This window comes from Caloenas nicobarica, chromosome Z, assembly GCF_036013445.1.
Source record: "Caloenas nicobarica isolate bCalNic1 chromosome Z, bCalNic1.hap1, whole genome shotgun sequence".
Taxonomy (NCBI): Eukaryota; Metazoa; Chordata; class Aves; order Columbiformes; family Columbidae; genus Caloenas; species Caloenas nicobarica.
The window spans coordinates 1,962,467-2,104,547 of NC_088284.1; the positions used below are offsets into that span (position 1 = coordinate 1,962,467).

Genomic DNA, 142,081 nt, shown 5'->3' on the forward strand with positions numbered 1-142,081 from the left:
AAGCTGCAGGGAAAAATCCCAACAGGACTTCGGGGATGGCATCCATCATACGGCAACGGCAAGAAGCAATAGCTTTGACCACCCAAACGCAACCCATGTTGGCAGAAAAATCACCTACGAAGGCAACTCAGACATCCCTTTCTTTTCCACACCACCACATTTTCCCCTGTACCATTATCGTGGTACCACCACGGAAAAATCCGTGGATCTGTAGCAGCTAAGTTGCTACTTGTTCATCTCTCTCTTTGCATTTTCCTCCAGCCTTTTGGAGGAAAAAAAATTCATCTGAGGCTGCTTTTACTGAATACTGAAACCCACAATTTGCAGAGGAGCCTTTCCCACGACAGCAGTCCCCCTCTGAGGGAAATGAGATAATTTCCAATAATCAGCCTGGGACCAAAAAAAAAAAAACCAGGCTAAAATGATTTCAGCAAGAATCTAATTGAGCCGTAATGACTTTAAATGTCAGGTCTATAAAATCTCTGTCTTGGAGCTCCCCTTGTTCCTTAGGGCTGGAAAATCAGCACATGGCAAGATGTCAAACCAAACCGCGCGTCCCCCCTGCTGCCCGGTACAAACCAGACCTTCCCCACCACCCTGGTGCAATGAGAAACGTTCCTCCTGCCCACTGTTTGAGACCACCGGGCTAAGAAATGCTGCTATTTGAGTCAGATTATGGCTGGATTTGTTAAACCAGAGTCACCATGACCGCTATGAAAATATACATTCTTCACCGCTGGTTAATAAAGATAATGTGAACTCAGTTTAATGTGAGAGAAGGGAAACACTCCTATCCTTGTACCGCCAGTATAACGATGTACGCCAGTGCAGAAACTGTTACAGACATAGTTGTGTTGGTTGACAGCAGCTAAATATGAGACAGTGTGTGGCCAAAAAGGCCACCAGCATCCCGGCTGGTGCCAGCACCGGTGTGGCCAGCGGGCCCAGGGCAGCGCCTGGCCTGTGCTGGGCACTGGGGAGGAAAAAACAAGAATCCTGGGGGCAGTTTTGGGCCCCTCACCTCAGGGCTCCAAATGGCGGCCCTGGGGGCACCAGAATCACCTCAGGGCTCAAAATGGTGGTACCAGGGGCACCAGAATCACCTCAGGGCTCAAAATGGCAGCCCTGGGGGCACCAGAATCACCTCAGGGCTCCAAATGGCGGCCCTGGGGGCACCAGAATCACCTCAGGGCTCAAAATGGCGGCCCTGGGGGCACCAGAATCACCTCAGGGCTCAAAATGGCGGCCCTGGGGGCACCAGAATCACCTCAGGGCTCAAAATGGCGGCCCTGGGGGCACCAGAATCACCTCAGGGCTCAAAATGGCGGCCCTGGGGGCACCAGAATCACCTCAGGGCTCCAAATGGCAGCCAGAGGGGTGGCGGGATCACCTCACACCAAGAAAGGCCTTGAGGTGCTGGAGCGAGTTGAGAGAAGGGAACGGAGCTGGGGAAGGGGCTGGAGCACAAGTGTGATGGGAGCGGCTGAGGGAGCTGGGGGTTCAGCTGGAGAACAGGAGCTGAGGGGAGACAGGGACACAAAGAAACGGCCTCGAGTTGCGCCAGGGGAGGTTGAGGTTGGATCTGGGGAGCAATTTCTTCCCCAAAGGGCTGTGGGGCATTGGAACAGGCTGCCCAGGGCAGTGGTGGAGTCACCATCCCTGGAGGGGTTGAAAATACACGGAGATGAGGTTCTCAGGGACACGGGTCAGTGCCAGGGGTGGGTGAACAGTTGGACTCCATCTTGAGGGTCTTTTCCAACCAAACTGATTCTCTGATATACCAGAGATCACCCATTGCTGGAAGGCAGAAGGGGACATGCTCCAGCACCGGTGGTCCTGGTTGAGGAAGGGACACCCAAGGCCACGCAGACCCTGGTACAAGACTCAGCAAGGGCTCGACACAGGTCGGTTGCTGTGACAACTCTCACACCCCTTTTCCATTTGGGGGTCTCCTCTCAGGACCAAGCCACACATCTCCCTTCCCAGGTCAGAACTGCTGCCTCGATCCATCTCTGCGCCACAGCTCTGCTCACAATTATTTCGGGACTTTTCATTTCAGCTCCAGAACCAATTTATTCTTCCACAGCACAAATAGCACCGCTATTTCAAGCCCGTCTACATGATTTTTCAAAAGAGACCATTTTTATAGTCGAGCAGATTGCATCTGCTCTGGTGGAGGCACTAGGTTACTAGAAATAGGAGGCTAACCTTGTGTTCACACAGAGATTTCCACCCGTTTGCCACAAAGAGCATATGGCACATAAGTACCAACAGCTCCTGGAACAGCAACAGAAGAGCTTAAATATGAGAAGCTTTGCAGAGACGACCCAGAAATCGTTTTTCATCAGTAGATCTCTTGCCCCATGTAGCCATCCTTGACCTGCCCTGGCATCTCAAGTTCTTTTTCTCCCTGCAGATGCCTTTCTCCAAAAGAAGGTTAATCCCCAAAAGCTTCACTTCTTTAGGCACCTTTCCCTTTCCACGTAGGTATCTTGGGGGCAAGAGAAGAATTAAAAGATGACCCTGAGGTTTGGCACGTTGTCGTATTTCACTCCTTTCCTAAGGAGAAAAGCCACCACTACAATTAACTTATTTGAGCTGCCTGGTCCCAGAACCCACTTGAAGATCATCTGCAAACAGGCTCCAAAAGCATTAACATTTTCTGCATTGGCAAAATGAACTCAGGCCGAGATTAATTAGCTTAGAAATCCCAACCATTCTTGGTGCAAGCAAGATCCAGGCAGGAGCAAGGAGCTTTAAGGCTGCCCAAGATGCAGATGACTTGGATAACAGACGCTCACACAAAAAACTTGTGACTGCCACAAGACCACTTCTTTTTTTCAGGATACGCTCTTGTGGAGACTTATTCCCCCATGGAACAGGCATATTCAACTTATCCAGAACCCCGAGTTGTCTCCACAGCATGTAGGAAAGCCAGAAAGACCCCAAGAGGAGGTGATGGAAGGTGGCTGCAAAGAGCTGTCAAGCACCAAGTCTCTCATACAAAAAAATTGGTTAAAGATCAACAATCCTTCTCCTTTCTTGTGTCAGAAACCACTCATGCGTTACACTGACTGGTATTGACATTTCACTCCGCTCCTATCTCGTGTTAGAGCAGCACATTTAAGCTTCTGTAGATAAGGCTGGGTTAACAATGCCATTAAAAGATCCCTCTGCCCATTCCCCTGGGGCAAGGGGGCTTCCAGCTGACAGAAATTGGGGGGGTTTGTCTAAAAGTATTTTCCTTGACATAAAATTGACCATTTCCTCTAGTAAAAACCTAAAAAACTTCTCCGACATTTCGTGAGTTTTCTTGTGGTCTATATCTTTCAGATGCGACTCCAACGAGCTGAGCAATTGGCTTTGGATTTTGTGTTATTTTTCAAGCAATCCAGAGGAATTCAGCTGCTGAGATACTGAGATGTAAACAGGAGAAAAAGCTCAAGTCTCTCCAGCGACTGTTGTCTCTCTTTAAATGCACAAAACCAGCCAAGTGGCCAATATCATGGAGGGGATGTTCTCCCCAACCAGAATGCAACTAGTGATTAATTTGTGCCCTCTAGATAAGGGCTTTGTCTTTTTTTAAGCTACAGATTTCATATATTACCCATCACTTCTCAATTCCCAGTCAATCTATATTCTCCACATGGAGCCATAAGCTTAGACCCCACATAATTCAGTTCTTTGTATCACGGAGATCAAGAAAAATCTATTTTCCACATATTTCATCATTGCTCTTTACCTTTTCTTATATGTCAGAGATCCGAACCAAATTCCACATTCGTTACCATTTACCCCAATTTCCCCTCTTCTATGCACTTCTATAACAACATTTTCATAGTTTTATCATTAAGCTCAAAATTTTGGTGGCACTCAATAGGATGTTCTTACTCCATTCATTTTTTTTCCCTTCCAGTTACTTCTCATTTAATTTCCATTCACCTCCACCCACAGTGATTTAAAGCTTTGGGTAATTCAACCTTTAACAGTCCCAAAATTACCCATCAGTGGCCAATGCCATTTTCTTCCCTGCACAAAGGAAGCGTTGATACAACCTGACCAGCCGAGCTGATAGATTTCCAGCCAGTCATCACCTCTTTGTCTATTGAAATGAGGTCAATATTCAATTATCTGGAGGTCGGTACACAGTTTCTGCATTAGCAAAGCATCATATTTCAGGATTTCTAAGGAAGCTTTGTAACCGAGGGCCTGAGAGGTCCAAGCAAGTGTTCCCAGGTTTAAGCAGCATGAGAAAATTCAGTCTAAATTCCCTTTTTTGGATAAAGACTAAGAGAATTCACGCAGTCAGCTTGCCTCACAGCCAATCCATCTATTTGTATCAGTTACCTCCTCCCTGGGGTTACCAAAACCCATTGTAGTTTTTAATTTAAAATCTCTTTGACAATTTTGGAACAGCCTCTAGCAGTATAGCATAAAAACATGTCCAAAAAGATCCTTACTCCTCAGCCAGTCCCTAAAACCAAATTACAGCCACTGCATTGACAGTGCTTCTTGAAGTTACAGTCTGCCAAACAATTACTCAGCAGCTCTTTATCTAATAAAATAACATTAGATTTTTCTAACATTCCTTTCATTATCAATCATCTTTACAGGAAGGATAAACAAATGGATTTTTTTTTTTTTTTTTTTTTGGTAATGTCTCAATAACCTGGACCATGATTCCCCCTTCCAAGCTCATCCCACTCAAGGACAAACACATAAGGCTCAGGAAAAACTCCAGGAGATTAAACTATCACATAAGACAATCCAAAAAGTTACTAAGCATCTGCCATAATCACATTTTCACCCACATAACTATGGAACAACGCCACTAAAGCCAACAAGACCAGATGCCCGAAACACAGATATTAATTTAGACTCATGCAACCCAGACTCAGGTTGTTAATCCTTCTCCTGCAGTGAGAATACAAGATAAAATAAAAGGAAAAAAACCACACAGGGCAACTACATCCTCTAGAAATCTTACCTTGCAAGCAAAAAGCAGCTCCTCACCAACCTGGGAAAAAACCAAACCACCACAACCTTCCAGAGCAAAAAAAAAAAACCAAAACAAACACCTAACTCCCTGTTCTTATTAAATAAACTGATAAATTAAGCCCATGTGTGCTGAATTTGGTCCTGACCTCATTCCCTCGGGGTGGAGCAGGATCAGCTCATTAGAAGCAACGAAGTCAACCTGGTGCCTAAGCAGGAGCCCAATTCCAAAGCAGGACGTCAGGTCATCTTCGTGGAACATGACGTCTCAAAACCAGCCGGTGCTCTCTGTCGCAAAAGCAGACTTTGTTCAGTGATTTTTTGCTACGAGAATTTTAATACACAAATATATATATACATACGAGAGCTTTTTTTGTTTTACCTTTTTCATTGTGCGTTTTGGGTTCTTCCATATGGCAAACAAGGGTTTGGGTTACGCTGAGACCGATGGGAATAACGTGACCCAAAGCACGGAAAACATTCGGGAGCCGGAGGAAAGACAAATGGAACTCCACGAAAATTAGACAGGAAAGCACCGTTGTACTCAATTACCCGCCAAAAAGCAATGATCGCGTGTTTGTATTACGCTTATTAACGTCTTCCTCACCTCAAAAAAATTGCACCCTGTCCAAAGGGTATTAACAGTGTAATCCATGTTTTTGCTGCGAAGTATGATGACTTTTAATTTAGCTTCTTTATTTTACCGAGCGTGGTCTAAATCACTCTACCAAGTGCTCGCCCGGGCTGTTCTGTTGCATATGCTTTTTATTTAATCCAGTGCTGATGGGAAAAAAAAAATATATATATATATTAAAAAAAATCCAAACAGCTTTTCCAATTCCTTTCAAGTAATTCAATCCCCAGCCCCAAGTTAAATCAATTAGAGCTACGGTGCTGGGATTTGTCACACACACTCACATTTAACTCCGAATGGTTTTGTTTTTCCTTACGTTTGCTGGGGAAATGGGAATTGTTTTCGGAGCAGGCGTCGAGAGGAGCTTTTCCTTGTCGGGAGTCTCGTGTTTGTGAAATAAAAGTCAAGCCGCTGCCAAATTTTAAAGCTTTTCTTCCGCTCGGTGTCTGTCTCTTTTTACCCTTTACGCTTTCCAAATTTCTCTCCCCAAGCCGCCGAAGCCAAAATTTGGTGTTGTACTGGGCCAAATGGAAGAGCAACTGAAGCAAAATGATGCTTCACCTGCGGAAAAATTGCCTTTTTTCCTCGTTTTTGAACGCCCTGAGGTTCAGCATCGCCGACTCACAACTCCAGGGTGAACGTTTGTCCTTCCACATGGTCACCAATAAAATAGTTTGAGGATGGGACTCCTACGAAGATCCCAGCAGAAAAAGGTCTATTAAATATTGGTTGTCGCAGAGCATTTGGGGAAAAAAAAACCATGAAAATGTTACTTTTTATAATAAACGACTTTCTAGCACGTTTCCATTAACAACCGCTGCTCTATGGAAGGAGTTATTTAAGTGAAACAGTAAATGAATTCCATGTATAACATTTATTTCCATTAAATATTTCTGCATCACACAAGCAGTTTTAAGCAAAAAAGTAAACATTCCCTGTGCGTTAATACATTTCCATTAAGTACATCTGTAAGGTAGAGATTTTTATGATGATTATAGTGATTTTTCCTTCAATAAAAGCCCCATAAGCATTTTTAATCCATTACAGCTTGCGAAAGCACATATTTACATTCATGGTAATCCTGAGTTGTACTTTTTAAGGGGTTCTAAGGGGAAATATGGGACCAAATAACCCCTTCCTATAAAAATAACCAAATAAGCCCTTCCCAAACTCCACGTTCCTCCCTCCGTGCAGAGATTTGGGTGGGCTCAGGCGAGCACCCAGCCCACGGTGCTAAATTTAGTGGGAGTATTTACTCCAGATGCCTTTTTTTTATTATTTTAAATGAGCACGGATCAAACTACGACGCCTCAGTACCTTCCGTGCGAGGGGAACTCAATGAGCTGCAGGTCCTGAAGTTAACGGGGACGTTGTGCTACGGGAATAAATAAAATATGACAACTGCTGTTGCTGTTATGTATGAAAAAATACGTTGTGAAATGCACATCCCTGACCCCGAGGACCAGGCAACCGAGAGATGCTGGTAGTTAAATGAGCATCCAGCTATTAATGGATATTATATTGCTGTGTAAGTCGGGATGTTTTGGGGGCAGTATTTCTGATTCCTTTGATTTTTAAGCTCAGCCTACCCCAGCAAGCTGAGCTGAGCAATATTCCATGTTTTTGCTTATCAGGGCCTGCAGCACGAATCCTCCAGGGTGCCTTAGTTGTGCTTTTCCCACAGCCCAAGCTCCGCTTGGAGAGAAACCAGCGGCTCAAAGCAAAATAGCAAAACCCTGAGAGCCTTCATCTTCTGCCAAAAGCTTCTCAGAGTCACAAATTTCTCATCCACAGGGGGAACAAACCAAAGCTTTCGCTTGCAAACCAGATCCAGGTTGGTGGCAAACTTGAGCTTGTCTTAGAAAAGCAAGAATTAGCTGAGCTTAGCGCCAGCTTTGGGGTTTCAGCCACGCGTCCAGCGCGGAGGGCAACGAGGCCGAGCGCATTCGAGGGCGGCCGGACGGTCGCAACGATCGCCGAGATGTAATTCCCGACCCGGCGAATCCAGCCGTCCATCAGATTTAATCCCTCAGCACGACGGGCAGGTGACGCGGCGTAACAACCTCGCATTGGGCTTCGCGATCAGCATAAATTCGTTGAATGCAAGAAAACTCTTTTTGAGCGCCGTCTCCACCCAGTACTTAAATAACAACTCCTTTCTTCCACAGATATGAGGCTAATACGTAGGTGCTATGTACAACATTATTTCCTCCGGCTGCCACTTGGTGCAGAACAAAGAGCAAGAAGGAATTGGGCCACAGCAAAAATCCTCATCCTCAAATTCTTTTTTTTTTTTTTAAATCGCAACCTCTGGAAACATTCTTGCTACTTTCTTAACATATTGAGAGTCTTTATGCAGGAAGACAATACTCAAAACGCAGTAGTATCATTTTATAATATAACATAACTAATGCTTGGTGCCATCAGGAAAGGATTTAACCACCGACATTAACATTTGTTAAAACAATAAACGTTTCCCTTTGGAAAAAAGTTTGTACCTCCCATTGGGTTTTTTGGGGTTTTTTTTGTGAATTTGCTTTTGTTCCTGGAAGAGGAGGAAATGATGGAGTGTTCTGTCAAAACTCAATAAATTGCTGTTTTCCTTTCTTTTCACTTGAAAACTTAAACTACCTTTTTTTAAAAAAAAAACCTCCCTCTTCTCTTTGTCCAAATAAAATAAAACCAAGAATCGCACGCATCTATAACCTTTGGTTCTGCTGTCACTCGCAGCCAATAACAGATTTCTATGCAGCGAAAGAAAAAGGTCCCTGTTACAGCAAGAACACAAAAAAATCTTCGCTGTCGCTGCTCAAGAGCCGCAGCATCATCCCTGAGCAACATCCCAACCAGGGGCTTAAATCAAGAGCACATTCAAATGGGGTTAAAACTGAATAAATGTGTGCATTTAAGAGCCTGTTAAGGGTTGAGTAGGCAATGAAGGCACTATTAAATATAATAACAGCCACATCATCCACCTTGTCCTAATCAGGAGTGGTTTTTCAGCCTCCACGACGGGGCTTTTTCTCGAAAAATAACGAAAATCACGCTGAACACGAGTAATTCACTGCTGCACTTGTAAGAAAATGCAGGCGGTGGTTTCAGTCTGGAGAAAAGGGCTTTGGGAACCGAAAAGGAGCAAACCCAGCTCGTGATAAAACGTGTGGCTGAAGGGACGTGGCTGCTCGGCCGTGGAAGGACTCCGAGGAGTGAAACTTGCTCCACACAACCCCGTGGCTTCCTCTTCCATCCCCATTTTCCCCCGTTCTTCCGCCAAATTGCCGTTCGGCACAGACGTACCCACACCGCAGGCTCAGGGGGAGCAGCTGCCGCTGATGAGCTCACCTCTATTTATGCAAAGGGAAATAATTAGCGTTTGATAGCACTTGTCAATGAGTCTGATTACACGGCGCTGGGTGATGAGCCGCAGCTCACACGGTGGTGCCCAGGAGAGGAGCTGGGGCTGCGGCAGCAGCGTGGGACCTGCTGCTGCCTGTCCGAGGTGGCTTGAGACCATGGGCTGCCTTGGGAAGAACCAGTTTGGTTGGAAAAGACCCTCAAGATCATTGAGTCCAACCCCTGGCGTTACCCCACGTCCCTGAGAACCTCATCTCTGTGTATTTTCAACCCCTGCAGGGATGGTGACTCCACCACTGCCCTGGGCAGCCTGTTCCAATGCCCCACAGCCCTTTGGGGAAGAAATTGTTCCCCAGATCCAACCTCAACCTCCCCTGGCGCAACTTGAGGCCGTTTCTTTGTGTCCCTGTCTCCCCTCAGCTCCTGTTCTCCAGCTGAACCCCCAGCTCCCTCAGCCGCTCCCATCACCCTTGTGCTCCAGCCCCTTCCCCAGCTCCGTTCCCTTCTCTCAACTCGCTCCAGCACCTCAAGGCCTTTCTTGCTGTGAGGTGATCCCGCCACCCCTCTGGCTGCCATTTTGAGCCCTGAGGTGATTCTGGTGCCCCTGGTGCCACCATTTTGAGCCCTGAGGTGATTCTGGTGCCCCCGGTGCCGCCATTTGGAGCCCTGAGGTGATTCTGGTGCCCCTGGTGCCGCCATTTTGAGCCCTGAGGTGATTCTGGTGCCACCATTTTGAGCCCTGAGGTGACTCTGGTGCCGCCATTTTGAGCCCTGAGGTGACTCTGGTGCCGCCATTTTGAGCCCTGAGGTGATTCTGGTGCCGCCATTTTGAGCCTTGAGGTGATTCTGGTGCCGCCATTTTGAGCCCTGAGGTGAGGGGCCCAAAACTGCCCCCAGGATTCGCGGTTTGGCCTCCCCAGTGCCCAGCACAGGACGGTCGCTGCCCTGGGCCCGCTGGCCACACTCTTCTGGCAAAGAACACTTTGCTGTCATTGCCGTCAGCATCTCTGAGATCCACCAGGCGGGAGAACCTCCGTGGCCAATTGCCCAAGACCCAGTTCCCACCAGCAACTCTCCAGGATGTTAAATCAGTCCAGGGCAGGTATTTTTAGGTCCCCATCTCCTCGCAGCCAGCAGACAGCATTGCGTAAAGCTATTTATAGTAGTACCAGACATGACTTGGAGTAATATACATCATATTTCTATACGTGGCTCGTGCTATCTGAAAGGGAGCTGATACTCCGCAGCAGCAGCGGGCACCATCACCCGTCGCTATTTACATAAGATTTTGGAGATTCGCGGATAGAAGTTAATAAATTCAAAGCTCCACGCAAAGTAAGTAGCGCTGAGCCTTTATAAATAGGCTGTGATGCAGGGAAACCTGGGAAAAGACTCCGCGACTTGAAAGTACATTTATTTTTGTAAGCATGCAAGAAGATGATAAATTATTTCTTTTGATCCTTTTCACTTCTGTGCTTACAGCTGTAAAAAAATACGCTAAAGGCTGCTGCTTTTAAAAAAAAATTTAAATTTTTTTCCCCCTCTCAATCTGTTGGTGAGTGGAAAATCCTACGGCACAAAGCAAAGCGTTTGGGATAAAAGCAATTGTTGGAGCGCTTTGCAGGACCGCTAGGATTTATTTCACTGCTTCCTTGCATTAACGAATTACCCTTAACATCTCTTCCAATTCTCACCACCTCTTTTATAGCCTTTTGTGTTTATACGGGAGAAATTCCTTCCCTTATTAATTTGGGACACAATTTGACTGTTGTCCCCAGACCTTCCCAGTTGCAGCATCCCAGGTCTTGGTCCTGGCAAAGGAACGGGGTGTTCGGTGCTTTCAGTTCCTCACTAGGTAGAAAAGATTTGCCTTTTTCCCTCAAATATTTTCTTACTATTACTACATCCAGTTCTGAATTGACCACAGCAATAAGCGAAAAAAATTTTACCGTTTGATTTCTACAAGCAAACCGTTTTTTCATGGCTTGCTTCGATACTTTTGCAGAGATTCAGGGCAGGGGGAAATGCTTCTAAATTCACACATAAAAAATAAAATCAGTATATTAAAGGAGGAAGGACCTGGAGCAACTATATTGTGGCCAGTTCTGCTGAGTGAGCAAAGAGACGATGCTCGACGTGAACATTTACACCCCTTGTCACTGTAATAACCAGTTGGCGGCGGAGGCGATCGATGTATTTTTGCACAAGATTTATCAGACCAAGGATGTCAAGAGAGCGCTTTGCCCCTCTCCCCACCTGCGTGTTAATCACAGCAAACTCATTTAGCAAATAAATGATGCTAACGTGAAAAAATGCACAAGCCCTTTTAAATTAAAAAGTGGCTGGTGTCTTGACGTTATTCCAATAAACTTGGAGAGGGTAGAATTAAGATCCTGATCCTGGAACTCTGGCTCGGGAGAAATGGGAAAACTCATAAAAGCAATTTTTTAAATTCTCTTTTCCCAAAATCACTGCCTTCTCCTGCCTGTCTCTCCTACCCCAGCCCAAGCTCGAGCCCAAAAAAGACTTTAAAATGTTCCCTGGCTGGGAGAAAGAAGTTTTTTCCTGATTTTCTTCAAATATTCACATTCATATCTGAAAAGACCAGAGGTATTTATACCCTTAACCCATTTCTCACAACAAAAAAAGCTTTTACCCTCAACGTGGCTTCCTCTAAACTTCTCTGATGTTCCCTGTACTTTGGGGTCAGGTAGTGGAAAAGTGATCGGAAAAGTTTTACAAATAAGAAAATTATCCTCCGTGTTTAAAAAAATTAAGGAAAACAAAAAGAGCTTTGAGGATTTTGTTCAGACGTCCCCCAAAATAATTCACTTTCAGGTGAAAAGCAACTGTGTTGTTGTTTTGCATGAACAAGCCTCAGCCTGAAGTGTATTTCATTATAGTTAGGTTATAAGCCTCCAGAAACCTAGGAAAGTAAGGGAAATTTTATTAGAAATCCTGAAAATCCTGAACTCCCAGGGGGTTTGCAGGCTCAGCTATAATTAAACACCGCACTGAAAAGCTGTGTTGGCTTTAAGCAGGTTTGTGACGAACTCGGGGTGAGTTTTCCTCAGTAAACGGCTGTGTTTGCTTCATTAAAATCTGGATTCTGGCTTTGTCCTTGATACGCTCTTGCTCCAGTTTCTTCCATCAGTTCAGTCTTCGGCAGAGTTCGAGAATATCGCCCGTGAAGGATGCCAAGAAGTAGGTGCTTAAAAATAAAAGTACCAATTAAATATCCCTTCCGAGCTCTGCTCTCATTTTTTGCACGTTAAGTGTAAAAACCTGAATAAAATCCCCTCGCCGGTGGTCTTCCAGGTGTCGAAGAAGCCAATAAAATCGTGTTGTTCTCCGTCCTTTCAGCCACTTGGTGTTATAATTACATTATGTGAATAATATAAAACTACAGAAACTGGTGGACCGATTTTGGCGGAGAAATCCCACTGGAAGTAGCGCCATTTGCTGCGCGCATCTGATGGCATCTTTTCCATTTTTTCACCCCAAAATTGTCAGGTAGCCCAAGCGATGCTCACTCGGAGCCTCCTGCCCACGCTGCCTTCACCTCAACCTTCTCAACACTCTCCATCTCCTCCTGGGATGTTCCAAGGGTCATCGAGGTGGTCCCCAAACCAGCTCTCCCGCCGTTCTTTCTCTAGCACATCTGATGGCATCTTTTCCATTTTTTCACCCCAAAATTGTCAGGTAGCCCAAGCGATGCTCACTCGGGGCCTCCTGCCCACACTGCCTTCACCTCAACCTTCTCAACGCTCTTCATCTCCTCCTGGGTGTTTCAAGCGTCACTGAGGTGCTCACCAAACCAGCTCTCCCATCATTCTTTCTCTAGCACATCTGATGGCATCTTTTCCATTTTTTCACCCCAAAATTGTCAGGTAGCCCAAGCGATGCTCATTTGGAGCCGCCTGCCCATGCTGCCTTCACCTCAACCTTCTCAACACTCTTAATGTCCTCCTGGGATGTTCCAAGGGTCATCGAGGTGGTCCCCAAATCAGCTCTCCTGCCCAGCTTTGCAGATTTAGACACGTTCATCTCCGCTCGATGGTATTTAATCTCCTCCACGCTTGTAATGAGTTGGACATTTCCCTGCCATCCTCATGTGACGCAAGAATCACCCCAGTTCTTTCAAAATGCAGAATAAAGGCAATTAATGGAAGGTCCTGATGTTAATCACTGTGTTAATAATGCCCTGGTCACCTTTGATGGCTCTGGGACATTCGATAGAAACTCCTAAGTGTCTCTTGCCATTCTGCTGGGGATTTTTTCCCTCTGATTAAAAATTATCTCTACAGCTAATATCTTCTCATGAAAACAGGTGCTATTTCCAATTCCGTTTCATGCTTTGAATGGCACTTGTTTATTTCTAATTACAGCCTTTGCTTCACCAGAAGACAAAATTTTGTCCCTCCCCAATTCTAGAGGCACATTTTGGCAAGTTTGTAGATTCCTCTTTGAGCAAATCCAGGATTTATTTACTCTTTTTTTATGCTTTCTTCCCAGGAAAAGTCATTTATCACTTCCCCCTGGTTTGGGAAATCAGGATCTTTGAAGCATGGGGTGTGTCCCTCACAGTTCCACATGCCCTGGTCCACATCAGGACCAGCCGTGGCTGGAGAAGTTCCAAAATCAAACCACCTATTGCTAAATAAACAATCTAAACCCATTAATCACCGGGCAAACTGTAATTGCTGGAAGTTTATATCTCGCCGCTTTTTAAGCTTGAGTTTGCGGGGTTAAAAAACCCCAATTTTCATAACCGTAAATATGGGTCTTATTAAAGAAAAGTCTGAAAAAGATCTAAATTTCAAACGCGGCTCCGATGCTGCTCATTTTATCACCATTTTTGCTGGGGGATGCACCAGATACGAGCCATCGAACAACATCCCTGGGAATGGCGGGTTCCCTCTGAAGCTTTATTTTATTTCTAGTGACTCTAATTAGACCACGACGACTCCCAGACCCAGGAAACAAATCCCAAAGAAGTGTCACTTCACCTTCTTCCATCACGGCGTGGAAAGACCGACAGGTCTTTAAGGCTTCGACTACTGAATAACTGGAGCCAGCAGTTATTGCTGTATTTTTTTTCAACAGGGTTAGGTACATTTACACTTTCAATTCTGAAGTTTTTTTGTCCTGAGCACAGTTTTAGTAAAAAAATAAAAGCGCATGGGAAAAATGGGGTTTCTTGTACAGTCTCTACTGCAAACTAACAGTTCTTGTGTCCCTAAATGACGTTATCTTGGGCACACGGCACACAAAAGCACCGGAGCGCCAGTAATTATAGGAAAAAGGGGCCGTACACAGAAAAAGGTGCATTTTGATATTTGCGGTTCACTCACCAGATCGCTGGCAGCGCGCACGAGCGGTTCATGGCACAGGACAAGGCGTTCCGGGAAACGATCGTTCTGAAATGTGGAAATTTAGTGTTTTCATCTGATTTTAAAATATATATATATGCTTGTCTTCAAGACGCTCCAAGTACTAATTTTACTCCATTGAGTCCTGCCCAGGGCGGGCAGTGAGAATATTTTAAAATATTCTTGAAATATTTAGACACCTAAAATGCATCTAGATGGATTTCTAATTGAGCATATTGAAAATAAAATGTTTGAAGGAGACCTCTCAGTTACTTTATTAAAAAGAGGATTTTTGTCACTGTCATCCGTTCGAGGGTGTCCCAACGCGTGTCACGCCAGGGACACGGTACGAGCACGGCAGCTTGCGCAATTTATAGCCCGCGCTATAAATTAAAATCCAATAAAGCTTTTCGAAAGGCTGCTTTAGGAGTATCGAGTTCTTTCCACGGTGCTCGTATTTTAGGCGATAGATTTGTATAATGACTTTCCAGGCTATTAAAATAAAGGCGTAATTCTCTAAATTTCTGTCCATAGTAGATGTAAAACAGTTACATAAATCTATTATCTGAAGGTGTCGGCAGTATGGAAGGAAAACTTTTTGATTTATTTATTCGGCATCTGTCATACAGGGTCAGGGAGGTAAGTCCTGGACCTGGACATATTTAATCCCATCCCAAGTCCTCCGTGACACCCCAAGTGGACCTTGTCCCAGAAGAGAAGAGGGACCCACAAGGTCCACACGTCCCCACGTATAAGTCCAGTCTTACCCTTGTTTTTTCGCTGCTTTGGAACAAAGAGATGCTGCAGAGTGAGGCAGAAATATTAAAGCAAGAAGGATTATGTGCTTAATTGTAAACCGAGATGGAAAGTGATGTCTGAAGAAAGAACTGCTTAGTGGGGGCCTGTTGGGACCTGTTCCTCATAGCTCACCTCACACCAGCCAAGTGATTTTAACCCTTTGCCTTCCCCTAGTGCTCCACTCTTACCCCCGTCACGGCCGAAGGAATTTACTTTATTAAAGAACATCGTTAAAACCTGAGCTGCATTTCTGTTGAGCCAAAAAGGTTCGGGCTTCCCATGTTTTCCTGCGGAATTTAAATAATCTGTGTGTTCCCAATTAATGGACTGGAGAAGGGACAACGTGACCATGGCGATAAGTCTGGGGTAAGAGCAGGAGCTCAATGGGACCCCTGATTTCAGGAGCCAGCACCAAAGTCTTGCTGCACACCAGGCTTGTCCCCATGTTGTCCCCCTCCCCTGGGGACCCAAAGAACATGGGCACAGCGTCCAGGACACCACGGCCATCAATCTTTTGTTGAGTTGCGGTTCACTTGCTGATATTTCTAATATTCTCCAGCATCTCCCAACCCCAAGAAGTGAAACTACAGGAGAAAAAAAAAAAAAAGCCAGATCGTGGCAGATTTATGACAAAATCATAAGAACTGGGAACTCTACAACAAGTTTTTATGCTTTTGTGGCTTGAAGAAAATGTGACCCTAAAGCTCCCAACACAAAACCACTTAATCGGAAATTTCAAGTTCTTTTGCCATATGACTCACGATTTTTGATGCTGATTTTGAACGCTGAACGTGTACGTTTCGGCCTTTCTTTGATTATTGACATTATTATAGTACACCTGGAAAAGGTGGACTAATTCAAGGCGGTCCATCAGGACTTTTCCAGTCCATCAGCATTTTCCTGGCCTGTCCTGAACCTTTTTCATCCCTTTTTCTTTGCTTTCTAGGAGGTTTTTTAGGCAGTGGATTTGTCATTGATCATATTTACAACAACGGGTAATTTTAGGAGGCAATTATCAGAGAGAAGTCACTGAGAATTACATTTTCAGAGTAGGGGAGAGCTGACTCCAAACCCCAGGTGAACCCATTCAGAAACAACCTGTGATATTGTGCGACATGAGTGTCCGCTAAGGTTAATTAACGTCTTAATCGCCCACGACATAAAATAGCTATAAAACAGCTATACAGTGAAGGTAACTCATTGAAGTTATTTGGTGCTTAGAACTTCAGGTAAATAAAGCCATAATTATAATTAGTTGGTTAGAAGGATCGCGAGGCAAAAAATCATAAGACGAATTAATCGACTCACTGTAAATTATTTGCTCCATCCTGCTACACTATCACACTAACAAACGCATTTAATAAAAATGTGGCAGCGTGAAATTCCTTTCTGCGGGCACACTTTTTTTAGTTTAAATGTGGAAATCTTTGCAGACAGAAGGACAATACTTGATTTCCCCTGCAGGGGACTAACAGAAATGAGCCCGTCGGGCACATTTCACAGCGAAGCTCCGGACTTGGTGCATCACGGATCTTTGCACTTTGGCCCTGAAATGTCCTATTTTGTTTTAGGTAATGTGAGAGCAGGGTTGGAAGAGAGAGTCATTAACTCCTGATAAGTCTAAAGCATCTTCTCCCTTGCATCCCTTTGCCCATTCACCTTGAATTTGTGACTTTTTAAACACGTCAGCGTACCACAGATATTTTCCCTTACAAAACAGGAGCGGGTTTCCCGTCCTTGCCCTTTGCAGAACTCTTTCAGCCTCTTTAGAGGAGGAAAATTTCCTCCTTGCAAATGCTCTTTGCATTTCTTCCCCCACCAGAAACACCTTCTCTCTGCCTGTGATGTGCTGAAGTCCGATATTGTGCAAGTTCCTTTCCGAGAAAGAGAGAAACAAACACAGGAGGATGAAACCAGCAGGAGGTAGTTTGGAAATATGAGAAGAGACAGCTTTTTTTGGTTTTTGCAATTATTTTCAATTTTGCTTTCATTTTCTACCTGCAGACGGCAATCTGTGACACTGATGCGCATCCCACCAGCCAGACCACGGTAAAAAAAAAGCTTAAATAACCTTAAGAGGGGAAATTGAGGCAGATGTGGAACAATTACTGGTTCGTGAGGAGTTCCCTGGCACACAGATTTCTTTCCTGGAGTCTTGAGGGAGTCTGTCCCATGGTATATGGTAGAGATTGATGGGAGACCAGACCTACAACACCTATTGGTGGAGCACAGGATGGTTCGTGGTGGGGCTGAGCTGGCTCTCCCCAAATCAGAGATGCTGCACCACACGTTAATCTCAAGGCTGAGACTAAACTCTAAAAACTCCTCTCCTCCCTTGGACTCAGGGGAATAAAACCTCTGAATTACGTGGCTTGGACCCGTTTGCACCCACTGGCCGGGGTTCATGGCCACGGAAAGTTGTGCAAGCAACGCAAAGTGAAAATGAAAGTCTCACCCAACATTTTCTCTTCCCCTTTTCACCCTACGCACGCAGGGGGGTTTAATCTGCCTGTGGCAGATGTCCATGAGTTTAGGAAAACATTCCTCACCCAGTGGTTTTATTAGATGAGTGATGCCCATAAAATAGCCACTTGGATGTTTCCTGCTTTTTTCCAGTGTTATCAGGGAGAAAACAAAATAATAATGCAGAGATCCCTTGTGTGCAGCTCCGAGGACCGAGCTGACTCCATCTCCCCTACAAAAACCAAACTCCAGGTGCTCTACAGCTCAAAAATGCCTTTCTCCTCCTCTCATACCTTATCATCTGCTCAGCACTTCGGCCTCACGCTGGAAACTTCGTCCCTCTTGAACTGCAGCAGGACTTTTCGTCCCTAAGGACATATTTTTCAGAGGACATCCACTTGCTTTCTTTGCATGCAAACTTCAGCAGCATCATAAAGATTAACTTCTTGAAAGTACATCTGGAAAAAAAAATTATACGGGAAGTCTACTTAATTATTACATATATCTTTGGCGTACTGACGAGAAGCACTTCAGTGCATAGGTGTAGCTTTAGGAGAGGAAACAGGATTAAATTTATACAGAGGAATAAAGTTTTTCTATGCAATTACAGCTTGCCTTTGAGATCCTTCCCTAGAGAGAGCACGTCGCAGAGCTGGGTAGGGCCTTACCCGTGACATCAGTGCTCATTCTTCTTCCAAAAATAGTGTTCTCCATGTGTAGTAACCTCGTCAAGCTTTAACTGGGTTATTGTCAATAGTTCCAAGTCCATATGTCAGCGATAACTCCCAGATCATCCAGTTGATAACGTGCCTGTGCATTGGGTTGGGTTGGGTTGCGTTGGGTTGCGTTGGGTTGCATTGGGTTGGGTTGGGTTGCGTTGGGTTGCTTTGGGTTGGGTTGGGTTGCGTTGGGTTGCGTTGGGTTGTGTTGTGTTGGGTTGCGTTGGGTTGGGTTGCGTTGGGCACCAGTGGGCAATGCTCAGCTGGAAATTTGGGTTTCCTCTGACCTCTTCTTCAGTTGCATGACATGATTCATCTCAAAATACTCCAGAGCACTGGAGCTATTCAATGGTCACCTTTGCTTTGAGGGTATCTGAGCACTTCAGCAATTCCACGGTGCCCAAGCCTTGATTCCCAGAGCTCAGGCAGCTCAAAAGGTTCTTTGCTTGGAAATGGTTTCGTGAAAGCCTCTGTGAAATGCAAATTTTTCATCCCTGAGTTATCCCTGTTTCCCAAAGCAGCTTCTCTTGCACCTGCAGGACTCACCACCTCTTGGGTTTCTCCTGGTGTTCCGAGCATCTTCTGGGAAGGCCGGCAAGACCAGGACATCACTTCGGGGAGGGCAGCTGAGAGGCCGATTTTCCAGGCACTGGGAACTTCTTCATTAAAAGCACTGAGATTTAATAATAAAGAGAAAGGAAGTTAACGGGGAGACGCTCTGACTGGGGCTGCAGGTTATTTTGGCCACAAGAGCACACAGCACAACAGCAAAGCTGGGGGATGGCTAAAACCAGGCCTAAGCCTAAATCAAGTTGAACTGAGAGCTGCAGCCAAGGTGGGGGTGGGGGGGAAAGAGATATTTCAAAAAATAATTCCATGTTTGTTTTTATCTGAAGATGATACTTGAATTCTGAAATGGATGCACTTTATCTCAAATAAGGTTTCTAAAAGGCTCAGCCATGCAAAGAAGAAACACTTCGGGCGCATACAAAGTGCAATACGAAGAAGTACTTTGTTTCGATTAAGCAAAAAAGAACTTTAAAATATATTTTTGACTCAGTTGCTGAGTCAAAAGATCCACAATTACAGCAAATGCAAGATACATACATTAAAAGGCAGCAGGAGACACTCCACCTGCTTCCTCCCATTAACATCTAACCAAATCTGCCCACGGAGAAACCCGACTATGACACAGCACGTCTGAGGATGTCAAAACCACTCACTTTGGTGGGCAAAGAAGGAAGAGAAACCAAGAAGTTAATAACCTGGGTTGTGTTTTTCAAAGGAACGGGGAAACAAAACCGGAGAGAGAAGCAAAACTCCGAGGCGCAAGAAGGGAGAGAAAAATTCCTTTGTTACAACTGGCTCATCCTTGGCAGTAATTATCTGTTTCAGCAATTGAAATCTCCCAGCGTGGCGGGATAATGACTTCCTCACCGGTCATGGAGCAGTCATTGCGTTGGTTCGCCAGAGCAGCACATTTCAAAGTCATCCATCCCCCCCAAAAAAAAACGGCTCTGTCATGGCAGGCGGATAAATTGTCGAGCCATTAAAAACACAGCTGTCAAAAGCTCGGCCAGGCCTGCGTGTCGTCAAGCGTCGGGTCAACGACGCTGCGCTAATGCTAGGGAAAAAAAAACTCGTTATGAAGAAAAATACATCTCGGAGCTGAAATCGCCTCTCGGTCACCGCAGTGCTTTCGGAAACCAGTTAACCCCAGTGATCCTGTTATCTGAAAATGGGGATGATCATTCTTACTCGCCTCCATCCCTCGCGGGGGTGCGATGGGATCAGTTAGCAGATCTAGAAAATGCAAATCGCTAATGAAACACTTGCGTCTCTGCTCTGGCGCTGGCTCCTGGGTGGGATAAAACAAGCTCTGCTCTTCCCACGGGTGTTTTATCTTTCTTTTGCGGATGCCTGGAGGAGCCAAAAAGATGCTTCAACAGGCAGCCTAGGGTGATGGTCACCTCCAGCACAAAGCTTCATTCAGGCACCGTGACGCCCCCAAGCTTTCACATCTCCCATTATGTCCCATCTCACACTGGCTCACCGATTCACGTGCGTTGCATTTACCCTCCCGAATAGCACCGCATAATTTGTGAGACCATTTCTCCGATTTGCCGAGGTCCTTTCAAATTCTAGCCCTGTCCCACAAAGTCCTTTTGGGTTTTTCCTAATCTTACCTGAGTAACCATCCCAGGACACCCCCAAACATGCTCGAGGCTGTTTCAGTTTCAACAGATGACGAGTCTCCGATGGTGATTTCCTACTCTCTACCTGAAAAGACTTTTTTCTAGACAACGCCGCCCTATTTACCTCACCAAACTGCCATTTGACACATCATTAAATGCCTTATTACAGTTCCAGGAGACAAAAGCCAGATGCACGCTCGACCACAGCAGCCTCCGGCATGGCGTTAACGCTTGCTGGTGGAGTAAAGACCTTGGAAATAAATCAGTTATTGCAAATGAACTCTCGCTTTCCCATGGTTTGCTAACTTGGAGCTCAGGCAAGTGGCTGAGTCAAAAGGTCAACGGGGCCCCAGGGGAAAATAAAGACTTTATCATCAGCTGGAGAGGATTCAGCTCCCTCGACTCGAGGTACCTGCAGCGTAGATGTCTCCATCAGAGCTAATCAGCCCCTGATTCCTTCAGGCAGCGAAGAGAAACAGGTGCTTTTAGGGAGCGAATCATCGAATCTATTTTAAATGTCTACCGCGGGATGAGATAAATCACACCTAGAAATCTCAGCTTCTCACATTCGGCCCCTGTTGTCAAGATGCCCCATTTGATGGACTTTCGGATAATGAGGAAATCACCTTAGAAGGTGTAATGGTGATAGCTGTTTAATTTGAAGATGAAGCCAGCCCGCTACTTCTATAATGACACGAAAAAAACACAGTGATAATATAAAATATATATAATGTATACCTGTATGCCCTGTGACCATCGCACACGCTTCCCAGGCGCTGTCCCTCTGTTTTCCTTTGCTCCATTCCTCTTTGCCCGCAACTAGAAAAATGAATATTTTCTGTCCCAGATGTGAGGTTTAACATTTGTTACCGGCACTTAGCGCATGCTTGAATTATTGTGCTGGCTGCTAACCGAAAAAAAAAAAAAAAAGATTTAGTAGGATTAATATGGTGAACAAATAAAACAAATCGCTGAAGGTGGTGAGGGGACAGCAAGAAAATCACCAGAGAGCAGCTCGCCTCTCCATCCCAATGATTTATCTTTTTCATTTCAGCACTCGATGAGAATTTTCATATTCGCATTGGAAACGAACTCTTAAAGCTGGAAAGGAAAGAAGCATTTCATACGCAAGATATCCCTATTATTGGAAAGTGGAGAAAAGAAGAATTAATATTGCAGGGTCATCGCTCTGGGGGTGGAAATTGGGTTTGTGGGATAAGAACAGGGCAGGTCCAGTGGGACCGCGGGGCCCTGTCACGTCTCCCCCTATTCAGAGGGACCCAAAGTCCCTCAGCCAACGTGACACCTCGGTTTCAGAGGGGAAATTTCTCTTTTCTCCATCTTTTTAAGCAGCACATAAGGGTAAAGCAAGAGCTTAGACAGGCTCCGATGCCCCACGAGAGCACCTTGCAACGTGGATGCTGCCGTACGACAGCGTGCCCCAAAAAACATCAACCCCCCGATATTTCGTGCTGGATTTCAAAGGCCGGGAAAAGATGCTCTTGGCAAATCTCCAGTTTTCAGAAAGGAGAATAAAAATCAAAGCAAAAAATTGAGGAAACCGGTTGTGAAATGAGTGATATTTGCCGTCCTGCCCGGGCGCTTTCTGCAGACTGACGTCCTTCCTCACTCTTTTGAAGGCGGAGAAGAAAAAGACAGAAATTTAGAGGAGCTGGCTCGATTGTAGGCACTGCCCCGGCAGCCTCTGAACCATCAGGAGAGCAGCAAAGAATGAAAAAAAAGCCATTTCTAACCCAGCTAAGCAACTCCCACGTGTGACAGAGGAACAGCCGCGCGGAGCCGTCTCAGCCTCGAAGGGAAAGCTGCGATCGGTAACACTGTGAAAAATAAAAACCCCTCTCGCTGATGCTGCAGTTACGGCTTGAAACAATCGAATCTCACACAAAGGCTTCGTCTACTGAGGAATCACAAAATAGCGCACAGTCCTGCCTCGAGTCTCCTCAAATAACAAGCAGCTCGACAGCGAGGGATGCGGGAAGGAGTTTATCCAGGGAGACCCTTCCCAGTTTAATTTTTGGAGGATCAGTGATGCTCCGTGGCTGAATCCAGCCCCAAAACATCATCAGCCATCCCATTCTCCTGGAGATCCTTGAGCATCCTCCCAACCTGCTTTTATATTTTTAAATAAATTGGGATGACAGGGCCACCGGGACCTCCAGCGTCACCCCATCATCAACCTCAAAACCGTGTCCAACAGCAAATGCAGACCTAGAGATGGTGCAACAGACGTGATTAATGAAACCCGGCTTTGAAAAAATGTCAGGTTTATTAATTCAGCTCCAGCACGGCCACCTCAAGAGAAACCTGGTACTTTGAGGTCTTGGAAAGGTGGAAAAAACAGGGAATTGCCAGATCAGTGAGGTTAAAGTCAGCGATTATCGCCCAGGGAAATAAACCATCAGCTGATCAGAATGTTGTCTGGGATGAGAGGTTGTCCCAAAAGTCCACAGCTAGCAGGTAAAATCGGGAAAGAGAGCAGAAATACTGTGAAAATCAGGGGGAAGGGAGAAGATGACACATGCCTTTGCAGTCTCACACTTGCGGTTTATTTATATATACACATCTAGCTAAGCAAATGCCCGAGAAAAGCCATTTAAAAGCAATTTTTGAAAGCGAATTGCATTGTGTGGCTCAGTAGAGAGCTTGGCCCCTCGCTGTGGGGGACTCCTAGCTCGCAGGAGGTTGTCGACCTTCTCCTGATGACAACACAACTGATCCAAGACTGGATTTAAAGCGCTATCCCAGCACTAAAAGGGCAGAGCCAAGACCCCACAAGGCTGGTGTTCAAACCCAGATAATTAAGCCTCAGTTTTGGGAGAGCCCAAAGCAGGCTCGGGTTTGGTCCGCCACAGAAACGGGACTTTGTCGTTTCTCCTACTGATGTAAGAGAAGCTGGAGCAGTTAACGCTTTGATATTAACTTTGGTGGTGGGAACGAGAAAGAGAAAAAAGAAGAAAAATGGGCCTAGAACTTTCGGGGAGATTTCTTGGTCTAAAGTTCACGCTGAGCTTCATAGATCGAACTATTCCTACACGCAACTGACTGCAGGAAGAGCTAAAAGCAGTTGCAAAGAAGGTTAAGACCCTCACATTTACAGTCTTCTACGTTATACCTCCTTTTTGCAACCGTAAGTTGGAAAGGGCGACCAGATGGACTCTTTTCAAGCAGACAGATGAGAGGGTGTCTACCCAAAACTTAAAGATTGCTAATTGGTAGTAGGTTGTTTTGGGAGGGCGAAGCCTCGCTCCTGTCCTGAGGATGTAATTACAAGAGGAAGATGGATGTTTCATACTCGGAGCCGCTCCAGAGGGACGTTTACAGATCACAACACAATCAGGCGGGGACATTAATGACACCCAACCGAGTTCTGCAAACACACTTCAGAGAAGTGTCCAAATACAAGGGGGAGGAATTAATCTTCCAGGACAATTATTTAAGACTTATAATCTGCTGAGAAAGGAATTACCAGCTGAGTGCTATGCAAAGCTGCGGTAATTATGCTAACAAATTAGAAGTACATTTATCTGCTTCCAAAGATGCTCATCGACATTGTGTGGTTGGCTTTCCCCATACGCAGTTATGGGCAGAAATCGTTACTCTTTGCAGGCTGTCACATACTGACCTTTTTCACTGGGTAATCGGCCAACAGAAAACCCCACTTTTAGGCCACATAATCTCTAAGACTCACCTCAAGTGCATCCTGCAGCGATCGGACTTGTGATCCCTGTAACGTGAGGCTGTCACTGTCACCGACCTGCCCTGACGCCGAGGGCTGGCAGCAGAAATTTCCCTGAAATGCAAGAAGCTCGAGTCAGTAAAAAAATAATAATAATAAATAAATGTTTGTACAAAGTGTTGCGGGTAAATATAAAATAGTTCGTTCAGCCGTCATTCCCGTCAGGTGTGGGGCGGTTTTCTGGTCTCAACCTTGTCCTGGCTGCGAGCACCGTGGCGAGTCACCGGTTTAGAGCCCACGAGGAAGGTTTGAAAACATGTCTTTTCCACTTGCCAATGTATCTGTAGTTAAAGCACAACATGGGACCATACTGGTTGTATTGAAATCCTGCCAGAAAGCCTGGCTGGTTTCTCACAAAATTTTATCTAACAAGTAGACAGATTAAAAATAAAATATATATATATTCCAGGACTTATCTCCTGGGATTTCACCCAGGAAAAAAGACGTAGCTGGACCCTGCCCAAGGGTCCATCCATGAGGAATCTCAAAACCACCTTGTTTGGATGTCAGGTTACTACACGGAGGAGCTGGGGACTTACCTCTCGCCTCCCTTTTTCCTGAGCAAGTTCAGAAACAGGATCACTTAAAAACCTGGGCTGAAAATATATATATTTGGATGTCTCAGACAGCAGCGGGAATGGCTATTTCCCTCGGGAACAGCAGGAGGAAAGCTGCCACCACTAACTGCACGTACTCATCCTGATGCGATGCAAGGTAGGAGGTAAATCTATTTATAAGTAGCAAAAAGAAATTGGCTAGGGGCAATGAGAAAATCCGTGCAATTAATCACTCCAGGAAAAGCTGGTTGAATCTCCTCAGGTTGAGATCTCCTAAATCAGGGATGTAGGAGGCAGGAGAGGCCCCGGCTCACACTGAGGGTAGACGCGGCTGGAGAACCAACCCCGCACTGTTGCTAAATCCAGTCTCTGACCCCTTGGTCTCTGGTTTGGTGCTGCGAGCGCATCCCGAGGCTGTGATCCCTCTCCGCATGCTCAGGTTGTAACTTCCTGAGGACTGGAGCCTACGGCGCTTTCCGTTTGAAGTTTTGTTGGCAAGCTGGACGTCTGAGGAGAAAACCGGCTGCCGGGGAGCGTGCAAGGACGTGTCGTGACACGAAACTTCGCTCTAGGACGGGATTCTCGTCCTCTTGTCGGAACTCAAACCGCTTAATTACTTAGCGCAGCGATGGAGATGTCCCGGCAGCGAGGGAGGATAAGGATTTGCTCACAGAGTGGCCAGCAGCTTGAGGGCGGGTAGAAAACCTTGGCCATGGTCCCAGGATGGGACAACCACCTTCTCGGCTCTCCACGGCCACCACCGCGCTGCCTTTGAAGATGCCAAGCCCCAAACCTAAGAGGAGAGGGCAAATTTACTCCCGCTTTTCACCCAGAACGCCCTTTTTCTCCCAAAAGTGTCCTCACCCACTCCACGAAGTCGTGCAAAATTCATACGGGCGGCACTCCCGTTTAATTACGAAATAAGTAGGGTTGGTTTTTAATTGCCTCGCTATTTTTCCAGAGCCAACCAAGTGCTTCCTGCGACGGGCGGTGGAAAGACGTCGGGTATTTTCCGAGCTACTAATTTGCACGTTGCATGGTAAATATAAGGACACCGTGAACACAAGCCGCAAGATGATTATAGTGCAGCAGAACAACGGAGACAGAAAATAAAGTAAATTGAGGGCAAGGCCACTACCCACAATGGGCATTCTGTATTTTGGATCTAAAAATACTGTGCTCAAATAAGGAGGCTTTAACTTACCCCTGACCAAAGCAAATAAAATCAGGTTGAGGCTACATTCAGCAGAGAGGTCAGGAATAGAATACATATGGCTTTTTTTTTTTTTTTTAGGATATTTATGTTTTATTTTAAATCCGTCCTTTATTCACCCCGTTATCTGCAGCTGTTACGGTGTATCTTTTTTTTTCCTATACGCAGAGCGAGGCAATTGTCGGAGGAGAGAAAGCCTGGTTTGTTGCTCAGATTTTTTATATATCTCAGATGAAGTGGTAGAAGGCACAGTTATTTCCTCGTGCCAGCACAAGACGAGCGACTGCGAGATAAGGTAGAGGAACAGCGTTGAGCCTTCAAACTACAACCTCCCGCATTCCAGCTTACAGCCTCAAACCCCACTGTTTAGAACACAGGGCATTCATATCTTCCCAGGAAAAAAAAAAAAATCTTTTACAAAAAATCAATGTGGTTGGTGAAAAAATCCAACTGAAAACTCACTTTTCCATTAAAACAAAAATAAAAAAGTTTCTGAGAGAAAATGACCTCCCCAGCTTATTACGGCACCTCTTAATTCTTTTCTGCTTCTTGGCAGTCGATCCATTTTTAGCGAAGCTCTTCAGTTGTCACCACAAAGAAGCAGAAGGTCTTTCTATTTCAATTAATTTTATTTATTTCTGCTTGTCAAGCACACTTTTATACCAGCTGTCTCTGTTTAGAACGATCTTTATTGGCTGCTGTCAAAGGACTCCAAATAAGTAAAAGCCTAATAAGTAAAATAAGTAAGATTTATATCGCTATATGTGCAGCCCAGCTTCACCTGGGGGGAAGCACGACAGTACCAGAGTTTATATTTATTTTCCTGCTGAGATGGAGCCAGAGATGGAACAGATGTACTAGAAAAACGTAGAAGTTAAAGATAAAAATACCTCGTTAGCATGTAAAGCGTGTAGGGAACATAGAGAGCATCTCGCCAGCGGCTCCATCCTCAGGGCGCAGTTTGGACAAGTTCACGCTCCGTCTGCCATCCCACATCAGCAGCCGGAAAGGAGCAGAGAAAAAAATGGTTTTATTCATTTCTGGAGCTGGGAAATTGCTTTTCACTCTGAAAACAGCAGCTTTTAAGACAGCAGTACCCAGCCTGCTCCTCTTCCTCCTCACCATCCCATCTGCTACCAGAAAACAGTCGGCACGCACGAATATTTGCTATTGGTTATTAAATTTCATGGTTTACTGAAGCACTGGTGTCCATAAGGGTATTAAAGGTCTTTTCTAACCTAAATGATTCTACGATTAACATATATCCTGCTGAAGGCTATTCCGCCTCTGCAATGTGGAAGCTTTGTTGGCTGAGAGGGCCCAAATGCACAACCCCCATCTCAAGACTTATTTTTCTCCTGATTATTGCCTGAAGATGAGATATCTCACCCAAATACCACCGGGTGCATGAGAATTGCTTCAGCGAGTTACGCACCAAACCTCCCAGGGACGTGCAGATCCCACCGAAGTCAAGGGGAATCTTTACACATCCCCCGGCAGACCTGGCGTCAGGCGATATTAAACTACTAAAAATGTTATCAAAGCCATCGCAATAGTTTCAGAGACGCGGGTTCATTATTTAAAGCTACGTACTTGCTGGAGAAGGCGGTCGGTCCAGCCCCATCTCCCTGGTGGTTCTTTCCCAGGGACATCTGTTCATGCCGGTTGCCGCTTGATTTCTCAAAATAATTTCAAATTACCGCTGCGTTTTCCAAGCTCGGCGTACGGTGAGCACGGCCAGACCCTGGAAAACGTGTCAAGAAGGGACGTTGGATCACAGAAACCGGAGCGGTCGCCTCCCCGAGGGAGCTCTCCCTCAGGAACCAGCATCTCCCACGTGTGGCAAACGTCCTGATCCTCTTTCTCTTATTTTTAAAAAAGGGTTCGAGTGAGGTTTCCTATTCCCCAGCCTCTGACATCCCCGCTGAGCAACGCAGAACAGGGAGAGAGCGACGCTGGATCTATGTCATCATGAAAAACAAAATTATTTGTATAAAGTCAGCATCGCAAATCACTGTTTTTACATGCACAATGATGTTATTAGTTTGTATATTCATAAGGTAGCATAAGTTTATGCGTCTTCCTAAATATTAGGGAAGAACAAATTTTCTTTTCTTAAAAAATAAATACAGATCTGGGTAAATACCTTCTTGTTAAGAAGTCTTCCCTCTTCCAGCACCGTGCAAAGGGGGTTTGGCTCAGTGCAATCTCATTAATCTCATCTCTGCATTTCCACTTCTCCGTACCAGGACAAAACGGGCCAGCACCGCTCCAAGTGCTGAAGGTGAGGGATCAAGAGGGAATTTTGCGCGGAGAAATAGAAAGAAATACAGAAATAATATATATAATAAGTCCCTGAACTGGTTTCGTTTGGAATTTAGCATCACAGACCGCGCAGCCGCTTCACTCCCTTGTCTATACACCCCTTTAAATCACCCATTTAAGTTAATTTTTATCCTGTTTTTAAGGGCGGACCGCAACACCTATTTTAAAGGCACCGACTGAGTATCAGCGCAATCCATCCCCAGCCGCCCGCTTCAGTGGAGCGTTTGATTAGCTGTGTTCTAATTAACCTCTTCGCCTCCCCACGCGTTAGCAGGTAAACTTATTTACACCCACAAGAGGACACAAACCCACGTATCGCCAGACTCTGAACTCCTTGATTTTAGGTTTCTGTTCATTATCACCCGCTCGGAGGCCAAGAGGCTGTATCTGTACACATGGGGCTTTCACAGGACCAGATACCAATGATTTAAATCCCCATGAGACACCGCTTGGAAATCAAAAAACAAGACTAAGCGTGATTTTTCGGACGCGAGGACTCTTCTCTGCTGAGCACCCTAATTAAAACGGGTCAAGAAAACATCCCCATCCCCTGTTTTTTCCACATACGAGACCAGAATTGAACTGGCGTGGTTGAATGGCTACACGCAGAGTTGAAATAAAACCAGTAAGCAATATAGAATAAGAAATACTACAGAATAATATAGAAATAATAAGAAATAATACAGTAATACAGAATAAGAGATAAAAGCCGTTGAGTAATACAGGGCGCTTCAAAAAAATTGACCAAATTTGAGATCACTAGGTCTTTGAAATGGGATCCGTCTTTTTGAAACATGCTGTATTTGCTCTTAAAAAGAAGGATTTGGAGTCTTTTTTCATTCGGAAGCCATTCGGCCTCCCATTGAGCTCCATACGGACCACAGCGAGGGTGGGATGAGACCTGGACCACCGATGGTTTCTGCTGGTTGCTTGAACAGGCAACAGATTGTGTCTTCTCACCAGCACAAGCCCAGGCCAGATTTGGGGAGAAAAACCAACCAAACAACAAAAAAGAAACTCCAAAACTACGGCTTTGACTGTTAAAGAAACACGTACGGCCGCGGGATGCTTGACTCCAGCATCTCGTGATCGTAACGGGCTGCGCTGACACGCGCGAGTGGGAGGGAAGGAAAAACTCCGTGCCGTGGTCGCGTCAAGTTGATTTAACTTTCCGAGCCGCCTGTAACCGCGGAAAACGAGCCGCCGCGTCCGCAAACGAAGCGGCAGATGGTGGGTTTGGGGTGGCGGCTCTCCTGCAGGGATGCGGCGGCGTGCGGTGGCTTTCCCTTCGAATCAGCCGTCCAAGAGCAGAGCAAATGCCTTCAAAAAGTGTAACTCCCTGGCACCTGTGCGTATATACTCTTATATTAGCAGAATGAGCCAAAAATGCCGACTTCCTTGGCGTGAAGGGCTTGTCTGGATGGTTTTCTGTCTATCTGGCCGTGACCGTGGTCCCTAGCAGACAGGACAACCCGTCGTCACATTGCCCACCTCCTTCTGTCGCTGCCGCGGCTTCCACGGGCGCAGCCCGGCTTTTTCATCCTAAACTGACAGCAAATATCCCCAAATAAATCAATAAAACGTGTTCGCCAAAAGAAAGGTCGGTAGGGATGGCTGTGTTACCTCCTCCTGCTTAATCCAGCTACTTATAAAAATGTTCTTCATTGCAGAAGAAGCTGGACGCCTGCCTAGCTGGCAGAGAGAGATTAGATTCTTCAGGGTCGCTGCTAAATAACAGGAGGAGATGAAATACTAAAATCCAGCCCAAACTGGAGTGCAGAGCCGACCAGTCAGCAGAAACTTGAAAAGAATGAGGGAAACGGAGAATATCCCTGAAACGGAGAGGAAAAGGCAGCCAGAGAGCTTAGCAGGTTTCAAAGATCAAGGAGAAATCCCACCTGATCAGCTTAAAAACTCTCAAGGCACTAAATATCATAAATGCAAGTCCCGGGTCTGGAAACTTGGTTTTTGAAGATAAGAGAAAACAGCTGCAATCCGGCTATCATCCCAGGAGCTGGGACATCACTACAAAAAATGAAGTTTCATGAGCTTTGCAAGAAAAATCCTGGGGCTTGGCGAGGATGAGGATGCCCAGAGGGGAGGAGGACCAGACAGCGCTGGAGAGAAGGACCATATGGCACGGAGGGATGTTTTGGGAAGCAGGGGAGGAGACGAGCAGATGGGAGGGGGAGCTGAACCGCAAAGCGAAGGAGACGGCGTGTTTGGGTTTGTTCCGCAGGAAGACGGCGGCGCAGGGGAGGCAGAGACTAAAACCACACCGAAACGAATCAGGGAAAATAGCCGACACGTTCTGATTGTATCCATACGCATCACCATTACAACGATTTTTGTTATATACTCAACCTCTACTCCGCTTTTGCTCCGGCCACGCCAGGTCCACGAAGCGTCGCGGCGGCTTCTACCGGAGCTGCTTTGGCTTCTGCTCCGGGCGCTGCTCCCAGCGGAGCATCGTGACGGTGCGACGGGATCCGGATGCCCACGGAGGATGCTCCGCAGCATAAGGACCAAGGAGGTTCTCGCCCGGCGCGTGGGGCATCTCTGACGCACGGCGTTTCACACCGCGGCCGGCCAGAGGCCCTGCCTGCAAAAAAAAAAAAAAACAACGGAAAAACGAATTACATAAACTTAAATTCCTGGCGTGACTAGGCTGCCTTGCAAACCCTGCTGCCCTGAGAGCTGCAACAATTAGTACACTGTTTATTCATAAGATTAAAGCCGGCGATGTGTAAAATAGCAGCTGGAGCGTCAAGCACAAGGCATTATTTCGCTGCCACAAAACAGACACGAGCCCGGGCTCCTGGCCGGCTCTCCAGCAACGCTTTGTCGCTCACCTGGAATGAAGGAGCTCACTGCCTTTTTAATTTTTTTTTTAATATATATAAATCCTTGGCTTTAGGAAGGGAGCGGGGTGGCCCATCATCCACAAAACCTTCCACTGACAATGGATTCGAACATTTCCCTTCTATAACCCCACCAAAACTCCCTCCTTATGCAACCAGATCATTACGAGACTGGTGTAAGAGAAAGGATTATAACAAGAATTACATATGTAAAGTCTGTAGCTGGCAAAGCCCCGATACACAGCTGACAAAACTGTTGATTCGGGGTTGATCTGGTTATTTATATTGTCAGTACACACAGTGAACTCCCACGTTCCGGCGAGCCGGGTGGTGCAGAGCTTTCCCGGGTTGCTGCTGGCAGGCCACCCGACTCCTCCGCTCTCCCTTTTACTCTAATAATGAGAATTACGTTTCGATAATGCCCAAGAATAAACCAGAAGGTCAAATAATACAGCCAGTATCAGTCACTCCTCAGCATTCAGGTTAATAAAGCCAATTAGATCAAGCAACCTCGTCTCCCATTCCCTGTAATCCGCCCAGTTTCTTTATGTTGCAGTGACTGATTCTTGCCAGGCTGAGTTGGGGTTTTTTTTCTCCAGAAACTGAACTTTTGGGTGTTACAGACAAAAAAGAAAATGGATTGAAGCCGGCAGCGCCTGAGCGTCGTACTGACGAGGACGTCGCTGCACGAGCGGTGTCTGGGGTCCAGATGCGGCCCCCTGAGTCACACGTTGCGAAGAGCAGCAAAAAGTCCCTTCTGATGAAATCTGGGAAAAAAACTTGGTTCTAATCCCGTATCTCGTATGGGATTGTGCCAGGTCGTGGGTCAATAGAGCAGGGAGGGGGGCAGAAATGATACCCCAAAGCTTCTCTGCTTTACCGGCACATTGGCATCTCCAGGAGGAGACATCACCACCAGCTTCTGGACGCAACCGCCGCCCGGCCCCATCTCCAGCCGCAACCAGCCTCGGATTCCTCCAGAAAAATACAAAAAAAACCCCAAAACAGGAAAACAAACTCATAAACCAAACGCAGCAAACACTCGCTGATTGTGCACTGGGGGGAAAAAGTCCTTCCTGACCCTCGCCGGCCACTGGCTGGAGCCCAAAATATCCCAATCGATCGTAGTAACTGTCAAGCCAGATGATCGTAACGGTCTCTCCTGACCTCGGAAATCTATTAAAATACATTAGATAACAGCTGTTCCCGGGCCAGGTGATGTCGAGACAACATCACGGTCCCGGGTCATTTGGATGACGAAGCAAATCGCCGAAGGTCACCGTAGGAAGTCACGCTCAGATGCTCAGCCACCTGAAAACAGAAAAAACCCACATTTTCTCTTCCTCAGCTGGCACCGATGTTGTCTCGGAGCTGCAAGCAGTCTCCAAAATAGGTGTTTTCATCACTGGTGTGTGCTTAAATATACGGTCTGTATCAGGATATCTTCTACATCATTTACATGATGACTAAAACGAAGCTTGGGATAAATTAGACGACCTGAAAAATATTGTTACAGGTGGGATATAAGAAAAAAAGATAATTTCTTTTTCATGGAAATACCTGCATTTGCAAGCACCCAAACATGCTTATCGCCTGCTATGCCTTAATAAATCTTCTAAAATCTTCAGCTGTCCAATCCAGGATAGGAAGGAATCCTGGGCGGCAGAAATCACACCTATGATGAATAATCAACCTTAATGATCCATATACTTCATCAACGGATATTAATTTGGATATAAATAGACCTTCAGGGGAAAAAAAGAAAAAAATTAAGGATCTGCTGTTTATAAAATAAAAAATCAATCCTCCGTGGAGACACACGCATACAAAAACCTGACACAATTTTTCAACAGGTCCGAATGAGACGATGAGACGAAACGGTGCCAGCTGACTTACACAATATAAACCTTTTATCCTTGTTTTTCCCACTGAAATCAATCGCAGGCTCCGCCGTTACACAATTTCTTTCCTTTTTATTTCTTCTCTCGCTTGGCTCTTCTAACACAGTTTCGGCGCTACAGCCTTGCAGAGAAAAAAAAGAAAAAATCCGCAAGCTGAAGAACATGAAGCGATTTCAGCTCTTTCTTTGCTGCGAGAAACCATCTGCCTCCCAGGCATAATCCCAGTCTGCGCTTGGTAGGAAACCAGTTTGGTCGCTGACCGGGTAACTGGATCCACATGGAGAAGCGTGTGGTCAAATGGTTTTCACGTTGACACCCACAGCCAGCCAGAATTATGCTTCTCTTTCCAGCGGAGCGGGTCTGGCTTTCAACGAGGGTTTTTTTTTTTTAATCAGCTCACTCATTAGCATTTCCTCGGGTACCTGCGACCTGCAGCTTTGGTTTCCAAAACGCAGAAGCCACGCCAGGTTTAAAGTCTTCCCCAAACGTCCCAGAGATCTCAGCCACACGAGATCTCTGAGAAGGCAAAACCTGAATTTCTGCCTCTTTTTTGCTGAAAGACGCCAGCACGAACACTTTTCTCACCCTACAGGCTTCACGGCTCCTCTAAGTTCACGCGGTCCCTCGACCTTTGCTGCCAAAAAGCTGCTGGAAAAGTCTGGAACTCACATCACTCCTCTGCTTTGCCCGGAGGTACCCGGTAGCGTCGTTCCACCCCCAAATTTTCAGACGTGCTCCTTCGTGTTTCCTCCAAAATACTTCGGGGGATGCCCTGAACCAGCACCAAGGGCCTCATTCTGTTCCCCTCTCCAGCTGAGCAGGATAAAGGCTCATTAGTGGGAAATAGATACATATTTATATGATATTTATACAACATATACGATTCAGCCTGGAGAAGGCTCCCGGGAGACCCTATTATGGCCTTTCCGGACTTAAAAGGGGCCTGTGAGAAAGATGGGGACAGGCTTTTGAGCAGGGCCTGTTGCGATAGGACAAGGGGTGTCGGTTTTAAACTAAAGGAGGGGACTAAACTAAATTCAGGAAGAAATTCTTTACGCTGAGGGTGGTGAAACACTGGCCCGGGTTGCCCAGAGAGGTGGTGGATGCCCCATCCCTGGAAAAAGCCCTTTACATCTTATTTTCCCACCCTTTTTCCCCTCAAAGACCCCTCTGCGTGGGCAGGGGAAGTTTTTATCCCCTAACAGGGCTCCAGCTGCTGGGTGCGACGGTCACCCCACGAAAAAAATCATGGTTTCGTCCCAAATCTCCACGTAATCACGGCAGGAACACAAGGAGGTGACACCAGCTTTGTAGTCCTTCCAAGCCCCGTATTAGCGGGGTAAATAACACACCTCGGTATGGAGATGAACAACATCTGGGCGGATGTCACCGGGGTTTTCCTTCCTCTTTGGGAAACCAACATCTCAATTTTAGGGGCTGGCACTGCCGGATGTAGAGATGAGATTATTATTTTTTTTTTAAGTAAAAGCTTCCGGATGGGAATTAGTTCGATGCTTGAAAAATCGCTTGGTCTTCACAGTGGAGGTGAAGGAAATGTCGCAGTGAGAGATCAAAGGGTGCTTTGATTCCACTTCTACGTGGTGTCTTAGGAAGGAAAGAAAGAAAAATCCTGTTTAGTGAACGGAAAGCAAACCACTGTGAAAGAGCCTGACAGCCCAGCTCTAACATCTGGAGCGTAATCTGGAAACGACACAAGACTAATATTGTCTACAAATCACCACAATAGCCAGAAACTGGAAATACGGTCACCTCAAAGTCTTCAACCAAGCCAAAAAGCACGAGTACAAAGATTTGGCCAAAATACCTGATGGGCAGAGCAGGAAGGAGTGAAGGAGAGCAAGGAAAAATTCTGGAGAACGTCCACAACGCTCAGCGCAACAAGAGCCTTCACGTATTCTTCGCGTGTTCCTCACGTTTCCCACCCAACGGCGATGGGCAGAACCGGACGAAATCATGGAAACTTTGACAGAGTTCACCAGAAAAAAAGGAGCTTTAGAGTCGTCGAATCTAATCGCAGAACTTCACCCAATTACCACAGCTGTAACCTAGAAATTCGAGTATAAATATCTTCTAGAGATCCATTATTTTTCATTTCAGGTCATCAAAAGCTGAAGACCCTCCCGCTCCCCTTTGGCCTCATCTTTAATCCTCTTCACAACGTTTTTGCAAACGCTGCCACAACAAATTTTCATTTATTTATCAGCTTTGGAGGGTTTCAAAAGCCATGACCGAACAGCAGAGCTTGCCCGCAGAAGGTAACGCGACTGCCACTTACTCCACTTAAGTCGTTAAAGTCGTGAAGAAATATTACGTATAATGTAGAGTTAAGGTCTAGTTTCACCAAAAAACCCTCCAGCTCCTCATTTTGTGCCGCACTGTGAATTTATTTCGAAGCAAGACCTACAAATGCATCAACTATTTATTTACCGTCCCCATCCTTTCACATTACCTCTGTGCTTCAGAATTTTTTTAGTTAAATCTCAAGTCACTTGTGCCTAAATACAAGTGGGAGAGTTCCCAGGGAGCCTGATTTTAGATTTAAAAACGAACGCTACACCACACCAGATTTAACCTATAATGAAATAGAATTGGAGTGGGATTTATTAAGAAAAGCAGAAGCGGTGGCGTTTCACAACATGTGCCACGCAGTACAAAGGTCCGACTGAGCCGTTCTCTGCATCTGATTTTATCAATTTCTTGATAAAAAGGGAAAAAAAAGAACATTAAAAAAGGAAAAAAAGGGGGAAAAAAGAACATAAAAGCCTGTGTGAGCCTTATCGAGAGCATGGGGAGGGTTCATCCCCGCAGCGATTCTGCTGCTCTCTCTCCCTCAGCATCACCTCCCTAATAGCACAAGAACCCCTTCCTACCATAATTAACCATTTTAATGTATGGATTGTTTCAAGCCAATCACATCAGTCCATTATAGGTGGTTTCACGAAGCTGCGTTTACGATTCCAGTAATTTCCACTTGGAAACAGAGACATACAAAGGGAAAAAGGTTAACTGGAGGTTTTCAGAATAATCAAGAGCTGTGGTTATTAGTGACGCTTTCAAAATACAACCTGAATTCTAACGGCGGTGTTGGGAAAGTCTTGACCGAGTATTTGCGTAGGGTAATGGATCAAATGTGAGCAGGGGGGGTAAAAGCCTCTCACTGCATCCGGCGTTTTTGGCTGGACCCGAGGTAGGAATAAAGTTTTCAGCCCCCATCACTCAAAATATCTTTCTAAGAATACTTATTGTCTTGACCACGAGCTCCAGCAGGCAACTATCTAACCCTTAATTTTTACGAGTATTTCTCACGAGTAGATATAGGGGCTATTGTGTTCATTTATCTACTTACTACTTGAAGAGGGGAAGCCAAAGCCCCTGTTGATCTGGAGCCCGGAGCGGGCGCTGCGTCCCCGGCGTCCCCACGAAGTTCTGACGTGGCGCGAGGGACGAGCGTCACCTCCCGCCAGCGGAGCGCTCACCAGGCAATTCCGACTCGGGTCTCGCTGCGAGCAGCATCCACCCCGGTGCCAATTAACACCCTCCCGGTGATTGCAACGGCGCGGACACGTGGCTGCTGAGAACGACATGTGCCGAGTCCAACTGCTGCTTCGGGAGAGTTTTTCCGCGGCTTCGGACCTCGTTTCTTTACAAAAGTCTTCCAAGCTGGCACTGCACGGTCTTTGCGGACGCATCTTTGTTCCTCAGCAGCCATCAGCCCCTATGGCACAGCAAACCACGCTCCTCTCTTGGAAATCCCCCCTTCCCCTGGGGACCGATCCTTCTACCGCAGACCTTCTACCACATCTAAAGATCTTCTGTCCCTCTCGCATCTCAGGCTCGCCTGCCAGCTCACAGCCACACGGCGAATACAGAACTTGTCATCTCCGTCCCACCGCGACGTCGCGCTGGGAACGATTCCGGCACCTCTCACCTGAACTTGGACTTTTCCCCAGAACCTTCTCTTCAGGGAGCAGCTGCAGAACCCAAACCCTTGCTCTGACATTCGTATTTCCACCATTTGCGCGTGGCTTCCCCTGACTGTATCAAAACCAACCCCGTTCCGCTGAAGGCCGCTGCCAAAGACCATTCTCTCGTCTGTTTTTGTGAAGGACCACGTCACCCTCTGCTTTGTGTTCCTCCCTGGGTTGGTACGTGAAACAGGTTCATGGCCTTCACTTCAGCCCGACACAACCCACCCTCGCCCTGGCCGTCATTTCACTTCAGCATCAAAAGTCCTTTCTAATTTCTGACTCTTCATGACAGCGTAACCACATTTTCAGGCAAGTTTCTTTGCGTTTCGCCTCAAATTTCCACCTCTGACTCGAAGCTGCAGGTGCTACGGGTTGATACGGAACGTTGCGCTGCATCGAAACGCCTTCAACTCAGCGGGGACGCACACGACAAACGGAGAATCGCAGAATCACAGGGTGTCAGGGGTTGGAAGGGGCCTCGGAAGCTCATCCAGTGCAACCCCCCCGCCGGAGCAGGAGCACCCAGGTGAGGTTACACAGGAAGGTGTCCAGGCGGGTTGGAATGTCTGCAGAGAAGGAGACTCCGCAACCCCCCTGTTCCAGGCTCTGGCACCCTCACCATGAAGTTTCTCCTCATATTTAAGCGGAACCTCCCGGGTTCCAGTTTATTGCCCCTTGTCGTATCACTAGTTGTCACCCACAAGAGCCCGGCTCCATCCTCCTGCCACCCTTTACATATTTATAACCATTCCTGAGGAATCATTTCGGTTGGAAAAGACCTTTAAGACCCTCGAGTCCAACCACAACCCACCCCTGGCACTGCCCCATGTCCCTGAGAACCTCATCTCTGTGTATTTGTGTATTTTCAACCCCTCCAGGGATGGGGACTCCACCACTGCCCTGGGCAGCCTGTTCCAACGCCCGACATGAGGCAATTTTTCCTTAATATCCCACCACTTGGGGAGCTGTGCATCCATTAAAGCCTTTTCTTTTTTCTTTTCTTTTCTTTTTTTTTTTTTTTCCCTCTGTCTCTTTTTTTTTTCAATCTTTTCCGGGCTCGCACCCGTTCCACCGAAACGCCTCCCAGCCCCGGGGCTGCTTTTCCCTCACAACCCCTCAGCGAACACCCGCCCGCCCACTGCCGGTCCCGCCCAGGAACCGGCTCCGCCGCCCAATGGCGCGGCCGCCCCCCCGGCCCTGCCTCCCTCCTCCCTCCTCCCTCCCCGCGGCCGCCGCCGCCGCCGGGAGCGCCATGGGACAAAAGACGCGCTGAGCAGCGCGGCCCCAGCGCCCAGGCCGCGCCCGCCCCGCTCCGTGCCCGCCGCGGCCATGGCGGCCCGGAGCCGCTAGGATCCCGCCGGCTCCCGCCGCCATGCCGAGCGGCGGCAGCGCCGCCGCCGCCTCCCCCGCCGCCGAGCCCGCCGAGCCGCCGCGCCTGCCGCCGCCGCCGCCGCCGCTGCTGCTGCTCCAGCAGCGCCTCGCCGGCCTCGGCCTCCGCGACCTGCGCGGCCGGAGGCGGGGGGGGGCGAGCGCGGCCGCTCCGCTTGACCCCCCCGGCGAGCCGGGGCCTGGCGGGGCGGAGGAGGCGGCTGAGGGAGAGCTGGAGCTGGGCGACGAGGAGGCGCTGCTGGCGGGGGAGGACGACGACGACGACGAGGAGGAGGAGGAGGAGGAAGAAGGGGACGCGGCCGCGCTGCTGCTGCTCCCCTCGTCCTCCTCGCCCCCCCGGCCGCTGCTGCCGCTGGGCTCCGTGCTGCTCTCGCCGCCCTTCGACGCGGGGGAGGCGGCGGCCGGGCCGCGGGGAGTGATGGCGGCGCTGCTGGGCCAGGCGTGCGGGGGGGCCGGGGAGCAGCCGGCCCTGCTCCGCCGGAGGAGCGTCAACACCACCGAGTGCGTGCCCGTGCCCAGCTCCGAGCATGTGGCCGAGATCGTGGGGCGCCAGGGTGAGTGGGGGACGCGGGGGGCGGCCCTTCCCCGGGAGCCGGGGCGGGGTGGGGGGGGGGGGGCGCCCGGTGCTTCGCTGGGAGCTCCCGCTCTGGCCCAAAGTTTGGCTTCCCCCACAGCTTTGCTGGTCGCTAGTTTCTAAGAGCTGGTGGCTGTATCTAACGTGGCCACGTCCAGGTAGGTGTTGGCACAGGGTTTGGTCTCCGGTGACGCTCGGCTCGGGCTCTCGTGCCGCCTTTCGCCGGAGGAACTTTGGACCGTGTTTGGCGAAGACTTTGGGGTGAAGGGCTTTAACTTCGCGCCGTCCTACGGCTTCCCGAGACGAAGCGAGACCTCTTGGAGCCCTTTCCTGCATGAAAACCCTCGTCTTCCTGCAGAAGCCCCTCGCCTTCCTGCAAAAACCCCGGTTCTGCTGGGGCTGCGGTTTCCTGTCGCCGGCTCTCCTGCGCCCCGCGGGTCCGCGTCGCACCCTGAGGATAAGGTCACATCGCTCGTGTCGCATTCGCCGTTGGCCCTTTCGTGCGGTCTGGCGGCAGCGTCGACGGAGGAGCGAGGACGATGACGTTTCGCCGGCTTTCCGCCGGCGAGCCCGCTTTTAAAAGCGCTTTTTGTATGTATACCAAGCGCTTTATATATAGCAGTGGCGAGCGTAGGTGTGGAAAAGCAGACGGTGAAGTCGCTGCGCTCTTCCCCTTCCCTTTTCTGTGTTATTTCTTAGTCCGGGGGTGCTGTGTCTCATTTGCTGATGGGCTCAGATAACCAGGGGTTGCGCTGCTCTCTCCATCAATGTGGCTTTTGTTTCTTTTTTGAGTCTAGAAGAAACAGCGAAACCGGTCGGAAACAAAGCGGCACCGAGCGCCAATGTTTAGGCAGGGTTTATGTTTTCACTTCCTACATTTATGTTCAGGTTTTAGCAGCTTGGGTCAAGGATTTTTATTTTTTTGCGGCGCGCGTGTCAAAGGAGAGGCAAAACCCCACGTTGCAGAACTTGGCAGGTATCGCTGATGCAGACGCGTCCGTTCTGTCCAGAAGCAAAAGAACATCTGAGAAATAGTGGTTTAATGTCTTTAGACTTTTCTCCTGTGTCACTGGGGATGAAAACCAGAACTGAAACCAGTTATTTCTCCAGTCCTCTAAGAGAGAAATACAAACTAGTGGGCTCGGAGGACCGATTTGCTTGTTCTCCATCAGATCGGGATTGTTCTCTGTAGTGTATTTCTCAGGACTTGGAGTCGCTTAAAAACGAGATAATGGAGTTTGCGTAAAAAATAGGATCATTGTTCCTGAAGGATCCCTTTGCCGCTTCTGCTTTTATTCCTTATCTGCTGTCGCACTGTTTGGCTTGTGATAAAATATTTAGCCTCGGTGGGGAGGGATTGTATCCTAAAAAGAGTTCAGGCTACAAAAGAGGTTACCAAAGAGATTTGCGTGACATTTGTGTAAAGAGGTCCTTCAAAATTCTGGTTTGGGGAGACTTGCGCTTGGAGACGGACGTAAGTTGTATTAGTTCCACTAAACATTTGTCAGATTTCTTAGAAGTACGAGTCCTCGCGTCTCGTTTTTATGGCCCAGAGGCTCTTGCGCTGTCGTCCACCTGCTTTGCGAAGTGCAGCCGGGTTTCCTCGAGCAAAGCGGCTCCTTCTGCTCTCTAAAAATGAAAATTCCTGTCTATTTAGCGCACATCATAACCAGCTGGTTGCGTTATCCTCAACCGACTCAGCTCGAGTTTTATGCCAGACTCCGTGCTGTAATACTTTAATATCTAATTATGTAAGGGTGATGCAATTGGAATGTTACTCCTGATGGATTTTCGCAAAGATTTAGTTTATGTTCTTCCTGTCGCTGCCTTTGCGAGGTATAAAAAGAAACGTTTGCAGCCCTGAAATACCAGGAATGCCGAGTTTGAACTGGAGGCGTTTACATCACTGGAAAAGGCTTAAGTAATATTTTCTTTTAATGAATAGTAGGTGTCCCTTCTTTAAAAAAAAAAAAAAAAAATCTATAGTATTTCTGAATTCTGGGAGGTTTTTTATGCTTTTTCATTTGTCTTGTTGACCCTGAAAAGTTCTCAACCTTTTCTTTTTCGCCCCAAAAATGCAGCTGGCAGACACTGGTCGGAGCAGCGTAATATGACAGTAATAAATAAAATACAACACGGGCTTTGAAGTGGAGGAATCTCCAAGGTGAACAACAAAGGAAAAGATATTTGTAGCCTTTTATTCTTGCGAAGGCATGTGACAGGGAGCCAGGAAAACCAGATTCCATTCATGGCAGCGCACTGTGTGAATCCGGACTCGCTGATGAGTCCGACCTTCGCTGAGTCGGCCAAGTCGCTGTGCTGCTCGGAACAGCGGAATATATTGGAATATTTAGGAAAATAGTGGGATATTTAGGAATACATTCGCTAACGCGTTCCGGTGGTGCGAATATCGTTTTCCAAGGGCTTATATCCGCGATAAATAGCGGGGTTTTTATCTCCCTAAGACACCAGTCGAGTCTAAACGATGCTTTTCTTTCTTCAGGAATAGTTGGGGAACTTGAAATGGGCAGAGCAGCCTCCGAACCCCAGATGAGTAAGAAGAGCAATGATATCATCCCGTTCCGCTGATTAAATCGATAACGACCAGTCCGCTTTGCGACTAAAATAACATTTGGATGCATATTTCATGAGCCTTTTTGCTTTTGCCCACGGGCTCTTGAGCAAAATACTACTTTGCTTCGGGTAGCCCTGTAAATTAGAGACCGAAAAAATAAATTGGTAGCCGATAATTAGCATCAGCTAAATAATAGTTATCGCTAAACTGGAGCGAATCTGAGGACCGTACATCGATGTCCTACAGTAGGATAATTATAGTCCTTTCAAAGAGAAATATATGTCTGGTTTTATGTCCTGATGCGTTGTGATGATAATATTACTGCCGATATTTCACCGGTTATTAATTGCTGACCTGTACAAAGCAGTGAGCACGAACAACTAACTAGTCGGAATTGCATATATATATTTTTTTTAACCGAATGCTTAAGAATACTCGTAAGAATAAGTTTAATTTGCGTGACTGAAGTCACCACCTGTCAGAATCGGCTGATTGCAACAAAGACCACAGGTTCACCCAACTTATTTTAAATTAAGGTTGAAAAAGCACTTATAATTCCGATTTTTTTTTTTTTTTTTTTTTATCTTCTGTAACGAGCAGGTTATTAAAGGTTATACGAGGTTTCTGTTGCTCTGGTACGATGTAATTTAAAAAAAAAAATCATTCCAGTCCTGCTGTTTTATCATCTGCGCGATGCAAAGATCCAACCGGAGTTGCAAAGTGTGTCAGGAGGGTGCAGGTTCATCCAGCTCGGATCGTAAATCCCGGGTTATAAATGCCGCTCTCATCTGGTTTTTTTGGGTGGGGAACGTGTAGAGCAAACGCAGTTCACGCTCGGGAGATTTTTCTTTTTGTGTAGCCTGCCAGAAATTCTGTAGATTTTTAACGTACGAACTACCAGAAGTGAAGACCTGCGTAAGTAGGATTGATTTTTAAGCTGAAATTATAATAATAAAAAAAATATCGCGGCATGAAACGCTGATTTCTAATCCTCTGGTCCTTTTGTTTTTCTTCTTATTTTCTGAAATAGTATTACTTTAAGTTTATGATGTACGTATACAAAAGAAATCCTGATTAACCTGCTTCCAAACTGCACTGGATTAACCTATTTATGGCATGAGAAAATGAGGATTTTTTTTTTATTTTTAAGCTGTTAGTCAATTTGGCACGTTTCCTTTAGTTACTCTCTCTTCTAGTACACTGTGCTCTGAGGTTCTGGAAGAGAAACTTTGTTCTAAACAACAAAAAAGCTCTTAAATTTGGGGTTTGATGCAATACCTCCACCCCCCAGGGCCAATTCCTTATTGCAAGCGACAAAATTTAACAGGGATGGGGCTGCGGACTTGCTGTAACAAAGGAAAAAAAGCCAAAAAAAAGGCGGCTGAGCACTAGAACACTTTTACTTAATCAAAAGAAAAGGCCTAAAAGCTCTAAAAGTGAAGCGTTTGTTTCCAATTTCAGTTATTTTTGAAGAATATCTGCCTTTTCTCTTTATTTCAGGTGTTTCTTTAAGTTCCTGGGATCTTAATATTGTCCAGGTTCTTGGTTTCCAGCACTGATACCAGTAATTCTGCACCAAATTCTCTGCTGTTCCTTTGAACAAAGACACAACATCTCTTACTTTTTACCTTCTGGTTCATTTGACAATTATATATATACATATATATATAAAAAAATAATATACTGTGGAATTTTGGGTGTGAAAACACGGCTCTAGCGGCACTTTTGAATGGGGAATTTGGTGTAAGTGAAGATATATAGTGTGAGTTATATGGAAATATTCCACGGGCAGGTTTGGTAACTCGTCGTTGTAACTTGTTTTGGGTTGTAACGGCGCCAGTATCACATTTTGGGTCGTAAATCGGAAAACAAGACACAGGTGGTGAGACAGACTTGGGAATTATTAATTCGCTTTTTGTGAGTCTTGACTCTTTTTGCAGGATTTTAGAAATAACTGAAGGATACGCAATAAATGGAGGAAAAAAATATATATAAACCCACCGGTATTTATGGGATGATCGTGAACGCGGCTGTTGGAGGGGAAAAAGCCGTTCGCGTTTATTCACCGCGGCTGTTGGAGGGGAAAAAGCCGTTCGCGTTTATTCACCATCTAATAGTACTTGAGGAGGTGACGGGTTTAAACGGCCCCAGAAACGTTGCTAAAATAGTTTGTGGCTGGAAGCGTCAGAGGTAGAAGCTGTTGCCGCTTTCTCTCGTGTGGCTTGCGGAGATAAAAACAGCGCTTCTGGTTTCACCCCACGGTTTCTTGAAACTCTCCCACCCGCTTAAAATAGACTCTTTTTCTTGTGGCTTTCTAAACTTAGACGTCTCGCTAAACTCGCTTGCGTTTCCTTTCGACAGGTTGCAAAATAAAAGCGCTGAGGGCCAAGACGAACACGTACATCAAGACCCCCGTTCGTGGAGAAGAGCCCGTCTTCGTCGTCACCGGCCGAAAAGAAGACGTCGCCATGGCCAAAAGGGAGATCCTCTCGGCCGCCGAACACTTCTCCATGATCAGAGCGTCGCGCAACAAGAACGGTCCAGCCCTGGGGGGTTTATCGTGTACCCCCAACCTGCCGGGCCAGACGACGGTCCAAGTCCGGGTGCCTTACCGCGTCGTGGGGCTGGTGGTGGGACCCAAAGGAGCCACGATCAAAAGAATTCAGCAGCAAACCCACACCTACATCGTCACTCCCAGCCGGGACAAGGAGCCCGTCTTCGAGGTGACGGGAATGCCCGAAAACGTCGACCGGGCGCGTGAGGAGATCGAGATGCACATCGCCATGCGCACCGGCAACTACGTGGAGCTGAACGAGGAGAACGATTTCCATTACAACGGTACGGACGTCAGCTTCGAGGGGGGCACCCTGGGGTCCGCCTGGCTCGCGTCCAACCCCGTCCCGCCCGGCCGCGCCAGGATGATCTCGAATTACCGCAACGACAGCTCCAGCTCCTTGGGAAGCGGCTCCACGGATTCCTATTTCGGAAGCAATAGATTGGCCGACTTCAGCCCGACGAGTCCCTTCAGCGCGGGCAACTTCTGGTTTGGGGAAACGTTGCCTTCGGTGGGCACGGAAGATCTCGCGGTCGATTCTCCCGTCTACGACTCCTTACCGCCGCCTTCCCAAACCATTTGGACTCCTTTCGAACCCGTCAACCCTCTCTCTGGCTTCGGTAGCGACCCCAAGCCCCAGCGCCAAGGGAGCCAACCGTCTACTCCTCGTTTGTCGCCCACTTTTCCGGAAAACCTGGATCACCCTCTCGCGAGGAGAGCGAGGAGCGACCCACCCAACGCCGCCCACCCAACCGGCCTCCCCATCTACATCCCCGCCTTCTCCAACGGTACCAACAGTTATTCCTCTTCCAACGGTGGTTCCACCTCCAGCTCCCCCCCGGAATCGCGACGGAAACACGACTGCGTCATCTGCTTCGAGAGCGAAGTCATCGCCGCCCTGGTCCCCTGCGGCCACAACCTCTTCTGCATGGATTGTGCCAACAAAATCTGTGAAAAGGAAACGCCGGCGTGTCCCGTTTGCCAGACGGCTGTTACTCAGGCAATCCAAATTCACTCTTAAAAAAAAAAATATATAGATAGATAGATATTATTATATATGGACTTGGAAAACTCTTTACAAGGCACGGGTGTCACGGTACCCTCTAGTAAACTTCCTAATGAATTCTGACTGTTGGGCTTTTCTTGGGATTTAGGCTGAAGTTGTTCTGCGAAATTTCGACGTTCTCAAAAGGCTGCTACGGTAACACTAAACCTCGGTGGGAGGAGATCGCGGCGCCAGGTTTTCAGCAGTTTACACGAAATAACGCACCGTTTTTCCGGGTTTTCCGAAGGATCTGGGAAGCGCCGGATAATCCGTCTGCCACGGAGGGCTTGTGGCATTATCGATATATCAACCAACACTTCCAACGCTGCCTTCTTTACACTGCCAGTTTTGAAAAAAACAGGTTTGGGAAAACTCCTCTTTTTTCCGCTTTGCGCGACAACTTATGCCTAATTCTCATCGTTGCGAATCCCTTTTTTTATTTTTAAAAAGCGCAGTTTGATTCCTTGACGCGGATGATGTTACCGCCGGGTTCAGATGATTAATTACGGCGAGAAGCTGCCCTGACGCGATTCCATTTTGCAGCAGGATCAGGAATATCTCGATTTATTAATTCCTCCCCGTTTTTTTTTTTTTCTTAATATAACGTGGCAAAGTCCGGTTGGCTTCATCCCGCTCCAACTTGGGGATGCGATTCCCGGGAGGACACTGACATTCCGTTCGTTAGTCCGATCGAGCTGTTCTTAAATTACATTTTTTTTTTTAGCGTGGAGTTCCAAATGTGAAGCATTTTTACGTTCGCTCCGTCTTTTTCTTGCACGTATGTAAAGGTAGATTTTATTTTTAGTAAGGAAAAGGAAAAAAAAAAAGGGGGAGTTGACGTGCCCCTGTATTATTGACATCGGCCCTACAATCAGTTGAATTCATTTCAAAAGTGTCTTTCCAATCATAAGGAGAAAAAAAGAAACCAAAATAAGTATTTTGAGCTTCTTACATTTCAACCTGTGGGTGTTTCCAGCGTTTTCATCCTCAGTACGTTCCCAAATCTGTGCTGGCAAATATTAAACCAACAACAAAAAAAAAAAAGACAAAAAAAGACACAAAGTGGAGTTCGGGTGGATTTTTTTCTATTTTTTCCGAAGCATTATTTTCCCAAGAAAAAGCTTTTTTTCTCAGTATATTAAAAAAAAAAAGACAAAAAATACTATGTGTATTGAACTAGTAAATATACAGAAAATTTTATTTTTTATTTCCACTTGAAGAGTTACATTTCGTATCAAAAAAAAAAAAAAACCAACCAAGTTTACAAAGAACGGTTTTTATTTTATGACTTTCAGTATAAGAGTTGCCTTGACGGCACCTTACGTACCGCGTAACTTTAATGCTAATTGCTTGTAGATTAATTAATAGTTCCGCATCAGTATTGAAACTTAATCTCTCGTAGGTCCGAACAAACCCTCGCCCCGCATGTATTTTGTATTTTAGCGCCTCGTACACGGCAACTAATACGCCAAGGAATCGACAGCCATTAGGTGCGTGTACCCTTTGTATAAACCACAAACTTAACGATGAAACTATCGAATCTAGTTTAGTATTTGCTAATTTTACTACACTTTTTGTTATGTATATGTAGGGAGGTCGTAGGGATTATAAATTCAATTTGAGTAAAGTTGGAAAAAAAAAACAAAAAAAAAAGAAAACAAACATATATTTTATGATAAAAGGGCCTTTAACTTATGACGGCCAAAGCACTGATATTATATATTTGCTGTAAAGAGAATTATAAGAGTTTTATTTTTCTGATATTAAAAGTTACTTAATAAAGACTCGTTTCCATTAACTGGAATGTTTCGCTCTCGTCGTGGTTGTCAAAATTCCTTTTTCCTCCCACCAAAGGGACTCGATACTGAATTCGGTGCCTTTGCGTGTAAATAATCTTCGTTTTCCATTAATTACTTGTTTTCCAGGCTGCCTTTTAAAAGCAAATCGTGGTTTTTCTAGAGCGCCCCACTCAAAAGTCTGTCCCTATTAAGTACTGAAATCAAGATATGTAATATATTAATAATAATAATTGCTCTTTCCTGGCAGGACGCAAACGCAATTATTTGAATTTCTTTCTGCTTTAAATGCTCCAAGACCTCATTGCATGGAGGTCGTTTTCACCTGCACCTTCATCCTCAAATTGTCCAACCTCGATTATTTTGGATTATTTTGGAATTGCGTAAAACAGACACGGGCTTAAAAACCTCCTGTTCGCCTCAATGAATTTATTTTTCTGTGTGATGGGTGAGTAAACCCGCCTGGAATTTTAACTTTTGCTCACAAAAAGGGAAGCGCAATGTTATTTATTTTTTTAATTCCAAAGGAAATTTTAAGTTTGAATTTTATTGTAGCCCCTGAAGCTTTCCCAAGAGCTCCATCAGGGGCTTTTCCCAGGCAAAGAAATGGTTTAAATTTAACGGGAAAAAAAAAAAAGGAATAAATCTCCTTCCTTGGAACTAAAAGTCCCTTCTCCACGTCTAGGGAAGATTCTTGTGTCTATAGACCTGGAAAAGGAGGAGGATGAGACCACCAAAGCATCAAGACTTTTGGGGTTGGAAAGGGTGGAATGGAGAATTTGGGGGAAAAAAACTCACCTGAAATAATTGGTATAAACAAAAAAAATAATCAGTTTTAAATTTTTTTTTTTTATGGCGGTTATTTGGTGGCTTTCGTTGCGGTTTGGTTTCATTTTTTTCCCCCAAAAATATCCTCGGCCCATTTTTTTTCTGAATTTCCAAGAGCAGCTTAAGTAAAATTGAAAAGAAATAAATGCGGAAGGAGCTGGGGGTGAAGAAAACAAACGGGTTTTGGGTTAACGAGCTCGTCAGGCTCTTTGGGATGGGGTTTTGGTGACATGTCCCCCCCCCCGCCACTGCCACACGGGGTGTCCTTGGTCACGTCCCCGTCACCCTGTGGTCCTTGGTGACATTTACCGAGGCGAAGAGCTTCACCCCAACACCTCAAATCTCTAACAACGCCCCTAAATTGTGGGGTGTCCCCTCTTACGGCTGCGGAGAATGCGACCGCGTCCCCGGTCGCGAAGCCACCGCGTCCCCACGGTGATTAAAAAGGATTAAAAACTCCCCGTCCCGAATCAAATCAAGCAGCCGAAGAGCTGAATCTTGACCTTTTTTAATCAAAAACATACTCTGGTACAGAATTTCAGGAAAGTTAACTACAGTATATTATCCACAAACTAGGGCTAATGAAAAAACAGACGGGAAAAGCTACAAAGGAACTACTGGGAATTCTCTTGACCGCTTATCAAAAGGCAATGGCTGAAAGAAGAAACGCATCACGAGGCTTTCGCGCTCAAAAATAACCCATCTCAGGGTGGGTTTTGGGTTACGGGGACTGAATCGCAACTTAGCGCTACCGGATTTCAGCAAAAAAAGCCACGGAAAAAGGTAGCGGAGCGAGAAAGCGGGAGGTGATCAGGGTGAAAGATTTAAATCTTGTGAATTTAGGGAGATTATTACTCACAAGGCGCAAGACCAGCGCCAAAAAAAACCTCCAGAGGTTTTGTCCGAAGTCGTTCTGCTTCCCGACAGGTCTCACCAGTGAATTTTTCGAGGTGGAAACTCCAACTGAGATCAGCGATTTAACGTGTAAATTTTTCATCCCTCGAGAACTGCATCCGCGACGACACACGATACGCATCTTGTAATTTTATAGAGATGTTCGAGTGGGGAGGAAAGAGGATTTCTTAAATCAAGTCAAAATCCCGCTTAGAAGACCCATCTCGTCGTCTGTAACTGGTTAACGAAGCAACTGCACAACAGAGTAAAAAAATCTAAAATCTAAAGCGCTTCCTCGTCAAGATTAAAGACGTCTCGGTCACGACCGTCAAGACATAAAAACCATTTGAAGGGTTCTGAGGAAAAAGCCCATCCCCGTAGGAATTTTTTTCATGGATCCTAGCTAAAAAAACCCCTAAAACACAAAAATTGAGGCAGTTGTTCCCGATAAAATTAAGGATTTTTCAACCATTTCAGCAAAAAAGTTTCTCCTCCATCCCTAGCGTGTCAACTTGAGACGCTCAAGTTTCAAGGCTAAAGCCGCCTAAACCTTCCGGCGCTAATCCCCGGTGAAACGGCAAAGTCCTCGAGCACAAAGATTTGTGATTTGGTAATTATTTCATCGCAAGAATTAAGACGTGGGAACAGGATGGTGAGAAATGGCCGGCTGAAAAAAATGACGTGTTGAATTCACCGAACGTTGAGATGTTTGGAGGCGAAGAGACGCCATTCCGGGGATGGTCGGGGAGCTGCAGCTCTTTTCTGGATCTTTGAAATATATTTAAATGCAAGACTTTGAAAGATTTCACGTGCTGCTGCTGAAAGGTTTTCCAATCCGTTACGCGCCTTGGCGCAAGAAATCAAAATACAAAAATTAAGCTAAAGGCGCATTAAAAACTAAGAATGAAATTCTCTCCTTTTGCCCTTCAACAGTTACTATCGCGTCTTGTCAGTAAAATTAATACAATTTCTGTATTTTTACTGCCTCACGTAATATTCACGCTTCTCCAATATAGAGCCTGCGATTTCTTGGTTGCGATAAACCCCGTTGCCGTTATTTCCTTGTTCTGAACGTATCTGGGCAAGATAAGACCCTCGCAAAGTGAAACAGGGAGTAAAGCTCACGGACGACTCCTCAAATGAAGTTTGTTCTGATAAATCCATCACTCGGAGGGTTAAGACGCTTCCTAAAAGCCGAGACGCCTCGTACCCAGCAGGAAAACTACCGCAGGCGGTTCAAAAGGGAGAGGAACACGCGCTCGGGCTTTTAATTTCTTCCACCAAATGCCGGTTTCCATCGGGAATGAAACCTCATGGAGCTTCTCTGAGGACGTCATCAGAATCCTCCGGTCCTCAAGAATCTCAAGAAGTTTCGGACAAACTAGATCGTCAGGAGAGAAAGGAAAAAGGTTTTCAAGTCGAGGCCTTGAGAAATGTCAACGTCCTTTTTCCGAACATCAAGAAGTCACCACGTAAGAGGAAAACGACGAAGCGATCTTGTTAGAAAAAGCAAAGCTTAATGAAGATCTGCAGAAAACTCATTGATTTCTGCCCAAAGTCTTCTGTGCTTAAGAAACGACCGCTGAGTTTTCCAACGAATTTCAGCGCACGGGGAGGGGAAGCCGGATGTAATTCTCCAGATTCCTGAAACTACGCAAGAAACTTGGCCAAAAGCTTCTGAATCAGCTTTTCCGGGGTTTTTATTTCTGTGAGCTCAGTCCAGCTCTGCAGAGCTTAAGCCGGCGTCTCCGTTTAACTAAGCTCCAACTTCTGTTCCCTTTTTATACCCCTAATGGTTGAAAGCGAGAGATCCTCAGGATGTGGCTTTACCGGGAAAAAGGGAAAATCAGAAATATTGGCGCTGCCTCTCGGCAAGTTTAAGCCGCCACAAATTCCATCCGCTGTTGGCTGCCGCCGCTCATCTTGCGATGGAAAATAATCCACCGGTTTCGAGGTGCAGAATTACATAAGAGAAGCGAACTGAATTTATAAAAAAAATCAGGGTTTTCATCATTTTATTTTGACTATTAACTAGAGAGAAAGCATACATATTGTATCTGTCATACAGTCAATACATTTGTGGGGTTTTTTTTTTTTGGTTTCCTACGGTAAATTCTCTATACAAAGTCATTGCCAATTGATACGGTCGTCGATGGCACAGGGCGTAAAATAACCAAGAGGTATAAAAACAAGTTTGCCATCTTGCCCTGAGTGGAAATGGTGAACAGATACAAAAACTGGATCCTAAATCTCGATGTGTTATCCATGATTATGGTTTATGCGAGTAAAAAGTCAGGCGATTTTTTTTTTTTTTTTTGCTTTAAAATACCTGCCAAGTTTTCACTCGAGTAAAATCATCCAAGTCAGCAGTAGTTACGAAAATACGTTCCTGCCGTTCGGCACGCGCTATTTTAATTTCGGTGGCGACTTTGCAGACGGGGGGTTTCCCGTTCTCTTTAAATTGAGTGCCAGCACTAAAAAGTATCCGTTTCCTTTAGTGTTTTAAAACGCGCATGTCTATATAAATAAAAATCTAAGCTTTTTTTTTAAAAACTAGTGAAGGAAAAGCCACGTTTTCCTCGGGATTTTTAATCAACGCCAACAACGTCTATCTCATCCCTCACTTTTTGGCAGCTTCTACCTTTTAATCCGGCAAAAAAAAAAAAAATCATACCAAGGTAGTCAACAAAATCAAGAAGTCTTCTGTTAAGTCTTGTTCCCTAAAAAGAACATCACAAATCAGTTGGAATTTTCAAGTTGCTAAATGTTCAGAACTATTAGAAGGAATTTTTCAGATATAAATATATATATATAATATATATTCTGCGTACAAAAGGCTCCTGTGAGGCTTTATCGCCGAGATGCCATAATAGAGAAGGAAAGTTTCGAAGGGAACAACCCCAATACCATAAAGTCCCTATAAGGCGTTTACCTTTCACTTCAAGCCCTGAGCCACGTCTTATGACAATTAAATTCCCAAAATAACCGGCAAAAAAAATCCAAATTCTGCATGTTCAGTATCTTTCTGCTAAGAGCAAGGCGGCAAACACATTTTTAAAACCTGTTTCGATTTGGTTTTGGTTTTTTTGGGGTTTTTTTTTTTTTTTTTAGAAGGTTAAGCAGAACAGAAGTAAAATATATCTTCGGGTTATAAACAGAATCGTATTTTACAATCCACCACCCTCGGGACGTCCCGCGGCGGGAGGGAGCTCAGTCTAAAGGCTGCGGGTCGGCGATGGGCATGGTGTGCAGAACCTCGTCCAGGAGCTGCAGCGCGCGGTGCAAGTGGATTTCGATCCAGCACGGCGTCTCTTTGATGCTCTGCCTCGGGTAATCGGGGCCCCAACCTTTGACGAAGCTCATCCTGAGGATGCACAAGCGGCGCAGGTCGTCTACGCCGATCCCGGCGGCGGCCGACAAACCTAAACGGGAGAGGTTTCGAGTCAGCTCTTTTAGCAACGTTCCTGTTCGCTCGGCTTTTTCTTGGCGTACAAATCCCTCTCTCCGCAGCTCAGGCCAATCCGTGTTTCTAGCTCTCTGCTCTAACAAACGTGGCGCTTATTCTGCTTTTCTTCCCTTTTTTTTTTTTTTTGCAGCGGTCTTGAAATAGAAAACTCCTCACAATAAAGCAGACATGGTGAACCTTAATGCATGGAAACTTTACTCAGGAAATACAGTCCAAAAACACTTATTTATTGAGCTTTGCCCAATGCTGCGTTTTCAGAAGAACTCAGACTGATCACCTGCAGGAAGCTGGATTTACAAATTACGGTGCTAATAAAATAAAAAGGTGAATAGAGCTGGCAAACTGCAAATCGCAAGTATGGCTAAGATGAAAATTAAATATCCCTTCAGGAATTTGTAGGCTGGCTGGAACACAAGGAATCCAGAAAATACTGCGGCACGTAGAACACTCTGAGACGTGCAAGTACTTCTATTTTTAAAAGTAGGGATAATTTAAAGGATCTAGGATTTAGCAACTAAGAAAAGTCTAGCTCAGAATAATTAAAAAATATAAAAGAAAAACATCCTCATGCTCTCTTCAAGTATCTGAATATTAATTTTCCCTAAACCTCATCAAGGACTTTGTCGCTCAGTTGTTTCGAGTCATGTTTTTAGGAGCTTAGACCGTAAAGATAATTTTTCAAGCTTGGCTCTAAGCAGCCAAAAGTATTTTTGATTAAAGTATGGTGTCATATATAAATGCGGATGAGGGGGTGTTGTTATGAGGGAGAGCTGTTTAATTTTGGTTTCGGGTAAGGAAAAAGGAGCTGAAGTTGTTGTACTCACTAATGGCCGGGGCTATTCCACCTACTGATCCGGGGCCGGGGATGTTTCCGGCGACGGCGGCGGCTTGAGCGGCGGCGGCAGCTTGAGCGGTGGCCGCCTGCTGCTGCATCTGACGGTGGCATTGGCGTAAATCAAACACCTTTTAGAAAAAATAAAGAGCGAACCACGTCGATTTACCGCAATCAGTGAAGGAAGGAATTCCTCAAGTCCCATCGCCAAGAATCTGGATCTTTCTGCTGCGACGGTCTCACCGTACACGTGGGGAAAAGCGAATTTTCCCCTGACTAGTTTAATTTCTAACAAAAATAAACCATTAAAGCTGATTCTTAAAAGCTCTTCTCACGTGACGTTACCGATACCAGAACCTGGCAGAGCTGAGCATCCCAAGTGGAACAACCACACGATCAAAGTCTGAAAGATGCCACAGGTTGATAAAATCCCGACTTTTTACTTAAATCGCAGGATTTCCAGAAAACAGGCATCTAAATAAAAATGGAAGCCAACAAGTCCTGCTTAACTTCGTCAGGCTTTGTTGTTCTTTACTGAAATGTGTTTAAATCTATTTAAAATAACCACTGATAACTGACAGGCCTGAAGTTTCAGGAGCGAGCTTTCAAGTTGGTGGTATTTTCTAGTTTTGTGCTCTAATTTGGGGGCACTAATACAGTCGGGAACTCTGTTCTCGTACTAGAAATCTCAGACACAAATGCCGGGGGCGTTTCTTTAAACTTCATCACACAACCCGCCCCCAAAACTGAGGATTTAAAAAAAAAAAAAAATTACTACAAACTTCAAGCAGTTTAATTCAAGAATGTTTGGGTTTTTTTTCAAGTGTGACTTGTCCTAAATAAAGTTTCACGTCTGGCAGAGACACGTCCAGGTGGGAATCTCCTGAAAATAACTCGGTTCCGTGCGACTTTCTGTGAGCTCTGGATCAATTTGTAACATTTTAAAACACATTTTACTCTTCTACTGCATTTATACGTATGTTCCCAACTTTTCTGGTTTCATAAAGAAACAGGTAACCTATGCTAAAAATTTTGGTAGCAGTTAATTTAAAAACGTGAGGCTACAAATATAAAAAAGGCTATTAAGACTGATTGTGAAAAAATAAAAAATAAGGTATCTATATGATACTTTCAGTTTAGAGCCACCTTTAAAGTTTAAAAAGTCACCTGATGTGTCAAACTGAAAGCTTTTGGGTTTTTTTTAAAGGATAATCAAAAGCAAAGTGACATTTATTTCAGTGTCTCATAGCATAACATTTCGAGTATTGTTTTTATGAGCTTTTTGAACCAAATATATGCTTATATATGAGCTTTTTGAACCAAATATATGCTTTCTTCCTCCCCAAATTTTCATCTAGGACCATCAAAACCCACCTTGATGTATGCGCTCGGGTAAATCTTGTGAACGGCGTCCCCGGGCGCGCGTCCGGCTTCTCTGTCCAGGTAATAACTCTGCACGAAAACCGCGTGGTCGCTGAGGCATCTCACCCACACGTCGCCTTCTCCTTTGCACTCCAGCTGCACCCCTTTCCCTATGTGCAACCTGCAAAGAAAAGCCAATTTAATGCACCCGGGTATAGATACTATAAATCTGAATTTTGCTCAAGGAATTCTATGCGATTCTCTGTCTCTCAGTCATCTGTGATGGCTTGATTTGCGCTCTGCTCATGCAAGGACTTGAAACTGGAGTTATTACCTGAGGTATTTAGTTATACAAAATCTTTAACGTAAAAAAACCATCTGTAATAAGATGTAAAGATCTATGGGAAACACAGAATGTAGAAGCAACGATATTTGAGTAGCAACAACCGTGCTCACTGACAAAACATTATCGAATTCATTGTTTTCTTCAGAAGTGTAAAACCCCACAAGTATCTTAGTCCAGAAAGTCACTCAAGTCCATATACCAAACCACATTTTAACGCCGAACCGTATGTTTGTTTGGATCACGTTACGGCCATCCAGCATTCTGACTGTCACGATGCGATATTTCCAAGATGTGGCACCATTTTATTCCTTCTCCTTTCAAAGGAGGAAAAAAAAAAAGTTGCGAGATCGCTTCGGTTTTCTGTGCTTCCACACCAAAGCTTCGCACACGTATGGAAATCCAACAAGCTTTCCATCGACCTTTGACAAATCTATATATTGCGGTTATTCTCACGTCACTCCGGGTGCGAAGAGCTAATATTCATCTCGCACACATAACGGCACGAGCTGCTAATTTTATCCTGGAAGCAATAAAAAGCAACGCGCTATCGCAAAGGTTTCAGTCACATAATTCACATTTTGGATGCGTTACAGCAGCGGCCTAGAACGACACGCTGTGCTGCGGGTAATTCAGTTAAATAAATACACGAGACTTGTTTCGAAAGGGAGAACACATGAAATATTATCGAACGCCGCAGGTTTGGGGAGGTGCGGGATACCTTGCTCGCTCGATGGCTTCTGTTCGATGCACGTTGGAGAGCTGGCCCAGGCAAAAACGGTCCCCTCCGGACGGATCCACGTATCCATCCACGGTGACGATGGGACAGCTCGAAGGGACTTTAAACGTCTCCCCGACTTGCACGTCCATTTCGAAATAGGCGATTGAACACCAGTATTCTGGAGCTGAGGAATAGATACAATGAAGTGAGTGAAAGGCACAAAAAAACGACGGCGTTTGGCGTCGTGGCGGATGCGCTCGACCCCCCTAAGAGTAACTACCTCCTAGGTGAAGTTAGTTTTCTCTGTCCTCCCTGCAAAGCAAAGCGAATTTGGAAAGCAGGGCAATGGGGTAAAAAAAATAATAATTAAAAAGAAAATTCAAAGATCACATACTGATCTTTTTAGAAAAGAATAAACCCGGGTGCCTGAACGCCTTCATTTTTATCTTCTGATAAATACTCGTGTCTCTGAGGACTGAAAAGGGTGAAATCAAGAGGGTGGAAAAGATACACGAAATAATTTGAAATACAATTTGAAATACAATAAAAAGCAAACTTGTGTGCAAAGGTCCAAGGAGGAACTTCAGTGTCAAAACGCCAAGAACGGTAATTTTTAATTTGGGCATCTAAATTAAATTCAGTCCACAGACAATGCCACTATTTCAAAACAGAGCTCTGAATTGAAATGATTTATCACTAAATGGTTCTTCTCCTTTTGAATACATACTCTCAAATTTCACAGGACTCGATCCCAAAATAATCAGACTCAAACCAGAAAGTTTTGAATTTCCACAATATTACGCGTTAAGATTTTACTCACCAGGATGATTTGATATAGGAGGCTGGAATGCAAGTTCGTTGTGAACCGGCCCTTGAAAAGAAAACACACCATTTGTTTTATGCAAAGAAAAAGGAGGTTTTTCTTTGTTTTCCTATGAAAAAAAGACTTGTGAGTGCATCAGATGTTATAAAATCAACCACGGAACAAGTTGCCCAGCGCGCCGTGGATTTGACCATAAGAAACACTCTCCGAAGATGGAAAAAGGCCCATTTTAGATTAAAAAAAATCCTGAATACGGCCTTGGTATCGGTTGGTTTATTCTCTATAAACTAACCAGGGCCCTTTCAGGCAGCAGAGAACAGGAAAGAAAGACTTAAAGCACCGCTGAAGTTTTTACACCCTGTTATTTCTGATAAATGGGATGATAAATGAAGTGGGAGCCTAACAGAACGAGATAAAGAAACGGGAAAAAAAATGAAAAAGAAAACAAATGACTTTTCAGCTCGTCTCAAGAAAATCGTGGTTATTACCTTCCAAATTTTGAACGAAAACCAAATATATTCTGAATCAACCTTCTTTTCTGCACATGAAATAGTTACTACAGGATTGCAAAGCTTTAAAAGCAGAGGTTTAGAAAGGAAACGCCGGACTTGTTAGGTATAGTAACACACATATGAAATATATGTGGTAGCACTATAGCTATCTGAATTTCTAATTTCTGATCCCTGATTTCCGACCCCTCATTTCTTGATTCCCGAGTTCTGACCCCTAATTTCCAATTGCTGATTTCCGACCCCTAATTTCCGACCTTTCATCTCTTTATCCCTGATTTCTGATCCCTGACCCCTAATTTCCGACCTCTAATTTCCGACCCATTTCTTGATTTCCGATTTCCAACCCCTCATTTCTTGATCCCTCATTTCCGACCCCTAATTTCCAACCCCTCATCTCTTGATCCCTGATTTCTGATCCCTGACCCCTAATTTCCGACCTCTGATTTCCAATCCCTGATTTCCGATCCCTAATTTGACCCCTAATTTCCAATACCTAATTTCTGACCCCTAATTTCCGATCCCTGATTTCCAACCCCTCATCTCTTGATCCCTGACCCCTAATTTCTGACCCCTCAATTTCTCATCTCCGACCTCTCAATTTCTCATCTCTGATTTCCGACCTCTCAATTTCTAATCTCTGATTTCCGACCCCTCATTTCTAATTTCTGCTGCTGTAATGAAGAAGAGTCCACCAACCTCTTCTACTTAACTCTCAGAATACACTTAACATAGAAACGCTGGTTCTGTATTGAAATAAAAGAATTTGAGGGTACAAAATAATCCGAAACGAGCCCCGAGTGTCGAATAAACGCGGAAACCGGCGCTACTCACAGTAATGTCCAGGGTGCATGGGTGGGTGATGTTGCAGGTGGCCGTTCTGGTGGTGAGGTATGGTCGGCGTATACGCTGCCGTCCGACTTCCAGTCCAAGTCGTAGTACTGTCTAAAAAATAAAAAAGAGCGCTTGGTTTGTTTTTAAGGACTTACTCCCCATCTCGTTTCTAATCCTCTATTTCTCCTGCATGTTCGGGAACTGGTTTTAGAGAGCTAAGAAGAGCACACGTATGGAGAGAGAGAGAGATATATATATATATACTCACTGTGGTGGTAAGTGGCTGGCTGAGCCGTAAAGCCATTCTGCTGAGTTCCTGGCTGTAAGAGTCCATCACTATGGCTACCTGTCAATACACCTGGTAAAAAAACAAACTACCTATTCATGAACGTTCCAAAATCGGTGATTAAGAAGAGCTCGGCGCTACCGGGTAGGAAAATACACCCAGCTAACACGGCTCCTACAAGTTTGGTTTCGATATTTTGATTATTTTTTTGTTTTCCACCCGCCAGAGCGTCTCAGGAAACTTGAAGCGAGATGCTCCGCATCGGTTAATTATCACTTCAACACCCTGAATATTTTAGGGGAAGGATGCAGGGAACTCTGTCGATCAACCACTTCACATCTCATTTCTCAGTCAGAAAAGAAAGATGTCACAGGTTTTATTAAATAACACCACTGGGCTAAATTTGGTACGAACCCAAACAGGCCAACAATTTGCTTATTTTGTTGTTTTCTTGCCCCACCCCCCAATAAATATTTCAAAAATCATCTAAGCTTTGAAGTAAAACTACAAATATTTCAGAACAGGTGGTCAGAATTTGATTTGAAAAGGCTTCAGCTCAGCCATTAACACTCAGCAGTTTCACTCAAACTGGTCTGAATATCAGAACTTTAAACATGGAAAACTTAAACCTAAAAGTAACTTGTTTTTTTCATGTCCTGGCTCCAAAAATTATAGCACAGACGAGAAAAAGTTATTGACTATAAATTGTTGCGCAAGTACAACACGATTAAACTGCCTTTTCCTTTTTTCCCCTACTGGAGACAAATACAGATGTTGCACCTCAGTTTTAGCAAAAAAGTCATAGCGAAAATTAAAGAAGATTATCAAAAGACTACACCACCACGATTCAAATTTGATAACATGAAATCCATTATATTCACATATTTTTGATATCAAAGTGATTAAGAATATGTGAAACCTCTCCAAACTTCATGGTTTCCCTATTTCCCGTTTTCTGTACGTAAACGTTTTGAGTGAAGCGGGAGGTTTGACGTCGCAAATCAAACTCTTCCACTCGTACCAAATACCCCTAGGAAAAGGAAATTTTCAATGCAGCACCACTACGGACTCATTAAACTATTCATTAGGGCCGTCACTTTGGTAGGACAGCGGGCCGTTATAAAAATAATTATGTTAGAACTGGAAGATTTGGTTTGTCAGCTGTGAAAAACTAAAGATTTGCGTGGAAATCTCTCAATACTTGTAGTTGGAACAAAAGAATAAAATTCTTCAACTCCTACAGCAATTATTCTAATAATAGCCATAATGTTAACAATTATGAGATTGCATCGCCACGAGCTTTATGAACGTGGCAACACCACGGCGCCAACGCCAGCGCCGCTTAGGCAAAACTCAACCATTATCTCGGGAGATTTCGCGGTTTTTGGCGTATTATTTGGTATCGTTTTAATGAATCTTACTTGTCGAAGCCACAGGAATGTTGGGGAAGTTGGTGGTGCTGGTGGTGCTGGCCTCGGTGGGCGCCAGCATGGCCGGGGTGCTGTACGGTTCCGTGGACGCCCGGTTGCTCGGTGGGTGCTGGATGGTTTGGACCGAATGGCCTTCGGCCGAGGACAACGACGGCTGCCCCTCGTAGTCGTGAACGTATTCGTCTTTCACCAACATGCTCGACGGAGCTGCGGAGGAGCAAAGGGTTCAACGTGCAAAGCAAATCTATATTTTATTTTCCATATAAGCGTCGCTAAATTCCAAATAAACATTTCGAGGCAACGGGATGGAACAAGCAACTCTTCATTTCGCAGTTTAGGCCCACAGTAGTAGATTCCAATAGTATTTTGTTTTCTAGCCCATCGCTGCGTGACTGGAAATGGTTAATAAAAGGGAAAAAAACGCTTTTTGTCAAGCAGCTAAATATATGTTAATGCAGCAGCTAACAAACCAATTCCCAGTATACAGGAACATCCATAAAGCGCCTATGAAAAATATGAGTTGTGAATAAAAACTTCACATATCCCTTCAGGAATTCTGAGCAGCTCCCGTTCCAATTGACTAAAACATCAAATTCATATTCAAAGACAATATAACGCTACTTTATATTTAGCAATGTAGCCACTAATTCAGAATATTCCACGTACAGCGTAAGGAAATTACAATCGGCGCTAGTACATTCATTTTTTTAATATATATTCTATTGAGCACGTCCAAGTAAAACTCTTACGCTACATTAAAGCTTGCGCTCATTTTTAAAGCAGCCTTAAATATATTAAAATCTGACAGCAATTTTCGGTTTCCTGCTGTGAAAACAGTAGCATGACAGGGAAATGCTTATTATGTATTTAACTGCTGGCTCATAAGCTTTAATTCTATACAAAAGGATCATTTTTCAGAAGACGCAGGTAACAAAAGTAGCAAAGACGAGCACGCAAGTTAGAGCTTGTGAGTTTTAACAGTTTGTTGAGTTGTCTGGGGGTTTAAGTCAATTTTGCTTGAATATTTCTAATAAAAACACTGGGTTAGCCAAATTTCCTTCTCTATGAATTTCTTCTCAGAGGCAAAAATAAATTGGTTTTGAAATAAAGCTGTTACCAGCTGCACAGTGTCAGATTTCTGAATAATGTTCATTGGACGTTTAACGTCCAATTTCTCCCAAGTTTCAGGGGCAGCGAGAATCTTAAGACTGCAGTTCATTGCAGTCTTAATATTAATTATATTTATTATATTATATATATATAAATAAATAATTAAAAGTTGCAATGAAAACAGGACGTACCTACAAGCGGAGCTGAAACGTCGATTTAAATTATTCATCAATATTTGCCTCTCATACGCTGCTGAGCTGGTTTTCCAAAAGCAGAGAGACAAACTGAATTCCATCTGCTCTCTATTCGCCCTCCCAAGGAAATATCCAGGAATAAAATCCGCGCGTACCGAGAGCTGAACACAGTTCGTGCCCATAAAAATGCAACAGTAAACTGAATTACTCACCAGAACTCTGTAGTGTCAGTCCTGAGAGATCTTGAAAAAGAAGAAAAAGAGGGTGTGGAGGGTTATATACGCTGAGATCTTTAACAAACTTTGAACATGAAGTTTATAAGCTTTTATAAATTAGACTCTACATATTATACCCCCCTCCGTCACAACACAAGTCTCAATGCTAAGTTACTCCTAGGATACACATTCATGGTAAGAACTGTGCGCAAAGCCAACAAAAAGGCTTCAACGAAAGCCACAAACTGTTCTTTCAAATCTGGAAGAAAGGTAAAAACATAATTCCATTAAGACAAACAAGAGCACACGAGAGCAATTTATAATTACCCCATTAAAAGTGAACGTTTCTAATTTAGGCCTGTATTTCCTACACCCAAAAGGCAAACGTTTTACATTTTATTCCCACTTGAAATCGAGAGCCTACTTACCGATGCCAGGCGATACTACACGCTCATAATGGTAAGGGTTTACACAGACACTGTCACATTTCAAGTCAAAAGCATACTGACAATATTTAACATGCTTGAGTTCATTTTTATGAAGATCCGGCCACCTCCAAAGACGAGCGTAAATCACATGGGGGAATCCCTTGCGACCGGCCACCTAAAAAGTCAAGACACAAAAGTCGATTGGGAAATATTTCCCTCTATTTGGTGAGGAGCAAAGCTGGGAGAGGACCCACCTCTCTCTCTCCATCATCAAAATATGAAAAAATAAAAATAAATAAAGGTGGTGGACAGTTTACCCAAGTGCTGCGTTCAACAGAAATCAATTTCTGGTTTCAATCAATTTCCATTTCAATCAATTTCGGGTTTTGCTACGGCTGAGTCAACACCGTGATTTTTTAAGGAAAAAAATATTAGCAGAAGCAGAATTTGTGTTTAATGTACCATTCATGGTCACCTTCCCCAGCGTGGACGATGAAGGAGCTTTGCCCCCGAAGAAGAGGAATGAGGCGCTAAGCTACGCTATGATTTACAAGTAGAAGAATGCCAATCCACTCTACTGAAAAAAAAACCCAAATATAATGCTTCTAGGGTAGACAAAAAGGCAGCAAACACGCCGTGTGTCCTGGAAGAAGGAAATCGCAACCCAATCTGTACAGGTATCAAGTACTGATGACAAAATCCTCAGAGCACATTAGTGAGGGGAAAATATATATATATAATCAACTATTGCAGCAGTCCAGAGCTCCAGCCACAAAACTTGCCCATAAACGGATGCAAAGAAGAGCTACTCTCCCTCGACACTCTAGAATCGAGGAAAACATCTGATTTTTCGCTTGTACTAACCTGAAGCCTCCCGTCCAGCGTTCTTTGGATCGTCACGCACTTGCTGGGATGAGCTCCGTTCGTGGTTATGGCCGTAATCAAAGAATCCAACTCATCTTTTTTCTCCTTCAGCTTCTTAACTAAACTCTCGATGGCGCGTTTGGCAAACGTTTCGCTCTCGCCACCTTGGCGATGGCACATCAAGCTGTGAACGATGCTCAGACAAGCGTCATTACTTGTTGGCGTGTTAGTAATAGACATATTGTCCATTTGTCACAGCTTTTTTTTTATTTTCCGTTCAGATCAACCGTCAGGTTTGGGGGCCGTTCTGATTTTCAAGCCGATGAACAAGAGATGATCCAAGGGAAGTGTTAGATGTACTGTCTCTTGGGAAAACCTAGGAGGAAAAAATAGCTACGTTAGAATTTTTTTGGTAACAAATCACGGATCATGTTTCTAAGGAAGTCCGTGGCTTTTGGCTTCTTTTATTTTTCAAGCTAAGTGCAGGATATTAAAAAGCACATGAAAAAACTGCATTGCTTGTCCTGCGATAGGTAAAACATGCTTAAGACGCTGCTTGCACAGCAAATACTGACTGGGAATCGAGGAGCATCGATTTAAACAAAATTTTGAGTATCAACGAAGCGCAAATGCACGTCAGAATCATCTGTATTTCATTTTTAAATAGTTAGTCTGAGGTCAGAACACAGCCGAACTTTATTTCTCTTCGCTAATCAGAAAGGTGACAATTGTATTTTGCTGTTCGCTTAATAGACATTTCTGTAAATTAGTATCGTGTGTATCTTTATACATGAAAATCCCAACCGGCGCATCTGTCTTTACTCATTCGGATCCAGCTTCTTCTGGATCAAGACAAATCAACTGAAGTCAGTAAAAAAAGCACTTGTAAAGTGTCTCAAACAGAACTGCCTTAACTACACTAAATCTAGGATAAGGAATAAGTCTGTCCTAAGATATTTGGCCTTTAAGCTCCATTTGGGAAGAACCTGCAGCGGTTTCTGGTCATGAATTTATTCTTCTCGAATATCCTTTGGAAGCTTCCTTTAATTCACAAATTAGAAGAGCTGGCCTGATTGTCTCGATTCCGAATGAGCTACTTAATTACTACACTTTACATCTACATTTTCCGAATAAGTTTTAAATAGAAGCCTTTCTGAAACCACCATGGCATTCTCAGCAATGTAAATAAAATATAGGAAAGGAAAACAATAACCTTAAAGTTTGAGTAAGATCATTTTACCTAGTTATTAAAGTTTCTCCTTCTGCGTTTCAACTCAATAAACCTCTTTGAAAAGCCAAGCTGAACCTGCCAGTCGTTCTCCATGACGACCTGCGTAAATCCAAAGTTTGCCAGCTAAACCAGAATAAACATCATTTTCCTAAAATATAAACCAGCATCCCAGCGAGATGTGCACAAGTCATCATAAATGATAATAACAAAGCTATTAGCCAAAACGGCTTTAAATAAAGAGAGAGTTAAAATTAACCACGCGCCTCTGCGCCCCTGAAACTATCAATGAGAATTTGCCCCGCTGCCTTTCAGCGGAGTAAGATCAAGCGAATAAATCCTTATTTAAGCGGGACGATCCTCAGAAATGTCGAGTCACCCGGCGCTCGATAGGAGCTTCTGACCGCTCAGCACTTTCCAAAGCCGGGCCGCTTGTTTTTAGGGTTTTGAATGGCGAATCGCGTGGTCGTTTGAAAGCTTTACAAGTCCCCTCTAGAGAAATCCTCTATTTAATCGCGCAATTTTGATCCCCAAAAAAGCGAGGAGGTCAGTAGTTACCGCCCTGGCGCGTTATCGATAGATGCCGCGACGCGTTTCTTCTGAAGCATTCGGATAGTTTGCAGACGAGTTTTTAGGTTCTGCAAACTTATTTTCCTCACAAAATCGCTCCGCTGAGTCACACATTCAAGAGGTGCCTTCACACCTTCTTAACATGTTGCTTTCACGTGTGCGAATAAAAGCAAAACACAACCTTAACGCGATGTATTTTTACGGGTTCCAGCCACGGTGCGCTAGATGATCCACAAAACAACCGTCTGCTTGCGTGATTTAATGTTTATTTGATGTACGAAACCCTAAATTCGTTCCTTAGCACATCCCTCGCTCATCCCACACTTGGATGTACAGTGGGATGGGCAGGGCCCAATATATTGAGCACAAATCATCTTATTTCCCTCTCCGCAGGAATTTCATGGAAACAGCAACGGGTGAGAGCGCGTTTTGGGGGGAAAGAGGCAGAAAAGAGACCAAGAACACGAGAACAGCAGCAGGAGATCGGAGTGAAGCTCTTGGCTTCGCCTACCAAGGACTAAAAAGATATTTCTCTCCCTTTTGCTATAGTATGGTGCAAGCAGAACAAAGAGGAAAAAAATGGGACAAACTAAACTAATACTCTAACAAAGTTATAGAGAATTACCTCGTTATGGTATAGAAAGAAACTTATTTCAACGAAGCAGCATTAACGGGCGTTACAAAACAAGCCAACGAGTGTTCCGCGATAGTTTAAGTACCGCGACAAGAATAAGAGGAGATCAATCTGAAAGACAAGATTGCCAAGTAATTAAAAACACGTTTGATGACGTGTAGCGAACACGCCGCTATCTCCAAGAACTGGTAAGTAACCGGGAACTGAAATTCTCCCTCCGAGACCGATGCGGACTTGAACAAATACCATAATTCTTCCGTACGACCCATTTCTCTCGCTGAAGGGTGACGGATCTTTTTAGCCCGCGCGATGAAATTCAAAACACGGAGCAGCTGTCTGAAATGAAAAATGCAACGCTGGTGCCACACGCCTCATTTTCACGGCTGCCAGAAATTACCTGAACAATATAAATAGATTCTAAAAGGTCTGGAAGGTCCCTCGCAAGGCCCGAGAGTTGCTGAGGTGTATTTGAGTTTGAAATTGTTCATCAAAAAGCACGCAGAGACATCGAGACGTCGGCAGAGACACACGCGCGGTCTGAAGGTACAAACAAGAGGTTTAGGAAGAGAAAAGAAGTTTTTTCTGCTTTTCATGATTAGAAAAAAACACGCGGAGTTGATTTCCTCGCTTTTACAAAGGTATTATTACAGAAACTCCACCAAGACATGAGGGCAGAGGCTGCAAAAAAAAAAAAAAATACAAAGACATCGCAGCCATCTAGCGAAGCAAATTTGGGAACTTTGGAGAGAATGATCAACCCCAAACGAGAAAATGAAATAAAACGCTCATGCAGACAAACCAGGCGGTTACGGATGGAGCTGGAAATGAGGGACGTAACCCAAAGGAATACGATCGGAGGAATCCACCAGCTCGGGCAAGACGGTTAATCCAGCCCGACGCTGATATGATACCCTACCCTGTTCATTTCCAGTAGGGCTGAAGCCAATCGCAGCTGCGGAGGGCTCAAATTCACCGAGAAACTTGGTCTAAAAATGTGACAGTCCAAATGCCACCCGATAATTGCTTTAAGAAACGGGCAAAAGGCCAAAAGCCCCTTCACGTAATTTTCCGAGCTTGGATTTTATTCGTTTAGTTCCTACGGCAAATTAGACATTTTTTTAAACGAGACACAACTTGAGACGCTTGGAGATTTCGCAGGACAAGCTACATGTGAAGTATTAATAGCGTGATTAGGAGTGATCAAGCAACGCTTCGTTTTAAAAATGAAGACGCTAAGAACTGTGAAGCGCTGTATTTAAAAAGTTAAAAAGTATAACACAGCCTTGGCACAATTGGAAAAACAGCTCCCCGCGCGTGTCGGGGTAGCGGTGGCTCTTTGAAGAGGTTTTGATGATGGAGATGAGGTCAGAAAAGAGGTTCCAGCTCAGAAAAGAGGTTCCAGACGCGGTGCTGAAGGTCCAGAGATGCTGGTAGGGACGTCGACACGTGTGGCAAACGCAGGAGGCAGGAGACACGGCCGCATCCGAAGCGAAGGAAGAACGCAAGATGGATTTGCCACCGCGTGCGCAAGAAGCCTGAAATAAACAGTCGTGAGGGAAATCCAACCAGTCTGCGAAGTTAAAATCAAAGAAAAACAAATATTTTACACATGCGGAGTAACGGATGACACATTTGGGGCCCGAGAAGCCTTTAAACAGCAAGGTGGAGAGAGATTTGCTTTTTATTTTTGTAGAAACTGATCAGAGAACAGTCCTGTGTCACCTTAAAGCATTCCAAGCGATCACCAATGGATAAGTAGGTCCCTTCCAACCATTCTGTTCTGTTCTAAATAATACGATCACCGATTTTTAGCAGCGGTTCTGCAAAAATGCTCCATGATGAACATAAAAACATAAACCTGCGAATTTTTAGTCCTCGTGTGCGTAAGGGCTGGAGTTACAAATGCACAGAGATGCTAAAGACGATAACGTAAGGAAAATAAGCGTGTCTAACGGCACTCGCCAGGTACGATACGTTATTTATATCTACGCTATGAATCTTAAGATAACTTGGCCATTATCCGTCGTAAAATAATGTAGAAGGGTCTAAGCAAGTCAGCAAAATTGCAGGCAGAACATCCTTTGCGATGAGCCATGACTTAAGTGAATAGTATTACTATGGTCTTGGGGGAAAAGGAAAAGAAAAGCTCATATGGTCTGAGCTTTCGAGTAAAATATGAAGGTAATTTTGGAAAAAATATATCTAAGAAAAAATCACAATGGGTTGCTGGAGGTTGCTCCCAATGCCACCCCAGTCACAGATTTGCAACATTTTGAGGCCAGGCAGTAATGCGATGCTAACGAACTGGCTAATTAGAAGAGCGTACAAATCGACATTTTGCTAGAACATTTCACACGAATAAAGGACGAGAAAGGCTCTTGCATAAGCTGCTGCCTCCAAAATTAGACAAACACGAAGCTGTCAGAAAAGCAGCATATGTATATTTGATAGCTTTTAACCACCAAAACATTACTCCGGAGTTTTGCTGTTTAATAATGCAGTGGTAGAAGTTTTATGATAAACATGCTAAAGAAAAAAAAAATCCATAAACCAATAAAACAAAAGGCAGCTCGAGATTTGATGAACAGATGAATAAGTGATTAAACTGCAGCTACTTTCCAGCACATTAGACTATTATCTACTTGCCCAAAGGGTGAACAGGAACAAAATGTTTGTAGACATAAGAACAATCAGCATCAAAGAGCAGGAGAACTGAAAAGGTACCACAGTTCTGTACACTAAGATCTAACATTGCCCAGAAAACTATTTCTGTGTGCGTATCTGAATCATCACTCTCAATTCTGCTCATCTCGCTGTCAGGCGCTAGAAAAATTTAAGACACGCAACAGCATAAAAAGAACCGGAGACGAGTTTTAAGACAACTCTGAGTGGCAACTCTTTCGTCTTAACACAAATCCACGGTCAAAAAAGCACAAGCAGCCATTTCTTTGGGGAAGAAAGCGATGTAGCTGCTCATCTGTAGCTCTCAGCATCTTCACTCCTTGCAGTTTCCACCTGTGCACTTCAACGGCTTTCAAAAAGCACTTCTACCTTTTATTTTTGAGAAGGTTTCCAGTTCAAAAAACCTCCTCTTTTCAATACAGGCTTCTGTATGGTCAGAGAGGGAAGACCATTGCACGCTACAGGGAAAGGGCACTAAACTCCTCTAAAACTGGATTTATTTGCACAACGCACATCCAGGCACCTCCAAAAGGGTGTCCTGCCCCCTCTCCTCATCCTCACACCCGTGGGTAACGAGGGCATGAAACCCCAAGAACTGAAAGAAAGAAAAAGCTGAAGGCGGTGGAAGTTTTGCCATAAAACAACCGAGCAAACCTGAACTCTTCCTGGGAGGATCCTGCGAGCCCCATCTTCTCGCAGAAAGGTTCTTTCAAGAAGGTCAATTTGTCAAAACCTCACAAAGAGGAAACAATTGTGGCTTGGCCAAGCAATAAAAGGAAGAGTCAAGCCTCGTTCAGGCAGAAGCGGTGTGATTTTTTCACTTGTACGTAACCCCAGCAATAGGTGTATTAGATAACATCTGTTCTTTATTGTAATCTGCACGGGGATAACGTTCTCTGCAAAAAAAAAAAAAAAAATCACCTCTAGGCAAAGCAAGCATGGAAAATTCCAGCCCCAACCAAAAGCAGAGTTTTTCACTAGGTGAACAACAGAGGAAGAGTCCTAAGATTCCAGCAGGACTTTAACACCAGCGTGGTGAAGGCTGCTCCTCACCAGGATCTGCCCTCGGCATCTTTGTTCTCCACTAAATCTGTTGCTACCTCTCCAAACTCACAACCCTATTGTGCCAGCTGCGCTCGAATGCATTATGTAAAGAGCCATCGACTTAAAAAAAGGAATTCTAATCAGTTTGAGACACTCTTTAGGCTGCGACTCTTTGAAATAAAGTTTCTACATCAATATTAAACACACATGCTTATGCAACAAGCAAATCAGAAGAGGTTCGCGAATGCAAAGTGAGAAGAAACTCCGGCCAAGACAAGAGGAGGGCCAGAAGGACAAGTTGCCTATTATTATGGAGCACAAAACCAAGTTTAGTTCTATAAGTTTCAACAACCAACATCGCTGAGCAAATAACAGGACGAGAGTCCTAGAGCTTCAAAGATGACAGTCGGAAATTGCTCTCGCCTGTTGACAGTGGCACACCAGCCTTAACCGAGATAATTTGAGAAGCGGTGGTAAAAAACACCACGATCCTACTCCGGCCGTGTGTGTTTGACAACACTTGGGTTTGCAGTCGTACAATTTGGGTTCTAAATAATAACACGTCCAACCCACAACTGGATTAGCCCATAAATTAACCAGCCTCCCGCGGTAAAAACTATCAGGCTCAAGTATGGAACAAGTCACAACCCCCTTCCAAAAAAACAAAAAACAACGAGAAACGGGGAGGGGAAGGAAAAACAGTACAGATGGAACAATCTTTACTTATGCTCGGAAAACCAGCGCTTGTTATCGTGAATAAATTGGCAGGTTGGGCAGAGGCAAATCAAACAAAAACCATTTCCCGGCGTGCGGGAGAGAGGGGAGAAAACTGAACCGGGCGCAGGCCGGCTGAAAAGCCGGAGATTTTAAATAAATAACAGTCAAAGTTGGTTATTTTTTTTTTTTTAGGGGGGGGTGGTGGTTTTTTCGGGAGCCGAGAGCGGGTGTTACCTGAGCGGCCGCTCTCCGGGCGCGGCCTGTGGTGAGAAGCGGCGGTGCCGGGGCGGGGGGGGGGGGGAGGATTCCCTCGCCTCAGCCGGCCCCGGTGCGGCGGAGCGGGCCAGGCCTCCGCCCCCCCGCCCTGCCCTGCCCTCCCCTCCCCGGGGCTGCGGCGGGGCCGGCGGGGCGGCGCTGGGAGGCGCGGGGAAGGGCGGGGGGGGGACCGGCCGCCCTCCGCCGCCGCCTTCCCGGGCTTGTTGTTGTTGTGGTGGCTCCGGCCGCTCGCGCTCCGCGGCCGACACGTCCGAGCGCCCCCGCGCATGCGCGACATCCGGGTATCACCCCCCCCCCGCCCCGCCACAGCCGAGCGCCTCCGCGCGCCCCCCCCGCTCCCGCCTCCCGCGACGTAACCACGCATGCGCGCCCGCCGCGCCGCGGGTTGCTGCGCAGCCGGCGGGCGGAGAGTGAGGCGGGCGGGCGCGTTACGGGGGGTTTATTTTTGCGGTTGGCGTCCGGCGGCGGCGCAAGCGCAGCCCGCAAAAAGGCACCGGGCCAAAAATGCAGCCCTAAGAAATGCACAAGTCACCGTAAGCGCAAGCCCTGTAAGTGCAAAAGCCCGAAAATGCAACCCCCGTAAATGCAAAGGCCCAGAAATGCAACCCCCAGAAGTGGAAAACCTCAGAAATGCAACCCCCAGAAGCTGAAAGTCCTGCAAATGCAACCGCAACAAATGCACAGGGTCACAAATGCAACCCCAACAAATCCAATCCCCATGAATGTGTGGCCCCAGAAACAAAACCCCCATAACTGCAAAGCCCTGCAAACGCAACCCCAACAGATGCACAACCCCACTAGTGCAACGCAAAGTGCAAAACTCCAAAAATGCGACACCAACAAATGCACACGTCTGCAAATGCAACCCCTGTAAGTGCAAAAACCCAAAAATGCAACCCCCGTAAATGCAAAGGCCCAGAAATGCAACCCCTGCAAATGCAAAAACTTGAAAATGCAACCCCCGTAAACGCAAACGCCCAGAAATGCAACCCCTGCAAATGCAAAAATCTGAAAATGCAACCCCCGTAAATGCAAAGGCCCAGAAATGCAACCCCTGCAAATGCAAAAATCTGAAAATGCAACCCCCGTAAACGCAAACGCCCAGAAATGCAACCCCCGCAAATGCAAAAACCTGAAAATGCAACCCCCGTAAATGCAAAGGCCCAGAAATGCAACCCCTGCAAATGCAAAAACCTGAAAATGCAACCCCCGTAAATGCAAAGGCCCAGAAATGCAACCCCTGCAAATGCAAAAACCTGAAAATGCAACCCCCGTAAATGCAAAGGCCCAGAAATGCACCGCCTGCAAATGCAAAAACCTGAAAATGCAACCCCCGTAAATGCAAAGGCCCAGAAATGCAACCATCGTAAATGCAAAGGCCCAGAAATGCAACCCCCGCAAATGCAAAAAACTGAAAATGCAACCCCCGTAAATGCAAAGGCCCAGAAATGCAACCCCCGTAAATGCAAAGGCCCAGAAATGCAACCATCGTAAATGCAAAGGCCCAGAAATGCAACGCCTGCAAATGCAAAAACCTGAAAATGCAACCCCCGTAAATGCAAAGGCCCAGAAATGCAACCCCCGTAAATGCAAAGGCCCAGAAATGCAACGCCCGCAAATGCAAAAACCTGAAAATGCAACCCCCATAAATGCAAAGGCCCAGAAATGCAACCCCCGCAAATGCAAAAACCTGAAAATGCAACCCCCGCAAATGCAAAAATCTGAAAATGCAACCCCCGTAAATGCAATTGCAAAAACCTGAAAATGCAACCCCCATAAATGCAAAGGCCCAGAAATGCAACCCCCGCAAATGCAAAAACCTGAAAATGCAACCCCCGCAAATGCAAAAATCTGAAAATGCAACCCCCGTAAATGCAAATGCAAAAACCTGAAAATGCAACCCCCGTAAATGCAAAGACCCATAAATGCAACCCCCAGAAGTGCAAAATCCCACAAAAGCAACCCCCGCGAGTCCAAAGTCCTGCAAACGCAACTGCAACAAATGCACAGGGACACAAATGCAACCCCAAGACAAGCACCGGGCTGCAAATGCAACCGCTTTTCCCATTCCTCGTCCACCCGAAGCAAACCCTCCAAAGGAATTCGGCTGAAAACGAGAATATTAATTTTTTAAAACTAGAACGTGACATTTTGGCCACTGTCAGAAGACGAAACAGAAGGGAAAAGGGGCACGAAATGCCGCATCCACTGCAAAACGCAATATATTTTTGCACGATAAGTGGGGTGTTTGGCAGGGTGCTAACGCAGCTACTCTGATAAGAGCAACGAAGAATGATGGAAATTTTAAAAAAAATCGTTATATCACCATAGCAAAAAACTTCCTGCTCACACTATAAAGTCATTTATAGCCACTTCCATCTCAGTGATGGAAAGCCATGTAAAATACTGCTATATTTGTCAGCTTTTCCTGGGTAGATGCAATTGAAGCTTCTTCACACCGGGATTTGCTGAGTGCGTTGCAAATCATCTTATTTTTTTGAGTTTTGGGAGCAAATCCACAGTGGGACGTGATGCACCAGCGCTTCCCCTCCCTCTCCGAGCTGTATAATTTTAAAAAGTCGTAATTAAAAATCATTAAATCATTTGCAAGCACCGTCTCTTCCCCCTTGAACCTGCAGAACCGGCTGCAGCCCCTGAGCCGAGGACGCTCAAATACGCGGATGGAAGCGGCGAAACGTGCGTCAAGCGGGATGATTTGGGGGATTTGGGGATTTTTGGCAAATGATGTCTAAGCAGAATATTTTTAATCTCTTTCCGTTTGCAACAGCCCCGGCGCGTTTCCGAGGCGCATCACGAACCACGTCCCACCGGGACGCCGTGAAGCGCCGGTACCGACGCTTCATCCAACGAAAACGCCTCTGAACTGCGATATTTTTCAACTACGAAACGCTGGATCCATTTAATACGTGGTTCAGCATCCGTCCCCTCCCCAAAATGTTCCTTCAGTCAAATCTCTGCTTGTTCTACCTCAAGATCCCGATCGATACGTTTTTATTCTTAATAAAAAATGCATTAAGCCGTTGCGGTGACTTTGTGCCAAACCGGCGGTTTCAGCGAGACCTGGACCAGACCCGCCAGATATCGGCTTTTTAGAACGAAACCAGCCCAGGTAAATAATTCATGCCCTTTTCCTTAGAAATGAGCTTAATTCAGTGAGAGCAAATTATTTTTAAAAGTCTCTTTAAAAAAGAAAAAAGCTCCCGAATGAAGAGTTGATACCAAAGGCTGAAGCATCTCCAGCGTCAAGGATGCGTCTCCCAGCCGGATTTAGGGCCACTTTGGGGTTTTTCCATCCTCAGAACGTCGGTACCTTATTTCTCGACCTTTTTTCCTCTTTCCCGTAACGTAAAAAGCTCATTTTGCAGTTTATCGAGTCCCTCCAGCTAAAAACAAAAGGAACCAAACCTAGAGAAACTCTTCCAGGAAAGCAGAAGAATGTTGAAAATACAGTTGTTCAAAGCTAAAACGAAATAAAACTTCTCCCTTGACACACCCAGAACTTGTCACACAAAATACTCCCCGATTCGTGTTAACGCAAAGGACTTTTGTCCGCTGGTAATTAAAAAATGGTTAATGGCGAGATAAACTCATTGAGAAAACGGGCGTATATTCCGAATTTTTCTGCTCTTATTGGCGCGCGTTCCCGTTAATTTAATTCAAGTCTCCCCGGTTTTACGAAGCGCTTTAGTATCCAGACTTAAAGAGTGGACCGCGGTAATTAAAAGACACAAAGAGACAACGCTAACCAGATTATAAAGACTAAAATACATTAAATTGCAAATATAGGAACTGCCGCTTGCTGTTCTTTATCCAGACTCATTTTTCTTTCGGCTTTAGATCCTAAAAACTTATTTAAGATGTGTGCAATTATTCCCTATATATATATTTAAAATAACAAAGATACATTTGAAGGTTAATCGAAGCACAAAATATTAACGTTCAGCTGGACTTAAACCCGACGGAGTTTTCAGTGATTATTACGAAGTTGTGAAGCGTTTCAGGGATCCATTCCCGGAGAAACATAATTCTCAAACCCACTGATTTTATTTTTGATCAGGAAAATTGAGTTAAAATTGGGGAAACTCCAACTTGTAGCTTGTTTTGGGGCGAGAAGAAAAGGAGATAACGTCGGTCTACGGGTCGCTTAAGCGAAAGAATAAAGTCATCGCAGAAACGTAAGTGAAATTCCTCCCGTAGGGGTATTTCTACAAAGGGAAATACGCTTTTATCAGGATAATTTGTCTTTGAAAACGCACTCGGAGGAACGATTTAGAAAAGATGACTTGTCATCGGCATAAAGGTTTCCAGAGCGTTCCTTCCAAAAACTTCATTGGGCGTACAAACTTAGGGCTCCCGCTTCGGAGCTTTAAATGAATTCAATTAAATGATGTTTAAAGATTCAGTTCTGACAAGAAGCCTAAATTGTGTTGATTGATGAGAAAACTTCCTGCGGAAAGGGAAAATTAGAAGAACCCGACTTGAGCTTAAGAACGCCCCCAGTTACAAAGAATTGGCGGAGTTAATACTTTTATTACTTTCAGTGTAACAGTCCTCTGACACAGGAATCAGCTAAGTTACAAAATAAGGCGTACAAATTTGAAATACATGTTATTCGAAGGCTTTTACAGGCAAGATATCTCCAATTCTGGTGCTGAACACAAAGCCCATGGACTGCGAACGCTCGTGCTGCCCTAACGCTCCGATTCTGGGGCGGCTCGGCGTCCGAAACCCTCACGAATTCATTCCCAATTCCAGATGTTTGCGCGTCCTTTTTTCTGGCTTTCCAAAAGCGGCTATTTTTCCTTTCTCATTGGAATTTCTATGGTCATAAAATCCTCGGCCAGCGTCACTTCTTGCCCATCCAACACCGACTCCGCCTGTCTCTTCATTTCGGTGACGTCCGCGTCTCCCTCCCCTCTCCGAGCAGCCGGTTTGTAGCGTTGACTGAAATGAGTCAGAACCAGTTTCTTCGCTTTGCACAGTTTGGCCCAAGCCGACGCCATTCTGGGAGTGCTGTGACCGTGTTCTCGGGCCTTTTCCTCTTGGGTATCGTCCAACGTGGCTTCGTGTATCAGCACATCTGCTTCCCAGCAAAGCTTCGCGGCCGCATCTCCGACCACCCCCGAACAATCCCCCAAAATGCAAATTTTCCTTCCGGGAATCGGGTTTTCTAAGACGTCCGAAGGAGAAATCGTTACTCCGTTCTCCAGAACGACTGAGGTTCCATTCTTCAGTTTCCCATATAGAGGACCTGGTTGAACTCCTGGTAAATGAAAGAGTCCACAAGTATTACGATTCAGTTTTAAAATAATCACTTAAGAAGAGACAGGCTATATATAGAACTCACTGAAAAAATACAACCTCGATATAAATAGCCATTGATATTTCACATACTTCACATAAATAAAGAGCTCGTAACGTTAGCAGGAAGTGTGTTTCAAGAAAAGCTACGTTCTTCCTATTAAAGTCAATAGTCAGGACACGTATTTTCCTGAAAGCCACCTTGTGCTTTTTAAACTTTAACGTCGGCACGTGGTTGCTCTTCCCCGTATGAGAACGGTCGGCGGTATTAATTGGTATCTGTGATACGCACCGATTCAGCCTGCTGCATTGCTATGAAGTATGAAAATGTCTTCAATAGAAACGGGAAAATTGAATTTAAGTGGATTACGGAGAGATACAGCAGGTCTAACCAGCGAGAACCCCGAGAAAAGTGGTCAGAAGAAGATTTTAGCTGCAGTTGCTGAAAATCGGAGTCACTACTCGCGCATTTAGGCGTTTAAAAAATTAAAAAGAGGAAAAATAAAGTAGTTACCGAGGTCTTTCAGCTTCTGTACGTTGAGTTTACCGGTCCGGGGCTTCTCTTCCACCACAAAGCCAAAGGAAGGGACGCGATGGAACAGGCGAAACGCTTTCAGAACCAGTTGCTCATCCTCAAGCAGTAAGTAAGAGTTTTCTACTGGATCCAGGTGGAGAATTCTCCCTTGTGCTCCCTGGGGAGACGCTTCATCTCCGTCCAAGGAAGAAAACTCTTTAAATTCTTCCACGGGGCACTGGTCTCGTGTCGGTACCAGCTCATGAACAGCGTAGGGAAAGAGAAGCTGGGAGTGGGAGAGCTCCAGACTCCTCCGGATGAAATATCGCAGCCCTAACGGGCCGTAAATATCGACCGGCGGTTTGGTTGGGTCAGGGTTAACTTGGAGACTAAGCGTGCACAGCAGGCCGGGAAGGCCAAAAAAGTGGTCGCCGTGAAGGTGAGTTATGAAAATCTTGGTAATTCTGCCTGGCGATCAGAACAACGGGGAAAGAAAAACAAAAGAGGAAAATAAACGAACGCCAGAACAACTCGGATAGAACCGCTTTTTGGCAAGGGGCAGGAAATAATGGAGGGAAATGAACATGAAATTAGTGTTGAAGAAATAAATCCCAAAGTATTTTTTTTTCCTACAGTAGCGATAAGTTTCCACGCAAGGTTTATGCTGGCGTAATTTGTCAAGAAAAGACTTCAGAGACAAAAGTTGTAGTTGATTCTAAGCAAAATATGCTACACAGAACAGAATCAACTGGTGACTTCTGCCATATTAAAAAGCAAAGAAGTGCCACAAAGTGTCTGCGCTTTGATGCATCACACGGAAACTAATGAGAAACATAAGGTGGAATTTGTATCATCCCTAGTTTTGAACTTAGCACACAAAATGATCATAATAAAAAAAAAAAAAGGAAAAAAAGCATCCAGGTTTGATTTCAAAGTCCTTTAAAAAGCAAGATTATCTGTTTATCATTGATAATTCCATCTTTATAACTCGAGAGGCCAAAGTCTGCTCTGGCCGCTGCAGACTGCAAAAGCACAGCGACCGAAGGCAAATCTGGTTTCTATTTTATTGCCAAAATGGAAGTTACCACGAATACACGCTACGTGAAAACAAAAGCACAATATCTATCGACGGGAGGACTCGCAGCAGGTATCGTCTAGAGCTGCCTTCAGACAAATACAAACCGTGCCGGTTTAAAGCTGGTCTGCGGCCCAACGTTTGAAACTACAAAGCCTGAGAAACTAATTGAGGAGAGTTTGGTTCTCAAACGCAACTCTTCACCGAAGGGCAATCAAGGATTTCTGCGCGGCAGGTTCGGCGGCTGCACCTTCAGATGCTCAGGCGTGTTTAGTATGTATTCAAATAACACCAGCACGACGGATTTTGTTTAGATCTCATGAAATTCTTCCCCCCCTCCCCTCATCACAAAACCTTCCAACAGCACCAACCTGCTCTGAGGTGGCTCCTCATGAATTGTGTTTGAGTCCCCTCCCCGCAGTCGAAGAGCCAACACTCTCCTTCCCTGCGAAGCACCAGGGCCGATGCTCCTCTCGTCGGAGAGGGATACGCCGAGCCTGTGCCGAGGAAAGTTATGTCCATCGACATTTTAAATACGTCGGTACGCCACCTGAAAGGGAGATTTTGAGCCCCTGAACGTACATATTTATGCTGGGAAAGAAACAAACTTCTTTGCTTTCAGTGAACGCATCCTACATAATTTAATGTGACGATCAAATTCCCTCAAAAAATAAGAAGTGGAGTGGGATATGACTTTCAGACAACACAATATTTACAAGCAGCAGTTTTACGTCAATGGAAGGTTGCAAACACGCAGCCCAAAGGTAAGACATGAGCTTAGCTGATTACCTAAAGAAACAGCCCTATCCAGCTGGACAGGCTCTTTAAACCCACCGTTATTTCTTCCTTCTTCACGTTATTTAAGCTTCGAATTTTCCTCTAAAAGCCATTTCAGAACGACCGGCGCCGAACAGCCGCTGCCGACATTTAAACGCTGTTACTGGACATCGGGATCGGGCAGCCCAGCACCGAGGGGAAACATTCGCTCCCCTCAAAACAACGTCAGCGACCGCGAGAGGACCCGATTCGTTTTGCCTTTGCAACGGCATCCTCGAAAGCGCTGGACGTTTTACTTCTCACGAGTGTTGAAGTGAAAAATTAAGCGCTACCAAACCTTCACGCAGCCCCGAAGGCTGCGTGATGGATCTACTGCAGCAGAAGGATCTATACAATGAGCTGCCGTACCCCAGTTGTTTATGTACCTGCTATATCGTCCGGGTGAGCAGCCTGGCCGGTCTGTAGGAGCAGAAAAGCCGCGTTAGGAGCAGAATTTCCCTGAGCACGACTCTGACGCTTCTCGCCTTACGGGATGCGCTTCCTCCAGCCTCAGCCTTCCCAGACTTAGTTCCTACCTTGTTTTCAGGTGTATTTCTGCCCCGTTTCAAACTCCGGGTGCCTCAACGGCTTCAGATACCTTTCAAGAAAAAGAATTATGACATTGAGTTGATTTTAGAGGAGCTGCCACAGCTTTACAAAAGAGAGCAGTCCTTTCCCTGAGGGTTCTCTGAAGAAAACTGAGGTGCAAGGTGTAATTACCTGACTTGGGAGATAACAGGGGGGGAGGACGCACGTTTATCACATCCCAAAAAGGCAGAAATACACGTTTTGCTTCCTTTTCCTCATTTAAGAGCAGATTGACAACTTCTCAGCTGAACCGGCCTCAGGATTTACACCGGGAATTTGTGTCCGTGGGCAGCGATATGGGAACCAGCCAGAACGCTCTGACCCGCCCCCCGAAACACCTCACAGCCGCCCGAGGTGAAGCGGGGGGGTGGGAGGAAGAGGACACGGCTCAGGGGACGGCTGGTTTAGTCAGAAAACGCGGCAGGAATAGGCCCGACCCGCAGGCCCGGAGCACCGGCCTCGAGTAGCCGCCCGCCCCGCCTACCTCCCCCGGGCGGCGGCAGGTGGAGCCCGCGCTGCGCCGCTCGGAGCTCCCGGCTCTCCCCGGCCCGGCCCCGCCGCCTCCGCGCCCTCAGAGGCCGCGAATGGCGGGCGGGGCCCAGCTCTGCCGGGCGATACCACAAGTCCCCGTCAGACTCAGTTTTTTTCTTCATCTATTAAAATACGGATGTAGATCCTCAAGTGTTTTTAATAAAGGACCTCTCTAAAAGTGCGGTAGAAGAGGGAGATGTCCTAGAAAACCAGTTTAAGAGCTAAAATTTGAATAGCTTTACCTACAGCTTAATTATCTGTTTTGTTTGCTGAGCATTTGGCAAGGGACAAAAGGGAAAAAAGGGTAAATATCGGCAGTGATGTAGGCGATCACATACCAATTCTGTATAGCTCAAGTGTTATTTTTTCAGAATAAACAAAATCAAATGTAACTTAGGCAAAGGAAATGCATTTTACTGAGAAAATAGAGGACCAGAACACACATTTCAGCAGAGTTACAACAGTATAAAGGAGAAAAAAAACCCCACCCAGTTCACATTTAAATACCATTTTAGTTAGAGCTGAGCAATGACCCCCCAGATAAATCGACCCCAGACAGATTAGGCTAGAACTGTTCTCACAAGCACTCCAGTACATTTATGTTTATTTATGTACGGTAGATATGTTTAAGATAGAAATAAACATAAGTTATTTTGACATTTCTTCACAAACTGGCCATCTTACTATGTTTGTGTAGTCCTAAAAGTATCTTTATTTCCATTTTATTAGAAAGGAACTACTTGAAGGATGGAGAAGTCCAAGTCAAAGGTACTCGAGAGTACATCTGCAGGCTTTCCGATACCACGGTAATTATTTTGGGAGTAGGTAAGTAGGTCAAGGTAGATCTGCACAAAATTAGACGTCCCTTCACCAGCGGGAACTGAATTATATCGCTCAAATTCAGCCGTCGAGTGGGTGCAACTAGAGCTTTGCTCTACATTTTCTCCTTGCTCCGGTGTTCAACGTAACACCAGCCTCTGCTGCTTACGTGCGGTTGTTATGAAATGCGATAGCAGTACGCACCGTCTTAAAAAAAGAGTCCAAAAATGACAGTGGTTTTCTCGAATTCAGGAACCAGCACTTACATATTCTTCCAGGCTGATCTGAGAGTGGCGTAGATACGTTTATCCGAATGACAGAGGGGCTTAAATCCACCTTTGAAGTCAAGAAGAGCCGGAGCAAAAGGAAGAAGCCACCTTGGATTTACTCAGGCCCAGAGTCAGCGGAAATAAGATTCAAAGTTGTAGCTGGATAATCGCGATCCCCGCTCTCCTAAAGGAGTAGTCACTAAATAGGGCTGCTAATTAAAAACTAAACATCGTTTATCTTCACAGTTGAGCGTGACAAAGGGTTACTTCCCCCTCTCCTGCAAAACAACGTAGTGGAAAAGAAACAGTACAAAGACGCGCACCTACCACAGGAAACCTGTTAAACACCGATCTGCATGTGAAGTTTCGCTTCGTTTGAGGCTTGGAAAACAAACACAACACCATGAAACGTCACTGTTCACAACCCTAATTAAGAACTTCCGCGAGGAGTCACGTTTGGGGTTTAAAATCTATCAGACACGACATTTTAATAGTCTTCCTCGACATGTCAACTGTTGGCACGTGGGCATAGGCTTCAGGAACGTACAAACCTTTGTCAAATCTTTGCACAAGAACACATGTGTTTAATAAAAAAGGTTCCCCTACCTTTCTTCTCATCCCCTAGACATTTCTAGACATCGGTCCTGCTCCTGGTGGTTTTAAGGAAGCAAATCTTGTCTGGTGACAACTTTTTCCCTAAGAGAATTTTCTGTATAAATAAAAATCGGAAAACGCTTTTGAATAAGCCAGCAAATAGAAAAAAAAATCAGGTTAAGTAGAATACGAAAAAGGATACCGCGGTTCCTCGCTAAGCGGCAGCGCCAGCGGTTGTAATTAATCCAAAGATTAATTAGATCTGAAGAATCCACAAAACTGAAGATGAATCTATGTATTTTATTAAAAAAAAATGAAACTGAAGACATGGATGCAGATCTTTATTTTGTAAGACAGTGTTACATTTACGGACCGATTGCCCGGCCTCTGTGAGCGTTCTCAGCCGGGACACCAGATCAGTGCGCGGGGTATTTTTGTTACTCATCTGCCTAATTAGTACGTTGGCAGAAGCGAAGAAACGTGCGTTCCCGATATACTTGAATCCAACGATGCGAACTCCACTGACACGCTGCAATGGGCTTCAGCCAGAGCTGAATTTGCAGGAGGTAAAAAGAATTTGTACACTAAATAAATAATTTCTCCGTAAGACCACAGATTTAAATACCATAAAAACCAGACATAGCAAAAATAGATGAAAAAAGCATTCTTTGTAAAAACATCATATGTGCGTGTTGGTCTTTTTTGTACATATACTTACATATACAAGTTGCAAATCACGTACGCTGCCCGATGAAGGATTTTGAGCCCCGCCAGACAGCACTTTACCACAGTTTCGATACGCAGCCTTTTCCCCACAACGCTATTTTTCTGTCTTTAGATATCAGTCTTCTTTCCTCGCTTAGGGAAAGCCTTCCCAAAATTGACTCTTATCTAGCACACAAACATCATTTTAAAAGCAGAAACGTGTCGGTAAGCGACAAAGACCATGTCCAAGGGGGTACAGAGACCGTTTTCCCTGTTCTGTTTCGGGCTGGTTTTGTGGAAACTGCGTTTCCTAATATAAATGAGGGGTTATAATCCCCAGCAAACTTTCCTTGTCTTTAAATTCCAGCTTCAATTTTGCCAGTATAGCCCTTTTACGTCTACCTATGTATTTATTTTTGATGCAGCAAGCGATGCAACAGCACGTAATTTATTTCTGTTCCTGATCTACCGTTGTTCTTTGTACAGAGACCAGATTCGGAGAAGTCACAGACTGTGTGTCCTCGCCTGCTAAAACAAAAAAAGTAACGGAGGGCGCTCAAAACTGATACGAACAAAATGAAAAGGAATGCAGGTTGTGGTATATATATCAAATGCGCAGTACTATTCAGTGCAAGGGAAAAATTCAACTTGCAATTTTTGATTTTACACAAGAAATGCCATAAATTAAACCTGTAACGCTTTGTTTCAGCTTCAGGGGCTTGTTCGAAGCGGCGAGTCCATTTAGGAGCTTTTGAGTTGGCGATGTTGTGAAAACATCACGCGAGTCTTTTTGTGAGAACAAGGATATGCAAGGGAGAAAACAATTTAGCTGGGAAGAAAACAGAACCTTTGAAAAATTAACAAATAAACCAAAAAAGCTTTGGTACATCACCTTGGAGCCCGCTGCAGAAAATCTCCTTGTAAAAATCTCTCAAAGATTTCCGTAGATTACTTCGGATCCTGCCTTTACGTGATATAATTTATTAGACAACAGAGGAGCTTTGTTTTTCAAAGCTATTGAGTGATTCATATTATTTGCAGGCTTTCCAAGCATAATTTTTCCTGATCACAGATTTCACACGACGACGAAAACGCAAAATACAAACGCTGCTGCAGATTGCACACGTGCACGCCACGCTGCTCCTCAAAACTCAGCCAAAGACAGAGGGAAATCTGGACATGAGCATCTTTAAACACCAGACAAAACAAAGAGCCCATCAGGCTATTAAATTTATCTTAAGCTGTCTCTTTTTGTGCTTGTTTTTTGGATAAATGCTCCCTGGTGATGTCACGGAAAACGCAGCGCGACAACACTCGGATAATTAGAAGACTGATTATTAAAAGCAGAAAGAAATCAGCTATAGTTCATGATCAAACGCACATAGCTAAAATATCATTAATGGAATTCTTTAGCGTGGCACGGGGCCTAAGCTAGAAATGCCATGTCACCATTTAAATTAATTTCGGAGAGCGCTCTCATTCATGTGACCGATACTATCATCCATACGGTTTATCGGGTACTTGGGAGAGATCCATGGCAAGTGAAAAAGAGGGCACGGGGTGGGAAATAAGACAACAAAATGAGCAAAAATAAATTACAGGACTCAAAGATCATGATTTGAATTGGTCTGAAAAAGGGATCCCTGCAGAGTAGAAGATACAGCCTGAGGAGCGCGACCTTCTGACGCATCAGTGAACCTTCGATTCGGGCCAGTCGTACACATCTGGCATGAAGGATTCGTATTCGTAGGTCCAAACCTTGGAGCGAATGTAACGGTTCTTGTCTGCAGGCTCGGGGTAATGGAAAGCCATGTTGTTTGCGTACAAAAATTCCATAACCTGAAAAGTTAAAACCACCGGGCAGGTTTGTGCCTTTTACTGCGTTCACATCCGCACTGCCGCTGTTTAGGACTCGCAAACTGGATAAAGACAAACGCCAAAGTGTTTTTACCATTCCCGAGTGTCTTACCAGGGAGCGGAAGACTTAATTCCGTTCATCAAAATACCATAATTTTGGTCCATCATCAGTGCCAAACAGAAGCATCCGATAAACCCAAGATTTTTATAAGTGTCTCTTATTAAAGGCACAAAGAATGGGGTGTTTTGCGCCCAAGGTTCTTACTGTGCAATTCAGCGAGTTAATGGACGTATAAAACACTTTAGGACAGTTCGCTTTTATGGTTCACACTCACCTTAACAGCAATATAAATAGAAACTTCCCTGATATTAGACAGCGGAGGATAAAGTCTTCCTTGTGCGAGTTCTTCATCAGTCAACTGCTCTGCCAAGGCCTGAGTTAGAAAAACAACCACGTTCTAGTTATTGAATTCCAAATGAGATCCATAACACACTAAAAACCATGTTCTTAAAATCAGAGTGCTCCGAAAGCACTAGAATAAGGCAGCTGAAATCTCAAAATTCTCAAAGATCGACTCTGCAATTGGAGCCCACATTAGCAAACTCCACTTATAAGCATTTAGCGAAATAAAATCGTATATTTTTGGAGGCGGAACTACCCATAACCACGGAAGTTAGAAGGACGCAACACGCCTGCGGGATTGCCCGTGTGTTTGGCCCGTTGATTCGGTCGTTATTTCGACGTGGCGGGTTCTCCCGCTCCTGAACGGAAAAGCAGGAGAGGATGGGACCACGTGCATCCCCGACCACACCATCGTCTACCAAACCCAGCGCGGGGTGGGAGGAGGCGGCGGCAACGGACATACGGAAAGATTTCCTATTTAGCTATTTAGTTTCTAAACGAAAAAACCCCGAAATTTGCAATGGAAGCTGGTATTTTTCACCATTTTGTTCGACCGAAATCCGTTTTTTTTTTCCGCTGAGGGGGGATAAAACCAACAGAAGACCCCAGAGTTGCAGCAAAATTTGAGATCTCGCCCGTCGTGCCACAGCCTGCTCTGCTTCCACACTTACCTTAGCGGCCTCTAGGAAAACCTTATCACTAATATGTCGCACACTGCTGAGGATCACAGCGAGAGCCACGCCTACAATAAAATTATCGCCAATTAGGGCCACGTCATTTTCAAACACGCAGCCGAGATGCTGCGAGTCACCTAGAATGTCGGTTTTGTCTAGATCAGGCTTTTGCTAAGAAAGGTTGGACCAGACGATCCTTGTGGTCCCTTAAACCTGGGATTCTGTGATTTTGACGTCTGTTTTCTCCCTCCTCCCCCCCAAAAAAGCAGAAGAACCCATAATGCGGCAGCTTTCAAAGCTTTTAATAACACCCTTTTGTTTTCTTAGTGAGCTCACTGTGTGCACGTCACATACGCAGCTGCACGTGCCCGACATCCATCCTTAACCGATTTTCCTTCGTTTGTTCTTCTGATTTGAGCTCTCAGCTTTAAATGCTGGTAACACCTCTTCATGCCGTTTCGCTAACTGTTCCTAATATAGCGATGGAACCCGAGAAGTGCTAATAGCCTAAGATTAAAGATTAAAAGGAAACTATTTATTACCTGGAAAAATATAAGCATTGTTTCCTTGGCCTGGTTTGAAGGTTCGTCCATCTGGCAGAGTCACCAGCTCGAAGGGGCTGCCACTGGCAAACAAGCAACGGCCCTGTGAAATCAAAAGAAATAAAGTATTTGTGTGCTAAACCATTATTAAAAGCATATCCATAAATCAGGAACCACGGCCACAAGCCAGGACCCACCACTGCAGGGGCTGTACGAAGAGTTTATTTACCCTTCTTTTGAAAAAGGGTTTTAATCAGCATGAAATATTAAAATAAATTCAGAATGTGGAGTGTCAAATACACCCTCCAGATAAATGACTCTTTCCTCAAGCACTAAAAGCCCTGTATGCAAAAAATCTTGACTTTGAGTAACAGGTTTAATAACGTTACTTTTAAATATTTAAGGCTCCCCAGGACAACTACATTTGAGAACAAATTACCAAAGAAACTAAAGAGTTGGGAACTATGTTGGAATGTGTAGGGAGCAAAACATCTGGATGCATTTGAGGACAGGACCACAAGACAAGGAAAATCAAAATAAAACCAAAGCCCAAGGACCAAAAACAACGAAGATTAAAACACAACCAAAACCCGCACGATACACAGTGGCACTAAAGCATCGTCAGGCTTTAAGAGGTGCCATCTAGTGGAAAAATAATAAGGAATACAAGATGAGTGATAATATTTGCATTTCCTTACTGACTTCCTCAGATTTTTTTAGCCTAAGATTTTACATCGGTCAGGATTAGGCTGTTCCTAAGGCCAGGAGACACATGGGGCTGACGAACTTTGTTAGTTAAATGACAAAGTAAAGTCACAGAGGATTTTCTAAGTAATTACTGTATCCTGAAAGGAAGAACGTCATTAATTTTGAAGGGTGAACTATGGGTAAGCCGAGTATGTTTCACAGAAATAAAGAGCATTACGAAAACAGACATTAGATAGGGAGAAAAGTCTGAAGAGCCAGCAACGGTACAAAATTTATTAATAAGGCCTGGAACAAAATTACACCGGTTCATTTGCTGTAAAGACTGCAAGAAAAAATTAGGCTGATCTGATAACGCTGCTGGTCTCCTTCAGCCCAGGATGCCGGTAGTTTTTACATTTATTTATGCCAGCTAAATGTTTGGCTGTATAACTAACTCTTGTTTACTTTCTAGCCAAGATACTGGAATTTAATTTTTAATTTTGGACGGTATTAAAAAAATTAAAAGGTCTTCTAATGAGCCCCACCCCTGGAATCTGCAGGCAGGGCCTGTGGTCAGGGGAGAGAATGCAGAAACCTGGAGCCTACAATGTAAAGAAAAGGCATTTTCAGCCAAAATGTTCAATTTAGTGCTCTGTCTGCCTGCTGCTCCCTTGTTCCTACCTCCTTCCCCTCCGGCTTTCTTCAAAGATGATGAGTCTTATATAAAGAGTTGTGCAGAAGGATAAGAGATTTGCTTCATTAAAGGCAAAAGCAAGGTTTGGATGTGCTGATGGTAGCATTATTATAAAAAAGAACCCCCAAAACCCCAACCTTCAACCTCCCCAAGCATCCCACAGCGTAAGGGCACAGAACGAGGTGTATTTATTTTTGGTTGACTCATTTGAACGTTCGGTGGTGTCAGTGTACGAGACAGAGATCTTGTGAGCGGGGAACAGGAGGACAGAGAGACACCCCCGACCCTGACAGGCAGAAATTGTTCCCCAGATCCAACCTCAACCTCCCCTGGCGCAACTCGAGGCTGTTTCTTTGTGTCCCTGTCTCCCCTCAGCTCCTGTTCTCCAGCTGAACCCCCAGCTCCCTCAGCCGCTCCCATCACACTTGTGCTCCAGCCCCTTCCCCAGCTCCGTTCCCTTCTCTCAACTTGCTCCAGCACCTCAAGGCCTTTCTTGCTGTGAGGTGATCCCGCCACCCCTCTGGCCGCCATTTGGAGCCCTGAGGTGATTCTGGTGCACCTGGTACCACCATTTTGAGCCCTGAGGTGATTCTGGTGCCCCTGGTACCACCATTTGGAGCCCTGAGGTGATTCTGGTGCACCTGGTACCACCATTTGGAGCCCTGAGGTGATTCTGGTGCCCCTGGTGCCGCCATTTGGAGCCCTGAGGTGATTCTGGTGCCCCCAGGGCCGCCATTTGGAGCCCTGAGGGGATTCTGGTGCCCCTGGTGCCGCCATTTGGAGCCCTGAGGTGATTCTGGTGCCCCCAGGGCCGCCATTTGGAGCCCTGAGGTGATTCTGGTGCCTCTGGTACCACCATTTTGAGCCCTGAGGTGATTCTGGTGTACCTGGTACCACCATTTGGAGCCCTGAGGTGATTCTGGTGCCCCCAGGGCCGCCATTTGGAGCCCTGAGGTGATTCTGGTGCCCCTGGTACCACCATTTTGAGCCCTGAAGTGATTCTGGTGCCCCTGGTACCACCATTTGGAGCCCTGAGGTGATTCTGGTGCCCCTGGTGCCACCATTTGGAGCCCTGAGGTGATTCTGGTGCCCCCAGGGCCGCCATTTGGAGCCCTGAGGTGATTCTGGTGCCCCTGGTACCACCATTTTGAGCCCTGAAGTGATTCTGGTGCCCCTGGTACCACCATTTGGAGCCCTGAGGTGATTCTGGTGCCCCTGGTGCCACCATTTGGAGCCCTGAGGTGATTCTGGTGCTCCCAGGGCCGCCATTTTGAGCCATTTCCTCTCGTCCTGCCGCTCATTCCTTGGGAGAAGAGACTTAGCAAAATGTCATTATTTAAAAATTAACACTTCTTTTCGAACCACCTCCACTTATTTTTGCCAGAAGACAAGAAACCTCTGTATTACTCTGTCAGTAAGTCCACGAAATAATAAAATAATTTGAGTTCTTGCGTTCTGACACTCGGCAAACAGTCCTTCCGCTAAGCGCCAAACAGGACAACATTTCTAAACGTTACATACCTCTGTTAACGTATACGCTTCCTCTGCTGTGCATTCAGCTTTCACCGTGGGGTTACTCAGTGCAAATATTATGGGTCGCTCATTGATAGAGGCCATCGCTTTGATCACGTCCTGCGAGAAGAGCCGCCCAGCTCCCGCAACTCCTGAAGCAAACGGAAACACATAAAATAGAATCAATATTTGACCCCCCCAGGACAGATGACAGCGGCTGTAGATTCACTTCACGTCACCCTCAAGGACTCAGAGCGAAGCATCGCAGGCTTTTCTAGCAGCAGGAGATGATTTTACATGATTTTTTTGGTATTAATCGGCATAAAGAACATTTATCGCTGCTCTGGATAAGAAAGCGGGAACTCCAGGCTCTCCCCAGGTGATTCATCATTAGTTGAGTGTTATCGGTATTCCTGACCCCACATAGGTACAAACACAGAAAAATGGTCTATATTTGTACACCGGCCACAAACTTCAGGGTAGCTGCTCAGCCAAAACCCTTTTATTTTCCAAATAAATCAGAGTCGTACCAGGAAATACCTGTAATCCTATCCGACCTCTGCAGACAGGCACGGTTATAAATCGATACCTACGCATGTCAGTGGTTTAATAGGTACGAAATCTCTCCTTCCAGTCGTGCTGCCGGCAGATTCTGCCCCGAAAAGCCGACTGGGAAAAAAGGAAGGTCGGGAAAAAAAAAAATTACTCCTGTAAAGCAGAAAATGTGACGTTTGTGACTTCTCCCCCTCCCTCGCTGCTGGTGTAGGGAATGTGGCTGGGAAAAAAAAGGTTATTTTTGTGTTTTCCTGACTCTTAACACCCTTCATTTCAGTTTCGGTTCATTGTGGCCATGCGGTCGCTGAGAATATGCTCAGAGTTTTCTAAGAAAGGTCCAAGACCAGCTGGACAAGGAAGAAAAAGCAGTTAACAAGGACACAAGATGCACAGCAGCTGTGACGGAGGATGCACGGAGAGAGAACCTGCAGCTCAGTATATTTTCGAGCAGAAAATTAACCTTTTATTTTCATCTTACACCAGCAGAAACGCAGATCGCTCTCACCGACCTCCTCGGAGCCACGGAAGCAAATTAAATCCAGCAAATAACCAAATGATGGGAACACAGAAACAAAAATAGCCCTACTTACCGATGATAGCTGAAGGCCGAAGTACATTCACCGCCTCTACAAATGTTTTTGGTATCTGCTCTGGAGCCGGATGCGTAAATGGTTCTTGATTGGAATCTACCTTTTGTTCTCGGCCCTGTGGATAAAAAGTTGATTCTTTTTGTGAGGAGGACACAGAAAGCACAGAAATGTGGTATTTCAAGGCACGGTGCGCCCCTACCTGAACCAGTAAACCGTACTTGTCGAACATCCATATTCTCCTGTAGGCTTCCTCAGCAGAAACTCCGCTTTCCATCATCGCCATAACGATGAGGTTCGCGATTCCCAGGGCGGCCTTGGGGATAAAAGGACTTTTGAAAAAGTCACCAAAGACGTTTGTTACCTGTTTAAGAACCCCACAAAAATCATTTAATAAGGTCCGAAACACCAGCAATGTTTTCCTGGATGGGGGCAGATCCCAGCGTGACGTCTTCAAGCAAAGGAGAGGCAGCTTTTCTGGGCACTGTGTCCCAAAAATAAAGCAGCCTAAAACCAAGTAAGAAGTTAGCGCCGCAGCCCTCCTGTCAAGAAACCGCGGCCTAGTGTTTGGTACCCGACTGCTTTCCGAATTTCTCCCTGTGGTAAAATCCTCGCAGCCAGAGGGCAGAAAGCAGACGCGTCCCTTCTCTGGCAGGAGAAACCAGGCAGAGGGAAGCGCGACAACACAACGCGAGCCAATTACCGCAATCAGGACCTTTCCCAGCCGGAGAAATTTGCAGCTAATTAAGTTATTTTGTCAGCACCATCGAAGCGGTTTTGCTGATCGACCAAGAAGCGCAGTACTGGGCTTGACGCTGCTGCCCCGGTAACTAACTGGTGTCTGCTGCGAAAACTGGTTTAACTGGCTACGAAAACCACTTTGTACTTCTCTCCTCGATGCTTTTTTCAAGTCAGAAAGTGAAAAACTTGAAGTCCTCGCAAATGTTAAACGCCTTTCAAATAGTCACCGTCAAGCATTTAGTGCCTTGTGTTAATGTATTTCCGCAACATTCCGCAACGGAATTCAGACTGTGAATCTCCAGAAATCCTATAGAATCAGAAAATTTACAGTTAAACGTCTTGTTGCTCTGGAGTTCTTAAGCAAACTCACCTCTCCTGCTCCAAGGAACAGCACCTTCTGCTCTGCAAGTGGTTTTCCTGTGGCTTTCTGTGCTGCCAACAGTCCTGCCAAGGCCACTGACGCCGTCCCTGGGAAAGCAGCACAAATCTCAGGAGATCTGAACTGATCTCCATGGCACATTATGGTTTTAGGCACTTTTTTTTGCATATATATTAAGGAACGTAAAGGATATACCTTGAATATCATCGTTGAAGGTACAATATTTCTCCCTGTATTTTCTTAAAAACCGGAAAGCGTTGTGGTTTCCGAAGTCTTCAAACTGGATAAGCGTGTTCTGGCCGTACCTACGGAACGTGGCAAATATTCCTATCGCTAGACACGTAAAGAAACCCAAATCCTTTTAAAACAAACCCTGCGCATAATTATCTTTGGAAAGACGATGCCCTCAGGCCTTTCCCTGCTCAAAACAGTTCCATTCTGTGAATATTTAACAGGTAACTATAAGCAGCGTGTTCCAGGTCACAGAAAATCACTACAGAGCCAGAAATCCAGCCACGTCTCGACTTCTAGTCTTATCTTTATTCCTTAAATTATTTCAAGGACAGCGTGTTATTTATTGGTTTTTTCCAGCAGTTTTGGCCGTACTTCCATGCAGAATATTCAGTGTCGTACCTGTCTGTAATGGCTTCCATAAATTCATCAATCAGGTCATCGTAGACCTGCGAGCGATCCCTTTTTTGGTACAGGCCCATGTAAAATGGATCTTTTAGGAGCGTCTGAAAAAGGAGAAATCGAAGACAGCAGCAGAATGAATCACTTCCTCAAGATACACTAACCAGAGTTCACCGTAACACCTTTCACACCAAAAATACGGAATTTATATAGCCACTGCAAATGTCTCCAGTCTATATTAATGTTCAGTAATTTCAGCTGGCACTTGAAGCTGGTGATGGCTGCTCTTAAAACGGAACAAATCAATACTGCGAACAATAAAATGCTTTAATAAATCTGCTTCGCATTTCCAGTTTCTTAAAGCCAGGTTGACCTATTTTACAGTGTCCCAGCATTTAAATTACTTCCAAACACACCGTTTTGCTGACAAATTAACTGGCGTTTTTCGATCCCTGATATGTAACCACGTAGTGAATTCCAAATCATTTACCCTCACATAAATTACTTCGGTTTATCTTACGAGGGCTCAAATAAAAACCTCCTCTTACAGCACTAAAAATTCTTCAATGCTTTTCATAGGGATAACTTATGGCAGGCAAAGTTCAGTGGAACTCACGATATTGTCTGTTCCAACGTCGATGCAGACGGGCAAGCATTTATCTGGATGAATTCCCGCACAGGCCGTATACAAACACAGTTTTCCTACCGGAATTCCCATCCCATACACCCCGAGGTCTCCAAGACCCAATATTCTTTCTCCATCAGTGACGACAACGGCCTGAAAACAAAAGCAGGCGCAGTTATAAATTCATAAACTTCAGAGCGATACCAATTGTGGGTTTTTTCCAGCCGAAAGTTCAGGTTTGCACAGTCAAGTAATAGATTAAAAGGAATATTTTACTTGAAGCGATAATGCTGAATGTTAGAATCTGCTAACTTGGGTTTAGGATTTCCACTTGTAAATCCAGACATTAAAAATTTCAAATCAGTATCACTCACCTCATCTCCCTTTGTGGTTCTCCACCCAGCCGGGTCATACAAATGTTAATGGCACGTATTATCTTCATTAGCTGTATTTTGCGATCATCAAACAGCCAAGGATGCATTATTTAGCTTTTACATTTCTGTCAAATACTAACGAAGCTTAAGAAACTCAACTGAGATTAAATACAACGACCAAAAAAAAATTAGACAATGGTAGTACCTTAACGTCGTTCTCTGGCCAGTTGTTCACAATGGACCTTATATGGCCTCTGTCTGAGATCGAAATAAATAATCCTCTGAAAGAAAAAAAACAAAGTAGAACTATTTTCTAGGCAACAATGAGAAATTTCAGCTTTCTTTATAAAACTGAACATCAAAGAGTAAACGCTCCCCTGTAAGGGTATGAGAAGGGAACACGATGCTAAGCCTGGCTTAGTGAGCTCTGCTCCCAAGGAACAAGTGCCAGGACAAGAAGAAACGGCCTCAAGTTGCGCCAGGGGAGGTCGAGGTTGGAAATTTGGGATAATTTCTTCCCCAAAGGGCTGTCGGGCATCAGAACAGGCTGCCCAGGGCAGTGGTGGAGTCACCATCCCTGGAGGGGTTGAAAACACACAGAGATGAGGTTCTTGGGGACATGGGGTGGCTTAACGGTTGGACTCGATGATCTCGAGGGGCTTTTCCAACCAGAATGATTCTGTGGTTCTACGGTTTAGTGGTGGACTTGGTTGTGCTGGGTTAACGGTTGGACTCGATGATTTTCAAGGTCTTTTCCAACCAGAATGATTCTATGATCCTACTTTGGATGCGCTGAGTGTTTCTGAGGCTTGAGATTGACGATGCTCTTGTATTTCTCAGAGTGTTTAACTCTGGTTCCACTGCTACATCTTCAGATTCCTTCTGTGGTCTTGTGGCTCTTTGTTGAGGTGTCCCGGAGAGCTCCCATGGCATTCAGGGCAAAAGGAGAGGTTGCTTTGGTGGACTTGATGATCTTGAGGGTCTTTTCCAACCAAAACGATTCTATGTGGTGCTCAGGGACATGGTTTAGAGGTGGCCTTGGCAGTGTTGGGTTAACGGTTGGACTCGATGATCTTAAAGGTCTTTTCCAACCTAAACGATTCTCTGATTCTCTGCAGAGCACCCCGAGAATCTCTCCAGCCCTCGGACCCTTTGCCACCGGCAGAAACACGTTGGTCGCGGCTTCGATTCTGCCGGGCCCGCGTTTAACCTGAGCTTCCTCCAGCAAACCTGCCGTAGGGGTCCGTGCACGCTCGTGTTCCTGCCCCGAATTGGCACAACTCTTGCGTAACTGACTCCAAATGAAAATAAAACATTTACGAGCGTACAGAAAAAATGCTAAGCAAGATATATGTGTTATTCTTACTTTGGTCTCCTGAAGATGTGTCCATACTGGGAGCAGGCCAGGCCTACAGTTGGTGTGTACACAATTGGCATTAACCGCTCGATATCATCTTGTAACACCCTATAGAATAATTTTTCATTTCTCTCTTGGATTCCCATTATGTAGATATACCTGAAATCAAGAAAAACAAACAAAAACCACCCCAATTTATTTCACGTTTATGCTTATTTAAAACAAAATACTGGCTGTGACATACTACGCACGCTAGCAAGTTAATGCATAAACAGGCATTGCGATAAGAGATAACCCACGGATTTATTGCAGGACGCAGCTGGGAGTCTCGTTACTGTTAAAAAAAATGATCAGCGGAAGAATTTTGCATCCAAAAGAAGGTCCTGACAGTGCGGTCTTGTTAATCTTAACAGTGACGCAGTCAGAAAACGAATGAACTCATTTTGAAGGACTTAGGTGTGTAAGTTAGAGCTGCATTTTTCAACTTTACCTACCAATCTACCATGTTATCAATTCATACTCGGCCCTGCCGACCCGACAAAATAATCAAAATCCTTCACATTTTTTCACGAAACCAGTAGGTTAAACAACAAAATAAATTGATATTAAAAAATTACACACCAGGAGACTCCAAAATTCTAACCTTGTAATTCCCTTCTAGCAGTAACTACTGTATATGATAAACAGTTTTTCATACCTGATTATGAAAATCTCAATTTACCTTCTTTCTCACCTATTTTTCTAGCATCTCCCCCCCAAGTAGCTTTGTGCTCAAACAACCCGCCACCCGAATCTTAAATATCTCAGAAATACATATTACAGCAAGGTTTGCAGATTCGTTAGTGGTTAATTTGCGCACGTTTTCGTTACCTTACGCCTATGGAATAGAAGAAAAAATCTCCCCGACCTCGTGATAAATGCACGATTGATGAAACCTCCAACAACTAAAAAACCCAGTGGGGGCATAGAAACCTTGTTTGATTATCCCCGCGCGATATTTTACAGCAATTCCTATTTATTGCGTGACAAAACGAGGCCGGGGGAGCGCTTACTTTTCCAAGGGGTCCGTCATTTTTGCCAAATTCTTATGGAAGCGTAAGGCTTGGATGTCTTGCGTCTCTATTTTAGGAGGTAGGAGCCCTTGCAAGCCGAGCATCTGCCGTTCGTGTAACGTGAAGGCCATACCCTGCAAACGAGAGAGAAATAATTAGCCGTTCTAATTATAATGTCTTTTTATTTGCTATTTCTGACCATCCGCCGCATCCTCTTCTCATGGCAGGCGCCCCATCATAGTAAAAGAAAAAAAAAATATATATATAGGATACAAAAGATTGACCAGGAACATCTTGGTCATCCAGTCTGGTCCTCCCGATCGCAAATAATAATATTTAGTCCATAGAGGTTTATCTGAATCGCTCCGTTTGCTGCTTTTTTCTACACGCTTTCAGTAACCCAGCCCCCCAAAAATATTGAATTGTCCTAATGCTTCTATGGAGACGACAATTCAAGCCATTAACAACACTTCCCTTTGATTAATTAAAAACCAAGAGTGGATTTTCTCCAATTCCCCCGCGCTGGAAGTGGCTTCTTACTGCCGACTTTAAAACAAAAAAGGCTTTAAAAAGCTTTCCAAAGTTTCTTTGAGGCTTTGTAATGACGTTTCAATGTCCTTCCGCAAGCAGAAAAAGCACAAGAGAAAAAATAAATAGTATATAGTATTATATAGTACTATATTATTATATAATTAAATATAAATATAGCATTTAAACCCCATAATTATTATATATTTTCGCTTCTGTTTGAAGAGACTTTCACGTGTATTTGTATCATGCTCATTATAAAAAATCTCTAGTTTGGAGGCTCTACTTAATATAACCCAGCATATTTGAATGGTTTTTAAGTAATAAAATTACTCCTTAGGAAAAAAATATCATTCAAGTGATTAATAATTTATATATAATGTTTCTCTTTGCTTATTTAAATCACATTTAATATTGTTTCGACTACACTGATTCAAGCCGTCCAGCTGCTCTTCCATACTAATTCTAGACTATGTTCTAAAGTAATAAAATATTTGCAGAGTTAAAAAGCGAGATTCTATTTCCAGGGGAAAAAAAAAAAAAAAAAAAGAAGAATTAAAAATGTGTTTTGCAAAAAAAAAAAATTGAAAATTGAAAATTGAACCCTAAAATAGATCAACGCTTTGTATTTCTCACAACCTTCCATAGTAGATTTGACATTAAATACTAAATTCGATTTATATCCTTTTTCTACTATACGCGAGTCATTCCTAAATCACTGTTTTCCTTCCTCCATTTAACTGTTATTCTCAACTATTCTTCCGATATCACCTGTAAACGAATTTCAGATTTCCTGAACTTGTTTTCTATATTGCAAAGGATCTACTTTAGTTCTGCTTTCACATATTACGCAAGAAACGAAAATGACGCCGAAAGATGTAAGAAGAAAACAAGAAAACAACAAAAACCAGATTCATAATATCAAATGAGCCCTGAGGTTGGTATTAAGGTGAACAACTCCCCGGCTTTATTCAGTTTATTCCCATTTTTTCCGGGTCTATAGACAACCTGGGTTTTCAGAGTTACAAGAACATGAAACACGGTGGATTTTTAAGCGGTATTAAGTACTTCTAACTGTTTATTTTGGTGGCAATTCGATCTCGCCGCTTTAATTTTTGCCCGGGCCACGCGAATGCCTTCCACCTACGTATAGAAACTGAATCCTCGTTCCGACTAGAAGTGAACAAGTTTAGACTATAAAAAAAACCAACCCGGAGCCCTTCCAATGCTTGTTGTATTTCCATTTATTATCTTTGTCCTGTCTCTTGGTTCGGATTTGGGAGTGCGGCCCGTTCCCCACCTCACAAGGCAGATTTTCCTTCAATTATATTCCTAGGAGCTGCACTATTCCCAATTTCCGACCCTTTTCTTTTATAAAGTTTGACAGAACCAGCGATCGGCTCCCGATTCATCAGGAATTTGCAGAATTGATGCTCTCAAAGACACTCCAGGGCCAAATTCCCTCTGGTTTCCACCGGGATTAAAGGCCTAAATAGCGTAATAATTCCAGTTTAAGTCACTTTTTGGTTTCCTTTGACCTGCGGTACAAGGTGTCCTTTCTCTTAGCGTTACCCGCTGACTTTCACTGCAATTAATTGCTTTAATCCTCTTTGCAGCTCAGAAAAAACCAGGTGTCCTCTCGAAGGCGGCACGGACGGATCGGAGAGAAAACCCAGCGCACTTCAAAGGCCGCAAATTAATTCATTCGTACACATGGAGACGTTCATTGCAACATAACGCTGTGGGGGGAAATAAATTCGAAACGAAAAGGCAAGTAAAATGAAGCGTCGACAGTTCTTTTTAGTTAAGACGAGCTCAAATGGAATCATCGCATCCCGGGCTTTTAATCCGCAGTTTTTTTCTGGCACCGAGACCTCGCTGCGGTCCTGACCGGGCTCTGCTACGTGGTTTTATAAATCTTGGCGTGTAAGTAAATCTATTTATTTATAATATATGGCTTTATAAATATCAACAAGGAGGCCTGAATTCTGCAAATGGGATTTTCGCGGCACCACTAAGTAACACCGAGAGGTTTCTAAGTAGGGAAATACCAGTGGGGATCAATTTTTTCCCCAGTGCAAGATCTTGCAGACGTGTATAAAGGAGGGAATACTTTTACTTGATACCATAAATACTCTCATTCTGAAAATCGGTAAATTTTATAGCAAACAACCCATTCAAAGGCCCTGATAAATGCAGAATATATCCAAACATAGCACTGGAAAATGAGTTAGGGAAGATTAAATCAAATTGTTCTCATGGAACTTCTAATCGGTGTTATATTCGGCAGTAAATCGCAGGCTTTGATCATAAACATTTTTAAAATAAAGTCGATTTTATGTTGGATTGTGAGCTGCTTCGTCTCTCGACTCCACTTCCTTCTGCTAAATCCCAAAGTTCACTATTGCACAACGCGTCTCCGCTGCAAATTAACAAAAGTTCACTCATATAAATCAAAGCCATATTTGTTCTCTCAACCGGAGATTCGAAGTTTCTCTGTGTAAGAAGAGTATAGAATTTGGAAATCTCCTCTGATTTCTCTCCTCCTTCATTTTTTAAATTCAATTTCATACCCTTATTCTTCCAGAAACAGAATAATACACATACTGGAGGGTTTGGACGATACGATCTTGCTGAACTGTGAAACCACCCAGACATTCCCCGGGGTTATTAAACTGTTCAAGACCTTAGTCCCTCTGCTGGCAAAGACGCCACCACTTCTTGTACCACCTCTGGATGGGTGGAATCAGTAAAAAAACCCAAAAATGGACTTAACTAACGCGGTTAAATGAGGCGCAATATTACCCGTCACCTTTGGCACTTGTAGCACCTTTTCAGAGAGATGATAAAAAGCCGGTTACAGATTAAACAGTCCCGTCTTTCCGCGTTTAATTCCCTTCAAAAGCACGCAGATCTCTAGGTATTTGTATCTTTAGAAATTCAATTTAAATCCTCAATTTCTAGCGCTTTCCTGCTTTCTAGGATCTTTCTTCACCAACTGCTGGTATTTCAAGCTTTGCGTTTCTCGGTGACGGGACAATTATCGTTCGTAGGACATTTCCACAGCCTGTTTATCCTGGTTGCCCCAGGAAGGCAGATGGGTGTTGCATATTCCACACCTTGGCTGCTCGACCCAGCTCACAGAGTCTAAAAATTATTAAAATAAAAGAAATTAGATGTGCCAAAACCCAGAAAGGGCAGGGGAAGGAGAAAGGGAGCGTCTGCTTTTCGATCTTCAAGTTCCTACAATCTTCACGTTCTCTTGCTCTACCCTATTTATTTTGTCCAACTAGGTTTAACTTTGGGTTGGTTTTATTTTTGTTTGGTTTTTAATCTAAATCCGGAACACACTGTTTGGATATTTGCCAGGAGTCAGAGAAGTCGCGTACATCTTCATTAATAGAACTGGTTCTTTAAACAATCTAATCTCTCAGCGTTTCTGAAGGATTCAGGAAGGCGTAGATGACAATAAATTGGGCTGAAAAAGCTCGGAATGAATACGGATGAAACTGTCATTAATGGTCTATGTAAATATGAGCTGGGACAGTCCTTCAGGAATCGCTCTGGGATTAAACTGCCGCTCGTGACGCCGCCAGTGAATTATTTTTTTAAATTGATCACGTATTCCTGCACACAAGTGCCCAAGCGTATGCATATATAGAAATATTTGTGCACACGTGTGTGTTTAATGCTATGTCTTAAAGAAGCTAAAAATCTGGGAGGCATTGTCAGTACAGGGGAATGATATTAAAGAATGAAATAATCGGAACAGTATTGAGGAATTGAGTAATAGAAAAAGGGGTAATGGAACCAACTGTACAAAATACAGACGCGCACTGGGAGGGTAACAAGAAGAATTGATGCCACGAGGTAGAAAAGTCACCAGCTAAAATACAGACAGTGCCACAAATTATTCAGAGCCACAAGTTTCCTGCAAGCACAAAGAAATCAAACATATGAATAATGTTCCAGGGCGAAGATAAAGACTATTCATGGCCGAAGGGACGGGACGTGGCCAAGGTCAGGGATCATCTATTCTGTGCTGGGAGAAGAAATCCTGGTCCTTGAGTGAGAATCTGGAGCATTATCACTATACAAAAAACATTTTAATTGCCAGCGCTAAACAAATTAGATTGTCCTAAGAGTATCCGAAACGCCCAACAAGCTTCAAATGTTGCCAGCAGAATAAAAGGCCCTGAAGCCAATTAAATGTAATTTGAACCCCTGTCCCGGCGCAGAAATCAAACATCGTGGAAGACGTTAAACACCCACGGATGCCAGCGATGCAGTTACAGTATGTTCTGCAATTGTTTGGCTGCGACCTCAAGGGCGTTACCGATATAGCTCGTGACCTTTTTCCAAGTCGCCCTGACAATAAACACTTGAGAAGTGAGTTTCAAGCATAAAAACCTCAACTAGTCCATGTAGGTGTAGTACAGACCTGAAGGAGACAGGTAAGGACGAGGGAAAAAAAGAAAAAAAATATGTATATGTTATATATATATAGCACTGTGAGCAAGGAAAACACAAAGGGTAAAGCACTTTGCATATCTCGTCGATCATTTATTCATTTATTGTTTTTGTTTCTGAACACTGTTGCATAATCAGCACTTGGAAAAAGGCTTCCAGGGCTTGAAATCATTTCCACTGGCACATCCAAGCGTTTAGAGCTCCGACAAGTCTCGAGATAATCTGATAAATCACACCAAGCTCTTTTCTCCTTCCCCAACACGATAATCCCCATTGTATTTTTGCAGTCGGTCTCTAACTTTTTCCAGCTCGCTCTTTCTGTGCACAACCCGCGTTCACGCAGTATTGAGGCATCTCACACTAATGTGCAAGAAATGGTAAGAAATGTGATTACGGGTCTATATTTTCCTCTTCAAAGGGGAGAGGAGTCAAGGCCATGGGCAGAAAAGAAATTTACAGCGAAATTGAACTATAAGGTATTCCAGGAGAGGGAAAAAAATAAAATCAGATAATAAGGAAGAGGAGGAAAGCCAGACATTAAAAAAAAGAAAAGGATAAAGTTATGGAAGTCCAGCTTCCAGAGCTCCATCGCTCAGGAAATATTGTTAGAGGCAGCTCAATTTGTCACCTTTCTTGGCCACTTTAGACACCTCAGATCAAATATCAAAAGCCCTCATCTCATGTCTTACTAGGTTTAGTTTACACATTGTTTCGATATTTCTGAAGGGAAAAAAAGAAGAGAGATTGGGGATGGGGTTGTGGAAATGGCAAAAGTTTTGTGAAGGGAAAAGACAAAAAAATCTACCTTCCTAAGAGACGTTCCTCCCCATGCATGGAATTAATATAATGTTTATTTTCCAGCCCAGCTCCATTCAAGGCTTATTTTTAGATGCTCTCTGCCCGACTCTCCGCACGGGGATGTTTTTTTTACTGATATGGCTCAGTCCCAATTCACAGTCGCAGACCAAGAGGCGAACTAACACTTTCTATCACCAGGCAAGACTGAATTCGCAACGAACTTTTGCCAACTACGAAATAAGGCTTTTTATTTGCTGAAGCTTGACTTGGATTCCACCAGCTCCAAAACTACGCCGGTAATCAGCGAGAATTCTTCGCTTGACAGAAGGAAGCGGCCGTATGGATTGTGTAAATCGCTGTAAACGAAATAATCGCGCGCCACGAACCTTGTTCGTCCGCGGGTTTAACATCAGTGGTTTGCCTTTTTCTTTGGTGTGTGCGCCGCGCCGCGCCATCACGCAGGGACCCGCAGCTACTCGGAGTCGAGAAAACATCGTTTTTTCTTTTTACACCGCCCCTGGGAAAAGGAAAAGAATTCAGAGTCATGTTGATATTTGGTTTAAAAGAAATAGGTACGTGCTAGATAAGACTCTCTTAACAGCGTGATAATAACCCAAAATTGCCTTGCGGCAGCCAGGGGGAAGAAAATAGAAGGTTTTTACAATGGTGAGAGGGGAAAATTATACAGAGATAGTGCTGGGGGCTGCGTTCAGTAAATATCACTATAGCTGCTCAATGAATTCTGAGCATTTGCCACCAGCAAATATTAATTAACCTTCTGTGGTGACCTGTGCAACTGGCACCAGCGCAAATACCGGGGAGGACACAACGACTTGGGCAAGAAAATTGCAGCCGAGTTTCTCCAGTAGCTTCTGGGCAATTAAACCTTGTGGCCTGGACAAGAGAAAGCAAAGAAACTCCGTCTATTAAAACATTAAAACTACATTAGAACAGAATGTAGTATTAAAACTGTCAAAAATTCGAGAACCAAATTTACACATAATCAACTTTTAGCCTGATCTTCCAAGTTGCAACCTGAGGATTTTCTCCGAAATCTTTCCAAGCATTAGAAGAACACGCAAACATTTAATATTTTTCACTGTCGGTTATATCCAAGTTTCTCTTTTACCCATTATAAAGCAGCGCTGATATTCAGCGGGATCCTTTTCGCTTAGGTCTTGTAATTGAAAATAGTTCTACTCAAACCCAAAGCGTTTCTTTGTTTTGTGGTAAAGAACATTAATTTACTGCGTGGAGACAGGAGGAATGGAAGCCTTGCCAGCACTACAAATGTTGCTTTTAACATGGTAATTCCACCCTAAACCAGCCAGCAGCAGCCTAAACCCAGCCAGAATTAAGGGCGGCTGAAAATCAGGATCAGAAAAGCAAAATTCAATCGGTGCCACAAACCAACCGGCCTTTAGGAACGGCAAATTCGGCCTTAAGCGGTTTCAATTCTGGGTGCTCGCTTGCCATCGGCACGCGATCGCGAGTCCATCTCTACGCACACCTGAGGCTAAAAATGATCCATAATGAGCGTCGGAGGAAAATTCAGCCCGTGTCCCATCAGCCCGGTGTTTTCGATCTGTCGTGAGCAAAAATACCTTCAACGAGGACTTAAAAAGTAGGCTGAGCACCACCACACCTTCTCTTCCCCTAAGGAAAGTCAAATTACTTCCTTGCAACTAATGAAAATTTCAGGACCAAACAAGATTGTGGCCCAGATTTCTCCTCACTCGATCAATTAACTCTCTAATCAACGAGACAAAAAGGCTTAGAAGCGCCGAGAGCTCCGTGGTGACAAGAACAAGCCACCCACCTGCCCAAACCCTTCGGATTTAAGTCGTAATTCTTCCTCAAGAAGGCGGTTTTTAAGGAGATTAAAGGGTTGGGTGACGCTGCTTTGCGTTTTTAAGTGGTTTATGGTGGGGTTTGCAGAGAGGTCAGGCTGGAGATGGTGGTAGTTGAAGCAGAAGAAAAAGGAGGGATGATTTGGACAGGAGAAGGGGTTGCGATGATGTGAGAACACACACAGAGGCCTGAGGTTGTGCAATGGAGGAGGAATTAGGAAGAAAGCAGAGGAATTGAAAGAGGAATAAAATTCCTGCTAAAACACGTGTCAGCACAACCAAAACAAGGACTTATTTTCTTCTCGTAGCGCTTGACAATGGTAAGGACTAAACAAGCCTGTGTGCAGCACCAGACTTAAGCGAACTGGTAATTTTTGGCTTATTACCACGTCCGTGCCGTGTGACGGTTTAAGCGAATTAAATTCTTCAGCACAGCAGACAACGGGTCTCGTCTGTGCCTTATCAGGAGGCATCTGGCCAGGTCAAACTAATCACCAATACTGCACGAGTGCCCTTATCTAGGAGCAAACGTTTCGCTGCCGCAATTCTGCATTCGTGCAAATTGCAAAAGCTGCTTGGAAGGGAAAAGTTTCGCCCGACTTTTTAAAAGGGACATCGCTCGGAGAGTCGGGAAGCTGATTAAAGCAAGGTCTGTTTGTGGATTATACCTTAATTCTAAGGAGCATCTCTCAGCCACCGGCAACTCGCACTTGATGACTTTGCAGCCTAGAAATATATCCCATGTATTCCTGAAATCCTGTGTAAGTGAACAGTTCAGTCATTCTTCCACGTACAGAAATTACCAGGACCCGTGAGTTAAAAGCAGCTTGTTCTTGACAACACAAACCGGAATTATTCATTCGAGACCATGCAGTTCTCACAGAGTTTCTAATCTTTCTGGCCTCTTCCTTTTTTTATTTTTTCGGTTTGGTTTGGTTTTGTGGGGGAGTTTTTGTGTGTTTGTGTTGGTGCTTAAAAACATTATTTTCTCTTCTGTAGCCACATCAACCTATCCAGTACTATGCACTATCCCAAGGCTGGTGTAGATGCAGCGCTGCACTCTAGTCTCTATTTTTTTTTTTTTAATAAAGAGACAAGCCTTGCCTACCCAAGCATGACACAAACCAGGCACACACGAGCTGGCTTCATCACTTCAGGAATGATAAAGCAGTCTAGAATTATTACATTAGGCAAGTACCAGCTCTAAACATCTCTCCCGATGAGACTTTTGCTTCAAGAAAGCGAAATTTCCCTGCGCCCCGTGCTTTGCGGATCAAAAGGAAAGGGGATAATTCCATTTTATATCGGGAGCATCCCCGTGCAAACTCATTTTAAACGACATTTCTAATGTACCTTGAGATCTGCAGATTATAAGGAACAATCACCTGGGGGTGCATCACTAATAAAATCCTCGGCAGTGGTAAACGGGTCATATTGAAACTACTTTTCTTCCCTTTTATTCTGAGGCGACCAATTCAACAAGGAGAAAAGCTGCATGTCAAGTTCTTAAGCAGAGTAAATCAGTTCACAACTTGAGGCTTGAAACATTCCACTCCCTTGTAGTAAAGGTAAATGCACCTACATATACAGGACAAAAACCTTTCCTGCAGAATCCTCGGAAAGATGCAGAAATAAACAGAAAGCCACTTTATTCCAGAGAACTGGTATCCAGCCGTATTAGAGCTGTTCATTTCAAAATCCAAATTTTTTTTGATGTAAGTTAAGAGAGAAACAAGGACGTTCGTAACAATTGCTGCACGCTTACAAAAGGGAGAATCCCCAGCCATAAGCACGAGCTGCTGGCTAATTCAGAATTAATTACCTTCAGCGGAGACCATGCGAAGTATAAGCCTGTCAACCCCTTATAAACCTCGGTGTGCGCTAAAGGTTGGACTCCTGAAAAGATTTCCTGCTTAAATCCCAGAAGAATCTGAAAAACTATGTATACATAATTAGTTACCAGCTCCTTCTGTTGCGATAAAGGTGCTGCCACCAGTAGTAAGGATGAACATTGAATTAGTACACACTCGAGCACGGCACACGACCACGCGTTTTGGCAGCTTCTTTCTTAGTTTACGGAAAAAAAAAAAACCAGCTTTGAATCTCGTCTGCACTCAGGCTGCCGACACACGGGATTATCAGAAGTTTTGTCCTGGGAATGGAACGCAGGTTTTCTCTTACTCAGAGTAAATTTCTATAGACCTGACCATGTCTGATAAAGCAAACAGCATCCACACCCGGATTACTTGCAGAGTTTCATATTCATAGCTCTTTGTGTATATATATAGAGAATTTCCCTTCACTGTTCACCACTTACTTGTTGGAATTAAGAACACAAAGATACCGAATAATTAATAGCCAGCTTGGCCGCAAGAGCATCCAGTTTTATCAGCCCCTTTACCAACACTGCCGTATGTTTTGGGGTTTCTCCAAGTATTTAGAGATTCGTGCCACGACATAACACACCAGTGACCATTTACCAGACCTGCGACGACGGCATTTCCAACAGCCGGTCCTTTGAACGAACGGCCAAGACGCAAAACCCGAGGACCGCGGAGACTAAAAATACCAAGCGGCGTTTCCCCTCCGGCCGCCGCACCGGCAGCTCCGCCGCTTCTCAACTTTTGACTTTATAGGTTTTAAGGCCACAAGAGCTCGGCGCTGAGGAGCTGCAGAAGTGGGGACTTCGGGGTCGTTCTCGGAGGGTGGGGGCGGAATTTGTCACCCATTTTGACAGCTGGCAAACACACAGCGGCGAAGGCGCCGCACGGCCTGTTTCCTCCCAAGCCAAACGGCCGCCCTTGGTGGTTCCCACCTGCCGGGCCCGGGGCGGGGGGATCCCCGCAACAGGCCGAGCTTTGGGGCCTCCCAAAAAACGGGGTTTTGGGGGGGGTGGGGAAGGGGGGGCTGCTGCTTTGGTGTGACCTCAATCGGCGGCAGGGGACACGGAGCTCCCTCCATCCTCCGTCCCCTCACTCCCCGGCGGCCCCTCCCGGCGGGACGGGGCCGCTCCACGGCCGGGCCCGCCCGGTCCTGCCCAGCGCAAGGGCCGGGGCACCGAGAGAACGGGCTCTCCTCACCCTGGCTACACGCAGGGCCCGGGGGGAGAGGTTTCAAAAAGGGTCGAGGCTCTGGAGAAAAAGCCCCCGGGATACCGCGTGTGGGAAGAGACACCTTCCGTACGCCATTGCGATTGGAAAATTGTTACCAGAGCGGGATCCACCTCCTCCTGCGGCTGCTGCCCTCTGAGTGATGCTGGCCGAGGAGCTGTTTCTATTGTGCAACAGCAGCTCCCATCCGCCGGAGCTCCGTCCGCCTCGGAACCCAGCACTGAATGGAGCAAACAAGGAGGCACCAGGGAGGGACACCCCGGAGGGCGGGGCGTTCCCCGTGACTGACAGGACAGTGCAGCCAATGAGAAGGAAGATTTCCTACGGGTCCGAAGCCGCGCTCAGCCAATGAGATTTCCCTCCCGCTGCTGCCAGAGGGGGAAACAGGGTGAGGCGCGGCTGGGCGTGGCCTGTTGTATGTTAATTGCGCCGGGGCGCCGGCCAATCAGCGTGGGGGAGGCGGGGCTTGGGGTGTGGGCGGGAAGGGCGGTTGTTTGTGAGGGGCCGGAGACCCTGAGGGGCCGGGGACTGTGAGGAGGGGACATTAATGTGTTGGAAAATAAAGCGCTCTGATCTTATACGGTAAGAGCTTTTCCAAACCAAGGTTGTAACACCGATCAATTTAGTCCACTTTCTATTTGCCCTGGGAAAACTATGCTAAAATTCTAAGTTACTCACAGAACATCTGCTGGTTTTACGGAGCTGGTCTGAAATTTTTCTCCTTCGAACTCAACCTTTATTTGCTGAATGTTTCAAGCCTCAAGCTGTGAACCTGCTCTGCTCAAGAACTTTACATCCCACTTTTCTCCTCGTCGAAATGGTCGCCTCAGAGTAAGAGGGAACCACAGTCTGCAAAACCTTCCGTTTTTGTAATAATCTAGGGCTATTTGTTCCAACGCCTGCCTCACCTTAATTGAAATTATACCCTTCTCACAGCGTTTGGAAAGGTTTGATGGTTTGAAACGCAACCGCTCAGCTCATCTGAGACTTTGTCCTTCTCCACTCCGGCCCAAACACTGAGATTTTTTTTTTTCCAGCGTTGCAAATCATAAAGCCGTTAATTCTCTTCTGGCACCTAACGAGATTTAAGTCATTAGATGTACAGATAAGCACTGCGCAGTTAAAAGGAGTTGCTATAGGAACTGTAACAATAAATATATAAAGCCGCTTAATCAAAACCTCCTCTTCTAATCGTGATTTTGAGGCATGTTGTGAAGTGCATATTCTGCTGGTTTCCCCCCTCATCGGCATGACTGTGCTGGCTTTGAAACGTTTCTGAATAATGTGCTGCTGCACTTATAAATAAAGGAAATTGCTAAAATAACACGCAGGGTCACGACTTTGCGCCTGGCTAAACATAGCCCAAATTAAAGGCATTTTAAAATCAGCGTTGCTGTAAACCCCTGTCATTTTAGTCTGGCTGAGGATCTTGCACAACTTATCTAATGAACAGCTCACGCCTTGCTGCAGTATAAACTTCCTCGGGAGAGAATGAGTGTCCTGAAAGCTGTGTCGTAATTAGAAAAACCTTCACCCCAGGGAATGGGATTTGGCGGGGCTGCAGGGTCTGGAGCAATTTTTACGATGAGGGAGAGATTTTATTTCTAGCCAGCACACCCACTGCTTGTGCATCAGCATTTTTCTCCCAGCAGCCCTTTGGTAGCAGTTAAATTCACTCTTAAATCTGGACTCTGCTCCAGATCGGGACTTTTTCAAGCGGTAGGTTGTTGTGGTGAGGAGCTCTGGATCATGATTTGTGTGTTAACAAACCTTAATCTTCTGCAGGTGGGCAGCAGCATCCTAGAGTGACGTTGTGATATGGCTCAGCCTTCTACCTGATAACCCAAACTGGACCTGATGACCAAAACCGGACCTGATGACCCAAACCAGACCTGGTAACCCAAACTGGACCTGGTAACGCAAACCGGACCTGGTAACCCAAACCGGACCTGATAACACAAACTGGACCTGGTAACCTAAACCGGACCTGGTAACCCAAAGTGGACCTGATAACCCAAACTGGACCTGGTAACCCAAACTGGACCTGATCACCCAAACGGGACCTGATAACCCAAACCAGACCTGGTAACCCAAACCAGACCTGATAACCCAAACCGGACCTGGTAATGCACACTGGACCTGATCACCCAACCCTGACCTGGTAACCCAAACTGGACCTGGTAACGCAAACTGGACCTGATCACCCAAACTGGACCTGGTAACCCAAATGCACCTGGTGACCCAACCTGGACCTGATCACCCAAACTGGACCTGGTAACGCAAACTAGACCTGATCACCCAACCTGGACCTGATCACCCAAACTGGACCTCATAACCCAAACTGGATCTGGTAACGCAAACTGGACCTGGTAACCCAAACTGGATCTGGTAACGCAAACTGGACCTGGTAACCCAAACTGGACCTGGTGACCCAACCTGGACCTGATCACCCAAACTGGACCTGGTAACGCAAACTAGACCTCATAACCCAAACTGGATCTGGTAACGCAAACTGGACCTGGTAACCCAAACTGGACCTGATAACCCAACCTGGACCTGGTAACTCAACCTGGACCTGGTAACGCAAACTGGACCTGGTAACCCAAACTGGACCTGGCAACCTAAACTGGACCTGATGACCCAAACTGGACCTGGTAATGCACACTGGACCTGGTAACCCAAACTGGAACTGGTAACCCAAACTGGACCTGGTAGCGCAAAGTGGACTTGGTAATACAAACTGGACCTGATGACCCAAACCTGGCTCATCCTAAGACAACAAGGAGGCTTTACATCCAATCTATACGGACATCACCCACTTAGGGTGGGATCCTGCTTTCCCAAGCCTGTTCTTCATCTCGCGCCAAGCGACCGTTCCGTTTACAGCCAATTCATGCAGCTGCCTGTGCTCTAGAAGAGAAGCCGTTGTTTCTTCTGCCTCCTGAGGACTTTTAGCACCGTATTTGGTCCTCAGCACAGAAGAGTTTCTTTTGGCATACACGATGTTGTTGCTTTGCTGTTGCCAAGAGAACAACCTGGAGCCCTCGATGTTCCTCGACTGTCCCGGCTCCGCTCTCTGTTGTAGATCATCCTCGGGTAGTTTTGCAGCTCGCTCGCTACAGGGCGTAAATTCATTCAGGAATATTTGACACAAGAGGAGAATGATTGGATTATCATAGATGTCCCACACGTACAGGCCAGCAGTTTGCGCTGAAGTAAAACGCAGCTCCCAAAAGCCGCCCGATCGCAGTCTAGGGCACACAGCACGGTGGTTTCCTTCGATAATTTCCACTCTGTGCTGTATTTCCCATTTGAGTTTTCCTCGGCCTGTCATCATTTGCTGCTGGTTCTGTCTCTCTTTGCTAAATCACAGCGTTAGATGCTTCCCATTTCATTTTTCTCATGATAAACCTTACAGATTGTATCAAGTCTGTCTGACAAATCAAACAGAAGACTTTTGTTTGTTTGTTTTTCCCATCCTTGAGATGATTTTGCCTCTCCTTTCTGCAGCATTTCCAGCTTCTCGAATATCCTATTTAAAGTAACACCACCAGAGCCGGATTCGGTGTTCTTGTTTTTTATATCACTGATTCTTAATATGAATTTAAATAAAAGTAACTTATTTGTTACGCTCGCCTAGATCCAGGGCTTTTTTCCTTCCCTCCATCGTTCTGCCTCAACACCTACATTCTCACTCTCATAAATACACTGATAACATAGCTCTATACACACAGCAAATCATTATTTAAGCAGTCATTTTAGTTTTTATCTGCCACCAGTCTCAGAAATTTTTACAGTCTAGACTAATCTCAGGAAGAAAGTTTCTGTGGCTTGATAAAAACTGGTATCTTCACCTTCCACTCATTATTTCTGTTAAAAAAGGGGTTAACTATATGGTTCGATTAATCCTTGTATACAGATATGACGCTACTGACTCTTCACATTTACATTAAGAGACTATAGCAGACGCCAGGCAGTAGAGATGATTGTTACCTAAAGGCAAGATTTGTGAGAAAAATAGTGTATTTTATTAGATTAATTCCACTTAAAGTTATTACCTCTCCCCCAAAACCTTGACTCTTTTACATCTTTAGGGCTACCACTAATTACCTTTACGCTCTTTCGATTTTTTTTTATTCTACTTCTGCCTGGCAATTTTTTTTTCCCTACCTTTTAAAGTGATTTTGCTTAAAATTTCTCATGCAGCGTTTTTGCAATCGAGCATGTCCAGACTCTTCTCTGGCTCCGGGACCCGCTCGCATGGGAACAGCCGACACCAGCGCTATTAAAAGCGCTTTGCCATCCAAACCCACGTTCACACGCAGGCTGTATTTTGGGAATAGTGTCCTAATTCCCACAGTCTCCAGCAATTCGTTGGGAAAACACTAGTTGGCCAGATCCGTAACGATGCCTGGGATCGTGCTGACGATTGAACAGCGTGGACGTGACTCATATAACTGTGAACAACAGGTGTCGTAGTCAAACCGGCACAACAGGTTTGGCGCTTGCTGCTTTTTAATGTCTCTTTTACTCGCTCCGCTTTTGATCAGGAGCCTCTTTTTAGGCTGCGTTTGACCGCAGATCATCAGCCGCTTCTATTCCGCAGAGCTCCTGAGCAGCCGGGGACGTGGTGACAAAACCCAAAGTGGTTTCACGGGTGTTTCATTTTGCTTTTCTGGCTCTCCCTCTGCTTGCCTCAGTTTCAGTTTAATCCTTACCATCATGTTTCTTATATTTCTCCTCAAGTGGCTGAGCTCCTTAACTGTCTTGTTAGAAGGACAAAAGGACACGGAGCCTGAATTGAGGTCGGAAATTTAGGCTCGGGAGAGAAACCTCGTGTCTTTAATGTGCTTCGTTTAACCGCAGGAGTAACTAATTAATTTTCATCGTGAGGCTTGAGTGGTTTATTGCTCTCTCTCCCTTCTTTGTGCTTATCCACGAGGTGAATAACCAGTGTGACCGTATCAGCACCTGCAGCATCAACTTGTGGCTGTGAGGCTGTTAATTCAAGCAAAAATAGAGCGAGAAAGTACAGAGGGGAAGGACTGCCCTCTCCTGACTGCTCAGTAGACACCAAGTTGGGATTATCCTGCCTTTATTTGCGCAAAAAAAAGGTATAAAAAGCACCAAAAGCTTGACACTAAACTCAGAGTGAGTCTAAAAGTCCTGAAGTCCAACTGGCTTCTGTTAAACTGGATCGTAAAATCGAGCTCCTCCTGCGGGAGAAGGTTGATATTAAAACATGATCCATAACAGCTCCACGCTCAGGTTTTATATCTCAAAGAAACAATAAAAGCCAGAAATTGACGGCGCATCCTATCACTTTCCAGAATGCGCAGACATCTGGAACAGTGTCAGATGCCTCATTTAGGAGATATCTGGATCCAGCGACGAAACCTCCGCTATAAAAAGAGGTTCAGTCTGTGATTCTGTTCCTGTTCGGAAAGATTTGGGCTTCTTATTTTAAGCTCCTCCCGATAGATGCTGCTCTCCCTGAGAGAAAAAGCAGTTTCCAACATAATTTTAAAAATATTGCTGCAAAGCATGAGCCTCTCGGGGTTTTAAAAGCCGCCTAATTTAACAGGCACACTTATTTCAATCCCACACGGGAAGAGGTTCCTCCCCGCTGCCTTTGCCAGATTGTGCGGTGAAGTCTGTCCAAGCTGAAGACGGGAATTAATCTTTTTTCAGACACATCGATACGATCCAGGTGGCCTCGGTGCCTCCATTTGCTCCATATCAAAATCCCCAGATTTTGCCCCAGTACGACCAGTAGGAATTTCCACAAGCGCTAAGTGGCCACCAGATGTGCCCCAAGTGGTTCTTGCCCACGGACGCCGAACACAGAGCGAGAGCAGAGAGTCAAAATCACAACTTAAAGCACCTTTACCTACCTCTATTGCCATTTTCCAGGAGGAATATTATATATTGCTTAAACTTAAAACAATATCCTAGCTCTGTGTGCAAAAACTTGATGCGACAGTGACATCTTGCAGGAATTAACTCTTATTTTCAAGTATAGCCTGCGCTGTCAAAGATGTACTTGCGTATATTCTCTCCAAAGCTTAATAAAAATTTCTGCCTGCTTATTTTCGCTGCAAAATTAATCAAAGCAACCCTTTTGAGATCCTTTTGTTGCAACCTATTCTGCCGCAACCCGTGGCCGACAGAAAAGCTCGTCTTTTTAAGACGGATTCTTGTTTTCTTTTTCGAATTGAGCGGCGCGATCGCTCGAAAGCGGCTCCAACGGCGGGCACGTGGCAGTTCAAAGCCAGCACGGTTTCCCCAAAGTGAAGATGCGCTCGGAGAGGACGCCGTTCGCCCGGGGGGTCGTACAACTTCAAAAAAAAATCAAACTCCACCTTTCAAAATGTCAAAGGCGACGGACGATTCACGAGGAAACACGGTATGGTAGATTTGTCCTCTTCAATTCTTCACACGGTTTGTAGAAAACAAACCCGGAATATTTCAGGTCTGAAATGACAACATGCCACACTATACAGTTTTCTCACCATGAGCTCTCTAGAATGTTAGATGATGGCAGAAATTGCTCAAACATGTGCTTATTTTGGGTTAAAAGAGACAGAAATGACCATTAGCAGCCCGGTCTCTGATATTATGTTAATGGACATTCTGTTGTGGTTTTATTCTGGGATCTAGGTGCGATTTCCATAGGAAACACGTCCCTAAAACCATATTTAAAAGCAAGCTGAAGTTGATTTTTAAATTATTCTAACAGTAAAGCTCCAAAGGGCTGGTTAACGCAGCTCTGTGCTGGTGTCACAGCTGCTGAATCGCGACGCGATTAAAAATAAACCGCAGGAAAAATAGTCACATATTATTTGTGACCGGGGAAGGATGATCACTGGGACAGAGACTGAACTGTCGGCGGCAGAATTTTGATATTTAAAGGTGTTTTTAAGAAGAAATCCAGATGCGAGTACTGGAATAAACACTTCAAGACTTAGAAGAAGCAAAATAATTACATGCTACCATGTAAAGAAGGCTAAGGCCTTAAATTTTATTGTTGTAGATGAGAAATAAATCTGGCTTGTGACCGGCTGAGCACACTCAGGTAATAAATTAAAACCACCCCTTTCGCTCCCCGCCCTTCCCAGCACGTGACACCGACATTCTGGAAACGACGTTAAATAACAGCTCACGAATTGAGATGGAAAATCCAGAGCAGCAGCAAGAAGCTCGAAACGTCAATATTAGACTTTAACTGTGGGGCCCCAAGCTCCCACTCCCCGCTAGACGACAATATTCAGAAGCAAAACTGTTATTTTCATGGCCATAATATAATAAATAGTCCCGCACGTCTCTGGTGAAGATGTTCAGGCTGAACGCGACAACCCAAAGAAAATGGCTTCTGGTTTCAGAGGACGCGGCGACTGATCTGGTTCAATCGCTGCCGATGTCACGAGTCAGCGCGTCTCTGTGTTTGACCCAACGGTAGCACAATCTGTCAGAAGAGAGTTTTAAAAGTCACCTCTGGCATGGCCGATAGCATTCTTCAGGTTATAAAAACTCGGCCCGCTCCCAGGCATCGGATTTTGAGTTGATGCCTCCGGTTGCGGCGTTTGTGCGTCTCACGTCAGGCGTTACCTGCTCCTCGCGGGGCGGCACCGGGGAGTGAGGGGACACGACTGTGGCTGCTGCCACCTCCTCCTCTCCGGGCACGCGCTCCAGCGCCGACAATCCCCTTTCCCGACCGCTGCCGCGCACACGGCGAAGCCGAGCGGGACCACGGGGCCGGATTTGCGTCCTCTCCGCCGCTTCTTCAGCGCCTGAATTCCTCCCGCCGCCGGGAAAAGTGCTGAGCTTTAATTGAGGTATATTAATAATCCGCAACACACTGGAAACCAAACCCTCGGCTTCTCCCTTGTTTCCCCTTCCTAAACATCTGAACGCTCGAAGAAAAGACCAGAACTCAATGGCTTTGCCTTCCAGATGTCTTCTCCGATGGCTTTGCCTTCCAGATGTCTTCACCTTCCAGGTATCTTCTCCACCCCTGCTCCAGGACTTCTACCCCATCCCACCCACGCAGCCTTCACACCTCATCGTCTGGCTTAACGATGTTTCCATCAGTTCAAGGAGAGACCTTGACGGTAAGAACAAGTTTTTGGGTTTCTCAATGCTTAGTGCAAGCTCTAAACCTCTACGTGATCCCACCACGAACAGAAACCAGGGTTAAGACAGTAAATGTTGCCGTTAGTCACCATCCGAGTCCCACAGGAGTTTTCTTCACATCGCAGAATATTTATTACTAGTAGATTGCTTGTTGAAAGGGTAGAAATAATTCATCTCGGAATAATAATAGTTAAATACGGACCTTGGAGTTACTAAGTACAGTAGTTTCTCTGTTACAAATGGAAGTAGCGCCGGCGTGTTGGAGAGCACAGCGAAAAAAGCGAAGATTGGCTTTTCTAATGCTATTTACAGGTTTTCCATTTAAAAAAACGGCCGAGTTGGATTAAATATAGAACATTTCTCCCATATACAAACTCTTGTTAGCTGATTAAGGTGCTCAGAAGTGTGGATGAAAACAGAAGCTACAGTAGATCAGTTGTGTTTGTGCCTATTTACAAACCGCGCTCGGTTGCCTGTTGACACCAGGATCTTCCAGAGAAGCTGGAAGCAAAGTGCCTCGCAAAAACGTGACATTTTTTTGACGTCCCCGTGGCCAGCGATGAATCGAACCCCACAGGAACTGTTGTTTTCTTCACAGCATCTTTGTCAGAAGGTAAAACAGTAATATTTTCGTTCCTTTTTTTAATTAGGTGCCCTCAGTGAATCCATGGAGCGCAGCATCGCACCGTGCGACATCCCGTTTTTAGCTCTCGACTCCCGTGCAGCCCTTACTGCCCAAATTTACTGGTTTGCTGGGCAGCTCCGCAAGACGGAACTCGCAGCACTGGGTTGTTCCGCCGAAACACGTCGTACGGGGCCTCCTAAGTACTCGGAGAGCCCCGATCTACCTCGTGCGAAAGGAGCGAGAATTTACGGGTGAGAAACCGAACGAGGAGAACGCGCTTAGGAAAAAAAAAAAATAAACTCCCAATCGGAAAAACAAAAATAAAATCCCAAGTGGCCCATATTCTGTAGGTCGAATTTCTTCCCCATGAGCATTCTCAGAGCTCTTTTCTGTCTGATGGGCAAATTCTTCCCCTAGTTCCGTTCTCTGGTGCCTGACGGACGCTGCCCGGCGTCGCTTCTCTCCGTACCGCCCGCGCTCACTCCGGTACCTCCTAAGAGCTCCAAGTTTGGCGTTTTTGGGAACCCGTCAAACCAGGAGGGTATCTGAGCATAACGAAAACACTGAGTTTGTCCTCGTCATTTTAAGGTGGTAGAGAAAAAGAAAGGAAAAGAAGTTGATTTGACTCCTGTTTGTAAACTTCTCATGTACCGTCGTCATTCCCTCGTACATTTAAGTTTCAAACAGGTCCCCGAGATTGCAAGGCAAGCGTGTTAAGGCAGTATAAGAAACTCAATATTTCAAACACACCTCTTGATTCCCTTAAAGGCATTTCTAAGGCATCAAAAGGGGCATGTTGGTTTGTGCTTGGCCTTTTCAGAGAAAGGCGTTTGGTAGAGTGTAAAAAAAAATGACAGACGGAAGCCACTCGGCGCCGGGCAACGGCCGCAGCGTCGGCGAGGAACGGGGAGACACGGCGGGGATTCCAGGCGCACGTTCCTCACCATCGCTCTTTCTGGTACACCTCTGTTTGTACGATCTCACTGGGGTGCTCCGATATGCAAGCCCCATTGATGTCACTGAGCTTGTTGTCTGGAAGATCTTCGGGTTTCGTGCAAAGTTTCAGCGCCCTGGAGATGAAGACGTCCAAGTCGAACTCGGGGTCCGTTTCGCTGGTCGCCTCCGTGGGTTCTTTGCGGAGACGGTGAGGAGAAGACGGTGTGTTCCGTTCCTGAAGCTCCGGAAGAGGATTGGAACACTCAAGACCCACCTGCGTGCTCTTCACCCACTGAGCGATCTCCAGAAAGAGGTTGGATGGTTCTTCTTCCAGCGATAGCTCGGCCGTGGGTGCTATGGTCGCTCTTTTCCAGTGGGATAAATCTAAAATCAGCTTGGGCTCTGAGTAATGATGGGGCTTATTGTCTCTCCACAGCAATTTGTCCAAGTAGGAAGGTGACCCCACTTTGTAATCGCACGATTTCCCGCAATCGGCATCGAATACTCGGTCCATGGACGAGTGGGATAACTCCAAGAACCTCTCCGAGCTGCTTTGGGAATATTTCCGGGGATCGACTTGTGCTTCTTCAGCGATGGATTCGGATCCCGCCCTGGGGTCTCGCTGAACCTCGTCCATCTCGTGGTATTTATCGTGTCTCCAGTCCAAATCGGAGGAGAAGCTCACGTGATACCTGCGAAAAACACCATTAGACAACTGACAGCTCTATTAGAAACAGCAGCGCTCAGACCGCTGCTATTTTTACCTTTTTCTTCCTACTACACCACTTACCTACAGATTTTTAAGTTCTTATTAATATTAAAGACCTTTTTCTTGCGTGTTAGAAAAGGCAGGAGGGCTGAGTGATTTATGAAAAGTCTGAGCCTTGTCCAGGCTGGGAATAAATGCGAAACCAACTGGCCCCTTCATTTAGCCGATCTCCCCACACGGGATTAAAACATGATTAACGATATTAATAATCAAACTGCCTCTCAGCCCAGAGACAACAGTCCAGGTCCCACTTCTTCATCCAGGCGAAGAGATTCGCAACAGCGAAGGTGAGGGATTTCGTTAGATTAATTTTTAAATACTGAAATATAGCGGATTAAGGAGGTAAGGAGGTTTAATTGATGCAGAGAGGAACAATCCTGCTGACATCCTCGGCCTGCTCAGCTGGAAAGTGAACCTGGTTAATTCTCAGCTCGTTCTTTTGTCCTATGTGCTCCAGTCCTGCGACTGCCCTACTAACTGGGGTAACTGGGACATGAGAGACCTTTGATCTGCGCTAAACTTGCTGCACGACTTCCAGCGAACCATTTAAAAATCAACGCAATTAAGGATTTTTTTAAAGACCTCAGGTCTGCGGCCTCTGGGGCTTAGGAACCTTGAAAAGTGACAAATATAGAGCTCCAAATCCCCGAAAGGTCCGAGAATTACGTGATTTTTACAGTCCGTACCTGTCCCAGTTGGACATCTGGCTCTGGTTGGCTTCCATCAGTAAAATATCATCGATCTCGTCCTCGATCCGGAACGGATGCTGAGACACCGGTTCGTCCTCGGGGCAGGAATACGGGCTCATGTAAGGATGCTGCAGCCCCATCTCCGCCGTTAATCGATCCATGGGGTTAAATGTCAGTATTTTCTCCAGAAAATCGATAGCTGCGAAGCACAGAGAAACAAGCTCGTTAATTCGTCAAAAGCAACACCAGCTCCCTTGCCATGAATCCCCCAAAACAAATGCCCTCGAAGGAAGGAAGGAATTAAAGGTCACATCCCGTGGGCATTTAAAGTGTAATTTTTAAACGTCTTCAGAGCGACCAACACTATGAAATTATTTTGCCCGTTAATATTTTAAAAATTCGGAGTGTCTAAAATTATTTTAGAAATACTGCGGAACATCAACTCTTTCTACAATAATTAAGGAGGAAATTAAGTGTAATTAAAGTGACTAAAATTAATTCTAAACATATAGGGTTTGTTGTGAATCCTTTGATGACTCCTTTTACTGAGATGACGTGAAAAGATCAAATCCTGTCATTACAGATGTTGCTTAGGTTGGACTCAATGACCTTAAAGGTCTTTTCCAACTAAAACAATTCTATGATCCTGCATGGAAAAGTTCCTTAGAGTTTAGATAATAAATAGGAACATGACTTTATTAATTTACAACATTTTACCTTCAGAAATATCCCCATTAAAGATGGAATCGCGTAAGCGGGACCGTTTCTTTAGCGGCAAAATCACCCAGCAGAAAGGAAGGGCCATTCCTCGGTGCTTAAACATTAACCAATATCCGATTGTCTCCCACGGGATTATTTCACCGCTCGGACTAATTAAGTAGGAAGGAATCAATAACTTCATAAGGTCACCGACTGCGGGCAAGCGGCACGGTGGAATGATATATTATGAGTTATATATTACGATATATTACGGGTCAGGGAGGCAGAAAAACGTCAATGGATGATGTAAGGGGCACGAGTGACCTTTCTTCCCGCAGGAACGACTGGGAATAAATTCATTCCCGCTTGCCGGTGGCTGACATGGTCCCTGGGCAACCCGGGCCGACGGGTATCGCGTTGCCAACAAGAGTTACGCCAGCGAACATAAGCCGGGCTTGGTCTTGACGTCCTCCCAAAAGCAGGTGGCCGAGTCCACCTACAAAGCTGCTCCAGGAAAAAGTTCAGGTCCAAAAGCCGGTGGTTTGCAGCACCAGAATCACCTCAGGGCTCACAATGGTGGCCAGAGGGGTGGCGGGATCACCTCACAGCAAGAAAGGGCTTGAGGTGCTGGAGCGAGTTGAGAGAAGGGAACGGAGCTGGGGAAGGGGCTGGAGCACAAGTGTGATGGGAGCGGCTGAGGGAGCTGGGGGTTCAGCTGGAGAACAGGAGCTGAGGGGAGACAGGGACACAAAGAAACGGCCTCAAGTTGCGCCAGGGGAGGTTGAGGTTGGATCTGGGGAACAATTTCTTCCCCAAAGGGCTGTGGGGCATTGGAACAGGCTGCCCAGGGCAGTGGTGGAGTCACCATCGCTGCAGGGGTTGAAAATACACAGAGATGAGGTTCTCAGGGACATGGGGTGGTGCCAGGGGTGGGTTAATGGTTGGACTCGATGATCTTGAGGGTCTTTTCCAACCAAAATGATTCTATGATTCTAAGAGGAATGGGGAGGGAGGGAGGCGAGGCTGGCACAAAGGAAATGCGCCTCGAAAGTGCTTTGGAATAGTCTTGAAAGATTACTTCTCTCTTATTTCTGTGTGAGCTACCTTTACCCATGAGCGCTCTCCTGCATCCCGTGCCCTCCCCGATGGGACAGCGAGCGGGTCCTGTGGGGACGCACGAGCTCCAGGTGGGACCACGCACCACAGAACCCCAAATACCTGAATCCCCTTCACCGCTGTTCATGCACTTGGCTTTTGAGGACAATTCCTGAGACTCCCTGGGGACGTGAGGCTGAAAACGGGGCAGCTGGGGGACGTCCCGCGAGAAGGACATCGCCGAAGCACCACGGTACCTTCACTGTCCACCTCGGGGAGCAGCTTGCGCAGCGGTTTCCTCACTTCCCACGTGCTGTTGATGAACATGGGCATCACTTTGAGCAGCTCCTCTTTGTCTTCCTCGTGGATCACGGGGATTGTCTCCAGAATAAGCTGCATCTGTTCCAGCTCGTGACCCCCTAAATGGGTAGAAAACAGGCGGTAAGTTGAGATCCAGGAGTTAAACAAGCAATCGTATATTTTTAAAGCCTTTTCCTCCAGGAAATACTTATTCACACATCCTCAACTCAGGACATCAGTGAGAGAAGCCGCAGCCAATTTCCTCATTAATGAACATTAATTCCCTTCTTTAGCGCATTATTGGACGTGACCAAGACCTCCGTGGCTTATTTTTGGGCCGCCAAGTCTCCATCCATCACGGCCCCATCACTCCAACAAGGTTCGGTTCGACGCAGTCGCGGCCAATGTCACGGGACACGGCAATGAACTTGGACAATCCCAAAACGGTGACATTAGCACAGCTGGTCACCACAAAGCCTCAGAAGAAGACAGAACAATAGAAAAAGAAAAAATAAGACAGAGGGTCACCCTCCTAATATCAATCCTGGGCAAATGAATTCATTTTCCTATAGAAAAACCCCCTAATTTTAGGTCATTTAGAGGTTCAGGAGAAACTAAAGATGACCATCAGGAAACAAACAGCTCGTTAGTCAGGCTAATTGCCAAATTGTGATCGAAATTACGGGGTATTCAAAGTGACAAAGGCTTTGTGGCTGGTCCCCTCTCGGCTCACTGAAGGTACCTGGCAGCCAAAAGGTTTAGTGACACGAACAACACGGGAAACCTTGAATTACGGCTCTCAGAGAAGCCAATTCTCCACCGTTATCCTCTATTTATGTCAGTCCTCTGGCCTTTCTGAAGGAATTAATCCCTAAAAGGAAAAAATACAAACTACAGACAGAATAAACGCAACGTGCAGGAGTTTTGCATCATGTTTTGGAAAAGGGAACCTTTTGCTTTTTCTTTCTTCTTCTTTTTCTTTCCTCCTGTTTCCACCCACTACGCTCAGCAGCAGAGGGCGGAGGAGTCACTGGAGGGAGCTGTAGCCGCTCCGTTAGGGACGCTCTTCCCTGTTTTCCGCGCAGATCGCGCTGGGGAGCTCTCTGAAGGTCCACAAATCAGATTTGAGCTGTTGGGGTCGTGCTGCGCTCCTGTGAGCTTCGGATGAACCCAATTTCTTCCGCTCCTGCCACCGCATCGCCCAGACAAGCGGCTGTGGGGACAACACAGGGTCCCTCTTTGCTGGGTGTTTATTAACTCACGTACGAAAATTAAAGCAGGGAGTGACATTTATTCCTAATAACTGATCACCTTAATTTAACCGTCTTGCTTAAGCACCCCACTGACCACTGACTTAATTATATCGACTTAAGCTAAGCGCTCGATTTAAATTGCGCCGCTGACGCACACTCAAAAAAACCAATTCATCCAGCGTAAGGCAATTACTGGAGGTTTGCGACTTGTTTTAGTTGCGCGACATCTCCCAGCGAGTCCAGAAAACATCCTGCGTCCGCAGGGACAACTGGAATATCTCCCAAGGAGGCAGCGGGAGCAGCCAGGTCTGATGCAGAATTTTCGGAGCTGAGCTCCTTGGACTTGAAAATTTTGGAAAGGGGAGACCGAGGAGAAGAGGGAGGAAGGAAAAGAGGCGATTTTAATGATCTCTTAATGATCCTGACTGCTTAATTTTCAGCTTTCACCAAAAAGCTGCAAGAGGGAGCGACAGCAGCTGCAGTCGAACACCGGCTGCGGAGGTCTGAAATATTTGCGAAGAAAACATCGTTCTCCATTATTAATGGGGCTAAGTTTGCTCTTAACAGCAGCGTTTTTGGAATTGTATTCAATCAAGATTTGCTTCTCAGGAACATCAGAGCTGAGCTTCAAATGCTGCACTGATAATTACGGGCTTTTTTTGGCTTCTTTCCCTTCTAATGCACCTTTACAACTCCAACACCTGCCTATAGGAAAAGCCTGAATATGAGTAGTGACATTCAAATGTCTTTCCTCAAAGAAAAAAAATACCTCAAAGACACCAACCACAATTCAAACCTCTTGGGACAGGGACACGTTATCTCCGTCCTACTCCACCCTACGGTATTTTTTAGCCGCCTTCTTATTTTCAGCTGCCAAGCAGAGGGGAATTCCCTCTGCCGCACTAAAAAACCCCTTCAAATTGGGTCGTGAGTAAGGAGAGGAGGAGGAAAATTCAATTTATTTATCAATTAATCAATAGGAGCCAGAAACCTACCAGCAAAGAGCATCCTGCCCGTCAGCATCTCGGCCAGGATGCAGCCGGCCGCCCACATATCGATGGCTTTGGTGTAGTTGTTCGGCGAGAGGAGGAGGCGAGGGGAGCGATACCATTTCGTTACTAAACCTTCGGAAAGGTAACCCTGAAAGAGCAGAGAGAGAGAGAGAGAGAGAGAGAGAGAGAGAAAGAAACGTCAGAATTCCTCCGATCCCTGCATCGGATCTCCCGGAGAAACCCGCCCACGACGCTTGTAAATCTTGTAGGAAGCGAAGAGTTGACACATACGCCACTGGAAAGAGAGATGGTTCGGTGCTCCGGGAGGAAAAGCTCTTGTCGCTCCCCTAAAAATTATTTGCGGTTTGTCGCCGTGGTATCAAAGCATCTTCTGCAAAGGACAGATGGCTTTAATAGCACAGATCTGCAGCTCGGAGCTGCAAAAGTTATTTTAGGTGACTGTCAGAGGACCTAGATGTATTATGTAAATCGCAGTCAATCCCATTTGAGACATTTGGGGAGTTAAGCACATTATTTAAGCGTTTCGCTGCGTGTGAAGGAAGCTTTTCTCAGCTCGGTACCCCAAGCGCCGCGCTTAGATTTCCAAACTTGCAATTTTTGCTGATTCCACCTCCAGTTAATCCTTTATCTTTAATCCCTCCATAGCTACCTGGAGTGCTGGTAACAAGCTACGTACAGCTGAATTGCCATGGATCCAACTCCCGGCGCTGATGCCCAAAATTAATTTTGAAAGGGCAGGAGCAGGGGGGACAATCCCGCTGAAAATCAAGGAGACGCGTTGAATCCCGAAAATAACGGCGGCGGCGGAAGCGACGGCCGAGAAATGAACGGGCTTCGAAATGAACGGTTATTTCGTCACGATAACGCCAGGGTATTCATAAGTAGGACTTTCTATATTAAATGTAACGCATTAACAGGACAAAGTGGATTGGAACGCAGTCAAAAAGAGAAAATAAAACGAAATGATCAAGTTGAATTGCATCTGGAGAGTATCAAAATGAATACAGTTCACGTAAAAACTCCGTTAAAAACTCCATCCAAGCTGATATCGTTTCGTAAGCTGTTTTCAGTCGCAATATATCGCATAATTTGCAGTCGAAACATCTCCTGGGGTGTCACAGGATACACCTCTCAGCCTAAACATGAGGTTTATAATGCTCCTAATGCAGTTTTTCTTCCAATTTCCAAACGTGCCAAGTCGTTAAGCTGTTAATCATCAAGGCTTGGCTTTTAAAAGAACATTATAATTTTGGTCTTCTTAAGACAAGTTGTAATGGATTTGAGTTCTCGGGGGGACGAGCATGATCCAAAATGTATGAGCAATATACTGAAAACATCCATATGTAGCAACAAACCTTTTTTTTCCCCCAGCTTTACCTCCGCCGTGGCTAAAAACATGTGTTAAATCTGTTATTTTTATCAAATACATACGATCGATTCCTGTCTTGCCACCTGGAGGAAGTAATTCCGGTCCTGTGGAATGTCAAGGGCAACAAATCCTACGGAGAAATACGATCACGGCTTTGGCTTTTTAAGACGGAACATAGACCTTCGTGACGATATTCTGTGGATTCAGCACAGCCCTTTCTGGACTGAAGAACCACCGGAATCTCTTTAAAAAAACAATATAACAGTTAATTTAAAATCGGAAATAGCTCCAAGTCTAAGGCTTGCTCTCAAGCTATATTTTTTTTCGCAGTTTTTAAGTATTAATATGATTTTTCTGCTTCTCTGCTCCTGCGGCACATGCAGGAACAACCTAAAGGTGACGAATCCACAACAGGTGGGAGAAGCATCAACCAGCACAGCAAGAAAACTGAAAAGCAAAGAAAAATGAAGGTCTTTTTTTTTTCTAATCTTTACACAACATGGATTTTGTGCGTTGCTTGTAGCACCAGGAGAAATGATTTGGGGCGGGTGCTGCCATGTCCCAGGGGTCCCAACAGAGAGGGTGGTCCCGTCCGGGGCGAGTTCGGAGCAACGTTTCCTCCTCCTCCCCTTTGAAGACTCGTGACGATCCACCTGGGAACGTCCTTCTTTTCCTGGACGAACTGGAAGCGACGACGTTTGTGCCAAGTCCAAAACAAAAGGAAGGACTTCAAAGGTTTCAGGATGTTCTGGAAATGATTTAGGATGAGATCGCTCCCTAAAAGGGCTGTCACGCCCTCCTTAGCATCGAATTTCTGCCAATTAATGCTGTAATTCATGTTGCCAAGAGGCAAATAGTCCCCTGGCAGCCCTGTGCAGATGTCCCAAGTGCTTTGGGGCACCAAACAGAGCCCCCAGAAGAGATAATTTGACTATTTTGTAAGATACGAGCAGGCTAAGGAGCAGTGCCATCTTGTCACCTGAGTAAAGAGATCCAGCAGCCTCTGTAACCCTAGATCACATCTGGACTATCATTTGGAGCCAAAAATATTTCTTAGGACATAAAAGCGGGGATGGATGGATAAGAGAAACCTCTGAAGAAGTGCACGACCATGTGGGGAAGGATAAGGACGCCGCGGAGCCGACGCTGCCCCTCGTCTTCATCTCCAACACTCCTCCGCTCACCGTTTGGGCACCGAATCGCCACATCGCCAAGCGAGGAGTATATTTAGGTTGTATGTGTATCTCTGAACTGTTTAAGGTCACAGTCTAGTTATTATTTGCCATTTTAACACGCACCAGGATGATCTGAGAAGCATCGGGCAGAAGAGCTGCGACCTTTTCGATGGACGACAACGCGTGACCTGCAATTTTTCCCGTCCGCGGATCTCTGCCGTCAGTCTAAGCGTATTCCAGATGCAAAACACCGTAAAGGAAAAAAAATCCAAGCGCTTAAGATAACCAGGCGAGAAAATATCATGCTCAAGGTGTAGCTCTGCATTGCCCGCAGAGTTTGGGATCTATTGGCAGCTCAGAAATCGTACGAGCCCTTGAGAAAAGCGGAGTTGGAAAAAGAAATATGGAAAAGAATTGATTTTTCTGAGAAGGGCTGGAAATCCAGGGCGGGACTGACCCAAGCCCCATCCGAGCCCTCCTGTTGTACCTGTTTCTCCCCAAATTCGAAACCACAATGGATCAGGGCTCAGCTGCGGGATCGCAAGATTGTGATTCTATTCTACGATCGTCTTTTCACCATCCTTTTTCTTCTCCCTTTCCCCGACTCGCTGCGCAAATCAGAAACCCCCCGGGAAACGCAAAACGTATTTAAATCTCAGCACGGGCGCAACGGCGGGTCCGTGGGGGACACCAAACTCGCCCACACAAATATCCCGCTCGTAATTTTAACCAGACGCGGGTTGTATCACGTCTAGCGGCGCAGACCACGCGATATTTTGTTTCCTCCGGGTATCGGCGGATGCAGGAGCTGATGAAGCCTCTGCTGCGTTTCTCCATGGCTCCAAACCTCCAGCCTGGACCACATTTTTGCCTGAGTATAGAACTTGTTTCAGTGCCTGAAATTATTTTGCAGGGTTTGGCAGCCGCCGGGGAACACGACCCTTTGTGGAGGAGCCCACGAAATATTTTCTACATTGTTTAGACCTTGACCTCAGTTGAAAGAATATGGCTGGATATCAAAGTCCCCCCTCTCTTGCCCAATGATTAAATAAGCGTAATTGGGATGGAATCGGGTTTTGAAAAAAGCAGAAGTGAGGAAAAAAATAAGCAGAGCGGCTGCGGACAAGGTTCCGCCGCGGGGACGAATGACAGCTCGTGTTTTGTAAAGGTACCAAAGCAAGAAACAGAAAGTTTAGTTATTGAAGTAAAATGAGTATAATGCGCGGCTTCCCACAGTCCATTGCTGGGATGGAATAAAATATATATTTGATATATATGATATAAAGCAATGAAAGATACCTGAAGGTACTTGAGCCCTTCCTAGGCCCTGCTCGCGGCTTTGCAGCACCGGGTCGAGCTTAGCAGAGCTCAACCGTGGGCTTTGCCCGGAAAAAACAAGTCCTGGCTTGGCCCAGCGCCCACCCCAGCAGCACCCGACCGGCCTCAAGGACCCGACCGCGGTTCGGCGTCACCCACCTTGTGCGAGTAATGCTGATCCACGATCCTGGCCAGCCCAAAGTCGCCGATTTTCAGCACCAGATCCTCGGTGCTGATGAAGATGTTGGCGGGTTTGAGGTCGCGGTGGAGGACGTTGGCCGAGTGGATGTATTTGAGCCCCCGCAGCAGTTGGTACATGAAGAGCTTGGCGTGCTCCTCGGCGAGCTTCCCCTGCTCCAGCAACCGCGCCAGGTCCGTCTCCATGTACTCCTGGACGATGTAAACCATGTTAAACTTAAAAAAATCCCCGCGGAGGTTCGTCCCCTTTGGCCCCAACACCTCATAGACCTTCACGATGTTATCGTGGTCCAGGCGGCGGATGATTTTGATCTCCCGGAAAGCGTGTTTCATGCTCCGCGCGTCGCCGATGGTGATTTTCTTCACCGCCACTTTGCGGCAGCTCTTGCTGTCGAGGGCCGACAGCACCAGCCCGTTGGCCCCAAAACCCAAGGGGCGAAAATTAATAAAACGACAGCCCAGGTCGTACCCGTACATGCTGGCGATGCAGTCGCACTTCTCTGCCATCGCGGGCTCCGTCCTCTTTTGGTTTTTTCCTTTTCGTCACTTGAAAAGCTGGGAGAGTTGAAGATCACAAACGCAGTTTGAAATCAAGCGCCTCATTATTACTTATGGATCCTTGGGGGGGTCTCGCTCCGAGCCCATCGCTTCAAGATGAGATGTGGACGCGGTGAGATGCGAACGCGCACACGCAAATAAAATGTTTTAAACCGCGTGAGAAATCCAAGGGTAGAGACTTTCCAAGCAGCGCAGATAAACGCAGCCCGGAGATCTCTAGCAAAACAAAAAGGTTATTCTTCTTAGGACTAAAAGATCAACGTCGCTCCATTTTTCGGCCGCTTTCTTGGTTTTCTCCTCCGGCGTCTCAGTGCCGGGGCAGCCGGGTGGCCTCGCCGCCCCCTTTTCGGTAGCGGGAGACCCCATGTTCCCCATCAGCAGGTCGAAATCTCGATAGCGGCAAATATTTTCCAGCCCAAAACTCACATTCAGTGCAAGTTGCCACGGTTGCAGTTCCAGCACCTTCCCCTTGTTGGTTTTTCGCTGGCGAAGCCAAGCACCGTCCGATCTTTACTGGTTATCCCTCAGCACCGCTCCTGGAAGAAAAGAGGAGATGGATTTATTTGAGAACGGCGTTTCCTACCGGCTCGTTCAACGTGAACGACGAGCAAAACTCCGACCTTTCGGAGACTCATTAGTCATCCCTCCAAAGGGATCGTTACCTGCGTTTTTCAGATGGTTAATTTTCTCTTTTCCATCTGTAATACACAAAAAACTGTAACTTTTATTTCCCCATCCTCCTTTTTTTTTTTTAAATTTTAAGCTGCCTGAAAACATTACAGAGCGATTTGCAGACACGAGCCACCCGGCTTCGCTCTTCTCGTGGTTTCACCGACCCAAAAACTCCTCCACGCAAACAAGAGACATATACAAGATAAATCCGGGGTCCTGTGGTGCTCCTTGAAAGTACAGCTGAATATATACATATATATTTGTGATTTTTTTCTGCCTCCCATTCATACGAAAAGACTTAACAACACCTTTGGCATTAAGAAGCTGGAAAAAATGAACGTGGTAGATCCCTCACCCAATGGCATAACCAACTAATACCAACATCTGCTGGGGGTGAGGATGCAGATTTAACCAGACGCACAGAGAATCCCAATATTTTGGGGGATTTTCCTGGTAAAATATAATTTTCCAGTGGCAGAGGTGGCCACTTACCTCTTGTGGATGCTCCAGTTGGGAAAAAATGGTTCGAAACCCTTCAAAGCCCTTCAAGTTCTCCAGATAAAACACGGCGATTTTTCACCCGCGACGGCTTAATTTAAAAATAGAACGGGTGAGAAATAAGGAGTGAAGGGGAAAATGAAGGGAAATATTATAAATAATAAATCCCGAGACTCCGCAAGGGCAGCAGAAAGGACCCAGAGCTGGAACGCGCGGCCACGGAAAGAGAACAAACCCCAAAAAGGTCTTCGCGGGTCTGAAGACCATGAGAAGGTTTAAGGACAGGTTGGGACCAGGGGGATGGAAAACATACATCTGGCTGTGGCAAAACTGGAGCTTTTCCACTAATTCGAGTTTCTTAAGCCTGCGCTAAAACCTCAGTCTCTGCACGGGTCACCTGGATGTCTGAGGAGGTAAAAACATAAGAAAATTAGCAAAAATTTCCAAAGGGAACTCTGCAAAATAGGGCTTGGATCAACAAGGCGTCATGCTGGGTTTGAGCCACCACGTTTCTCAAATTTTGGCGCTATAAGCCATGGTTTTTTGAGAGCAGGTCGGGCTGGACGGGACACGGTGCTTGGCTCTAGATGCAATGGAAGGAAACCAAGTTTTGCCTCGCTGGCTTAATTATTAATAATTAGTATGGTTCTAGAAGCACCGAAAGGGAAAATGCGCTGAGTAAGACTAAAAGGGAAGACAGAGCCTTATTTTATGTCCTGAGAAAAGCAATGGGTGCTCCTGGCTATGTCTCAGCAGCGTTTTCCGCAATTAGAGAGGCCAAGGCAGAACCATCGCGAAAAAGATGCCAAGTTGTGCTTCTGTCCTCGTGGTTGGGTCCTTGTTACCGAACCGTCCCAGGAAAAGCTGCCGGAGATGCTTCAGGCTGCCCGATTCATCAGCAGCAATCCCGGTTTTTCCTCTCTTCTCGCTTCTCCAAGTCTATTGAATGAAAAATTATTATTTCAGTGGCCTAATGAAATCAGCTGCCGAGACCAAGAGCGATCACAAAAGGAGCAGCGATGCTGTTTGGCTGCGGATGACGGAAAACATGGTTTATTTTCATAAAACCATGGAGTCCCTGGGGTTTTTTGCCATCCACTTGAAAAAGCCAAATTCAATGGGAGCTTCGGGGCAAACTGCAGCAGAATTGAGCCAACAGGTCCTGGAGCACAACAGAGGGTCAGGAGCGGAAAGAAATGAAATTTGTGGTTACACAAAGATGATGCGCGGGGAAAATAAATCATAAAATCGTAAAATACCAGGTTGGAAGGGACCTCAGGGATCATTTGGGCCAAAATTTCTTGGCATAAGCCCGGTCTAGGCAGGAGCTCCTGTGATGCCCGTGGAAGGGATGCGGCTACTTACACAGAGAATTACACGACCAAACTCCCAAGAAACATTGTCCATCTAAGAATAATGCAGGAAATATAGAGACACGTTCCTTCTTTATGAATATTGAACATATTGTAATTCACCTCTTGCTTTTTTCACGGGGGACAGCTGCAGCAGCAGAGATTTTGTGCCATAAAATACAAGGCCGAAGGATGAATTCATTAAAGCTCACGTGTCGTAACAAGATTCTGTTATTAACAGAGCACCACGGGTGCTAATTAAAGGAGGACGGCAACGATCTCTTGCTTGAACACCTTGTGAAGGGCCGGATCCTGCAAACTATTACATCTCAACAGCCTTTTCGACTGCGCCCAAGATTAAAAGCAAAGCAGGAGGGGCTGTATTCACCGTACGGGCTTAACTTATCGATTCCTGTATCGGGTAGATCTGGCAGCAGCATGATGAGATTCATTGTGTCGTTCCCTCTCTTCGTCCCGGTATCTTTCCCCCTCCAGCAAAGGCTGTTCGAACGTCCTTTATCTCGTAGCATCCACGGGGGGAACATCCGAAAAGCTGAGACCCCGCGTTCGGTCCCACGATGGACTTGAATCTCTTTAGGGAATCTCTCCAAGCTTTAGTCACAGTAACGGAGTTACTGAAGCAGAGGGAAACACGGACAAATCTCCCATCACTGTTAGCTCCCAGCGGCCGCTTCAAGGATGGAGCTTAATTAGTCTTTTCCATCAATAAACATCCCACAGAGAGCCCGGGAGGGTCACAGAATGCAGGTAACGGCAAAAAGCCTCTTCCCGTCCCTCCTGCGGCTCAAGCCATAAACCGCAGGACCCGTTTTTCTGCTTTGCAGCCTCCTGTATCTCCCAGGAGTACGAGGTTTCTATCACCTTGATCAGAAAACCAGATCTAGCAGATGGGATCGCAGGGAAATAGGAAAACCGGGGGCGCCCCAACAAAACCAACCTGATCTGGGAGGAGAAAACCGTCCCCCAAAACTCGTGATGAACACGGCAGCGACAGGAACGTCTCATCTTTCAAAGGATGCTGAAGAACGAGTGATGCTCTTGTGCTGGGGTGTCCAGCGGAGACACCGCATCCCGGTACCCTGAAAAGCATCGCAAGCCTGTTCACAGACACGGGTGAGCACTGTTCTGGGTTTCTGAACAGCGTTTTTATCCTGAAAAGGGTTTTTATCCTCCCGGCTTCCTTGCAACGAAGCTGCACAGGACATCAGGTACCCTGGGTGATCTAAAATAACCTGGTTTTCATGACAATTTTCGTTTTCTGTCCTGCTATCCGTACCAAACAACAGCCACGCAACCTGCCCAAGAGCGGGTCATATACCGATTTCTCCTCAAATAGTATTTATCAGATGCCTTTAATATCAAAATCCAAACAGAAACGCAGTGAGATGAGCAGAGCTGCCACCAGCAAAAGGCCAGAAGGCACCAAGCAGGAGGAAGGTGAAATCTGGGGGAAAAAAAACAAGGGAGAAAGTAAAACCAAAGGGGAGCAGCACAAAAAATGACCTCAGAGTCTCGGATAAAACACACAATTTTCTCACTGTACCAGAAGCGAGGGGAGCAGCATCACTCAGCGCTGCCAATTCACCTCTCACAGGAAAATAGGAATTTTCCTCCTTAACAGCTCAGGCGCTTGCGGCCAGGCCAAATTACATTGAAAAAAAAAATAAAAAGAAAAATCAGACAATGCTCATGAGTTCACAGAAAGAACAGAAAACAATGAAGAACTTGCTGACGCTCGCGGGGATTTTCAGCGGTGCGAGAGAGACAGATGATTTTGGGAAATCGGCCGTGGGACCCGGCACGTTCAGCCACCCTGGGCTGGGATTTCTGCAGCCAGACGGTGCCGTGAACAAACACAGTTCAGTTCGCACGTCCCGCAGCCAACTCACCCTCTTCCACCGGCCTAAATCTGGTTTTTTGACTTCTGTTAAGCTGGAAAAGCTCAGCTCCATCTCTGTGAAAGCATCTGCCGGTGTCAAGCTGTCTGGGACAGACAGACAGACATCGGGGCCTGTGCTTTTGGCTCCATCCTCCTTCTTTTTTCACACCGCACGGCCTTTTAATGGCTGAGAACACATCGATTTGAGACCAGCAGAAAGATTTCCATTACCTCCATAAAACAATTCCTAGAACGGATGGCTCGGAAGCCTCTCCCCCAGCCATAAATCAGAGCGGAAATCTGATACCTCATCGGGGCAAATCGCTTTGCCCTTTTGGTTTGGCACCTACAGTCTTTTCTTCTAAAAAAAAAAGAGAGACGAGAAGATCCGCTCTGCGCCGGCACTTCGTCGCTTTAGCTCCCCAGGACACCACGGGTCAGGACTTTGCCTGTGTTATCACTGGTGGGGCTGGACCAATATAAGCAAAAGGATGGTTATTTGAAAAAAAAAAAAAAAAAAAAAAAAAGAAACGGCCCTAGAGAGGTTTTATTTTGCGGTGATTGAGGAGCCTGCAGCAGGAATTTGCCCCAAAGGAGTTATGTGCAGCACGTGCTGCAGACGGACAGACGGCAGCGATGCCTCCGAGTCGCCCCAACCCAAGAGGTACCTCTGGGAGCGGAGAGTCTCAAATCACCGTGCTGGGATCTCACAAAAGTGCTTATACTTGTGTCTCTCTCGGAGATTAACCTCCCCCTTAATCCCTCCACTCGCTGACAAATCTCAGCCGGTTTATTTTGCGGGCCGGGGCTGGACCGGTCACAGATCCACAGGCTCAGCTTGGGAAAACAACAAAGACGGGCTTGATGGAGAGGAAAAAAACCCCTACGTTTGCCTGCAGAAACCGCTTTGTCAAAGTTTCCACCCCTACAGCGATGATCCCACGCTGCTGCAGCCCCAACGCAGCAAGAGAGAAGCTTCTCCAGCGACTGAGAGATGAAAAGGGGTAAAAATAACGTGGTGCGGAGAATTGCCCGGTGTCCCGACCAGAAATAATCCCCCGATGTCCCTCTCTCCTCCCAGGCAGCATCGCCGGGGGCTTGGGGGAGATGGAAGCCCTAGCTACGTGTTCTTGCTTCCGTCGTCCTCGAGAGGAATGTGTAATTAGAGACATTAATCTAAAAAATCCCCCTGGGAGGGCGATGGCAGCTCCAACCAAACCGATGCTCGCCCCAGGGGCATCCCCAGCCCGAGCACGCAGAGAACGTGACCCAAAAAGCACCATAAACAGGTTCAAACCTCAAGGAGAATTAATCGTACGTCCAGGAGACTCTCCAGCTGTGGTATCTGCACCATAAGCTCTGTGATATTTGGAGAGGAACATTTCCCAGGAGACGTAGCTGCCGGAACCCCATATCGCTTGGATCAGGGTGGCCGAATATCACAGAGCCGTGGAATAAACGTGCCCGTCTCGTCGAAAATAATGCAGGAGATTTTTCTAGAGATTTCAAACAAGGATGTTGTAAATCCTGCTCCTAGAGTAGCCCGAGTGAAATCAAAACACGCTCCCCGTGACTTTTGGCCACCCAGATAGTAGATAGGGAATAAAAAGCTTTGCTGGACCACTGCTAAAGCTTGTTCTGGGTATAATCGCCTACGACTATAATGAGATTACGTGGATTAGCTGTATTTTAAGGGAACGTCAGTGAACTCGACAGCCTTTCTAGGCAGGTCCAAAGTCCTTTACTCTTTTTTTCCCAAGCTGGACCCTTGGGAACTGAAACCCGGATATTTTCCTCCCCGTGCCCTATCCAGCTGCATCTCAGCACCTTTTTTCTCGTTACAGGCTCACGTATAAAACCCAATTAAGGATTAAGCACCAGAGCAGCGCAGCAAAGCGACGGCCCCTACACCCAGCAGCTCCCACCCTGGCGAGGCGACAAAAAGAGCCCATTAAAAAGTCACTTTAATTGCCTTGCTGGTGGTTTGTACAAACTCCAGCTAAGGCTTGAAGTTAAAAAATGAATTAAGCTTTGAATAGTAATAGAAACGTTCCGCCGCCACGCTTTTATCGAAAATAAAACGCAAAAAAGAAGGCGAGGATATGCAGCGAAGCCCAAACGGCATCTCGCGTGGCTATAGAAGAGCGATCGGGATGTAGTAATTTCACAGCCTTCATCCGTTCCTTCACTTTTGACTCCGGATCCCCATTTTGCAAAAGGAACCGCGCCAAAAAAAAGGGGGCCGAGCGGTTTGTTCTTCTCAAAGACTTTTTTTTTATTTCCTTTCGGTATCTATTGCTCAAAAAATGCTCACGTTCCTAAAGCATTTTGCAGATTTTCCCATACTTTGCTGTGCTAAAGAAAAGCTGAGAAAATTATTACGGCAATAAAGATTATTTTTTTCTGCCTGAGTAGCAGCAGGCGCATGAGATTTATTCAGATAAAAGAGGCCAGCATTGGAGACGAGATTATATAAATATATACATGTAAATCATGGGGAGATTTGGATTCTAAATTCCACTCCTCTATAGGGATAAAGAAGTTTTCCCGGCTTGGTCGTCGCGGTTTTTCCGTGGCTGTCCAGCTACTGCATTAATCTCGCGGGATCTGCTGAAACACACAACATTTTCACGTTCTGAAAAGACGCCGCGAGTATTGGAATCGGAAGAGCAGATAAAGACTCGGGTGAAGCTGGAATGGAAGGGAGACAAGTTGAAAAGTCGGTAATTTTCCTTAGCGAGACACAGAACAAGCCTGTTCAGTGCTTGTTGCCTTACTAAACCCACGGAATTATTTCTAATTTGTGGCACTTCCGCGCTTGCTCAGTTCAGATACAACCTCGAATTAAAACAGGGAGAAAGCAGAATTCCCAGAGAGCAAAATAATTCTAATTCTTAAAGAAATTAGCTGAAATACTTCCCGATTTTCCGATCCGTTGCTTGTAGAAGAGATGCAAACCAGTACTGACATTTCAACCTGCAATATTGACAGAAATGCAACAAAACAAGCTTTTTTTCCCCCCGCCCCTCATTCTCCTTGATCTCATTTTAACTGGAACCGGTCCCAGCTGAATCAGATCCCAAGAAGCCCAGCACCTACTCGGTGTCCTTGAAGTCATTTTAAGCCAGGACCTACTTCCACATTCACATTTCCAGCCCTGCCAGGGTTTCATTTACCCAAAGGCATTTACTAATAGTTCAAAACTTTCCGTATTTCACAGGATGAGGGGGAGTTAATGGAGTGCAAGGGTCAGGTATAACCCACGATATTCCACAGGCGCGTTTTCTTCCACCTCGACAAACCCTCGGAGCAGGAAGACGCGGCTCAGGATTTGTGACACCCCCGGATCCTTCCAGACGGACCTGCAGCATCACAGCCACAAAAAATGAGACACGGGGAAGGGGGAACAACCTCTTCCAGAACAATTTATCCGTAGCGGATAAATTGAATTTCTTGTTCCACTCAGGTGTAGGAAGGGTCTGGAGATGATGTGCAGAGTTTCCTTTAGGAAGGGATTTTGGGAGGAGGGCTCGGGAAACCTCCAGAGGCAAACAGCCCGTACTCTGAAACGTGACATTTGATTAGGCTTTTTAATCGGAGTTTACATAGCTAATTGTTGCAGGTGTTATCAGTTACCGTGTCATTAATATCGTTGTAAAATCAGGTCTAGCCAAGAACTGATTTGCGCAAACAATCCGAGCGGCGTGGGCTGGCCAGCTTCCTACAGAGATGACGGGTTTGTGTATAATATAGAAACCGAGCCGCTTGTTCCAAGCACAACCACACCGGCTGCTTTTTAAAGATGGGGTAGAAAGCGCTGCAGGAACGAGCGGCGTTAATTCCTCCACGTTTTCAGATTCGGGAGCTCGTCCCACTTCTGAGCCGGCCCCAGGGCAGCACCCGCAAGGTCCATCCTGAAATCGGCTCCTGTAAATCCTCACGTATAATTCCGCCTGGAAATCCCATCCGAGAAGAGGGATTTAACCTCAGCGGAGCACGGATCATGGGACGCACGGCCGAAGGGGTTTGCAAGGTGCAGTGGTCAGTTAGGAAAGAGATTCAGAGCTTAAATGCGCAAAAAATAATCCAAACCGCATGAAGCGCGTGATTTTCTCCTGCCGCAGTCTGAAAGGCGCTCGCGGACCGTTTGCAGGCCATAAATGCTGAATTTCCCTCTCTTCTACGCATTGAGCTACAAGGAGAATGTTTCATCACGTACACGCACGCAGAGAGGTAAATAAAATTCCCACAATGCAAACAACTAATGAATAATCAATAGCAAAACCAAGGAACACACCGATAAGTCGTTCGGGTGAAAAAGCCGCTGGTGGCACGTGGAGCCGCTCCCGTTTCAGCTTTAATTGCCCAAAGCGACATGACAAGGAGGAAGCCAAAATGAACTGCAATGTCTAATGCTTCATCCATCAGAGCTTAATTCTGATTTTTCGATAGTCGCCGAAACTACAAGCCCAAAAAAATGGCAGCGACATCTTTAAAAAGGCAAATTTTACAAAGGCAAAAGCAATCGTTGGCAGGACTCACTTAAAGCATCCACCCAAGATCCCAAAAGTTACAAACCCAGAAAAGCAGCAAGAGTCAAATCATGTAAAAATCATTCTGGCAAAAAAAAAATTAAAATGAGACGTGGAAAACGCTTGGAAATGTGATTTTCTAAAAGGCAAGGAAGAGGAAAAAGAAACGGCACTGAAAAAGAAATGTCCGGGGTCGGTGACTGATGAGGACCTCTAATGGAATCCATTAAATGTGAACAGCTAACAGAATTAATTGTAAAGTAAGGCACTTTTAAAGCATGCTAGGAATAGAGAATTAGCTGCCGGATTCACTGTTAGGTGCCATCAGTAAAGCTTCAAGTGAGTATTTGTGCTGCCGATGGGATAAAACAGTTACCAAAGGGGATGAGAGAAACTCAACTACAGATTAACCATGTGCACCCCATGTCTTTCCCAACAACCTCCTGTAATTTGCCTTAAAACCCCCTAGTGACAGAGATTTCAGGATTGTCAAACAGCTGCTAAAATAAAGAAGTTTTAAAATCAACGGAGGAAACACAAGGAAACTTTGTGTAGTCACAGTATTTTAAAAAAGGACGCGAGGCAGGAGCAGCCGTGTCACCTCCGGCTATAACAGCGGGACAGAAATTTCAGGTAAATACACGAACCGGAGACTAAAAAAATACAATTCCAATCAGCCAGCTGAGTTTCCTGGGATTAGGTCTATTTAAAAGACTGGTTTTTTTTCTTTTCTTTGACGGCCAACAGGGCTGCGTGATGCAGGCAGCTGCCTTGACGCAGCGTTTGCCCAAATTTCGCCAAATTTTGAGTCCCAAGGGTGGCCGCAAAAATCATCCGTGATGGAGAAAGAGCCTTTGAGTGGAGGCTACAGCACCTTGAATCCTTCAGCCTCCTGAAGAGGTGACCCGATGGCTGCAGGGAGTGACAAGTCACCTTTGTGACAAGGGCACGACGATGTCTCCCCCTCTGCAAGCCCAAGCGAGAGAATTTCAACCTTGAAATGAGATAGCAGAGCCAGAGCAATTAAATGTTGGCAGAGGGTATGGGGAGGAAGATGAGGAGGGGGCTCATGAGTGCTTAAAGCCATTAAAATAAAATTAACGGGCTGGTTTTTAACTCGGCCCTCAGTGTCTGCAGGAGGATGAGCTGCAAACGCTCCCCTGCACTTGCATTTCTGCAACACCTCCCACCCGGGGACGCGGAAAGTTTCTAAAGGATTGTTTACGCTCAGAAAAGACACTTTTAGATGCCCAAACGAGGGCAAACGAATCGCGTCCACCAAAGCAGCTTCAACTGCAAGCGAGCTGCCTCACACCACCTGGAAAATCGAGGGGTAATTTCATCTCGTAATGCCAATTCTGGCGATTTTGCCTTGTCGAGTCGCTCAGCACCCAGAAGCAGGGTGAGAAGCTACTCCAGAATCTGGAATCAGATCTTCACGTCTTTGCTCTAGGTATAAAAAGAAAGATAAACAGACACCATCTGCATAAAACACTCAACCTGGAGAGCTTGAGGTTGTCCGAGATGCTCGCAGTTCAGCGTCCAGGTTATTTGATTGGGATTTATCAGTCCTCACTAACAGGCTGGGCTCAGCTTAAGAAGAGCAAGGGCTGCGGTTAAGCCTGGCTTTTCTCTCTGCTTTAGCTCTGAACCCAGCAAGAGGCTCAGTGGTGGTCTCCCAAGCACAAGAGAATCGATGGTACGTGGGTTATCACCTCTTTTACAGGGGGGGAAATGCTGATGCTCACCTGCTGGGTATGAGATTTATTCTCAAAATATTACGCGCAACTCCAGCCCTGGCTCCTGCGACATCCCCGCACCGGTCCTGCTCTCCCTTTCCCCGCGATCCTTCACACACGCACCCCCACGGGGCTTTTTGTCACCTTCAAGCTGATGGGACATCTGTCCATCCAAAAGGAGGACAGCGAACTGTGAAACTGCGCTCGGTCGCGTCCTTTAATCGTGTCCAAGGTGATGAAAAAGATGTCACTGCCCCCAGGCCTCGTTGTGCAGGAGGCTGGAGAGAGAAAAGGACTCTGCGTTCCCAGCACCAGGCAGGATTAAACACGCCTAATTAACAGCGAGGACGAACGCAGGGACTAAAACTCCTCTCGGCAGCAGCCGAGCACCGTGTCGCCAAAACCAAACCAGCTGTTTAATCGAGAGAAAGCCTTGATGCTCCACATCGCCTTCTCCAGCCACGACATCCCCCAAGCATACAGACACGGGATGGGGAGCAGAGGTACCCAGACACCTCTGACACCCCAAAAAAGGGGTGCACACGGGACCTGTGGGGACCCCGACCCATCCCAGGACGGGGCTGGACAAAGCGCCATGTGGGGACAACCTGTCAGACATCAGGGTTGGGCTTTATCCCCGTTTTCTGGGGATGAACCAGCCCGGGATGAACCTTCCCGAGGTGCCGTGGCTCCCGAACACGCATTTCACCGCATGCCGAGCACGTTTGATGCCGCTAAAGCCTGGCTCAACGCCACCTGCCATCACCAGCTCTCAGACACGAGCGTCTCTTTTAGGCTAAGACTAAATAAGACTGAGAGCAAACACGACCTGTCTTTGATGGGGGAAGAGGGAGAGAAGCAGATTTTCCCCTCCAGACACCGGGAAAGGTTCGGGGACCCCAACACCAGCTTAGTTGTGCACGATTCAGCTGTGCGAGCCTGAGTGCTGCACATAAAGCAGGTATAGAGACATAAAGCAGGTATAGAAACGTAAAGCAGGTATAGAAACGTAAAGCAGGTATAGAGACATAAGGCAAATATAGAGACATAAGGCAAATATAGAGACATAAGGCAAATATAGAGACATAAGGCAAATATAGAGACATAAGGCAAATATAGAGACATAAGGCAGGTATAGAGACATAAGGCAGGTATAGAGACATAAGGCAGGTATAGAAACATAAAGCAGGTATAGAAACATAAAGCAGGTATAGAAACATAAAGCAGGTATAGAAACATAAAGCAGGTATAGAAACATAAAGCAGGTATAGATATAAAGCAGGTATAGAGACGTAAAGCGGGTATAGAGATGTAAAGCGGGTATAGAGATAAAGCGGATACAGACATAAGGCAAATATAAAGACATAAAGCAGGTATAGAGATGTAAAGCAGGTATAGACACATAAAGCAGGTATAGACATAAGGTAAGTATAGAGACATAAAGCAGGTATAGAGACATAAAGCAGGTATAGACATAAGGTAAGTATAGAGACATAAAGCAGGTATAGAGACATAAAGCAAGTATAGAGACATAAAGCGGGTATAGAGACATAAAGCGGGTATAGAGACATAAAGCAAGTATAGAGACATAAAGCCGGTATAGAGACATAAAGCCGGTATAGAGACATAAAGCCGGTATAGAGACATAAAGCAGGTATAGAGATGTAAAGCAGGTATAGAGACACAAAACAGGTATAGACATAAGGCAAGTATAGAGACATAAAGGAGGTATGGAGATGTAAAGCAGGTATAGAGATAAAGCAGGTACAGACATAAAGCAGGTATAGAACCGTTGAGAAGCACATGCACATGGGTCACCCACCCCCCCGGACAGCAAACCGCGATGTTAAACCCGGCCGAGCCCCGGGGAAGGACGAGGCGCCACCGGGAGCTTCCAGCGCCGGGTCCCACCCGCTCCCCGAGCCGCGCCGTCCCCAGCCCGCCCCGCATCGCTCCCCGCCCCTCAAACCCCCTCAGCACCGGCCGGGCCCGGCTCGGGGGGGGGGGGCACGGCCGAGCAGGGCGCGGGGCTGCCCGCACTCACCGGCTCCGCCATGGCCCGGCCGCGCTCCATCTCCTCAGCGCACCGGCACCGCGCGCCCGCCCCCGCCCTGACGTCACCCCCCGGCCGCCGCCGCGCGGGGGCCACCTGCCGGGGGCGGAGCCGCCTGAGGGGACGCGGGCACCGCTCGCTGGCCCCATTACCCAATAGAGCGGACCCGGTTCCCCCTCGCTGTCCCCAGGAGTCGACTGAGGGGACACGGTTCCCCCTCACCGCCCCCATGAACCGCCTGAGGAGATCTGGTTCGCCCCCTCCCGCCATAGCTCCCGTGAGGAACCGCCTGAGGGGATCTGGTTCCCCCCCTCCCGCCATAGTTCTGTGAGGAGCCAACTGAGGGGATCTGGTTCCCCCCCTCCCGCCATAGTTCTGTGAGGAGCCAACTGAGGGGATGCGGTTCTCCCTCACTGTCCCTATGAGCCGACTGAGGGGACCCGGGCACCGCTCACTGGTCCCATGAACCCAATGAGGGGACGCGGTTCCCCCTCACTGTCCCCTTAAGGCGAATGAGGGGACCCGCTCCTCCTCACCGTCCCCATGAACCGCCTGAGGGGATCTGGTTCCCCCCCGCCATAGTTCTGTGAGGAGCCGCCTGAGGGGATGCGGTTCTCCTCTCACCGTCCCCATGAGGAGCCCAGTGAGGTGACCCGGCCACCGCTCACTGTCCCCAGGAGTCGACTGAGGGAACACGGTTCCCCCTCGCTGTCCCCTTAAGGCGAATGAGGGGACACGTTCACCTTCACCGCCCCCATGAACCGCCTGAGGGGATCTGGTTCCCCCCCTCCCGCCATAGCTCCCGTGAGGAACCGCCTGAGGGGATGCGGTTCTCCCTCACTGTCCCTATGAGCCGACTGAGGGGACCCGGGCACCGCTCACTGGCCCCATTACCCAATGAGGGGACACGGTTCCCCTTCACTGTCCCCTTAAGGTGAATAAGGGGACCCGGTTCCCCTCACTGTCCCCTTAAGGTGAATGAGGGGACCCGGTTCCCCTCACTGTCCCCTTAAGGTGAATGAGGGGACCTGGTTCCCCTCACTGTCCCCTTAAGGCGAATGAGGGGACACGTTCCCTCTCACCGCCCCCATGAACAGCCTGAGGGGATCTGGTTCCCCCCACCCCCATAGCTCCTGTGAGGAGCCGCCTGAGAGGATGCGGTTCCCCTCAGCATCCCCATAAAGAGCCACCCAAGGGGCTTCGCCCGCTCTGGCCAGTCCCTGTGAGGATCCGGTGTCCCCCTCACTGTCCCCATGAGGTGACTGAGGGGATCCAGTGTCCCCCTGCCCGGGCTGAGGGAACCCGCTACCCCCCTCATCGTCCCCATGAGGAGCCACCCAAGGGGATCTGGTTCCCCCCACCACCATAGTCCCTGTGAGGAGCGGCCTGATGGGATCCAGTTCCCCTCATCGTCCCCATGAGCCACCTGAGGGGATCCAGTTCCCCTCACTGTCCCCATGAGGAGCCACCCAAGGGGATCTGGTTCCCACCACCACCATAGTCCCTGTGAGGAGCGGCCTGATGGGATCCAGTTCCCCTCATCGTCCCCATGAGCCACCTGAGGGGATCCAGTTCCCCTCACTGTCCCCATGAGGAGCCACCCAAGGGGATCTGGTTCCCACCACCACCATAGTCCCTGTGAGGAGCGGCCTGATGGGATCCAGTTCCCCTCATCGTCCCCATGAGCCACCTGAGGGGATCCAGTTCCCCTCACCATCCCCACGAACCACCTGAGGGGATCCAGTTCCCACCATAGTCCCTCTGAGGAGGTGCCAAGGGGGGATCCCACCTGCTCCCCCACCACCATGGGGTGCTGGTGGGGCTGATGTGAACCCCCTCACTTGAAACACTCACATCGAAAACCCCGACTGGGCTTTTTGTCCTTCCCCGATAAAACATGTGACAGAATTTGGGTAGAGCCCCCAGGGCTGTTTCAGCTGAAGTAGCCGAGGTCTTTCCACCCCTGGTTGGCACGACCCGCTGAGCAGCTTTAATGGAAAAAAAAATTCACCATACGCTGTATTTACAGCGTGAAAGAACAATTAAAGGAACCTGCTTCAACAGTCTTAAGTGGAGGAAGCACAATGGTTCGATAGTTATTGATCTCCTCCAGACAAGCGTGCTGCTTTGTTAGAACTGGAAGAATCAAGCCTCCCTCGCCTTCTGCAGGGAAAACCGAGAAAAAATAAAAAATGGTCCGGTAAATTAAACTCTGCCCACTCTGCTCAGCTCGAGTGCCACACGGGAATGGAAAATAAGCGACCGCCCCAGCTGTGGGGTGAGGCTGAAGCTCATGAAATGTGGGAGTGCGTTCTGCGTCCGCGCCGGCTGGGAGCGATCTGGGGATTCGAGGACTTGCCTTGAATCCTTCAGTTTGTGGTGCTGCTGTACACGGAGCCATTTTAACAAGTAAATGTTATTCTGTCTTCAGTTACAGGACCTGCCCGACATATTTAGGAAGTTAAATCATTCGCTGCTGAAATAAACGGGGACCTGAGCGTCAGCACGACTGAGTTGCAGAAATCCCCTGTCAGATCGGAACTCGGCGACGTGATACGAGTCAGCCCGGCGCTGTCGTTTCCCGCTGGATACGGTACGTTCGGCACATCCTTTTGACACACGGAACGTGGCCTTTTCCAGACTCATCCCTGACGTTTTATCAGCCCGAAGAAGAGATGCGAAACGCTGGTACTTGCCCCGTTAGTGACCTGAAATAGCATCGGTATAAAAGCAGCCACGTTTCCAGAGGCACTAATCCCGGCTGCAGGGCTTTGGGAGCATCTCAGGACCTGTGAAAAATAAAACATAATCATGCTTTTCTTCATCAACACTTTGTAGGTTGCCTTCTCTCTCCATATACGAGGAATACTTTTAGGAATTGCTCTATTTTATAACAATTTCCCGTCTTACAGCTGCTTTCAGGGAACCACAGGATAATTTACGTGGGAAGAGACCTCTGGAGTCGCCTAATCCAGTCCCCCCACTGCTCCGAGCGTGTCTGCTCAGATCAGGCTCCTCGCCGAGTTTTCCAGACGAGTTTTGAACATCTCCAAAGAGAAGCTCGTACGGCAGGGTAGGGCAAAGGGGATCAAACAGAATTGGGTTTTGTGCCTGAGGCAGGAAAAAAAATGAAAAGAACGTTTCTTGCCTCAGCAGCCTCCTCTTCTCTCCAGGCTGCCTACCCGGCACGTACCAAATTTTAGCTTTTCTCAGCAGTTTAAGCTCGCAGCCCAATTTTCTTCCATCAGCTGTATTATTAATCAGCAGGCTGCAAATTACATTGCTATAAGCCACGTACTTTTTGTATTTGAAACCAAAAATCAAATAATTTTGTGCGTAGTAAACAAATCCCAGCTTTTTGGGAGGACATAGAAAAATACCAAATAAGAAAAGCTGATAAATGGCTGGGCCAGAGCTACTCTCCCATGTTCACGTTTCCTACTCAAACTAAGTTTGCCTTTGTATTATAATTCTTGATTCAGCGCTGCAGATACTGGTTGGGCTTGGGACAATAAAAAGAAAAGCCATTTAATAATGTACATTTTTTAATTCCCCAGGGGAGCGTGTGACAGTAACGTGAGGTCAGTTACCCTGAAATAGTATTAATATACAAAAATCAAGTGGAAATTAAAAGCTTTTTGGGCACAGACCGTTGCTGGACACCAGAACATCAGCCAAGACACACGGGCGAGTTGTCCACTAAAGAAACGGCTCGGAACAGAGTCTGTCTCTTTGAAAGGGGAATGCTTTTAATTTTTATTTATTGCAAAGAAAGAGGCTGATGCTTGTTTGCAACCTCAGCACCCTGAAAAAACACTTTTTATTCAATTCTTCCTCCACCTTCCCACATCGCATTTGATTTAACGCTGGTGGCAGGGGGGAGAGCAGCAACCGCTGCCGTTCGCTGGCTGCGAGGGATCCCAGCCCGTTCCTTCCGTCTCACCAGCAACAAAACTACTCAGGAGCAAAGCTTTTGATTTCCCAAACTGTCACCAATTTGGCATCACCTTTCTCGAAGGCTTCCTGTTTTTGTTCCATCTTATTAAACCGACCTAGAACTGCCAAAGCAAAGAAAAAAAGATGAAATCTCTCTCATCAACCACCTTTGTAAATCTTTGGGAACGAGCTTGTCACAGCTCCCCGGTACGAGGCGATGCCGTCAGAGCACACCCACATTTTCCGCCTCCTATTATTTTTCACGTACACTATAATCAGCTTTTAGGGACCGCGAACCTCACACTTGCCGGAGCGAGGGGAAAAGGAGATTCCCAAGGAGACGACGCGATCCCAAATTTTGCCACAGCGCTTCACGCTTTCTTGTCGCTGGTTTAGCTGAGGCTACAGGGCACAGCGGGAATGGACCACGTGGGGTCTACGGCGCTTCAAGGCAATTTTGGAAAGCGGTACCCCAGCTGCATTCCCCATTGCACAAATCCAGCCACAAGAAAGAAAACCAACAGAATCATTTGAAAATTTGTGTTTTTCTTCCTAGAAGCAGAAGCCTTTTTTTTGCCACGGCTGTCCAGACAATGCCCAGATTCAACAGCATCACTTCAAAATCGACGTTTCCCCACCCGTCAGGGCAAATCACTCACAGCACTTAGGCTCAGTTTTAAGCAAAGGTGCTACTGTAGGAACAACTTACCCGCTGACATGAGTATTTAAGTGTTTTACCAGCTCCCAGCATTTGCATTCCTGCTCGTTTGCAGGACTGACCCTGCAGAAAACAAGCAGCCAGATGATTTTTTTTGCCAGGACCTTCACAAAGTGCTGCTCCAAATGACCTGGGAGAAGCACGGTGAGCAGAAAGGGAATAAAAACCAGAGTCAGTCAAGGTCTTCCTATTAATAAATTGTTTTATTCATTAATTAAAGCTGGCTACAGAATGGGAACAGCTTCCCCGAGGTCCCAATTAAGCGGGATGGCTTTGCACCGGCCACAGCGGGTATCCGAGGGACGGGGCGAGGACGGAGGGACTGACGGATGATAATGAAGGAGCTGTTGGAACACGTGCAAACGAAGTTCTTAAACGACCTTACACAGCCTGGTTTGGGAAAGCTGCGCTGTCTGTGCTGGGAGATGTTATCTCCTCCGAGAACAACCCAGCTGAGGCATTGTCCAGCCCTTTGTCTTTTAGATCCAGCGTCTGGGGGATATTTCAACACGAGAAATAACCGACGCCAAGTGCA

The 142,081-nt window shown here is 45.9% G+C and overlaps 5 protein-coding genes across 9 annotated transcripts; 1 reads left to right on the plus strand and 4 right to left on the minus strand.

Annotated features, from left to right (window-relative positions):
* The first annotated feature begins 38,409 nt into the window (after nucleotides 1-38,409).
* Nucleotides 38,410-47,037, plus strand: MEX3C (mex-3 RNA binding family member C). The gene is made up of 2 exons (XM_065656170.1): nucleotides 38,410-39,076; nucleotides 44,033-47,037. The coding sequence occupies exons 1-2, from the start codon at nucleotides 38,506-38,508 to the stop codon at nucleotides 45,244-45,246; spliced, it is 1,785 nt and encodes a 594-aa protein (XP_065512242.1). The 5' UTR covers nucleotides 38,410-38,505; the 3' UTR covers nucleotides 45,247-47,037.
* A 3,736-nt stretch (nucleotides 47,038-50,773) lies between these two features.
* SMAD4 (SMAD family member 4) lies at nucleotides 50,774-76,725 on the minus strand. Of its 3 annotated transcripts, none has more exons than XM_065656174.1 (12): nucleotides 76,639-76,725; nucleotides 62,206-62,581; nucleotides 61,342-61,516; nucleotides 60,911-60,940; nucleotides 59,386-59,601; nucleotides 57,947-58,036; nucleotides 57,679-57,789; nucleotides 56,333-56,383; nucleotides 55,513-55,696; nucleotides 54,461-54,629; nucleotides 53,079-53,217; nucleotides 50,774-52,210 (listed from the first exon to the last, which is right to left on the minus strand). In XM_065656174.1, exons 2-12 carry the CDS (start codon nucleotides 62,452-62,454, stop codon nucleotides 51,999-52,001), a joined length of 1,626 nt encoding a protein of 541 aa, XP_065512246.1. In that variant the 5' UTR covers nucleotides 62,455-62,581; nucleotides 76,639-76,725; the 3' UTR covers nucleotides 50,774-51,998. The 3 variants fall into 3 exon arrangements, with proteins under 3 accessions (XP_065512246.1, XP_065512245.1, XP_065512247.1); XM_065656173.1 differs by lacking the exon at nucleotides 76,639-76,725 and adding an exon at nucleotides 69,315-69,581; XM_065656175.1 differs by lacking the exons at nucleotides 57,947-58,036; nucleotides 76,639-76,725 and adding an exon at nucleotides 69,315-69,579.
* Nucleotides 73,943-78,233, minus strand: ELAC1 (elaC ribonuclease Z 1). Its single transcript, XM_065656176.1, has 6 exons — nucleotides 77,804-78,233; nucleotides 77,620-77,681; nucleotides 77,470-77,503; nucleotides 76,639-76,817; nucleotides 75,193-75,660; nucleotides 73,943-74,640 (listed from the first exon to the last, which is right to left on the minus strand). Exons 4-6 carry the CDS (start codon nucleotides 76,793-76,795, stop codon nucleotides 74,171-74,173), a joined length of 1,095 nt encoding a protein of 364 aa, XP_065512248.1. The 5' UTR covers nucleotides 76,796-76,817; nucleotides 77,470-77,503; nucleotides 77,620-77,681; nucleotides 77,804-78,233; the 3' UTR covers nucleotides 73,943-74,170.
* Nucleotides 78,234-78,639: 406 nt separating this feature from the next.
* On the minus strand, nucleotides 78,640-104,233 carry ME2 (malic enzyme 2). 2 transcript variants are annotated; one of them, XM_065656172.1, is made up of 16 exons: nucleotides 104,131-104,233; nucleotides 99,444-99,574; nucleotides 93,262-93,395; nucleotides 92,219-92,368; nucleotides 91,058-91,133; nucleotides 90,470-90,631; nucleotides 89,854-89,957; nucleotides 89,416-89,525; nucleotides 89,212-89,309; nucleotides 88,303-88,416; nucleotides 88,104-88,218; nucleotides 86,968-87,110; nucleotides 84,066-84,168; nucleotides 83,521-83,591; nucleotides 82,782-82,880; nucleotides 78,640-82,428 (listed from the first exon to the last, which is right to left on the minus strand). In XM_065656172.1, the coding sequence occupies exons 2-16, from the start codon at nucleotides 99,549-99,551 to the stop codon at nucleotides 82,279-82,281; spliced, it is 1,737 nt and encodes a 578-aa protein (XP_065512244.1). In that variant the 5' UTR covers nucleotides 99,552-99,574; nucleotides 104,131-104,233; the 3' UTR covers nucleotides 78,640-82,278. The 2 variants fall into 2 exon arrangements, with proteins under 2 accessions (XP_065512244.1, XP_065512243.1); XM_065656171.1 differs by having other exon boundaries at nucleotides 104,116-104,233.
* Nucleotides 104,234-113,480: 9,247 nt separating this feature from the next.
* MAPK4 (mitogen-activated protein kinase 4) lies at nucleotides 113,481-124,095 on the minus strand. Of its 2 annotated transcripts, none has more exons than XM_065657078.1 (5): nucleotides 123,550-124,095; nucleotides 119,512-119,656; nucleotides 117,221-117,382; nucleotides 115,167-115,368; nucleotides 113,481-114,403 (listed from the first exon to the last, which is right to left on the minus strand). In XM_065657078.1, exons 1-5 carry the CDS (start codon nucleotides 124,093-124,095, stop codon nucleotides 113,716-113,718), a joined length of 1,743 nt encoding a protein of 580 aa, XP_065513150.1. In that variant the 3' UTR covers nucleotides 113,481-113,715. The 2 variants fall into 2 exon arrangements, with proteins under 2 accessions (XP_065513150.1, XP_065513149.1); XM_065657077.1 differs by having other exon boundaries at nucleotides 113,481-114,433.
* Between the last annotated feature and the right edge of the window lie 17,986 nt (nucleotides 124,096-142,081).

Excerpts from the sequence above, each read along its gene's own strand:
- ME2 (XM_065656172.1), bottom strand. The coding sequence starts at position 99,551 with ATGTTTTCTCGACTCCGAGTAGCTGCGGGTCCCTGCGTGATGGCGCGG. Across the intron at positions 90,632-91,057 it reads GGCCAGAGAACGACGTTAAG|GCCGTTGTCGTCACTGATGG; the intron begins GTACTACCATTG and ends TTTTGTTTTCAG. Across the intron at positions 87,111-88,103 it reads TCGGCCTTCAGCTATCATCG|GAGTTGCGGGAGCTGGGCGG; the intron begins GTAAGTAGGGCT and ends CGTTTGCTTCAG.
- MAPK4 (XM_065657077.1), bottom strand. The coding sequence starts at position 124,095 with ATGGCAGAGAAGTGCGACTGCATCGCCAGCATGTACGGGTACGACCTG. Across the intron at positions 117,383-119,511 it reads GGGCAGGATGCTCTTTGCTG|GGGGTCACGAGCTGGAACAG; the intron begins GTAGGTTTCTGG and ends CTACCCATTTAG. Across the intron at positions 115,369-117,220 it reads CCCCGAGGTGGACAGTGAAG|CTATCGATTTTCTGGAGAAA; the intron begins GTACCGTGGTGC and ends TGTGCTTCGCAG.
- ELAC1 (XM_065656176.1), bottom strand. The coding sequence starts at position 76,795 with ATGTCGATGGACATAACTTTCCTCGGCACAGGCTCGGCGTATCCCTCT. Across the intron at positions 75,661-76,638 it reads GAGGAGCCACCTCAGAGCAG|GCAGAATTACCAAGATTTTC; the intron begins GTTGGTGCTGTT and ends TCTGATCGCCAG. Across the intron at positions 74,641-75,192 it reads ACAGAAGCTGAAAGACCTCG|GAGTTCAACCAGGTCCTCTA; the intron begins GTAACTACTTTA and ends TTCATTTACCAG.
- SMAD4 (XM_065656174.1), bottom strand. The coding sequence starts at position 62,454 with ATGGACAATATGTCTATTACTAACACGCCAACAAGTAATGACGCTTGT. Across the intron at positions 61,517-62,205 it reads CGCTGGACGGGAGGCTTCAG|GTGGCCGGTCGCAAGGGATT; the intron begins GTTAGTACAAGC and ends TTGACTTTTTAG. Across the intron at positions 60,941-61,341 it reads TGTAGTATCGCCTGGCATCG|ATCTCTCAGGACTGACACTA; the intron begins GTAAGTAGGCTC and ends TTCTTTTTCAAG.
- MEX3C (XM_065656170.1), top strand. The coding sequence starts at position 38,506 with ATGCCGAGCGGCGGCAGCGCCGCCGCCGCCTCCCCCGCCGCCGAGCCC. Across the intron at positions 39,077-44,032 it reads CGAGATCGTGGGGCGCCAGG|GTTGCAAAATAAAAGCGCTG; the intron begins GTGAGTGGGGGA and ends TCCTTTCGACAG.